This window comes from Triticum urartu, chromosome 1A, assembly GCF_056163025.1.
Source record: "Triticum urartu cultivar PI428250 chromosome 1A, HENAU_Tu73, whole genome shotgun sequence".
Classification (NCBI taxonomy): Eukaryota; Viridiplantae; Streptophyta; class Magnoliopsida; order Poales; family Poaceae; genus Triticum; species Triticum urartu.
In genome coordinates this window covers 50,418,710-50,557,988 of record NC_141873.1, presented here as the reverse complement: position 1 = coordinate 50,557,988, position 139,279 = coordinate 50,418,710, and the positions used below count along the sequence as shown (strand labels likewise).

The window sequence follows — 139,279 nt, the reverse complement described above, 5'->3', positions numbered from 1 at the left end:
TTTGTACACTAAGGTCGTCAAGTTTTTGCCGTCAAGTTCTCAAATTTTTAAAACACCCTACACGGTGGCCAACGAACACACCATGCCAAGTTTCATTCTTTTCGAAACTCGCTTGCACGCTATGTAGAACCAAAGAGCTTTATTCCCCATTTAGTGGCCAGAAAATCAGTTAGTCATTCGAAAATAGCAAAACAACAAAAAAATGTGGTCAATTTTGAGCATTAGACTTCCAATGGACTGTATTAATTATATAAAAAGTTTGAAGTTGAAATCATGTAAAAAATATAGTTGTGTTTGGAAGGTGGCGGTTTTCGTTGGAAACCCTGACACTTCAGCGGAGAGTGTATGGTTTGTACACGAAGAGCATCAAGTTTTTGTCGTAACGCTCTTAAATAACCCTACGGGGGTCCAATGAAGACACCATGCTGAGTTTTATCCCTTTCGGAACTCGTTTACATGCAATGTAGAATCGAAGAGTTTTTTGCCCTTTCCAGTGGCCGAAAAATCAGGTATTGCTTCAAAAATAGCAAAAAATGTGGCCAAATTTTAGAGTAAAACATCCGGTTCCAATGGTGTATATTAAACATAAAAAGTTTTGAAGTGAAAAGGATGAAAAGAACATAACCATAAGATATAATAGATTTGCAAAAAGTTGAGTTCTGGCGGACACATGAAGGTGCCCGCCATTGGAAGGTGATTAGCTGTGGCGGACACAAAACCGCTCACACCCACATGGGAGGCTGGCTTGTCCACACAAACCCTATCCTCCTTTTGCCCCCATCTCTCGCCGCGGCCGTTGTCCTTGCCAACCGCCCCTACCATTAGCTTCACCGTGCCCATCACCACCGTCACCCTCGTCTTCCATATCTTCATCATCCTCATCGTACACGTCACCACCACTCGCCCTCGCCGTTCTCACCATCCGCTGGCTCCACAGTGGTAAGCACCCCCCCCCCTCTCTCTCATTCCATTTTTCTTAGACACACGAGGGCTGGTGGTGCTAGGGGCAGGGGGCCACCGCAGCCAACCCGCCACGGTCACCCACCACAGCCACGGCCACCCGCCACCATTTGTAGCATATTTATTCTAGTAATCTTTTGTGGTTGTTTATTAGATGTAGTGTAGAATATTTCTTTTACTGTAGTAAAAGTTTGTAGTTGTCCCAAATTGTAGTGTAGCATATTTCTTCAAGTAAAAGTTTGTATAGTTGTTATAAGATGTAGTGTACCATATTTATTCTAGTGACTTGATAGGTCTACGAAAAGAATGAGTGCAGTTGGCAGGGACGTGCATTCTAGTGGAGAGAATAAGCAATTGCTTTTCAGCTTTCACAAATACATGATTGGTTACCATCAGATACAACATATCAATATTGCAGGGATTCATAGTGAGTGCCAATGTTTTGGCGAAACATTCGTTTTGTCAAATTTCTCGTATTCAGTATGTCCAACTTTTATCAAAGGACGTGTCCCCTATGCGTCACGTCCCCCGCGCGTCGCCTCTGGCGCACTGGGAAACCCTAACCGCGCCGCCAGCCACCCCTCCCCGCTCCTCCCCAGCTTCGTCGCCGCCGGAGGGGACACCGGCGAAGCCCGCGTGGTCCCCAGGGAAGATGGCAGCGGGGCGTCCTCGTCGTTCTCGCGCAGATCTCGCGGTGGCCGGTGGCGCACGACGGTGTTCCGTCGGTGGCTGGCACCTCCTGCCCGTGGGGCGGTGTCCCTCACGGCGACGGGGCTGCCCCTGAACGACGCTTGGTGGTGGCCATGTGGCGGCGCGCGGGTGGGCCGGATCTGGGCTTCCGGTCTGCGTCCTCGTCATGGCAGCGCTTCCATGAGGCGTGGTACGAGACGGTCCGAGCGCCGGTGGTGCTGGCCAGGACGCACGCTGGCAGCGCCGTACTTCATCTCGCGTCGTCTCGCTGGCCAATGGTGTTGGAAATATGCCCTAGAGGCAATAATAAATTGGTTATTATTATATTTCCTTGTTCATGATAATCGTTTATTATCCATGCTATAATTGTATTGATAGGAAACTCAGATACATGTGTGGATACATAGACAACACCATGTCCCTAGTAAGCCTCTAGTTGACTAGCTCGTTGATCAATAGATGGTTACGGTTTCCTGACCATGGACATTGGATGTCGTTGATAACGGGATCACATCATTAGGAGAATGATGTGATGGACAAGACTCAATCCTAAGCATAGCACTAGATCGTGTAGTTCGTATGCTAAAGCTTTTCTAATGTCAAGTATCATTTCCTTAGACCATGAGATTGTGCAACTCCCGGATACCGTAGGAGTGCTTTGGGTGTGCCAAACGTCACAACGTAACTGGGTGGCTATAAAGGTACACTACAGGTATCTCCGAAAGTGTCTGTTGGGTTGGCACAAATCGAGACTGGGATTTGTCACTCCGTGTAAGCGGAGAGGTATCTCTGGGCCCACTCGGTAGGACATCATCATAATGTGCACAATGTGATTAAGGAGTTGATCACGGCATGATGTTTTACGGAACGAGTAAAGAGACTTGCCGGTAACGAGATTGAACAAGGTATCGGGATACCGACGATCGAATCTCGGGCAAGTATCGTACCGCTGGACAAAGGGGATTGTATACGGGATTGATTAAGTCCTTGAATCGTGGTTCATCCGATGAGATCATCGTGGAGCATGTGGGAGACAACATGGGTATCCAGATCCCGCTGTTGGTTATTGACCGGAGAATGTCTCGGTCATGTCTGCTTGTCTCCCGAACCCGTAGGGTCTACACACTTAAGGTTCGATGACGCTAGGGTTATAAAGGAAGTTTGTATGTGGTTACCGAATGTTGTTCGGAGTCCCGGATGAGATCCCGGACGTCACGAGGAGTTCCGGAATGGTCCGGAGGTAAAGATTTATATATAGGAAGTCATCATACGGTCACCGGAATAATTCGAGGAGTTCCCGGTATTGTACCGGGACCACCGAAGGGGTTCCGGGGGTCCACCGGGAGGGTCCACCTGCCCGGAGGGCCCTATGGGCTGTATGTGGAGAAGGGACCAGCCCCTTAGTGGGCTGGGCGCCTCCCCCCCCCCAGGGCCCATGCGCCTAGGGTTTTGGGGGAACCCTAAAGGGGGGGGGCGCCCCCTTGCCTTGGGGGGCAAGGCAACCCCCCTTGGCCGCCACCCCCTCCTCAGATGGGATCTGAGGGGGCCGGTCCCCCTCTCCCTTGCCCCTATATATATGTGTGGGGGTGGGAGGGCAGCCATACCTTTGCCTTTGGTGCAGCCCTCTCCCTTCTCCCAAGTACTTCTCCTCTCCCGTGGTGCTTGGCGAAGCCCTGCAGGATTGCCACGCTCCTCCATCACCACCACGCTGTTGTGCTGCTGCTGGATGGAGTCTTCCTCAACCTCTCCCTCTTTCCTTGCTGGATCAAGGCGTGGGAGACATCGTCGGGCTGTACGTGTGTTGAACGCGGAGGTGCCGTCCGTTTGGCACTAGGATCTCCGGTGATTTGGATCACGATGAGTACGACTCTATCAACCCCGTTCTCTTGAACGCTTTCGCTTAGCGATCTACAAGGGTATGTAGATGCACTCTTCTTCCCCTCGTTGCTGGTCTCTCCATAGATAGATCTTGGTGACACGTAGGAAAATTTTGAATTTCTGCTACGTTCCCCAACAGTGGTATCAGAGCTAGGTCTATTGCGTAGATTCTATGCACGAGTAGAACACAAAGTAGTTGTGGGCGTTGATTTTGTTCAATATGCTTACCGTTACTAGTCCAATCTTGATTCGGCGGCATTGTGGGATGAAGCGGTCCGGACCAACCTTACACGTACGCTTACATGAGACCGGTTCCACCGACAAACATGCACTAGTTGCATAAGGTGGCTGGCGGGTGTCTGTCTCTCCCACTTTAGTCGGATCGGATTCGATGAAAAGGGTCCTTATGAAGGGTAAATAGCAATTGGCATATCACGTTGTGGTTTTTGCATAGGTAAGAAACGTTCTTGCTAGAAACCCATAGCAGCCACGTAAAACATGCAAACATCAATTAGAGGACGTCTAACTTATTTTTGCAGGGTATGCTATGTGATGTGATATGGCCAAAGGATGTGATGAATAATATATGTGATGTATGAGATGATCATGTTCTTGTAATAGGAATCACGACTTGCATGTCGATGAGTATGACAACCGGCAGGAGCCATAGGAGTTGTCTTAATTTATTTATGACCTGCGTGTCAACATAAACGTCATGTAATTACTTTACTTTATTGCTAACCGTTAACTGTAGTAGTAGAAGTAATAGTTGACGAGACAACTTCAAGAAGACACGATGATGGAGATCATGATGATGGAGATCATGGTGTCGTGCCGGTGACAAGATGATCATGGAGCCCCGAAGATGGAGATCAAAAGGAGCAAAGTGATGATGGCCATATCATGTCACTATTTGATTGCATGTGATGTTTATCATGTTTATGCATCTTGTTTACTTAGAACGACGGTAGTAAATAAGATGATCCCTCATAAACAATTTCAAGAATGTGTTCTCCCCTAACTGTGCACCGTTGCTAAAGTTCGTCGTTTCGAAGCACCACGTGATGATCGGGTGTGATAGATCCTTACGTTCACATACAACGGGTGTAAGACAGTTTTACACATGCAAAACACTTAGGGTTAACTTGACGAGCCTAGCATGTACAGACATGGCCTCGGAACACAAGAGACCAAAAGGTCGAGCATGAGTCGTATGGTAGATACGATCAACATGAAGATGTTCATCGATGATGACTAGTCCGTCTCACGTGATGATCGGACACGGCCTAGTTGACTCGGATCATGTAATCACTTAGATGACTAGAGGGATGTCTATCTGAGTGGGAGTTCATAAGATGAACTTAATTATCCTGAACATAGTCAAAAGATCTTTGCAAATTATGTCGTAAGCTCGCGCTTTAGTTCTACTATTTAGATATGTTCCTAGAGAAATTTTAGTTGAAAGTTGATAGTAGCAATTATGCGGACTAGGTCCGTAAACTGAGGATTGTCCTCATTGCTTCAAAGAAGGCTTATGTCCTTAATGCACCGCTCAGTGTGCTGAACCTCGAACGTTGCCTGTGGATGTTACGAACATCTGACATACACATTTTGATAACTACGTGATAGTTCAGTTAAACGGTTTAGAGTTGAGGCACCGAAGATGTTTTGAAACGTCGCGAAACATATGAGATGTTTCGAGGGCTGAAATTGGGATTTCAGGCTCGTGCCCACGTCAAGAGGTATAAGACCTCTCACGATTTTCTTAGCCTACAAACTAAGGAGAAAAGCTCAATTGTTGAGCTTGTGCTCAGATTGTCTGAGTACAACAATCATTTGAATCGAGTGGGAGTTGATCTTCCAGATGAGATATTGATGTTTCTCCGAAGTCATTACCACCAAGCTGCTAGAGCTTCGTGATGAACTATAATACATCAGGGACATATATGATGATCCTTGAGATATTCGCGATGTTTGACACCACGAAAGTAGAAATCAAAGAAGGAGCATCAATTGTTGATGGTTGGTGAAACCACTAGTTTCAAAAAGGGCAAGGGCACGAAGGGATACTTCATGAAACGGCAACTCAGTTGCTGCTCTAGTGAAGAAACCCACGGTTGAACCCAAACCCGAGACTAAGTGCTTCTGTAATAAGGGGAACAGCCACTGGAGCAGAATTACCCTAGATACTTGGTAGATTAGAAGGCTGGCAAGGTCGATAGAAGTATATTGGATATACATTGTGTTGATGTGTACTTTACTAGTACTCCTTGTAGCACCAGGGTATTAGATACCGGTTTGGTTGCTAAGTGTTAGTAACTCGAAATAAAAGCTACGGAATAAACGGAGACTAGCTAAAGGTGAGTTGACGATATGTGTTGGAAGTGTTTCCAATGTTGATATGATCAAGCATCGCACGCTCCCTCTACCATCGAGATTGGTGTTAAACCTAAATAATTTTTATTTGGTGTTTGCGTTGAGCATAGACGTGATTGGATTATGTCTATCGCAATACGGTTATTCATTTAAGGAGAATAATGGTTACTCTGTTTATTTGAATAATACCTTCAATGGTCTTACGCCTAAAATGAATGGTTTATTGAATCTCGATCGTAGTGATACACATGTTCATGCCAAAAGATATAGGATAGTAATGATAGTACCACCTACTTGTGGCACTGCCACGTAAGTCATATCGGTATAAAACGCATGAAGAAGCTCCATGTTGATGGATCTTTGGGCTCACTCGTTTTTGAAAAGTTTGAGACATGCGAACCATGTCTATTGGTGTATATGCATGAAGAAACTCCATGCAAATGGACCGTTTGGACTCACTTGATTTTGAATCACTTGAGACATGAAAATCATACCACATGGGCAAGATGACTGAAAGCCTCGGTTTCAGTAAAATGGAACCAGAAAGCAACTTGCTGGAAGTAATACATTTTGATGTGTGCAGTCTAATGAGTGCTGAGGCGTGAAGTGGATATCGTTATGTTCTTACTTCACAGATGATTTGAGTAGATGTTGAGTACATTTACTTGATAAATCATGAGTCTGAATTATTGAAAGGTTCAAGTAATTTTAGGGTGAAGTTGAAAGATCGTCGTGACAAGAGGATAAAGTATCTATGATATGATCATAGAGATGAATATCTGAATTACGAGTTTGGCACAGAATTAAGACATTGTGGAAATTGTTTCACAACTGATACAGCTTGGAACACCATAGTGTGATGGTGTGTCCGAACATCATAACTGCACCCTATTGGATATGATGCATACCATGATGTCTCTTATCGAATTACCACAATAGTTTATGGGTTAGGCATTAGAGACAACCACATTCACTTTAATAGGGCACCACGTAATTCCGATGAGATGACATCGTATGAACTATGGTTTAAAGAAACCTAAGCTGTCATTTCTTAAAAGTTTGGGGCTGCGACGCTTATGTGAAAGAGTTTCAGGCTGATAAGCTCGAACCCAAAGCGGATAAATGCATCTTCATAGGACACCCAAAACAGTTGGGTATACCTCCTATCTCAGATCCGAAAGCAATAAGGGATTGTTTCTAGAATCGGGCCCTTTCTCGAGGAAAAGTTTCTCTCGAAAGAATTGAGTGGGAGGATGGTGGAGACTTGATGAGGTTATTGAACCGTCACTTCAACTAGTGTATAGCAGGGCACAAAAAAAGTTGTTCCTGTGGCACCTACACCAATTGAAGTGGAAGCTTATGATATTGATCATGAGATTTCGGATCAAGTCACTCCCAAACCTCGTAGGACGACAAGGATGTGTACTACTTCAGAGTGGTACGTAATCATGTCTCGGAAGTCATGCTGCTAGACAACAATGAACCTACGAGCTATGGAGAAGCGATGGTGGGCCCGGATTCCGATAAATGACTCGAGGCCATAAAATCCGAGAGAGGACCCATGTATGAAAACAAAGTGTAGACTTTGGTAGAACTACTTGATAGTCGTAAGGCTGTTAGGTACATATGGATTTTAAAAGGAAGACGGACAATGATGGTAAATGTCACCATTAAGAAAGCTCGACTTGTCGTTAAGATGTTTTCTGACAAGTTCAAGGAGTTGATGAGATTTTCTCACTCGTAGCGATGCTAAGAGTCTGTTGGAATTATATTAGCAACTACTGCATTATTTATGAAATCTTACAGATAGGATGTCAAAACATTGTTTCCTCGACGATTTTCTTGAGGAAAGGTTGTATGTGATACAACCGGAAGGTTTTGTCAATCCTGAAAGATGCTAATAAGTATGCAAAGCTCCAGCAATCCTTCTAGGGACTGGAGTAAGCATCTCGGAGTTGGAATGTATGCTTTGATGATGATCAAAGATTTTGGGTTTATACAAAGTTTATGAGAAACTTGTATTTCCAAAGAAGTGAGTGGGAGCACTATAGAATTTCTGATGAGTATATGTTGTTGACATATTGTTGATCAGAAATGACGTAGAATTTCTGGAAAGCATATAGGGTTATTTGGAAAGTGTTTGTCAATGGAAAGCCTGGATTAAGCTACTTGAACATTGAGCATCAAGATCTATAAGGATAGATCAAAACGCTTAATGGTACTTTCAAATGAGCACATACCTTGACATGATCTTGAAGGTGTTCAAGATGGATCAGTCAAAGAAGGAGTTCTTGCCTGAGTTGTAAGGTATGAAGTTAAGACTTAAAGCTCGACCATGGCAGAATAGAGAGAAAGGACGAAAGTCGTCCCCTGTGCTTAAGACGTAGGCTCTACAGTATGCTATGCTGTGTACCGCACCTGAAGTGTGCCTTGCCATGAGTCAGTCAAGGGGTACAAGAGTGATCCAAGAATGGATCACAGGACAGCGGTCAAAGTTATTCTTAGTAACTAATGGAAAAAGAGTTCGTCGTAAAGGGTTACGTCGATGCAAGCTTAACACCTATCCGGATAGCTCTGAGTAGAGATACCGGATACGTATAATGGAGCAACAATTTAGAATAGCTCCAAGTAGAACAGTTATTTGGAATAGTTCCAAATAGAACGTGGTAGCTGCATCTAGGAGATGACATAGAGATTTGTAAAGCACACACGGATCTGAAAGGTTCAGACCCGTTGACTAAAACCTCTCTCACAAGCAACATGATCAAACCCAGAACTCATTGAGTGCTAATCACATAGTGATGTGAACTAGATTATTGACTCTAGTAAACTCTTTGGATGTTGGTTACATGGCGATGTGACCTGTGAGTGTTAATCACATGACGATGTGAACTAGATTATTGACTCTAGTGCAAGTGGGAGACTGTTGGAAATATGCCCTAGAGGCAATAATAAATTGGTTATTATTATATTTCCTTGTTCATGATAATCGTTTATTATCCATGCTATAATTGTATTGATAGGAAACTCAGATACATGTGTGGATACATAGACAACACCATGTCCCTAGTAAGCCTCTAGTTGACTAGCTCGTTGATCAATAGATGGTTACGGTTTCCTGACCATGGACATTGGATGTCGTTGATAACGGGATCACATCATTAGGAGAATGATGTGATGGACAAGACCCAATCCTAAGCATAGCACTAGATCGTGTAGTTCGTATGCTAAAGCTTTTCTAATGTCAAGTATCATTTCCTTAGACCATGAGATTGTGCAACTCCCGGATACCGTAGGAGTGCTTTGGGTGTGCCAAACGTCACAACGTAACTAGGTGGCTATAAAGGTACACTACAGGTATCTCCGAAAGTGTCTGTTGGGTTGGCATGAATCGAGACTGGGATTTGTCACTCCGTGTAAGCGGAGAGGTATCTCTGGGCCCACTCGGTAGGACATCATCATAATGTGCACAATGTGATTAAGGAGTTGATCACGGGATGATGTGTTACGGAACGAGTAAAGAGACTTGCCGGTAACGAGATTGAACAAGGTATCGGGATACCGACGATCGAATCTCGGGCAAGTATCGTACCGCTGGACAAAGGGGATTGTATACGGGATTGATTAAGTCCTTGACATCGTGGTTCATCCGATGAGATCATCGTGGAGCATGTGGGAGCCAACATGGGTATCCAGATCCCGCTGTTGGTTATTGACCGGAGAATGTCTCGGTCATGTCTGCTTGTCTCCCGAACCCGTAGGGTCTACACACTTAAGGTTCGATGACGCTAGGGTTATAAAGGAAGTTTGTATGTGGTTACCGAATGTTGTTCGGAGTCCCGGATGAGATCCCGGACGTCACGAGGAGTTCCGGAATGGTCCGGAGGTAAAGATTTATATATGGGAAGTCATCATACGGTCACCGGAATAATTCGAGGAGTTCCCGATATTGTACCGGGACCACTGAAGGGGTTCCGGGGGTCCACCGGGAGGGTCCACCTGCCCGGAGGGCCCTATGGGCTGTATGTGGAGAAGGGACCAGCCCCTTAGTGGGCTGGGCGCCTCCCCCCTCCCCCCAGGGCCCATGCGCCTAGGGTTTTGGGGGAACCCTAAAGGGGGGGCGCCCCCTTGCCTTGGGGGGCAAGGCAACCCCCCTTGGCCGCCACCCCCTCCTCAGATGGGATCTGAGGGGGCCGGTCCCCCTCTCCCTTGCCCCTATATATATGTGTGGGGGTGGGAGGGCAGCCATACCTTTGCCTTTGGTGCAGCCCTCTCCCTTCTCCCAAGTACTTCTCCTCTCCCGTGGTGCTTGGCGAAGCCCTGCAGGATTGCCACGCTCCTCCATCACCACCACGCTGTTGTGCTGCTGCTGGATGGAGTCTTCCTCAACCTCTCCCTCTCTCCTTGCTGGATCAAGGCGTGGGAGACATCGTCGGGCTGTACGTGTGTTGAACGCGGAGGTGCCGTCCGTTCGTCACTAGGATCTCCGGTGATTTGGATCACGACGAGTACGACTCTATCAACCCCGTTCTCTTGAACGCTTCCGCTTAGCGATCTACAAGGGTATGTAGATGCACTCTTCTTCCCCTCGTTGCTGGTCTCTCCATAGATAGATCTTGGTGACACATAGGAAAATTTTGAATTTCTTCTACGTTCCCCAACAAATGGTGGTGGTCATCTTCTTCGTCAGAGATGGCCGGCCAGAGGCTTGGTGATCGGATCTCGAGATCCATCATCTAGTCCCGGCTGAGAGTTGGGAAGACATGGTTGCCGGTGATAACCGAACCGTTGGCAGGCGATGGCGGCGTTCTACGCCGTTACCTTGATGGAGGCATCGTCGTGTAACTACTGTTGACCCACTCGTGCTGCTCTGGGAGAAACCCTAGGATCTGGTGTTCCAGATCGGACGATGGCGTCATTGCGATGTTGTTTCTCTCCTGGGAGCATCGTTTGTGGAGCAGCGCTGGAAGTCAGAGGCAGGAGGTGGAGCGGCTTCGTCTTGCACGGAGCTCCGGTGGAGATGTTAAGTCATGCCTGGCCGACAGGTGCTACGCTTTGTCATGCCTGGTCGGCAGGTGCTACGCACGACATATCTTCTAAAGACTTCAAGTTGTGTCGGCTGGTCGTACTTGGCAGCATGGTGCTGATGTGTATTAGTGGCGACCGCAACGTGCACAGCTGTTTGCGCACAGGGAGGAGGTGCCGTTGGGTGCCGTGGTGGCGTCAACAATAGCTAGACCAAGCAAGGTTGATGCATCAGTACAGTTCTGAAGATGGAGCGGTGGCAGTTGGCGGCGGCGGCCTGTAAGAGCACGCCAGACCGGCGAGACCCATGCCCGGCAGGTGTCCTGGATGGGTCCTCGGGTTTTAGATGTTAGCTTTGGCTGCGATGTCTGTTTGGTATTAGGCCCAGGCTATCTGCGCCCTTTTATCAACTGGATAGGTGTAGCGACAGTTTGTTGCTTAGACGATGGCTTTAGTCTTACTGTGGTATTACTTTGTAAGGTCTTGTGAGAATAATTAATAAAGTGGCAGTATGCATCGCCCAGATGCAGAGGCCGGGAGTCATCCTCCTTTTCTAAAAAAATCAAAGGACGTGTCCATTTTTTCCATCAATTTTTTACTCTTTATGTTCTGACACCGCATGTGAAGTTCCGCAGTGTTTTTCAAAGGACGTGTGACAAGTGGGTGGCAAAACCAATGGCTCGTCACATTCACCATGATCCGTCCACGGCACCGGTAAGTGGGTGGCAAAACAAATGGAGCCACGGTAAGCCGCCACCGTCTGATCCCAAAGATCAAGTTTTCACCCAAAGCATCACGAAAGGAAAGGGAGCACCACGACAGAGCCTGCAGGGAGGAGAATGATGTCCACGGACGCTGCAACCGTTGCCCAGTACAGGAACTGGGAAATTGGTGTACCACGGTGCATACCCCTCCATTGCATCCCCGCTCCACAAACCACCCACAACCATGCTGCCCGCCCACACCCAAGCCGCGGAATCAGCCCATGACCAATGCACCTCCCACCACCAGAGTCGCCGCCTTGCAACCAGACCGCCTCGAGAGACACCAAAGGCCATGACTTTGGCCAGATCCACCACCCCATCCGCCGCCGGGACCGCCAGCAACACCCCCTCCTCATGCAACGGCAGATCTATGACCAGAGACACCAGACCGAGGAGGGAGAGGAGGAGGGGAGTCTCAACGGAGGTGCTAGGGTTCGCCTCTTGGATGCTCACAGGAGGGGGAGGGGAATTTTTGTCCCAAAACTACTATGCATCTTGTCTTCAAAATCCAAGCCATGTTGGAAAACAAGATCTGAGAGCGCTATGTTGGTGGTAGAAGGGATCGAGCAACCACCCTCAGGGAGTGTAGGTGGCTGACACGACCGAAGTGGTGCGCGTCAGGGGGGGCGGTGACCACCGCCGGCCGGGGGCCAACGGTGTGAAAGGAGGGGCTAGAGAAAGTGGGAATTCACTTGGGCACATGGGGCATATGCTCCCCTCACAGGTAAAAATGTTTCAAAATGAGAAAAGAAAATCCAAACAAAAATTTAGCGCGTACATCTTGACATTCTATGCCTGTACGCCAAATTTCACAGAATACCGACATTTTTCATGGCTGGTCTAAAAAAACAAAAACAAATTCTTGTGAAACGACTTTGTGAGCACATAGAATATTAAGATGTACCGGTGTGAAGCTTTTTGTCAGAATTTTAGGACATTTCAAAATACTTATAAAATACTTTATAAAAACCAGAAGCATATGCTCTCGGGTGCCAAAACTCCACTCTCCTAGGGAGAGGGGCTACTCAACGGCCTGCCTTACCATCTGCACAGTTGCATGGCGAGGTGATCATCTATCAATCCGATGGGATTACAGCTAAAACCCTTTCATGTTAATTTAATATAAGGGAAATGCCTATACTAACCCAGGGGAATTAACGGTGGGATTTTGTTATACCGCTCTCCTCACCCCAAGAAATATAGGGTACCGTAAAAATGGTCATTATTTTATTCACCCTTGATTCTCAATACTGGCTAATGACATCCTCGCTCGTATCCTTCGTTCTTCTTGATACTTGTGAAGTTATGCTATATATTTGGTTGATGTTTTTCTGAAACAAAATTAATTTCCTCCACTTGACAGAGTTTGGGTACAAAATTCATAAAATAGAAGACACATGAATATATTTTGTTTCTCGAACCCAGAAGAGATTCACACGATTGCTGTTGGAATTATGTGTCCTGCAACTATATTCAAATTACTAGGAATTACTAATATTCGGAATACCTCATTATGGAATTGTACATGTATTTATACATGGAATTGATTTACATGTTTAGCATAGAATTGTTACTTGCTGGAATGTACTTAAGTGATATATGCTTAAGGAAGCTGGTCGATTATCAGTGGAATACAATATACTATTTATATTGGAAAGACTACCTGGGTACACTGATGATTGGAAGGAGCTAGATCGTATAGTTAGATTACAGCCCTAACGTTGATCTACGTAATTAGAGGAATTTACACTATTATGGCGCGTTGCTCACAAGCGCGTGCTCCGGGGACATAACGGGTAGAATCCGTTAACAGACAAATATGATCGTGGTTGGTAATTTGATCTGGACTTTATCCCGAAAACTAGTGGAAGAAAAACTAGGAATCTTATATCTGTATAAGAGGTGGACTCTTTGGAAAGACAATATAAGAAGGTCCCTACCCCCTAGCCTCACAGATGCGAATTGTGAGCGGCACCACGGATAAGCGCAGAGGAATTAGGGGGTAGACCGCAAACCCTAAAATTCTTACATTGGCATCATGAGCAAGGTTTGGTCCCGATCACCCTAACCCTAATCCGCTGCGTACCCGATCTGCTCCGAACTCTGCTCCCGTGGTCGCCGATTCCACTGTGAACTCGTCTCCGTTTTGTTATTGATCTACCCCGACACGTCGTCCGTGGAAACTGTTGCGATATCTGCACGGGAGAGCTAGCGCGACGCGTTGGTCCTTCTGGCTTGCGCGTCGCCCCGTCGGTCGATGTACGACATGCAAGGAAATCCAATGAAACGGAGCGGCCGTGTAAAATCCGTCCAAGGAAAGCATCCAAGGTCTAAGTCCCGAGGAAGTCATGTTCATCAACACGAGACCATCAGATCAATTGCTATTGCTACTAGTACTCCACGTGAAAGCACATGCAATTCTTGGTCACGTCACATGGATCAAGGAAAGAAGGAAGTCAAGCCTGGCATTGCTACGTACGAGCTATACAGAAATCAATCAGGCTAGCTTCTATGTGCATGCGTCGGAATCTAGTCCACTACCGGCACATCCTACAGCGTGTGTTCGTCCGTATAATCGCTGAGTCCTTCGCCGTGAGGTCTTCTACTAAATCTTAACTCAACAACTTGCCAAGCCGAACGAGCAACTGCTCGGAAACTGCAGGTCACGCCCACGCCTGCTGCCGGTCTACCGCTGCTACCTACATCATTGATAACAGCAGTTTTCTCTCTGAAAAACTACTGGAATTTCAAGGCAATAGTTAAAGGGAAGAGATGGAATTTCTGTTATTTATTATGCCTACCATCAGTCAACTGGACCGGCTGGAAGAACCACATGCACCTGTGCACGCGTGCTATGGGCGAAGATATGCATATTACAATCATAACTCTTATCTATTAATTAGTTTATTTTATTAGATTGTTGATTAACGGACTAACTTGTTTTGGTTGCTAATTTCGTTGCATGTAAATCATAGCAAGGAATCTACTCCTTGGAAGAAATTTAGGAGGACTCCAGACAATAAATGCATGAAGACTGAGCAAATGATTATATACTGAATATTGCTATGATGGAAATATTATGCGGAAAATTATGCATACTAGAAAGGGATTTGGGAGAAGTGTTATTATTGAGCATCACTTGTTTATGGAGGAAAGTGTGAGTCACTCCGAGGACAAGGAAATTTGCTCTTCATCTATCGGTATGTCTAATGATAATATTTGCACTCTAATTATATTTATTGGTGACTATTCTTTTCAAATAGTCGGATTATGGTGTTTGTTTGTATACATCATATATTATGGAATACAATAGCGACTTTGTTTCTGTTGAAACAATTCCAAAGGAACAAAGATGATGTCTACTTAGGCACTAATGCTATATTTGACATACTTTGGAATTGAAAAATATGTCATTAAACTCCCTTGTGGAGGAACACCAATACTATTATAGGACACTTGTTCAACTTCAGTGAGAAAGGGTTTGATTTATTGTTCTATCTTGGAATCTATTTACTATGGCATACTATTGGAGAAATGAAGATTGGAAATATTGCTCAGTGGTAAAATTAGTGCATTACTGAATCTCACACAATGGTCTTCTCTTTATGGTACATTGGAAGTTAGCGACCCAAATTGTTTATTTGGAAAAGACAACTCCATATGGAGGAAAACCGACAATGGGAACACATGCTTGGAAACTTTTAATTGATGCTACCTATGACTTGGTCATATATCTTGGAACATTGTCAGGTGGCTCATTAATTATGGAATTCTATACTTTAGTGGGAGGAATTTGGTTTTATGAAGCACATATATAATGGTTTTTCTGACTTGCATGCCTTTTCTTAAGGTGGAAGAAGATAAAAAGATTCACATCATTTTCTTTTCTTCTGATATCCTTATAGTTTTTCTTTGCACTCCCACTAGAGGTCAGATTATTTATTTCATCTCACTCTTCGATGATTACACTTTTATATGGTCATACGTTTATCTTTTATATACAAGTCGGAAGGTTTTATTGTGCTGGTCATAGGTTATACTGAAGTGGAAAATCAGTTGAGTAAAGAATATCCTAGTTTTAACAACTGATTGGTGGGGGAAGTACACTTCAGGAACATATCGTTTGTATGTAAAGAGCATGGAACTAATCACCATTCTAATATACCATATACTCCACAATTGAATGGAGGAATTGAATGTCTTTTATACTTCCTTGTTTCTTTGGAAAGAAGCATTGCATATTGTCGTTTGTTGATATCATTCTCCGTCTAGCATAGTCACTTCACCGGAAGGAAATCTTCTATTTTGGCATGAAACTCTCAGTTAAGCGCACACCAGGAATTTTTTCATGGTTATTCTAGTGGATCAAAGGGTGTTTCATTAATTATATGGAAAAGGAATACTGGTGGAAAGTAGGAACACAATCATTTTTATCATCAAGGGTGGAATTATTGACAATCATACTAGAATATAATCTTGACCCCAAGGAAACTACAAGTGACACTCCCAACATGACATGCTTAGGATAAGTGGGAGGAATTAACTTGGAATGTAATCTCTGGATAATTGTTATGTGATTTTTGGGGGGAAGTCACTCTAAATACTAGAGGAAAACTCCTAAGAAGGCTTAAATTTTTCATCAATGTCAACTATGAGTGGAAGAAATGCGGGAAGGAATAAACTCAATAAGGAAATATATAGTTTGGGAAGTTATTATCATACCAAACAACCGCAAGCCCATTGTTTGTAAGCTTTTTTTTGTAAGGAAATTTGGCTCATTGGAATATTATAATATCACTCTTGCTATTCAGTTCTCTACACAAAAGGAACATATACTTTATGGAAACTCTCTCTCCTGGAATATAGGGAAGAGGAACTAAAGACATGGTTTGCTAATTGACTATATTAATGTATGGTCTTATAACAAGCTTCACATCAATGGAATAGCAGGTCATATGGTTTTTTGAATGAAGCAATGTGGTCATCTACAAATGTAAGTGTAAAATAGTTTACAATATATTGTATACATTAACATTCTTTGGTTGTTTGTGCATTGATAACTCGCATTGATGGAAGTGTAAGCTTGGTCATTTTCTAACTTTCATATGAAAGGAATTTCTGGAGCTTCCAATGTTTCGGGAGTGGAAATACATAGAAAATATTTTGAAGTGTTTCTCTATGGAAAATTGCAAATATGTTAAAAATACCTTTGATAAAGGAAATCATACTTAGTGAGGAATTATATTTGAACTCTTGAGGAAAAATGGAACAATAAATGGTACTGGAATTGATATGTATCTTCATTATATTATCATACCTTAGCTACCGGAATTTATGTTGCATTCAAGCAATGGAAGGAAAGACGAGCAGCTAAGGGAATCTCACACATCATATAAGATTGTGGAAAGTGCATCACAACCTGTCACTTGTTCTGAAATTTATATTAAAGGTAAACACATTGAGGAAGTTATTATTCTATCTACGAGATGAGAAATAAGTCCAGGTATGCATATTCAATTATTGTTTTTAGTACTAATATGGTGCAGGTTCACTGACCGAAGTCAGGAATTTCTTACAAAGCATGGTTACTGATGGAACTTCATTTAGTGATTGGATTTGATATGTATGTGGTTTTAAAATTTTATTCAACATGGTTATCTTATACTTGACTCGATGTGGAATTATTCATATTATTGATATATGTGGCTGGAAATAATTGATGTGGAAATTCACTTGAGGAAACAAAATACTCAAGGTGCCTATAAAGGTGGAATTACACTCGAGGAAATAATACTCGAGACGCCAAGGACAGCTATGCTGGAATAATTAGGCGGAAATTTAATGTCTCTCGTGTCACAGCAAGGAAACATATTGAAGGGAAGTATCACTATATTTATATTTTTGTGGGTTTTCAACATTGTGTTAATATGATTGTTGATCCCTTGACTAAGCATCTTAGTCAAGAGGTATTTGGCAAGCATGTTAACGCTATGGGTTTACGAATATTTGAATGGTCGTTTGGGACAAGTGGGAGATGTTGGAATTATGTGTCCTGCAACTATATTCAAATTACTAGGAATTACTAATATTCGGAATACCTCATTATGGAATTGTACATGTATTTATACATGGAATTGATTTACATGTTTAGCATGGAATTGTTACTTGCTGGAATGTACTTAAGTGATATATGCTTAAGGAAGCTGGTCGATTATCAGTGGAATACAATATACTATTTATATTGGAAAGACTACCTGGGTACACTGATGATTGGAAAGAGCTAGATCGTATAGTTAGATTACAGCCCTAACGTTGATCTACGTAATTAGAGGAATTTACACTCTATTATGGCGCGTTGCTCACAAGCGCGTGCTCCGGGGACATAACGGGTAGAATCCGTTAACAGACAAATATGATCGTGGTTGGTAATTTGATCTGGACTCTATCCCGGAAACTAGTGGAAGAAAAACTAGGAATCTTATATCTGTATAAGAGGTGGACTCTTTGGAAAGACAGTATAAGAAGGTCCCTACCCCCTAGCCTCACAGATGCGAATTGTGAGCGGCACCACGGATAAGCGCAGAGGAATTAGGGGGTAGACCGCAAACCCTAAAATTCTTACAATTGCCTCGTAATTATGTTAAGTGACACACACAATCCACGATATACCATAGAGATACATGAAGATCGGCGTACTCCAGCACCCTGCACGCTACACTACCACACTACTACCGATCTGCAGATAGTACGATCTGCAGACACTACCACACTATTCCTTCTCCAATCTCCACTGGGCACTGGACATGCAACCATCCACCACGCTGAGCACCATACGTGAAGGTCCGCGTACTACCATAGCTGAGAAACAATGAGGCAAATTAAAGGTCAAGGTCAGCACTTCACATTGCGTTCTGAAATCAGCAAGAACACGAACAGGGTGGGGCAATCTCTACGTTAATTACCTCGGATCGAGACTTCCGCGCATCTCGTATCCCCTCCAGGGTCGAGAGAAGGTACTTCATGCCGAAACCGAGGCTGGAGTTCAATCGCAAGCTTAGCTAGAATTTTTTTTTTTAAACCAAGCGAAGTCACACGGAGAGAGAAACAAAGAGAGATACATACGGCTCGTCATCGTCGCAGTCGAGGTTGAAGTGGCGCTCGCGGCCCCCGTGCTCGTCAACGTAGTGCGCTGAGATCTTGATCTTCTCCCCCGGCGGTGAGTCCACGGCCAGGTACTGGACGGTCAGGGTCACTATCTCCCCGACTTTCTTCCTTCGGGACAGATGAGGAGCGACAAAGCAGGTGAGGAGCAGGAAGGAGAAGACGGAGACGAGGGTCAGGTGGTAGCGCCGAGCCATGGTAGACTTCTTCCCTCTTCTCATTTGGCAGCCTAGCTAGGGACTGAGGAGTGAGCGAGCTTGCACAGAAGAACCCAGTGATATATATGGAGAGGTAAGAGCAGGGCTGAGTGCTGCTGTTGCCACTTGCCAGCATGGTTTTAGGGGCTAAATCACCATTGGTGAACTTCATATTCAAAGTAGGGGCATGAGTGCAAAAGCCCCATCACGGTTTTATGCCCCCTCACTCTCACGCGGTGCGCGCCGTGCAGCTGTTACAGATGCATGGGCAGCAGCAGTACATCATATGCTTTGGGGACGTTGCGGTCAAAAAAGCAGAGCACTGCGCGTGACTTTGTATGGCCAGCCACGCATTGTGCGGCACTCAACCGTCAAACAAATACCGGCGGTGTGAGTGTGCGTGTGCTCATCTTGATGCAAGAATAACTGAAATAATTAAGACAATAACAGCACAATTATGTTAGATTTGATCATTTGAATTACAATGCTTCAGTATAGGTGTGAGATGTTTGAAGTTCTATATTTGTCCAGAGTCACTGAGATTCAGACGCAAATTTTCACGCTTCAAACACGAAAGTAGGCAACATATCCATTTCACTTTCCTTCTCAATCTATCTTGATCGGATGTTTTCAAAAATCCTGTCAACCAATCGTTGTACGCGTCGATCAAACGGTTCTTGACGTGTACATCCAAGCTCGACCCATTTTTTAACAGAACAGAAGCAGACATTTACAAACTACTATTACAAGAAATTATGCGTGCATCAGAGCTAAATAATTAATACAATATCACCTCTGCGTTTACTTACTCTGCATATTACCTTTTTCATAAGAAAATATTTGTAAACTGCCACCAACTTTATAGAAAAATTTATTAACATCCTCAATACTAGTACAGTACCATTAAATTCATCATTGCTTGACCTAAAGAATTAATATGGAGCAAAAATAAAAACAAAGGTACAGTAGTACATACCTTCCATTCACCACAGATAGGGCAAAAACAGCCCTCGCCCTAAAATGGTGCCCAACGACAACCCACCACCTCAAAAAGGTGACCAATGCAACACTTCCCCCTCATATTAGTGCCCCGTGAATGAACACTTTGCCAGCGAACTCAACTATGTGGAATTGCTTATATACTACCCCCTTCTTTTCGGTTTATAGGGCTCAAATCTGAAATCTCATCAACCAAAGCATATGATGAGTGGAGGAATATTTCTCGTACTTTACGAAACTACTCAAATTAAACTGATGCATTTATTTGAATTAATTGCAACACATGCATGCTTGGCTACTAGATGAGTAGAAACATTACATACATTGGTGTGTTCCTTTTTAATTCTTGCATGCAGAGATTTAATGCTTCTCGGAATCTTCAAATGAGATGGAGATGAGCCCTTTAAATTGGAAAAACGAAAAAAATGAAATAAGCCCTATAAACTGGAAAGGAGGGAGTACTGCCAGAGTATTGGAGGCGGTTTAAATTTGACGGGCGGTAGGACGGGACCTTTCATTGGGACCCATGCTGCCTCGCATCGCATGCTTGACCATTCCAAGCTCGATTCGGGTGGGTACATTGGATCTCCATGCAAAGACAAAGCCAGACTGGGCCTGGAGCATTTAGGCCTGACGTTCAGGAAGACATCACTCAAAGATTCACAACGCTTTGCCGTTTCACTGAAACCAGCTCTCCGGAAGTGAGCATCTTCAACGACAAACCAAGATTAGGAGGTTAGACGCTCGCCTGGAAGGTTTCACCTTCCTCCTCACGGCTTCCAAGCCCCGCTTAGCATATCGTTCTCTTGCCTCACGGAAGAGCAAGCAATCCAAGATGGCGTGCAATATTTCACTTCAATTCGGACGCTATCGAGCTTTTGACAAGCTCAGGATACTGACGCTACCACTTAACGGGGTTCGGGCGTATATCACATGACGGTAAGTCAGTCAACCAGACCCACAACGAGACCCAGCACGCCGTAACTTGGCCTAGTTCCCTTACCCTGCCGATAGTCCTCCTCTAGAAGACTCCACCAACTTGGTATGCAAGACCAAGATCACGGCGCCCTCCCAAGTCGATTGTAACTGAATAGGACTCCCGTAAATCCTTGGCCTCGTCCCCTGCCCCCTATATAAGGCAAGGCCAAGGCTAGCTCATAGCATCCAATCTGTAGTTTGGATCAGGTTTTTTTCTTGGCCGGTATTTTTGAAAACCGATAAAAAAAACCGGAGCTTCCGCTGCTCACCAAAAAATTGAATACCAAATGAAAATTTTGAATTTATTTAAATTTAAACATCTAATTTATGTCAAATAGGGATTTTAGGGCTATTCAGATAGAGTTATCTCTTGGTGTGGTAGTAATGTGCTTGCTGTAGCTTCAGGGGTCGCAGGATCGAATCCCAGTTTTGCCAACTTATTTTTAGTAAGTGTTTTGCCGTACAAAAAAATTATTGGAAAGAGAGGGATGGTTGGTTCAAACCAACGAGCTTACGAATGACAGAGAGATGCACTAACTACTCGGACAAGAACAATAATATGTAAGGCAGGCTTAATATAGTTTATATTTGAAAGCAAAACAATTGAATTCAAAACTCATTTGAAAAATCCAAAAAATCTGTAATTTTCTAGAAACTGGTGTTTTTTTGTGCCAACCAAAAAAATGGAATCGAGAAAAAAAATCCTTGGTTTGGATACACCCACAATATACCATTATAACCTCCTCAAACGAGGCATTTGTACTAACAATATCAAGTAGGACTAGGGTATTTGCTCCACCATGAGGGCCCGAACTTGGGTAAAAACTTTATGTGGCTTCCCGTCTATACTTTTTGCTATGCACAACACCCTGTCAGGAGAACTACTGCCAGTATCATTCACCGACATAGTTCAACTAAAAATCATACACAATTCAACTCAAAATCATACAGTGCAAACAAATATTCAAACACATTTTAATTCAAAACCATACAATGCAAATAATAATCTTACATAGTTCAACTCAAAATCAGGAAATGTCAAAAGACATGCATATTAGACAATTACATCATCATGATGATCATAAGGTTCGGTCGAAAGTACTTTAGCACACTCTTTTGTTGATCCAGGCACGGTAGGCAAAATATCGTCAACTCGGTTATGATTGTCCTTATGGATTATACCTTCCACACCAAGAATTTTCCTTTTTGAGGGCATTGCCACATGTCAGCTTTTATTTCTTGTGTGGTCAATGTAGAAGACTTGATGGACAAATTGAGCAAATATGAATGGATTATTATTTGTAGGCAACTTGTTGATATTTACATTAGTATGACCATTTTCTTTACAATTGACTCAGTTTTTGCTAACACACTGACATTGGAACAATGCAATTCTAGAATCCACATGGTCCAGCTCCCATATCTTATTAATGTATCCATAGTATATATGTTTCTTTTCCTTATTTGTTTCCTAGCAGAACTTGTAGGGTAACAAGCAAATTCTGAGTCTTTGATCTACCATTCTTCTCTTTCGTAGCAAGCATGTAACCATTGATTACATACCCTTCATATGGTCTAACTTGTCATGTTAGCTACGCCTAGATCAGCAAGATCCGGACCAATTCCATTTTCGGCGATGAGTGGGTCTTGTGGCTTGTGGGTAGCTAGGTTGGCCATGATGGCACGTCTTGCATATGTGTTGTAACGATTTTATCCGGTTTGCCACAAATTTTCTGGACATCTCTTTTCTATTCTTTTAATGAAACTAGGTCCTAATTAAGATCCGAATCTTCTATATCTAAATAGCTAGCTTCCATTAACTATTTCTCTCAACATGCAAGCATGCCACATCATCGCACAACATGCATGAGAAAAGGCCCACCCCCACTATCATATGTCTCTTAACATGCAAGCATGCCACTTCATCATGACATGTATGAAAAAAAAGACCTATCTCAACATGCAACATACATGAGAATTTTCATTTTATTATGCTATATACATTTAATAAACATTTTACAACTATACAGTAATCAAGCACAATAAATTATATGTATTTTTAGTGTTAGCTTTTTATATTATTACTTTAAATATTCATGTTTCATACAATGAATCACATTGAAATATGTTGCAAAATATTTCCGCAACAACGTGCGGGGTATCATCTAGTTAAGAAAAAAGATATGTGTAGTAAGCTGAATCTTTTGTCGTGGCGATGTTTTCTTTCTAGGTGATACAGTTCCTTACTTGTATCTCTCTCTATTTTTTGTAAATCTTTTTGATAATTGTGCAGTTACACTCTATTAGTCTTTTTTTTTTGGTGAAAATACACTCTATTAGTCTGTTTGTACAACGCAATATTTCACAGAAATTGAGGAGAAATACATAAATAGAAGAACAAGAAGATATTTTCTTTCTCCAACACGGAAGATATGTTAAGCGACAGAATCTAAGGTATACAGAGATAACTGAAGGTAGATGTACTCCAGCATCCTGCACAGTGTGCACACTACCACATTACTACAGGGAGAACCCACGAGTGGGCACTCCACAGAGTGGCACATACTGAACGCGGAAGATTTCTTCACCGTGTGTTTAGTAGTGCGAGGAGGATAGAGCTGCCGAGTGATTGTTCGCACGAGCGAAGGAGCTCCTTGCAGAGACAATACTACGGTAATAAAGTAAATCGCGCCTGATTTTCCCAGAGACCAAATGAAAGAGAACCTGCATCCACTCACTGGGCATATCGTAGGCCTACAGCTCAGAAACAATGAGGCAAATCTCAGCATTTTTGCATTGCTCTCTGAGAAATGAACCGACGGATAGACAGGGATCGGAGGGGCAAAATGTACGTTACCTCGGATAGTGGCGCCTCCTCATCTCGTATCTTCTCCAGGCTCGTGACAAGGTGTTTTACGGCGGAACCGAGCTGACTGCAGATAAACCGCAAGATTAGCTAGAAATCAAATCAAGCTAAAAATCACACGGCTCGTCGGACTGTCGGAGTCGGGTGGAGAGAGAGAGAGAGAGTCGGGTGGAGAGAGAGAGGGGGGGGGGGCATACGGCTCGTGGTCGTCGCAGTCGAGATGGATGTGGCTGTCGCCCACCCCGTCATCGCCGACGTAGTGCGTCGAGATCGTGATCTTCTCCCCCGGCGGCGAGTCGGCAGGCGGGAACTGGACGGTCATGGTCACCTTCTTCCCTCCGGACGGACCGGCAGCCTCGAGGCCGGTGAGGGTCAGGAAGAAGAAGACGGAGAGGAGGGTCAGGTGGTAGAGCCGAAGCCGAGCCATGGCAGACTTGGGGCTGAGGAGTGCACAGAACCTACTGGTTGGCTGGTTGCCCTGGTTGCTACTTCAACTGCGTGAGCGAAATGTGGCCGGCCAAACATGCATATATGGAGGATAGGTAGGTAAGAGCAGAGTTGTGAACTACTGCTGATGTACGTACAGTTGCCAGTATGGTTTTAGAGACATTGGTGTTCTTACCCCTACAGACTACAGTGGATCCCAACTAGGATTTTACCTTGGAAAATTGAAAAAGAAAAATGGATTAGGTTTCTAATGTACAGGAGCTAGCTCGGTGCAGAGCTGAGTTCTTGTTTCCACTCAGGCAGTGTGCGCCAATCAACTGTCTGTGAACCCAATCAACTGTCTGTGAACCTGATCTACTCGGCCGTAGTGTCAGTGAAGGCTGTAGGGTGATCATGTAGTACAAGCTGCTACTCCCTCTGTTCGAAGATATTTGTCATTGAAATGGATGTATCTAGATATATTTTAGTTCTAGACACATCCATTTTAATAACAAGTAATTTCGGACGGAGGGAGTACTTGCTAGTGCCAGTTGAACGTGGGTGTCATCAGCTTATGGTCACAGAGTTGACAGTTTGACGCTGCAAGCGGATTCTCTGTCTGAAAAAGTGTGTGGTTGAATGCATGTGCTTTCTGTTCGCTCATCTCATCGGTGGTACTGTACACTTGAAAGTCAGAAACAGAAGTCTTGTTTCACACGAAAAGGCAGTTTGTAGATATTTGCTTCAGCTTTGTAATTGTAAACCCACCCTCCCTCACCTTTCTGTTTCCTGTACACCTTCCCTTTGCTATATACACTAGTAGAAAAAGGGCCTTTAGTCCCGGTTCAAGAACTAATGCCCTGACCCTTTAGTCCCGGTTCAAACCAGAACCGGGACTAAAGGCCCTCCACGTGGCCGGTCCACCTTTAGTCCCGGTTGGTAACACCAACCGGTACTAAAGGAAATTTTCTGCTTTTTTTTTGAATTTTTTTATTTTCAAATTTCTGAATTATTTTAACCTCTAATCTGTAATCACTTTTCATCACTGCTCAATTTAATCTCTAATCACCCCTCATCATTCCAAATCATCTAACTTCTCGGACGGTCACCCATCCTCCCACTCCCCCAGCCTGAGCACGCTTAACTTCCGGGTTCTATTCTCCCTCGTTTCCAAGTCTATACTCGTTGTTTTCCAGACAATAGTAAGATGTCAATTCTATTAACCCTCAGGAGTTTAGCTTGAGCATGAAGTCACACATTTCACTGTTTGAGTTTGAAACTATTGTTCTAAAAAACAATATTTTTTTAGTAACACTAATATTTCTTGAATAAGTAGTTTGACCATTGTTTGACCACAGTTTGACCATAGTTTGACCAGATTTGACCAAAATTCAAAAAAACTGAAATAATTATTTAATAACACTAATATTCTTGAATAATTATTTAGTAACACTAATACTTCTTGAATAAGTAGTTTGACCATAGTTTGACCAGATTTAATGAAAATTTAAAAAAACTGAAATTTGAGCATAACTTTTTTTCCTTTTGAAATTTGAGGATTCTATAAATTTGCAAACAGGCCGTAGGCGGTCTCCATCGGATGTGACTTTTCGAGTAGATGATTTTTCATATAAAAAACTTTTTAATCCAAGTTCGTATGCAAAAGTTATGCCCATTTTACAAATTCCAGAGAGATTTTGTAAATAAAGTCGAAGTTCATATTTGTAAATTTTCCCAACAACTAGACCACATATCACATGGGAAACTTATTTTATTTTATTTTTTTGACATTTCCATCATTTTCTTTTGTTTTTTCTAAAACTGAAAAGGCGGTCCACGGGGGAGGGGGGGGGAGTTTGAAAATGGGACCTTTAGTACCGGTTCGTGGCATGAACCGGTACTAATGCCTCAAAGCCCATTAGTCCCGGTTGGTGGCACCAACCGGGACTAAAGGATAAATGCACCCATTGGTCCCGGTTCTGGACTGAACCGGGACTAATGGGCTTACCCGGCCTGGACCAAAGCCCCCTTTTCTACTAGTGATATTGAGTTCATATTTCTTTCGTGAGGTTGCAAGCAATATTGCTTTTGAAGTCATTTAACATCCGCTTAACCAAATTTTCACAACAATGATGTCCGATATGTCTTAACATAAATTGCTAGTGATCTGCACGTCGTTCACGATTCGTGTCCTTTTGGATGGCTTTGTAGTGTCATGTACAGAGTGATCATGCACGAGTTACCGGTGCTACTTCAACTTTGGTGTGATCGATCAACTCATGCATGGAGCGTCTAACACTAGTAGTGCCGTCTACCAGACGGTTTCTGGTGTCAACTCATGCATGGAGCATCAACACAAGTAGTACTGTCTACCGGACGGTTGCTGGTGGCCCGGTTCTCACATCTCATGTGTGTTGAATGCATGTGGCTTATGTTTGTTCGTTGGTACAAAGTTGAAACATGTTCTTCGTTTCTAGCTAAAATGGTTGTTCATTCATATTTTCTATGGCCAAATGAATTTCGATTTTGCTAATTCTCAGCTGGCTAAAATTACAAACTGTGTGAGTCGATGGGAGACGAGTGAAGTCTCAAGGCTTAGATGGGGGCGCCGCGACAAGTGTTAGCGAGCACGCTAGCAAGACCAAGCCGGAGCTAGTTGCGATGTGTCTCGGGACAGCGTCTCAGGCGGAGGCAAGTTTGAGGATTGAGGGGTGCAGATGGGGGAGCCTTTTTTACTTTGACCCCCGATTGGATCAGACGGAACCCAAGCTGAAAATGGGGACGCCGGGCGAGGCTTTGACGGGAGTTTGCTGGAGGCGAGGCAGGGCGGTGGCACGATGCCACGTCTTGTGAGTGTGTTGTAACGGTTTCTGCCCGCTTTTTTCACAAATTAAGCGGACATATTTCTTCTATTTTGTTTAATGAATCGGTCTCACTTAAGAAAATAAGCTGACTCTGTAATCGTAGTGCTATTAGCTAGCGTACATGGCGTTATTAGCTAGTGTGTCCCTCTGTTTTCAGTCTCAGCCCATTCCTCGCTTGTTTTTTACTTTGTTCTTACGTCCTTCCCATTTCCTTTTTATACTCGTGCAGTTATGTTCTATTTAATTTGTTAATAAAGCACAATAATGATCCTCTACTTGATGGAAATTGAGCAGAAATAAATTGAAGAACGACGAAATATTTTCTTTCCCTAGCCCGGAAGATTATAGAATCCAAGATACACAGAGATAGCTGCAGACAGACTCCAGCACCATAAACACTACGACATTACTATAGCCCAAATAATAGGCCACCGGATGGGCACTTCTGCTTGCAGACGGTAGTACAATAAAATAGTAAGGCGCCTAATGTATTCTCGCTGAGACGAAAGTAAAGAGGAGCTCCATCTCCAGTGTCCAGTGGCGCAGTGACTGGGCATGCACCGTGAAGCTACATCTGAGAAACAATTAGGCAAAGGTCAGTAGCTTACATTTGCGTTCTGAAATCTGAACCAATGGATGAGAAAGGGAGGGACAAAATGTGCATTACCTCGGATAGAGAGGCCTGCGGATCTCCTACCTTCTCCAGGGCAGAAACAAGGTTTTTCACGGCGAAAATGATGCTGCAGATCGATTGCGAGCTTAGCTAAAAAATTATTCGGTGGAGTGTGTCCTTTGTGACGATGAGTTGGAGAAAGAGAGAGCTAGACATACGGCTCGTAGTCGTCGCCGTCGAGATGGAAGTGGCTGTCGCCGACCCCACCCTCGCCGACGAGGTGCGTCGAGATCGTGATCTTCTCCCCCGAGTCTTCAGGCGGGTACCGCACGGTCATGGTCACCTTCTTCCCGACCTTCTTCCCTCCGGACAGATCAGCAGCCACGAGGCCGGTGAGGAGCAGGAAGAAGAAGACGGAGAGGAGCGTGAGGTGGTAAAGCCGAGCCATGGGCAGACTTCGGGCCGGGGAGTGCACAAAATCTACTGCTTGCTACTTCGACTGCGTGAACGAAATGTGGCCGGCCAAGCAAACGAGAGAAGCATATATATGGACCAGATAGGTCAGAGCAGAGCTGCGTGAGCCGCGTGAACAGCTGCAGCTGTACTGTTGGCCGTTGCCATTATGGTTTGGGAGAGGCATTATGGTTTTCTAATATGAATTCCAATTGCAGTTTTACCCTCGCTTATCTAACATTATGATTTTGCCTTCTCAACTGAAGACACTTTTGCCCCTTGCTTACGCTCCGTTAGTTGGAATTGGATGGAAGTGTTTTTAGAAATGGGAGCACATTCCGGAAAATAAGAAACGAAAAACCTAGCCCTAAGCTTGCTTATCCATACAAACTCCCTTCGCCAAAATGACGTAACGCCTCCAACATGCCCGAGGCTACTCTTCGTGGCTATTTGCTCTTGGCGAGAATGGTAGTGGGCGGTGATCGATGTGTGGCAGTTTCGAGGGTGATGCGGCATGGCAGACGGAGGCTAGGGAGCGCGGGCGTGCGGCCCAGTTGCGACACGAGGGGAGAGGCACAATCTTTTGGTCAAAATTTTAATATGCAAATAATGTCAAGTTTTATTGTCAAATATCTTTTGAAATGCACCAAAGTGTTGTTCAAATACTTGATGACAAAATGACGGCAAAACACAAAGTTCCTGAGGAAGTCTGCATGGGCAAACTTGTCTTTTCACTATGAAGTGTGAAGCTGACACCATGCCTTGCATGCTCTTAACAGAATAGGTGCAAAATTACGAAGCTGTATAAAAGGGGGCATGTGGGAGGTACAATTTTTTTGTCAATATTTGAATAAGCAAATAATGTCAAGTTTTATCTTTTGAAATACGCAAAGTGTTGTCCAAGTACTTGATGACAAAATGAGCGTAAAAAACAAATTTCCAGAGAAAGTCCACATGGGCAAACTTGTACTACAAATACTTATTTTTGCGAGAAAACTTTCAATCTATTTATCAATTGTCAAGGTAGTATAAATAACACCAGAACTAAGAATTACATCCAGGTCCGTAGGCCACCTAGCAACGACTACAAGCACTGGAGCGAACTGAAGGCGCGCCGCCGTCATCGTCCTTCCATCATTGGAGCCGGACAAACATTTGTTATTGTAGATAGCTGGAAACTCATCGTGCTAAGACCCCATAGGACCAGCGCATCAGAACAACAACCGCCGCCGATGAAGAGAATCCTAGATCGAAAAGATTCAACCCGCAAACACATACACGAACGAAGACCGGATCGAAGCGGATCCACCGAAGACAAACACCGACCCGATCCCACGAGATCCACTGGAGACACACCTCAACACGCTCTCCGACAATGCTAGAAATATAGACGGAACGGGGCCTAGGTGGGAAGGACCTTATTCCATGTTCAAGAAGCCACCTCCGCCTCGTCTTTCTGAGCATGGCATAAACCCTAACAAAACTTTAAGAAAACCACCTAAAAACGCAGTCCTCCCGCCAACAAAACCGGGATCCACTGCGCCTTCATGATCCAAGAACGATAGAAGAAGAGACGGACCAGAGGCAGGGAAACCTGACCAAGGAGGCTGGAGTGAAGGCCTGGTTCGTATGGCTGGCTCGGAAGCAAATGTTGTACCAGGACAAATACTTGATGGCAAGCCACGCAGTGCGCGCCACTCAACCGTCAAACAAGCATACCAGCAGTGCATGTGCCCAAAAAGTAGTAGCAGCGGCAGCTCCATCAGTGCATTGTGTGCGCCGATCTACTCAGCCGTAGTGTTGCAGGCCGTAGGGTGTGATCATGCACTGAGTGTCCTTTCTCAACGGTCGCCGAACTGTCCCAAGACCGGCGCCGAGCTGACAGTTTGACTCACAGAGTGTGTGTTGAATCAATGCATGTGCTTTTCTGTTTGCTTGCTCGTCAATGGAGTAGTTGAAAGTCAAAACAGACGTCTTGTACTCTTGCTTCTGAGTAGAGAGCTCTCCTTTGGGAGAAATTGCCGTAAGAGTTTGTTCGTTCATATTTGTAGTATGCAGTCTAATTTGCGAAAAACGTCTTATATCGTGGGACGGAGGGAGTGCCTACCAAAATGACATTTCATTTGATCTAAATCAGCCCTCCTATCTTAATTTATCCTTTTTGTTTTTTCCTATACACATTATTTCTTTTATTATGTACGCATTTCATAATTTTTTGTGGGTTTCACTATTGCTTTTGATGTATGTGGTTTAATATCTGCTTACCTAAAATTTCATAACAATGTTGTTCGATGTTTCTAACCAAAATGATTTTTATAGGAACATCGTCTACGAGTCAATGATGTTACTTCAATTTTTTTAACATGGTACAACCGTGGAAGTTCACATATGCACACATGGGCTCACCCCTATGAACCCACTCACGCATACCCTACCCCTATCGGCACCTTCGAGATAATGTGCCAACATAACAATTTGAGATTGACCAGGTCACCACAGACACCTCATAGTCGATGGGAAGGTCTACTCCCACTAAATAAACATCGCCGGAAAGCTGAAATAAATCCAGAAAAATGTGAGTACCAATGCGATGCCAAATCGGTGACATTTATCCGTGGATTCAGTTCCTTCTCCATCCGTTGAGGTAACCTCTCACATCTCCCACAATTTGGTTGACTTTCATTTGTTGGGTGGCATTGGTCAAGTGTGCCCAAATTCTAGTTTTGGGGATTTCTCCCAAATCCAGTGTTGAAGTGGTGATACAATGGCCAATATAATTTTTGTGATGTGTAGTAAGAACTACGATTAGTCATATATTTATTATTTGTGACATCAATGAACTATGGTTAGGGTTAGGGTTTGTGTGTTAGAGGGGGAATGGATGTAATGGCATGGACTATTATTGATTGTTTATTCCTTGATGCTATATTCTTGCAATGTGCTTTAAGTGTTACGCGGTAGATTTTTCGTTGATGTATTATGTTTCTTGCCATTGTTTTTAGATAGTGACACTTGTTAGTGCTCATTACATGGACAAGGCGACTTTATTGAGTAACAATGCCTAGCTTGTTGAGAACGAGGAGAAAGTCATGTCATTTGTGACAAGTCTTTAGTCTTGATGAGGTTGTGGAAAGAGTAAAAGTATTGAATTAGATGGACCCGAGTCTGCAAGTTCTAGTTATGACGAGGATCAAGCAAATATTTATAATACTTCCTATTTGTTCTTCCGTGACTGCATTTGAGTGTCAACATATTGACCATGGTGTTGCGTAGTTCAAATAAAATGGCGCCTTTTGTTGCATTTCAGAAAAGGGTCAGATTTATTAAACATTTCGAACAGGGTCATTTCGTGCCGAACTTTCCCAAAAAAGGTCAATTTTCGGATTTTGGCCTGGTGTGGCGAACTTCATATTGTGCTTGAGCATGGTTATTATTCCGTTATATATGCGGTTTGGGTAGTGTATCTAGCTAGTGCATTCAAGTTAACTATATGTTGAGGTATTCCTTGAATAGTTTGTTGAAATCGGGTATTGGATAACTGATATATATATATAGAGGTGATAGCGATGGTGCTAATTAATTGATCTTTTGTTGCATTCTTAGGGGTTGTTTGGTTTGCGACTAAGAGGGTGTTTGTTTCCAGGGACTTATTGGTCTACGGACTTAAATAAGTCTCTATAAGTCCCATCTAAACCAAACAGGAGAGACTTATAGGGACTTAAAGTGGGCATTTGGGACTTATGAAATAAGACTCTTAAGAAGGGACTTATAGGGACTTATAGTTGTAATATGGTCTTATAGAGACTTATAAGTCCCAGGAACCAAACAGGTAGGGACTTTTTAGGGACTTGGGACTTATAAGTTGGGACTAAAAAAAGTCCTAGGACTTATGAACCAAACAGGGCCTAACTTTTTCAAAATTTGCGACATCTAAGTTTAGGTAAGTTTGGCCAACTTAGGTGTGTGTTTGGTTCAAGCGACACCTTAGGCAAGCTACACTACGGCCCCACATTACATACACACAAAAAGTATCGCATGATTCCCTTAGGCTTGTCAACTTGTGGCTTTCATTTTATTAAACTAATCTTAGACAAATTTGGCAAAATGTGCGGCAATCCAAGGCATAGAACTAAACAACCCCTTAATTTTCTTCTCTCTTACTGTAATAGGTGCTATTTTAACTGGTTGCTTATGGCACCTTGTGTTCGAATTTATGCTATATTTAGTTAATGTTTTCCAAAAGCACAATTAATCTTCTCCACTTGACAGAAATTTAGCAGAAAATGCATAGAATAGAAGACATAAGAATACAATTTTATTTCTCGAACGAACTCAGAAGAGATTCACACGATCATTTCTTATGCTAAGCGACACACACAATCCAAGATATATACAGAGATACTTGAAGATCGACATACTCAAGCACCCTGCGCACTGTACTATACCACACTGCTACCTCTCCGACTGGCACTGGTTACTGATAGAGGGTACAATAATATGGAAGTACAACCAGAAATTCCCCTTAATTACTGATAGTCCGATACTACAACACAAAGTTAAAAGGCGCCTAATATATTTTCCCTGAGACGAAAAGGGGAGCTCCTTCTCCAATTTCCACTGGGCACTGGACATGCAACCATCCACCACGCTGAGCACCGTACGTGAAGGTCCAGGTAGTACTAGAGCTGAGAAACAATTAGTGAGGCAAAGGTCAAGATCAGCACTTCACATTGCGTTCTGAAATCAGCGAGAACAAGGAGCAGGGTGGGGCAAACTCGACGTTAGTTACCTCGGATCGAGACTCCCGCGTATCTCGTATCCCCTCCAGGGTCGTGATAAGGTACTTCATGGCGAAACCGAGGCTGCAGATCGATTGTAATCTTAGCTAGAAATTTACTGAACCAAGAAAAATCACACGAAGAGAAAGAGAGAGAGAGAGGACACACACACACACACACACACAGAGAGAGAGAGACGTACGGCTCGTCATCGTCACAGTCGAGGTTGAAGCGGCGGTCGCCGCCTCCGTTCTCGTCAACGTAGTGCGCTGAGATCGTGGTCTTCTCCCCCGGCGGTGAGCCCGCGGCCGGGTACTGGACGGTCATGGTCACAATCTTCCCGACTTTATTCTCTCCGGACAGATCAGCAGTCACAAGGCCAGTGAGGAGCAGGAAGGAAAAGACGGAGAGGAGGGTCAGGTGGTAGGGGCGAGCCATCTTTCTTCTCTCTTGCCAGACTAGGGACTGAGGAGTGAGCGAGCTTGCACAGAAGAACCTACTGCTTGCTACTTGGCCGGCCAAGCAAGCGAGAGAAGCTCATGCATATATGGACAGGTAAGAGCAGGACTGAGTGCTCAGTGCTGCTGTTGCCAGTATGGTTTTAGGCAGTCCTCCAAAAAAGCAGCGCCAAGCAGCGTTGATACCCCTAAGTGCAGAGCTGAGCTCTTGTTACTGCGCGTGACTTTGTATGACCAACCACGCATTGTGCACCACTCAACCGTCAAAGAAATACCACCGGTGTGAGTGTGTGCCCAAAAAGAAGCAGCAAGAGCAGAGTGTGTACGGGTGCTCATCTTGATTCAGGAATAACTGAAATAATTAAAAAAACTTAACGGCACAATTATGTTAGAGTTGACTTACAATGCTTCAGTACAGGTGCACTACTGGAATTTTCGTATACGCCGGGTGTTGGCGTCTTCGCCGAGAGCCAAAACACGGGCACTCGACAAAGTAAAGAACGCCGAGAGTCGCACTCGGCAAAGGGAGTAAGTCGGCAAACACACGACAATGCCGACAGTATTGCTCGGCAAATAGGCTATACTGGGCAAAGGCACTATTTGCCGAGGGCCATCCGGCCACACACGGCATAGTTTTGCCACGTGGCACATTTGGCGGCGACTAACGACACGATTACGGTTGCAACTCTTTGCCGAGAGTGGCGCTCGGCAAAAATTTAGTCCCACCTCGCTTGCCGACTAGCAAAATGACCTGTTTAAATAGTTCAATAGTGCAACCGCAACAAGCTTCAGTCTTCTCTCATTACTAAGAGTCCATACAGTCACTATGAATCTCCTAGTGGATGTTACCTGAGAGTGGCTCTCGGTAAAGAGCAGTTACCGAGAGTGGCTCTCGGTAAAGATAAGGCCACCATCAAAGTTTAGTCCCAGCTCGCCTACAGACAAGCAACAAGACATGTTTAAATATAAATAGTGGGATAGTCCAGATGCTTTAAGCTTCGGTATTCATTACACTCTTGTTAAGGAGATGGACTATTTGTGATGTTGATGGTATGATTGCTCGGGATCTGACACGGTGTCATCACAGGGCCTCTGTAGGGTGTGGTAAAAGTTTGGACGTGTTTCGAGTAAGCCTCCCCTGAGGTCGCTTGTAAACCGCACCGTCTCCGAGCTAGTATCTAGGTATCTAGAGGGAACGTGTCCGGTTTGTGCAGGAAGTGCTGGTCCTGTTGCTCCGTTGGCCTCGAAACTTCTCATGCTCTAAGAGGGGGCAACCTCATGGCACGTGCCACGGCCTCGCATTTTTCGAGGACGCGCGCAATATTCGAGAAATTTATTGCTCTGCTGGGGTTTCATTGCCGGGAATTGCAGATCAGCAAGGTGGCACATGAAATCATGTCGGGTAGCGGCATGGGGAATCATTTGTGATGTCCTTGTGGCATGCCTACTCCTTGCACAGACGAGGGAGGGGCATGCCCTGCCACCGGGTTACCAAAAGTATCTCGGTGTTATTCTTGATGCAACCGTTGAAATCCTCGGAAAATCGTACGATGGTAGGATTGCTCGAGATCTAGCACGGTGTCATCATAGGGCCTCTGTAGGGTGTGGTAAAAGTTTGGACGCGTTTCGAGTAAGCCTCTCTTGAGGCCGCTTGTAAACTGCATCATCTCCAAACTAGTATTTAGGTATCGAGAGGAAACGTGTTTGGTTTGTGCAGGAAGCTCATGTATATAGGGACAGGTAAGAGCAGGGCTGAGTGCTCAGTGCTGCTGTTGTCAGTATGGCTTTAGGGGCTAAATCACCATTGATGAACTTCATATTCAAACTAGGGGCATGACGCAAAAGCCCTCTCACGTCACGTGGTGCACGCCATGCATCTGCTACCCCTCGGTGCAGAGCTGAGCTGATACCGATAAAAGACGGTGGTACCCCTCGGTGCAGAGCTGAGGTCTTGTTACTGCGCGTGACTTTTTTTTTGTGGGGTACTGTGCGTGACTTTCTATGGCCAGCCACGCATTGTGCGCTACTCAACCGCCAAACAAATACCAGCGGTGTGAGCGTGTGCCCAAAAAGAGGCAGCAACAACAGAGTGTGTACGGGTGCTCATCTTGATTCAAGAATAACAGAAATAATTTTAAAAAATTAACAGCACAATTATGTTAGAGTTGAATTCCAATATGCTTCAGTACAGGTGGGAGATGTTCAAAGTTCTAGATTTGTTCAGTCACTGAGATTCAAACGCAAATTTTCACACTTCAAACACAAACATATATAGGCAACATGTCCATTTCACTTTCCTTCTCAATCTATCTCCATTGGATGTTTTCGGCAAACATGTCAACCCAACGATATACACATTTTCAAACGGTTCTTGCCATACATCTAAGATCAACCCATTTTTGCAACACACCATAAGTAAACATTTATATACTATACTATTACAAAAAATGATCTGTCCATCATAATTAAATATTTAACACAATATCACCTTTGTTTTTATATACTCTGCATATTAACTTTGTCGAAGAAAATATTTGTGAACTTTAATCAAATTTATAGGAAAATTTATTAACATCGCCAATACCAAAATTTGACCATTAGATTCATCATTGCTTTACCTAAACAATTAACATGGAGAGTAAATAATAAAAACAAAGGTAGTACGTATACCTTCCATATATCCACACCTACAGATAGGGCAACAACATCCCTCACCCTAAAAATGGTGTCCATCGACAATCCTCACCATCAAGAGAGCTTTGCTTCATCCACGTGATCTTACATGAGTTTACGTGTTGGATATGAGGTGGCAATGTTTAACCGGGCATAATGGGGCGCTGGGCCCACCGTGAAATTCAGGGGGGGGGGGGTGTTTAGTACGTGGAAAGGAAGGTTTCGTAACTTCATGTAATTGTTTACGTTAGTGTACCATTTTCGACATCATAATGCCCCCCCCCCCCCCTCCAATCGGTGCCTAGCGATAACCCACCACCTCAAAATTGGGACCAACATAACACTTCTCACTTATATTGTTGCACAACGAATGGACACTTTCCCAATGAATTAACCCTCGATCTACGAAATCGGTTATATACTGCTACCAAAGTATTTGAGGCAGTTTAGATGTGGCAGGCGATGGGACGCAACCTTCACTGGGACCCACACTGCCTCGCACTGCATGCTTGACCATTCCAGACTCAGTTCGGGTGGGTACATTGCTCTCCATGCGGGGACCAAACCGGATTGGGCTTGGTGCATCCAGGCCCGGCGTTCACGATGAAATCACTCAAAGATTCAAGATGATTCGTGGTCTCACTGGAACCACTTCTCCGAAAGTAGGTCATCTTCAACGACAAACATAGATCACGAGGTTGGACTCTTCGCGTGGCTAGCTTCGACTTCTCTCTCAAGCTTCCAAGCACTGCAGACCATGCCATTCTCCTGCCTCGTGGCAATGCCGACTCTCAATATTTTCCTTTCACTAATCCTTGGGAGGCCTTCAGGACCTGGCCAAGGTTTCAGTTCAACCCAGGCGCACTCTTGCTCTTGACAAGCTCAGGTGCTACTAACACTACCACATACCAGGGGAACATCACAAGGCGGGAAGTCAGCCCATCACCAGGTCAGCGTCGGGACCCCCAGCATGACATAACTTAGCCCAGGTCCAATACCCTCTCGTAGGCCCAGGTTCTATCCAAAACATTTTGGGCCTCTGGATAGATCATTAAGATTTGGATCAATTCCTCGAACATCACAGAAGCGTTCACTGAACCAACTATTGGACTTGGTAGCCTACAAATTCTCCATAGAACATCGTGTTGGATACTAGCACGTCGAAATTCTCGTGTTCTCCTACTTAAATCCCCACCTTCTTCATGTGTTTCAACGCAATATAATAGGTCTGTTGATATTCTTTCCAATACTGTGTGATATTGACCTTTCCAGTCATTTTTAACCCACAATTCCAGTCATCATATTCATGCCCAGTGAACATACACTTTTTGAATAAACCCAGGATCTTATAACCTCATGTAATAAAAAATTATTAGAGGGATTTTTGTATTGTAGGCAGTTGCTTCCGTTGAACCGTGCATGGAACTTACTTACTGGGAGTCAAATATGTCAAATCGATGCATCTAATATCCGGTGTCTTTGCGGTTTGTTTGGCAACAATGATGGAGGCAAGATAAACGGGGTCGTGGCATGCCCTTCATCTTAACCGTTTCTCATGTCCCTGACCATGAAGTTGGAGCTGTAGCAGTATGGGGCAACCCGGCAAGAACGATGCCATGCACAATGGGTAGTTCGGGCTATGTTGGTACAAGTCGTGCTTCTTTCTCCTGTGGGGATCGTTGTTGAAGTCAGAGTTGCCTAGTCCTCAATGTGTTGGCTGATTGTTTGGCATAGATGTACAACGTTCTCATGTGTTGTTTGTTCGGAGTGCTTTTGGTTGGTCATATGTGGTGGAATCGGAGTCGCTCGCTCGGGAAGAAGTGACCACAATGACACTTTGCAAGCAACCTTGATATTGTTCCACTGTTCGGCGATGAGTGTAGGTCTTCTGGTGGGTAGCCAGATCGGCCGTGATGCTACATCTTGCAGGTGAGTTGTAACGGTTTTTACCCGATGTCAAATTAATCCGACATCTCTCTCCTATGTTTTTAATGAATCTATTCCTAAGGTCTGACTTAAGAAAAATTATATATGTAAATAATAAGCCGACACTTTTGTTCATGGTGTTATTAGGTGCGTGCACAGTTTCCTTGCTTGTTTCCCTCTACTTCTTTACGTCTTTCTTATACCTGTGCAGTTACCCTCTATTAATCAGTTTGTACAACACAATAAAGACCCTCCACTTCACAGAAAGTCAGAAACTGATCAGAAATACATAAACAGAAGAACAAGAAGATGTTTTCTTTCACGAACACGGTAGATATTTTAAGCTACAGAATCCAAGCTACACGAGATAACTGAAGGCAGATGTACTCCAGCACCCTGCACAGTGCACGCTACCACATCACTACAGCCTAAATAATGATCCATAGGATACGCTTCCCGAATGGGCACTCCACAAACTGTTCTTCACCCAATGTCAGAAGACCGAGTGATTGTTCGCACGAGCGAACGAGCTCCTTGCAGAGACAGTGCTACGATAATAAAGTAAATCGCGCCTAATTTTCCCTGAGACCAATTCAAAGAGGACGTCCATCCACTGACTGGGCATGTTGTAGGCCTACAAGCCAGAAACAAGGTGGCAAATGTGAGCAGTTTGCATTGCGTTCTGACTTCTGAACCGATGGATATAGATAGGGAGGGGCAAAATGTACGTTACCTCGGATGGAGACGCCTCCTCATCTCGTATCTTCTCCAGGCTCCTGACAAGGTATTTTGCGGCCGAACCGAGCTGGCTGGAGATTAACTGCAAGATTAGCTAGAAATAAAATCAAGGTAAATCCAATGTTTTAAATAGCGGGCTATGGCATTTAGCGGCGACCCTAAAAGGACTATAGCGGAGCTATAGCGGCAAATTATACATGAAATCATTTAGCGACAACACCCTCAAACAGCTATAGCGAGGCTATAGCCGGCTATTTAAAACTATGGGTAAATCACGCGGCGGCTCGTCGGAGTCACAGAGAGAGAGGGGGCATACGGCTCGTGGTGGTCGCAGTCGTGATGGACGTGGCTGTCGTGCACCCCATCCTCGCGGACGTAGTGCGTTGAGATCGTGATCATCCCCCCCGGCGGCGAGTCGGCAGGCGGGAACTGGACGGTCATGGTCACTTTCTTGCCGACCTTCCCTCCGGACGGATCGGCAGCCACGAGGCCGGTGATGATGAGCAGAAAGAAGACGGAGAGGAGGGTGAGGTGGTAGAGCCGAGCCATGGCAGACTTCGGGCTGAGATGTGCACAGAACCTACTGCTTGCTACTTCAACTGGGTGAACGAAATGTGGCCGGCCAAGCATGCATATATGGTGGACAGAACACTGTGTGAACTGCTGCTGATGTAGGTACTGTTGCCAGTATGGTTTTACAGACATTGGTGTTCTTTTTTTTCCCTTTTTTGGAAAGGGGCATAACCCTGGCCCGGCCTCTGTCTTAACTCTGGAAAATAAAAAAGAGAAATGGATTAGATTTCTAATGTACAAGAGCTTTGTGTGGGCACTATGTGTAGGCACTCACGCAGTGTGTGCCACTCAACTGCCAATCTGATCTCCTCGGCCGTAGTGTGAGCGCAGGCTGTAGGGTGATCATGTGCGGGCAAGCTGCTGTACTTGCTAGTGCTAGTTCAACGTGGGTGTCGTCCGCTTGCCTCAACTGCCCGAGCAGAGGCAAATAATGTACTGTACCATTGAACTTCAAAGGAGACGCGTGAACGCAGAAGGCCCGGCATGGTTCTGTGCCCTTCTCACGGGGTGCGTGCCGTGCATCTGGTTTTTTTTTTTGAAATGTTGACAGGAGAGCTGCCAAATTCATTGATCAGAAGAAGGCATTACAAGAACACCCTCAAAGGAGAAATGCACCGCATAAAAACGAGTGCCAAAAAAAAGAAGGAAAAACGGACTGCTCGGTTTATTGCGAAAAACCGGGCAAAAACCATAGCAGTGCCTAGCTGGACTAGACCTAAAGCACCACGATACATACAAGACGCCGGAAAGCGAAAACCCCACAACACACCCGGTCGGGCACTCAAGCGCCTTCGCTGCTACCAGAGTGCACACCGACAACCGCCATACTGTACCGGGCTGCGACGAGCATATCCGCAAGCCTCGAGAACACCGAAGAGGAACGATAGGTCCGAAAGAGCGAAAACCTATGCCGCTTCGATCCCACGAGCCTAACTGACATAGCTTGCCCGACGTTACTGGCATGTGAAGGGTGCTCCTGCTGCTCTCAACGTCGACCAAGCAACCAACTCCAAACGGAAGCACCACCGAAGACTCCATGCTCACCAAAACGTTGCCCGCTCTAGATCCACCGCACCACCCTCAACCAAGTGCTCCATCACCCGAATTGCTCCAAAGCAATGCTTCCAACGAAGTAATGACACCACAGATGCCACCATTGCATACGGTTTTCACCGAGAGGCAAGAACATGGAGCAGGAGAGGTGTCAGATCCCCTTGATGGCGCCTCCAACAAGGAAAATCACACCCGAAAGCATCATTCACCATCCGCCCAGATCCAAGTCGAGCATGACTTTCGTCGGGGATCTGAACACCTATGCCGGGGACGACGCCTCCAACACACCACCACCAGACCGGAGCAACAGTTGCCACTTGCTGCACCACACAAAACTAGCTGGAGCACCACCGGTGGTGCAACCCCGGAGCAACCCGAAGGCCCTGCAAGACCACGCCACTGCAGTCCACAATCCCGACCTGGAGCCACCACACAACCGCTAGCAGCCAGGCACTGGCCGAGCCTCCTCCAGGCCCCCAGCCGCCAGCGTGCCAGATCCGGCCGCGCCAAGCAAGGGACCACCCGCCAGGGAGGAGCCCGTGTCCTCCCGCAACATCCCACCATGACGACACGCGCGACCGCGCCGCCCACACCCCGCCAATGGCGCAACCTGACGGTGACCACTCACGCGCGCTCATGGGCCGCACAAAAGGGTGCCAGCCGCCCCACACCTCGCGCATAGCAGGAACCCGCCAGATCCGGCCGCCCTGGTCGTCCGCGACCTGCCTCCTCGTGGCTCGCGGGTAATCCCGGTCGCCGGCTTGCCCGAGCCTAGATCTGGCACAGCCGCCGCGCCCACAGCTCCTACACCGCCAGAGGCCGGCGGGCGCGCTAGCCACCTCCCCGCCGTGGCGTGCCGAGCAGTGCCGGCCCGAGCTCAGCTACACGCCGCAGCGCCTCGCGCCTTCGCTTGGCGCAGCTGCCCCGCGCAGCCCACCTCGCGTGCGGGAGAGTTAGACACTAGTAGAAAAAGGGCCTTTAGTCCCGGTTCTGAAATCGGGACTAAAATGTCGGTACTAATGCCTCTCCCTTTAGTCCCGCTTCAATCCAGAACCGGGACTAAAGGGCGCGGCCACGTGGAGCTCCACCTTTAGTCCCGGTTGGTAACACCAACCGGGACTAAAGGAAATTTTATGATTTTTTTTAAAAAAAATTTGAATTTTTTTTTGAAATTTTTTGGATTTTCAAATTTCTGAATTATTTTAACCTCTAGTCTGTAATCACCACCCCTCATCACTTCTCAATTTATCCTCTAATCACCCCTCATCATTCCAAATCATCTAACTTCCCGAACGGTCACCCATCCTCCCACCCCCCCCCCCCAGCCTGAGCACGCTTAACTTCCGGGTTCTATTCTCCCTCGTTCCAAGTCTGCACTTGTTGTTTTCCTGACAATACTAAGATGTCAATCCTATTAACCTTCAGGAATTTTGCTTGAGCATGAAGTGACACATTTCATAGTTTTATTTCGAAACTATTGTTTTAAAAAACAATAATTATTTAGTAACACTAATATTTCTTGAATAATTAGTTTGACCATTGTTTGACCATAGTTTGACCACTGTTTCACCAGATTTGACCAAAATTGAAATAACTGAAATAATTATTTAGTAACCACACTAATATTCTAGAATAATTAGTTTGACCATTGTTTGACCACAGTTTGCCCATTGTTTGAATTTTTTTCGATTTTTTTCACTCTAGATCTTAAAAGCCCCGTAACTTTTTTTCTATTAGGTTTTTGAGGATTTTGAAAATGTTTAAAGGGGTTCCCCCCGTTAAATTTGGATGTAACTTTTCAAGTAGATGATTTTTCATATAAAAAACTTTTTCATCCGAGTTAGTATGCAAAAGTTATGCCCATTTTTACAAATTTCAGAGAGATTTTGCAAATAAAGTCAAAATTCACATTTGCAAATTTTCCCAACAACTAGACCACATATCACATGGGAAACTTATTTCCTTTTATTTTTTTGACATTTCCATCATTTTCTTTTATTTTTTTTAAAACTGAAAAGGCGATCCACGGGGGGGAGGGGGGGTATAGTTTGAAAATGGAACCTTTAGTACCGGTTCATGGCACGAACCGGGACTAAAGGTCTCATCCCCATTAGTCCCGGTTCGTGCCTCAAACCGGGACTAAAGGTCTAATCTTTAGTCCCGGTTTGAGGCACGAATCGGGACCAATGGTTGTGGGCCAGGAGCGAGGCCCATTGGTCCCGGTTCATCCCACCAACCGGGACCAAAAGGTCTAGATGAACCGGGACCAATGGCCCACGTGGCCCGGCCGGCCCCCTGGGCTCACGAACCGGGACCAATGCCCCCATTGGTCCCGGTTCTGGACTGAACCGGGACTAATGAGGTTACCCGGCCTGGACCAAAGCCCCCTTTTCTACTAGTGAGAGCCCGCCGCCGCCGACACCACACGGGCTTTGCCCGGCGGCCACTACTATTAAAAAGGTTGTTAGTGGCGCACCAGTTTTTGCTATTAATGGCGCACTATAGGTGCGCCACTATTAACACGCCACTAGTAACAAATAGTAATGGCGCCATTACTATCTGACTTAGTAATGGCATCATATAGAAGTGTGCCATTACTAACAATTTTTTTTCAAAAAAAAAATTCAAAATTTTTTCTCCAAATTTTTTTTCCAATTTTTTTTCATTTTTTCTTAATCTCGGGTCACTATGGCTTAATCTCAAGTCAAATCGCACTCCATGGTCAAACGTTCCGGAAGGTCACCCATCCACACGCTACTCCAGCCCCAACACGCTGAACTTCTTAGTTCTATCCAACCCCAGCACCAGCTCACTTAACAGGCACTTGTTGACATATCTATCATATCAATCCTATTAAACCTTGTTGATGTCTAGGACTTTGTTCATGTTCATGAGTGCGATGAAATTTTGAAAAAATATTTCAAACTTCCCGGTCATATTACCGAATGTTGTTCGGAGTCCCGGATGAGATCCCGGACGTCACGAGGAGTTCCGGAATGGTCCGGAGGTAAAGATTTATATATAGGAAGTCATCATACGGTCACCGGAATAATTCGAGGAGTTCCCGGTATTGTACCGGGACCACCGAAGGGGTTCCGGGGGTCCACCGGGAGGGTCCACCTGCCCGGAGGGCCCTATGGGCTGTATGTGGAGAAGGGACCAGCCCCTTAGTGGGCTGGGCGCCTCCCCCCCCAGGGCCCATGCGCCTAGGGTTTTGGGGGAACCCTAAAGGGGGGGGGCGCCCCCTTGCCTTGGGGGGCAAGGCAACCCCCCTTGGCCGCCACCCCCTTCCTCAACCTCTCCCTCTTTCCTTGCTGGATCAAGGCGTGGGAGACATCGTCGGGCTGTACGTGTGTTGAACGCGGAGGTGCCGTCCGTTTGGCACTAGGATCTCCGGTGATTTGGATCACGATGAGTACGACTCTATCAACCCCGTTCTCTTGAACGCTTTCGCTTAGCGATCTACAAGGGTATGTAGATGCACTCTTCTTCCCCTCGTTGCTGGTCTCTCCATAGATAGATCTTGGTGACACGTAGGAAAATTTTGAATTTCTGCTACGTTCCCCAACAGTGGTATCAGAGCTAGGTCTATTGCGTAGATTCTATGCACGAGTAGAACACAAAGTAGTTGTGGGCGTTGATTTTGTTCAATATGCTTACCGTTACTAGTCCAATCTTGATTCGGCGGCATTGTGGGATGAAGCGGTCCGGACCAACCTTACACGTACGCTTACATGAGACCGGTTCCACCGACAAACATGCACTAGTTGCATAAGGTGGCTGGCGGGTGTCTGTCTCTCCCACTTTAGTCGGATCGGATTCGATGAAAAGGGTCCTTATGAAGGGTAAATAGCAATTGGCATATCACGTTGTGGTTTTTGCATAGGTAAGAAACGTTCTTGCTAGAAACCCATAGCAGCCACGTAAAACATGCAAACATCAATTAGAGGACGTCTAACTTATTTTTGCAGGGTATGCTATGTGATGTGATATGGCCAAAGGATGTGATGAATAATATATGTGATGTATGAGATGATCATGTTCTTGTAATAGGAATCACGACTTGCATGTCGATGAGTATGACAACCGGCAGGAGCCATAGGAGTTGTCTTAATTTATTTATGACCTGCGTGTCAACATAAACGTCATGTAATTACTTTACTTTATTGCTAACCGTTAACTGTAGTAGTAGAAGTAATAGTTGACGAGACAACTTCAAGAAGACACGATGATGGAGATCATGATGATGGAGATCATGGTGTCGTGCCGGTGACAAGATGATCATGGAGCCCCGAAGATGGAGATCAAAAGGAGCAAAGTGATGATGGCCATATCATGTCACTATTTGATTGCATGTGATGTTTATCATGTTTATGCATCTTGTTTACTTAGAACGACGGTAGTAAATAAGATGATCCCTCATAAACAATTTCAAGAATGTGTTCTCCCCTAACTGTGCACCGTTGCTAAAGTTCGTCGTTTCGAAGCACCACGTGATGATCGGGTGTGATAGATCCTTACGTTCACATACAACGGGTGTAAGACAGTTTTACACATGCAAAACACTTAGGGTTAACTTGACGAGCCTAGCATGTACAGACATGGCCTCGGAACACAAGAGACCGAAAGGTCGAGCATGAGTCGTATGGTAGATACGATCAACATGAAGATGTTCATCGATGATGACTAGTCCGTCTCACGTGATGATCGGACACGGCCTAGTTGACTCGGATCATGTAATCACTTAGATGACTAGAGGGATGTCTATCTGAGTGGGAGTTCATAAGATGAACTTAATTATCCTGAACATAGTCAAAAGATCTTTGCAAATTATGTCGTAAGCTCGCGCTTTAGTTCTACTATTTAGATATGTTCCTAGAGAAATTTTAGTTGAAAGTTGATAGTAGCAATTATGCGGACTAGGTCCGTAAACTGAGGATTGTCCTCATTGCTTCAAAGAAGGCTTATGTCCTTAATGCACCGCTCAGTGTGCTGAACCTCGAACGTTGCCTGTGGATGTTACGAACATCTGACATACACATTTTGATAACTACGTGATAGTTCAGTTAAACGGTTTAGAGTTGAGGCACCGAAGACGTTTTGAAACGTCGCGAAACATATGAGATGTTTCGAGGGCTGAAATTGGGATTTCAGGCTCGTGCCCACGTCAAGAGGTATAAGACCTCTCACGATTTTCTTAGCCTACAAACTAAGGAGAAAAGCTCAATTGTTGAGCTTGTGCTCAGATTGTCTGAGTACAACAATCATTTGAATCGAGTGGGAGTTGATCTTCCAGATGAGATATTGATGTTTCTCCGAAGTCATTACCACCAAGCTGCTAGAGCTTCGTGATGAACTATAATACATCAGGGACATATATGATGATCCTTGAGATATTCGCGATGTTTGACACCACGAAAGTAGAAATCAAAGAAGGAGCATCAATTGTTGATGGTTGGTGAAACCACTAGTTTCAAAAAGGGCAAGGGCACGAAGGGATACTTCATGAAACGGCAACTCAGTTGCTGCTCTAGTGAAGAAACCCACGGTTGAACCCAAACCCGAGACTAAGTGCTTCTGTAATAAGGGGAACAGCCACTGGAGCAGAATTACCCTAGATACTTGGTAGATTAGAAGGCTGGCAAGGTCGATAGAAGTATATTGGATATACATTGTGTTGATGTGTACTTTACTAGTACTCCTTGTAGCACCAGGGTATTAGATACCGGTTTGGTTGCTAAGTGTTAGTAACTCGAAATAAAAGCTACGGAATAAACGGAGACTAGCTAAAGGTGAGCTGACGATATGTGTTGGAAGTGTTTCCAATGTTGATATGATCAAGCATCGCACGCTCCCTCTACCATCGAGATTGGTGTTAAACCTAAATAATTTTTATTTGGTGTTTGCGTTGAGCATAGACGTGATTGGATTATGTCTATCGCAATACGGTTATTCATTTAAGGAGAATAATGGTTACTCTGTTTATTTGAATAATACCTTCAATGGTCTTACGCCTAAAATGAATGGTTTATTGAATCTCGATCGTAGTGATACACATGTTCATGCCAAAAGATATAGGATAGTAATGATAGTACCACCTACTTGTGGCACTGCCACGTAAGTCATATCGGTATAAAACGCATGAAGAAGCTCCATGTTGATGGATCTTTGGGCTCACTCGTTTTTGAAAAGTTTGAGACATGCGAACCATGTCTATTGGTGTATATGCATGAAGAAACTCCATGCAAATGGACCGTTTGGACTCACTTGATTTTGAATCACTTGAGACATGAAAATCATACCACATGGGCAAGATGACTGAAAGCCTCGGTTTCAGTAAAATGGAACCAGAAAGCAACTTGCTGGAAGTAATACATTTTGATGTGTGCAGTCTAATGAGTGCTGAGGCGTGAAGTGGATATCGTTATGTTCTTACTTCACAGATGATTTGAGTAGATGTTGAGTATTTACTTGATAAATCATGAGTCTGAATTATTGAAAGGTTCAAGTAATTTTAGGGTGAAGTTGAAAGATCGTCGTGACAAGAGGATAAAGTATCTATGATATGATCATAGAGATGAATATCTGAATTACGAGTTTGGCACAGAATTAAGACATTGTGGAAATTGTTTCACAACTGATACAGCTTGGAACACCATAGTGTGATGGTGTGTCCGAACATCATAACTGCACCCTATTGGATATGATGCATACCATGATGTCTCTTATCGAATTACCACAATAGTTTATGGGTTAGGCATTAGAGACAACCACATTCACTTTAATAGGGCACCACGTAATTCCGATGAGATGACATCGTATGAACTATGGTTTAAAGAAACCTAAGCTGTCATTTCTTAAAAGTTTGGGGCTGCGACGCTTATGTGAAAGAGTTTCAGGCTGATAAGCTCGAACCCAAAGCGGATAAATGCATCTTCATAGGACACCCAAAACAGTTGGGTATACCTCCTATCTCAGATCCGAAAGCAATAAGGGATTGTTTCTAGAATCGGGCCCTTTCTCGAGGAAAAGTTTCTCTCGAAAGAATTGAGTGGGAGGATGGTGGAGACTTGATGAGGTTATTGAACCGTCACTTCAACTAGTGTATAGCAGGGCACAAAAAAAGTTGTTCCTGTGGCACCTACACCAATTGAAGTGGAAGCTTATGATATTGATCATGAGATTTCGGATCAAGTCACTCCCAAACCTCGTAGGACGACAAGGATGTGTACTACTTCAGAGTGGTACGTAATCATGTCTCGGAAGTCATGCTGCTAGACAACAATGAACCTACGAGCTATGGAGAAGCGATGGTGGGCCCGGATTCCGATAAATGACTCGAGGCCATAAAATCCGAGAGAGGACCCATGTATGAAAACAAAGTGTAGACTTTGGTAGAACTACTTGATAGTCGTAAGGCTGTTAGGTACATATGGATTTTAAAAGGAAGACGGACAATGATGGTAAATGTCACCATTAAGAAAGCTCGACTTGTCGTTAAGATGTTTTCTGACAAGTTCAAGGAGTTGATGAGATTTTCTCACTCGTAGCGATGCTAAGAGTCTGTTGGAATTATATTAGCAACTACTGCATTATTTATGAAATCTTACAGATAGGATGTCAAAACATTGTTTCCTCGACGATTTTCTTGAGGAAAGGTTGTATGTGATACAACCGGAAGGTTTTGTCAATCCTGAAAGATGCTAATAAGTATGCAAAGCTCCAGCAATCCTTCTAGGGACTGGAGTAAGCATCTCGGAGTTGGAATGTATGCTTTGATGATGATCAAAGATTTTGGGTTTATACAAAGTTTATGAGAAACTTGTATTTCCAAAGAAGTGAGTGGGAGCACTATAGAATTTCTGATGAGTATATGTTGTTGACATATTGTTGATCAGAAATGACATAGAATTTCTGGAAAGCATATAGGGTTATTTGGAAAGTGTTTGTCAATGGAAAGCCTGGATTAAGCTACTTGAACATTGAGCATCAAGATCTATAAGGATAGATCAAAACGCTTAATGGTACTTTCAAATGAGCACATACCTTGACATGATCTTGAAGGTGTTCAAGATGGATCAGTCAAAGAAGGAGTTCTTGCCTGAGTTGTAAGGTATGAAGTTAAGACTTAAAGCTCGACCATGGCAGAATAGAGAGAAAGGACGAAAGTCGTCCCCTGTGCTTAAGACGTAGGCTCTACAGTATGCTATGCTGTGTACCGCACCTGAAGTGTGCCTTGCCATGAGTCAGTCAAGGGGTACAAGAGTGATCCAAGAATGGATCACAGGACAGCGGTCAAAGTTATTCTTAGTAACTAATGGAAAAAGAGTTCGTCGTAAAGGGTTACGTCGATGCAAGCTTAACACCTATCCGGATAGCTCTGAGTAGAGATACCGGATACGTATAATGGAGCAACAATTTAGAATAGCTCCAAGTAGAACAGTTATTTGGAATAGTTCCAAATAGAACGTGGTAGCTGCATCTAGGAGATGACATAGAGATTTGTAAAGCACACACGGATCTGAAAGGTTCAGACCCGTTGACTAAAACCTCTCTCACAAGCAACATGATCAAACCCAGAACTCATTGAGTGCTAATCACATAGTGATGTGAACTAGATTATTGACTCTAGTAAACTCTTTGGATGTTGGTTACATGGCGATGTGACCTGTGAGTGTTAATCACATGACGATGTGAACTAGATTATTGACTCTAGTGCAAGTGGGAGACTGTTGGAAATATGCCCTAGAGGCAATAATAAATTGGTTATTATTATATTTCCTTGTTCATGATAATCGTTTATTATCCATGCTATAATTGTATTGATAGGAAACTCAGATACATGTGTGGATACATAGACAACACCATGTCCCTAGTAAGCCTCTAGTTGACTAGCTCGTTGATCAATAGATGGTTACGGTTTCCTGACCATGGACATTGGATGTCGTTGATAACGGGATCACATCATTAGGAGAATGATGTGATGGACAAGACCCAATCCTAAGCATAGCACTAGATCGTGTAGTTCGTATGCTAAAGCTTTTCTAATGTCAAGTATCATTTCCTTAGACCATGAGATTGTGCAACTCCCGGATACCGTAGGAGTGCTTTGGGTGTGCCAAACGTCACAACGTAACTAGGTGGCTATAAAGGTACACTACAGGTATCTCCGAAAGTGTCTGTTGGGTTGGCACGAATCGAGACTGGGATTTGTCACTCCGTGTAAGCGGAGAGGTATCTCTGGGCCCACTCGGTAGGACATCATCATAATGTGCACAATGTGATTAAGGAGTTGATCACGGGATGATGTGTTACGGAACGAGTAAAGAGACTTGCCGGTAACGAGATTGAACAAGGTATCGGGATACCGACGATCGAATCTCGGGCAAGTATCGTACCGCTGGACAAAGGGGATTGTATACGGGATTGATTAAGTCCTTGACATCGTGGTTCATCCGATGAGATCATCGTGGAGCATGTGGGAGCCAACATGGGTATCCAGATCCCGCTGTTGGTTATTGACCGGAGAATGTCTCGGTCATGTCTGCTTGTCTCCCGAACCCGTAGGGTCTACACACTTAAGGTTCGATGACGCTAGGGTTATAAAGGAAGTTTGTATGTGGTTACCGAATGTTGTTCGGAGTCCCGGATGAGATCCCGGACGTCACGAGGAGTTCCGGAATGGTCCGGAGGTAAAGATTTATATATGGGAAGTCATCATACGGTCACCGGAATAATTCGAGGAGTTCCCGATATTGTACCGGGACCACTGAAGGGGTTCCGGGGGTCCACCGGGAGGGTCCACCTGCCCGGAGGGCCCTATGGGCTGTATGTGGAGAAGGGACCAGCCCCTTAGTGGGCTGGGCGCCTCCCCCCCCCCCAGGGCCCATGCGCCTAGGGTTTTGGGGGAACCCTAAAGGGGGGGCGCCCCCTTGCCTTGGGGGGCAAGGCAACCCCCCTTGGCCGCCACCCCCTCCTCAGATGGGATCTGAGGGGGCCGGTCCCCCTCTCCCTTGCCCCTATATATATGTGTGGGGGTGGGAGGGCAGCCATACCTTTGCCTTTGGTGCAGCCCTCTCCCTTCTCCCAAGTACTTCTCCTCTCCCGTGGTGCTTGGCGAAGCCCTGCAGGATTGCCACGCTCCTCCATCACCACCACGCTGTTGTGCTGCTGCTGGATGGAGTCTTCCTCAACCTCTCCCTCTCTCCTTGCTGGATCAAGGCGTGGGAGACATCGTCGGGCTGTACGTGTGTTGAACGCGGAGGTGCCGTCCGTTCGTCACTAGGATCTCCGGTGATTTGGATCACGACGAGTACGACTCTATCAACCCCGTTCTCTTGAACGCTTCCGCTTAGCGATCTACAAGGGTATGTAGATGCACTCTTCTTCCCCTCGTTGCTGGTCTCTCCATAGATAGATCTTGGTGACACATAGGAAAATTTTGAATTTCTTCTACGTTCCCCAACAAATGGTGGTGGTCATCTTCTTCGTCAGAGATGGCCGGCCAGAGGCTTGGTGATCGGATCTCGAGATCCATCATCTAGTCCCGGCTGAGAGTTGGGAAGACATGGTTGCCGGTGATAACCGAACCGTTGGCAGGCGATGGCGGCGTTCTACGCCGTTACCTTGATGGAGGCATCGTCGTGTAACTACTGTTGACCCACTCGTGCTGCTCTGGGAGAAACCCTAGGATCTGGTGTTCCAGATCGGACGATGGCGTCATTGCGATGTTGTTTCTCTCCTGGGAGCATCGTTTGTGGAGCAGCGCTGGAAGTCAGAGGCAGGAGGTGGAGCGGCTTCGTCTTGCACGGAGCTCCGGTGGAGATGTTAAGTCATGCCTGGCCGACAGGTGCTACGCTTTGTCATGCCTGGTCGGCAGGTGCTACGCACGACATATCTTCTAAAGACTTCAAGTTGTGTCGGCTGGTCGTACTTGGCAGCATGGTGCTGATGTGTATTAGTGGCGACCGCAACGTGCACAGCTGTTTGCGCACAGGGAGGAGGTGCCGTTGGGTGCCGTGGTGGCGTCAACAATAGCTAGACCAAGCAAGGTTGATGCATCAGTACAGTTCTGAAGATGGAGCGGTGGCAGTTGGCGGCGGCGGCCTGTAAGAGCACGCCAGACCGGCGAGACCCATGCCCGGCAGGTGTCCTGGATGGGTCCTCGGGTTTTAGATGTTAGCTTTGGCTGCGATGTCTGTTTGGTATTAGGCCCAGGCTATCTGCGCCCTTTTATCAACTGGATAGGTGTAGCGACAGTTTGTTGCTTAGACGATGGCTTTAGTCTTACTGTGGTATTACTTTGTAAGGTCTTGTGAGAATAATTAATAAAGTGGCAGTATGCATCGCCCAGATGCAGAGGCCGGGAGTCATCCTCCTTTTCTAAAAAAATCAAAGGACGTGTCCATTTTTTCCATCAATTTTTTACTCTTTATGTTCTGACACCGCATGTGAAGTTCCGCAGTGTTTTTCAAAGGACGTGTGACAAGTGGGTGGCAAAACCAATGGCTCGTCACATTCACCATGATCCGTCCACGGCACCGGTAAGTGGGTGGCAAAACAAATGGAGCCACGGTAAGCCGCCACCGTCTGATCCCAAAGATCAAGTTTTCACCCAAAGCATCACGAAAGGAAAGGGAGCACCACGACAGAGCCTGCAGGGAGGAGAATGATGTCCACGGACGCTGCAACCGTTGCCCAGTACAGGAACTGGGAAATTGGTGTACCACAGGTAAAAATGTTTCAAAATGAGAAAAGAAAATCCAAACAAAAATTTAGCGCGTACATCTTGACATTCTATGCCTGTACGCCAAATTTCACAGAATACCGACATTTTTCATGGCTGGTCTAAAAAAACAAAAACAAATTCTTGTGAAACGACTTTGTGAGCACATAGAATATTAAGATGTACCGGTGTGAAGCTTTTTGTCAGAATTTTAGGACATTTCAAAATACTTATAAAATACTTTATAAAAACCAGAAGCATATGCTCTCGGGTGCCAAAACTCCACTCTCCTAGGGAGAGGGGCTACTCAACGGCCTGCCTTACCATCTGCACAGTTGCATGGCGAGGTGATCATCTATCAATCCGATGGGATTACAGCTAAAACCCTTTCATGTTAATTTAATATAAGGGAAATGCCTATACTAACCCAGGGGAATTAACGGTGGGATTTTGTTATACCGCTCTCCTCACCCCAAGAAATATAGGGTACCGTAAAAATGGTCATTATTTTATTCACCCTTGATTCTCAATACTGGCTAATGACATCCTCGCTCGTATCCTTCGTTCTTCTTGATACTTGTGAAGTTATGCTATATATTTGGTTGATGTTTTTCTGAAACAAAATTAATTTCCTCCACTTGACAGAGTTTGGGTACAAAATTCATAAAATAGAAGACACATGAATATATTTTGTTTCTCGAACCCAGAAGAGATTCACACGATTGCTGTTGGAATTATGTGTCCTGCAACTATATTCAAATTACTAGGAATTACTAATATTCGGAATACCTCATTATGGAATTGTACATGTATTTATACATGGAATTGATTTACATGTTTAGCATAGAATTGTTACTTGCTGGAATGTACTTAAGTGATATATGCTTAAGGAAGCTGGTCGATTATCAGTGGAATACAATATACTATTTATATTGGAAAGACTACCTGGGTACACTGATGATTGGAAGGAGCTAGATCGTATAGTTAGATTACAGCCCTAACGTTGATCTACGTAATTAGAGGAATTTACACTATTATGGTGCGTTGCTCACAAGCGCGTGCTCCGGGGACATAACGGGTAGAATCCGTTAACAGACAAATATGATCGTGGTTGGTAATTTGATCTGGACTTTATCCCGAAAACTAGTGGAAGAAAAACTAGGAATCTTATATCTGTATAAGAGGTGGACTCTTTGGAAAGACAATATAAGAAGGTCCCTACCCCCTAGCCTCACAGATGCGAATTGTGAGCGGCACCACGGATAAGCGCAGAGGAATTAGGGGGTAGACCGCAAACCCTAAAATTCTTACATTGGCATCATGAGCAAGGTTTGGTCCCGATCACCCTAACCCTAATCCGCTGCGTACCCGATCTGCTCCGAACTCTGCTCCCGTGGTCGCCGATTCCACTGTGAACTCGTCTCCGTTTTGTTATTGATCTACCCCGACACGTCGTCCGTGGAAACTGTTGCGATATCTGCACGGGAGAGCTAGCGCGACGCGTTGGTCCTTCTGGCTTGCGCGTCGCCCCGTCGGTCGATGTACGACATGCAAGGAAATCCAATGAAACGGAGCGGCCGTGTAAAATCCGTCCAAGGAAAGCATCCAAGGTCTAAGTCCCGAGGAAGTCATGTTCATCAACACGAGACCATCAGATCAATTGCTATTGCTACTAGTACTCCACGTGAAAGCACATGCAATTCTTGGTCACGTCACATGGATCAAGGAAAGAAGGAAGTCAAGCCTGGCATTGCTACGTACGAGCTATACAGAAATCAATCAGGCTAGCTTCTATGTGCATGCGTCGGAATCTAGTCCACTACCGGCACATCCTACAGCGTGTGTTCGTCCGTATAATCGCTGAGTCCTTCGCCGTGAGGTCTTCTACTAAATCTTAACTCAACAACTTGCCAAGCCGAACGAGCAACTGCTCGGAAACTGCAGGTCACGCCCACGCCTGCTGCCGGTCTACCGCTGCTACCTACATCATTGATAACAGCAGTTTTCTCTCTGAAAAACTACTGGAATTTCAAGGCAATAGTTAAAGGGAAGAGATGGAATTTCTGTTATTTATTATGCCTACCATCAGTCAACTGGACCGGCTGGAAGAACCACATGCACCTGTGCACGCGTGCTATGGGCGAAGATATGCATATTACAATCATAACTCTTATCTATTAATTAGTTTATTTTATTAGATTGTTGATTAACGGACTAACTTGTTTTGGTTGCTAATTTCGTTGCATGTAAATCATAGCAAGGAATCTACTCCTTGGAAGAAATTTAGGAGGACTCCAGACAATAAATGCATGAAGACTGAGCAAATGATTATATACTGAATATTGCTATGATGGAAATATTATGCGGAAAATTATGCATACTAGAAAGGGATTTGGGAGAAGTGTTATTATTGAGCATCACTTGTTTATGGAGGAAAGTGTGAGTCACTCCGAGGACAAGGAAATTTGCTCTTCATCTATCGGTATGTCTAATGATAATATTTGCACTCTAATTATATTTATTGGTGACTATTCTTTTCAAATAGTCGGATTATGGTGTTTGTTTGTATACATCATATATTATGGAATACAATAGCGACTTTGTTTCTGTTGAAACAATTCCAAAGGAACAAAGATGATGTCTACTTAGGCACTAATGCTATATTTGACATACTTTGGAATTGAAAAATATGTCATTAAACTCCCTTGTGGAGGAACACCAATACTATTATAGGACACTTGTTCAACTTCAGTGAGAAAGGGTTTGATTTATTGTTCTATCTTGGAATCTATTTACTATGGCATACTATTGGAGAAATGAAGATTGGAAATATTGCTCAGTGGTAAAATTAGTGCATTACTGAATCTCACACAATGGTCTTCTCTTTATGGTACATTGGAAGTTAGCGACCCAAATTGTTTATTTGGAAAAGACAACTCCATATGGAGGAAAACCGACAATGGGAACACATGCTTGGAAACTTTTAATTGATGCTACCTATGACTTGGTCATATATCTTGGAACATTGTCAGGTGGCTCATTAATTATGGAATTCTATACTTTAGTGGGAGGAATTTGGTTTTATGAAGCACATATATAATGGTTTTTCTGACTTGCATGCCTTTTCTTAAGGTGGAAGAAGATAAAAAGATTCACATCATTTTCTTTTCTTCTGATATCCTTATAGTTTTTCTTTGCACTCCCACTAGAGGTCAGATTATTTATTTCATCTCACTCTTCGATGATTACACTTTTATATGGTCATACGTTTATCTTTTATATACAAGTCGGAAGGTTTTATTGTGCTGGTCATAGGTTATACTGAAGTGGAAAATCAGTTGAGTAAAGAATATCCTAGTTTTAACAACTGATTGGTGGGGGAAGTACACTTCAGGAACATATCGTTTGTATGTAAAGAGCATGGAACTAATCACCATTCTAATATACCATATACTCCACAATTGAATGGAGGAATTGAATGTCTTTTATACTTCCTTGTTTCTTTGGAAAGAAGCATTGCATATTGTCGTTTGTTGATATCATTCTCCGTCTAGCATAGTCACTTCACCGGAAGGAAATCTTCTATTTTGGCATGAAACTCTCAGTTAAGCGCACACCAGGAATTTTTTCATGGTTATTCTAGTGGATCAAAGGGTGTTTCATTAATTATATGGAAAAGGAATACTGGTGGAAAGTAGGAACACAATCATTTTTATCATCAAGGGTGGAATTATTGACAATCATACTAGAATATAATCTTGACCCCAAGGAAACTACAAGTGACACTCCCAACATGACATGCTTAGGATAAGTGGGAGGAATTAACTTGGAATGTAATCTCTGGATAATTGTTATGTGATTTTTGGGGGGAAGTCACTCTAAATACTAGAGGAAAACTCCTAAGAAGGCTTAAATTTTTCATCAATGTCAACTATGAGTGGAAGAAATGCGGGAAGGAATAAACTCAATAAGGAAATATATAGTTTGGGAAGTTATTATCATACCAAACAACCGCAAGCCCATTGTTTGTAAGCTTTTTTTTGTAAGGAAATTTGGCTCATTGGAATATTATAATATCACTCTTGCTATTCAGTTCTCTACACAAAAGGAACATATACTTTATGGAAACTCTCTCTCCTGGAATATAGGGAAGAGGAACTAAAGACATGGTTTGCTAATTGACTATATTAATGTATGGTCTTATAACAAGCTTCACATCAATGGAATAGCAGGTCATATGGTTTTTTGAATGAAGCAATGTGGTCATCTACAAATGTAAGTGTAAAATAGTTTACAATATATTGTATACATTAACATTCTTTGGTTGTTTGTGCATTGATAACTCGCATTGATGGAAGTGTAAGCTTGGTCATTTTCTAACTTTCATATGAAAGGAATTTCTGGAGCTTCCAATGTTTCGGGAGTGGAAATACATAGAAAATATTTTGAAGTGTTTCTCTATGGAAAATTGCAAATATGTTAAAAATACCTTTGATAAAGGAAATCATACTTAGTGAGGAATTATATTTGAACTCTTGAGGAAAAATGGAACAATAAATGGTACTGGAATTGATATGTATCTTCATTATATTATCATACCTTAGCTACCGGAATTTATGTTGCATTCAAGCAATGGAAGGAAAGACGAGCAGCTAAGGGAATCTCACACATCATATAAGATTGTGGAAAGTGCATCACAACCTGTCACTTGTTCTGAAATTTATATTAAAGGTAAACACATTGAGGAAGTTATTATTCTATCTACGAGATGAGAAATAAGTCCAGGTATGCATATTCAATTATTGTTTTTAGTACTAATATGGTGCAGGTTCACTGACCGAAGTCAGGAATTTCTTACAAAGCATGGTTACTGATGGAACTTCATTTAGTGATTGGATTTGATATGTATGTGGTTTTAAAATTTTATTCAACATGGTTATCTTATACTTGACTCGATGTGGAATTATTCATATTATTGATATATGTGGCTGGAAATAATTGATGTGGAAATTCACTTGAGGAAACAAAATACTCAAGGTGCCTATAAAGGTGGAATTACACTCGAGGAAATAATACTCGAGACGCCAAGGACAGCTATGCTGGAATAATTAGGCGGAAATTTAATGTCTCTCGTGTCACAGCAAGGAAACATATTGAAGGGAAGTATCACTATATTTATATTTTTGTGGGTTTTCAACATTGTGTTAATATGATTGTTGATCCCTTGACTAAGCATCTTAGTCAAGAGGTATTTGGCAAGCATGTTAAGGCTATGGGTTTACGAATATTTGAATGGTCGTTTGGGACAAGTGGGAGATGTTGGAATTATGTGTCCTGCAACTATATTCAAATTACTAGGAATTACTAATATTCAGAATACCTCATTATGGAATTGTACATGTATTTATACATGGAATTGATTTACATGTTTAGCATGGAATTGTTACTTGCTGGAATGTACTTAAGTGATATATGCTTAAGGAAGCTGGTCGATTATCAGTGGAATACAATATACTATTTATATTGGAAAGACTACCTGGGTACACTGATGATTGGAAGGAGCTAGATCGTATAGTTAGATTACAGCCCTAACGTTGATCTACGTAATTAGAGGAATTTACACTCTATTATGGCGCGTTGCTCACAAGCGCGTGCTCCGGGGACATAACGGGTAGAATCCGTTAACAGACAAATATGATCGTGGTTGGTAATTTGATCTGGACTCTATCCCGGAAACTAGTGGAAGAAAAACTAGGAATCTTATATCTGTATAAGAGGTGGACTCTTTGGAAAGACAGTATAAGAAGGTCCCTACCCCCTAGCCTCACAGATGCGAATTGTGAGCGGCACCACGGATAAGCGCAGAGGAATTAGGGGGTAGACCGCAAACCCTAAAATTCTTACAATTGCCTCGTAATTATGTTAAGTGACACACACAATCCACGATATACCATAGAGATACATGAAGATCGGCGTACTCCAGCACCCTGCACGCTACACTACCACACTACTACCGATCTGCAGATAGTACGATCTGCAGACACTACCACACTATTCCTTCTCCAATCTCCACTGGGCACTGGACATGCAACCATCCACCACGCTGAGCACCATACGTGAAGGTCCGCGTACTACCATAGCTGAGAAACAATGAGGCAAATTAAAGGTCAAGGTCAGCACTTCACATTGCGTTCTGAAATCAGCAAGAACACGAACAGGGTGGGGCAATCTCTACGTTAATTACCTCGGATCGAGACTTCCGCGCATCTCGTATCCCCTCCAGGGTCGAGAGAAGGTACTTCATGCCGAAACCGAGGCTGGAGTTCAATCGCAAGCTTAGCTAGAATTTTTTTTTTAAACCAAGCGAAGTCACACGGAGAGAGAAACAAAGAGAGATACATACAGCTCGTCATCGTCGCAGTCGAGGTTGAAGTGGCGCTCGCGGCCCCCGTGCTCGTCAACGTAGTGCGCTGAGATCTTGATCTTCTCCCCCGGCGGTGAGTCCACGGCCAGGTACTGGACGGTCAGGGTCACTATCTCCCCGACTTTCTTCCTTCGGGACAGATGAGGAGCGACAAAGCAGGTGAGGAGCAGGAAGGAGAAGACGGAGACGAGGGTCAGGTGGTAGCGCCGAGCCATGGTAGACTTCTTCCCTCTTCTCATTTGGCAGCCTAGCTAGGGACTGAGGAGTGAGCGAGCTTGCACAGAAGAACCCAGTGATATATATGGAGAGGTAAGAGCAGGGCTGAGTGCTGCTGTTGCCACTTGCCAGCATGGTTTTAGGGGCTAAATCACCATTGGTGAACTTCATATTCAAAGTAGGGGCATGAGTGCAAAAGCCCCATCACGGTTTTATGCCCCCTCACTCTCACGCGGTGCGCGCCGTGCAGCTGTTACAGATGCATGGGCAGCAGCAGTACATCATATGCTTTGGGGACGTTGCGGTCAAAAAAGCAGAGCACTGCGCGTGACTTTGTATGGCCAGCCACGCATTGTGCGGCACTCAACCGTCAAACAAATACCGGCGGTGTGAGTGTGCGTGTGCTCATCTTGATGCAAGAATAACTGAAATAATTAAGACAATAACAGCACAATTATGTTAGATTTGATCATTTGAATTACAATGCTTCAGTATAGGTGTGAGATGTTTGAAGTTCTATATTTGTCCAGAGTCACTGAGATTCAGACGCAAATTTTCACGCTTCAAACACGAAAGTAGGCAACATATCCATTTCACTTTCCTTCTCAATCTATCTTGATCGGATGTTTTCAAAAATCCTGTCAACCAATCGATGTACGCGTCGATCAAACGGTTCTTGACGTGTACATCCAAGCTCGACCCATTTTTTAACAGAACAGAAGCAGACATTTACAAACTACTATTACAAGAAATTATGCGTGCATCAGAGCTAAATAATTAATACAATATCACCTCTGCGTTTACTTACTCTGCATATTACCTTTTTCATAAGAAAATATTTGTAAACTGCCACCAACTTTATAGAAAAATTTATTAACATCCTCAATACTAGTACAGTACCATTAAATTCATCATTGCTTGACCTAAAGAATTAATATGGAGCAAAAATAAAAACAAAGGTACAGTAGTACATACCTTCCATTCACCACAGATAGGGCAAAAACAGCCCTCGCCCTAAAATGGTGCCCAACGACAACCCACCACCTCAAAAAGGTGACCAATGCAACACTTCCCCCTCATATTAGTGCCCCGTGAATGAACACTTTGCCAGCGAACTCAACTATGTGGAATTGCTTATATACTACCCCCTTCTTTTCGGTTTATAGGGCTCAAATCTGAAATCTCATCAACCAAAGCATATGATGAGTGGAGGAATATTTCTCGTACTTTACGAAACTACTCAAATTAAACTGATGCATTTATTTGAATTAATTGCAACACATGCATGCTTGGCTACTAGATGAGTAGAAACATTACATACATTGGTGTGTTCCTTTTTAATTCTTGCATGCAGAGATTTAATGCTTCTCGGAATCTTCAAATGAGATGGAGATGAGCCCTTTAAATTGGAAAAACGAAAAAAATGAAATAAGCCCTATAAACTGGAAAGGAGGGAGTACTGCCAGAGTATTGGAGGCGGTTTAAATTTGACGGGCGGTAGGACGGGACCTTTCATTGGGACCCATGCTGCCTCGCATCGCATGCTTGACCATTCCAAGCTCGATTCGGGTGGGTACATTGGATCTCCATGCAAAGACAAAGCCAGACTGGGCCTGGAGCATTTAGGCCTGACGTTCAGGAAGACATCACTCAAAGATCCACAACGCTTTGCCGTTTCACTGAAACCAGCTCTCCGGAAGTGAGCATCTTCAACGACAAACCAAGATTAGGAGGTTAGACGCTCGCCTGGAAGGTTTCACCTTCCTCCTCACGGCTTCCAAGCCCCGCTTAGCATATCGTTCTCCTGCCTCACGGAAGAGCAAGCAATCCAAGATGGCGTGCAATATTTCACTTCAATTCGGACGCTATCGAGCTTTTGACAAGCTCAGGATACTGACGCTACCACTTAACGGGGTTCGGGCGTATATCACATGACGGTAAGTCAGTCAACCAGACCCACAACGAGACCCAGCACGCCGTAACTTGGCCTAGTTCCCTTACCCTGCCGATAGTCCTCCTCTAGAAGACTCCACCAACTTGGTATGCAAGACCAAGATCACGACGCCCTCCCAAGTCGATTGTAACTGAATAGGACTCCCGTAAATCCTTGGCCTCGTCCCCTGCCCCCTATATAAGGCAAGGCCAAGGCTAGCTCATAGCATCCAATCTGTAGTTTGGATCAGGTTTTTTTCTTGGCCGGTATTTTTGAAAACCGATAAAAAAAACCGGAGCTTCCGCTGCTCACCAAAAAATTGAATACCAAATGAAAATTTTGAATTTATTTAAATTTAAACATCTAATTTATGTCAAATAGGGATTTTAGGGCTATTCAGATAGAGTTATCTCTTGGTGTGGTAGTAATGTGCTTGCTGTAGCTTCAGGGGTCGCAGGATCGAATCCCAGTTTTGCCAACTTATTTTTAGTAAGTGTTTTGCCGTACAAAAAAATTATTGGAAAGAGAGGGATGGTTGGTTCAAACCAACGAGCTTACGAATGACAGAGAGATGCACTAACTACTCGGACAAGAACAATAATATGTAAGGCAGGCTTAATATAGTTTATATTTGAAAGCAAAACAATTGAATTCAAAACTCATTTGAAAAATCCAAAAAATCTGTAATTTTCTAGAAACTGGTGTTTTTTTGTGCCAACCAAAAAAATGGAATCGAGAAAAAAAATCCTTGGTTTGGATACACCCACAATATACCATTATAACCTCCTCAAACGAGGCATTTGTACTAACAATATCAAGTAGGACTAGGGTATTTGCTCCACCATGAGGGCCCGAACTTGGGTAAAAACTTTATGTGGCTTCCCGTCTATACTTTTTGCTATGCACAACACCCTGTCAGGAGAACTACTGCCAGTATCATTCACCGACATAGTTCAACTAAAAATCATACACAATTCAACTCAAAATCATACAGTGCAAACAAATATTCAAACACATTTTAATTCAAAACCATACAATGCAAATAATAATCTTACATAGTTCAACTCAAAATCAGGAAATGTCAAAAGACATGCATATTAGACAATTACATCATCATGATGATCATAAGGTTCGGTCGAAAGTACTTTAGCACACTCTTTTGTTGATCCAGGCACGGTAGGCAAAATATCGTCAACTCGGTTATGATTGTCCTTATGGATTATACCTTCCACACCAAGAATTTTCCTTTTTGAGGGCATTGCCACATGTCAGCTTTTATTTCTTGTGTGGTCAATGTAGAAGACTTGATGGACAAATTGAGCAAATATGAATGGATTATTATTTGTAGGCAACTTGTTGATATTTACATTAGTATGACCATTTTCTTTACAATTGACTCAGTTTTTGCTAACACACTGACATTGGAACAATGCAATTCTAGAATCCACATGGTCCAGCTCCCATATCTTATTAATGTATCCATAGTATATATGTTTCTTTTCCTTATTTGTTTCCTAGCAGAACTTGTAGGGTAACAAGCAAATTCTGAGTCTTTGATCTACCATTCTTCTCTTTCGTAGCAAGCATGTAACCATTGATTACATACCCTTCATATGGTCTAACTTGTCATGTTAGCTACGCCTAGATCAGCAAGATCCGGACCAATTCCATTTTCGGCGATGAGTGGGTCTTGTGGCTTGTGGGTAGCTAGGTTGGCCATGATGGCACGTCTTGCATATGTGTTGTAACGATTTTATCCGGTTTGCCACAAATTTTCTGGACATCTCTTTTCTATTCTTTTAATGAAACTAGGTCCTAATTAAGATCCGAATCTTCTATATCTAAATAGCTAGCTTCCATTAACTATTTCTCTCAACATGCAAGCATGCCACATCATCGCACAACATGCATGAGAAAAGGCCCACCCCCACTATCATATGTCTCTTAACATGCAAGCATGCCACTTCATCATGACATGTATGAAAAAAAAGACCTATCTCAACATGCAACATACATGAGAATTTTCATTTTATTATGCTATATACATTTAATAAACATTTTACAACTATACAGTAATCAAGCACAATAAATTATATGTATTTTTAGTGTTAGCTTTTTATATTATTACTTTAAATATTCATGTTTCATACAATGAATCACATTGAAATATGTTGCAAAATATTTCCGCAACAACGTGCGGGGTATCATCTAGTTAAGAAAAAAGATATGTGTAGTAAGCTGAATCTTTTGTCGTGGCGATGTTTTCTTTCTAGGTGATACAGTTCCTTACTTGTATCTCTCTCTATTTTTTGTAAATCTTTTTGATAATTGTGCAGTTACACTCTATTAGTCTTTTTTTTTGGTGAAAATACACTCTATTAGTCTGTTTGTACAACGCAATATTTCACAGAAATTGAGGAGAAATACATAAATAGAAGAACAAGAAGATATTTTCTTTCTCCAACACGGAAGATATGTTAAGCGACAGAATCTAAGGTATACAGAGATAACTGAAGGTAGATGTACTCCAGCATCCTGCACAGTGTGCACACTACCACATTACTACAGGGAGAACCCACGAGTGGGCACTCCACAGAGTGGCACAGACTGAACGCGGAAGATTTCTTCACCGTGTGTTTAGTAGTGCGAGGAGGATAGAGCTGCCGAGTGATTGTTCGCACGAGCGAAGGAGCTCCTTGCAGAGACAATACTACGGTAATAAAGTAAATCGCGCCTGATTTTCCCAGAGACCAAATGAAAGAGAACCTGCATCCACTCACTGGGCATATCGTAGGCCTACAGCTCAGAAACAATGAGGCAAATCTCAGCATTTTTGCATTGCTCTCTGAGAAATGAACCGACGGATAGACAGGGATCGGAGGGGCAAAATGTACGTTACCTCGGATAGTGGCGCCTCCTCATCTCGTATCTTCTCCAGGCTCGTGACAAGGTGTTTTACGGCGGAACCGAGCTGACTGCAGATAAACCGCAAGATTAGCTAGAAATCAAATCAAGCTAAAAATCACACGGCTCGTCGGACTGTCGGAGTCGGGTGGAGAGAGAGAGAGAGAGTCGGGTGGAGAGAGAGAGGGGGGGGGCATACGGCTCGTGGTCGTCGCAGTCGAGATGGATGTGGCTGTCGCCCACCCCGTCATCGCCGACGTAGTGCGTCGAGATCGTGATCTTCTCCCCCGGCGGCGAGTCGGCAGGCGGGAACTGGACGGTCATGGTCACCTTCTTCCCTCCGGACGGACCGGCAGCCTCGAGGCCGGTGAGGGTCAGGAAGAAGAAGACGGAGAGGAGGGTCAGGTGGTAGAGCCGAAGCCGAGCCATGGTAGACTTGGGGCTGAGGAGTGCACAGAACCTACTGGTTGGCTGGTTGCCCTGGTTGCTACTTCAACTGCGTGAGCGAAATGTGGCCGGCCAAACATGCATATATGGAGGATAGGTAGGTAAGAGCAGAGTTGTGAACTACTGCTGATGTACGTACAGTTGCCAGTATGGTTTTAGAGACATTGGTGTTCTTACCCCTACAGACTACAGTGGATCCCAACTAGGATTTTACCTTGGAAAATTGAAAAAGAAAAATGGATTAGGTTTCTAATGTACAGGAGCTAGCTCGGTGCAGAGCTGAGTTCTTGTTTCCACTCAGGCAGTGTGCGCCAATCAACTGTCTGTGAACCCAATCAACTGTCTGTGAACCTGATCTACTCGGCCGTAGTGTCAGTGAAGGCTGTAGGGTGATCATGTAGTACAAGCTGCTACTCCCTCTGTTCGAAGATATTTGTCATTGAAATGGATGTATCTAGATATATTTTAGTTCTAGACACATCCATTGTAATAACAAGTAATTTCGGACGGAGGGAGTACTTGCTAGTGCCAGTTGAACGTGGGTGTCATCAGCTTATGGTCACAGAGTTGACAGTTTGACGCTGCAAGCGGATTCTCTGTCTGAAAAAGTGTGTGGTTGAATGCATGTGCTTTCTGTTCGCTCATCTCATCGGTGGTACTGTACACTTGAAAGTCAGAAACAGAAGTCTTGTTTCACACGAAAAGGCAGTTTGTAGATATTTGCTTCAGCTTTGTAATTGTAAACCCACCCTCCCTCACCTTTCTGTTTCCTGTACACCTTCCCTTTGCTATATACACTAGTAGAAAAAGGGCCTTTAGTCCCGGTTCAAGAACTAATGCCCTGACCCTTTAGTCCCGGTTCAAACCAGAACCGGGACTAAAGGCCCTCCACGTGGCCGGTCCACCTTTAGTCCCGGTTGGTAACACCAACCGGTACTAAAGGAAATTTTCTGCTTTTTTTTTGAATTTTTTTATTTTCAAATTTCTGAATTATTTTAACCTCTAATCTGTAATCACTTTTCATCACTGCTCAATTTAATCTCTAATCACCCCTCATCATTCCAAATCATCTAACTTCTCGGACGGTCACCCATCCTCCCACTCCCCCAGCCTGAGCACGCTTAACTTCCGGGTTCTATTCTCCCTCGTTTCCAAGTCTATACTCGTTGTTTTCCAGACAATAGTAAGATGTCAATTCTATTAACCCTCAGGAGTTTAGCTTGAGCATGAAGTCACACATTTCACTGTTTGAGTTTGAAACTATTGTTCTAAAAAACAATATTTTTTTAGTAACACTAATATTTCTTGAATAAGTAGTTTGACCATTGTTTGACCACAGTTTGACCATAGTTTGACCAGATTTGACCAAAATTCAAAAAAACTGAAATAATTATTTAATAACACTAATATTCTTGAATAATTATTTAGTAACACTAATACTTCTTGAATAAGTAGTTTGACCATAGTTTGACCAGATTTAATGAAAATTTAAAAAAACTGAAATTTGAGCATAACTTTTTTTCCTTTTGAAATTTGAGGATTCTATAAATTTGCAAACAGGCCGTAGGCGGTCTCCATCGGATGTGACTTTTCGAGTAGATGATTTTTCATATAAAAAACTTTTTAATCCAAGTTCGTATGCAAAAGTTATGCCCATTTTACAAATTCCAGAGAGATTTTGTAAATAAAGTCGAAGTTCATATTTGTAAATTTTCCCAACAACTAGACCACATATCACATGGGAAACTTATTTTATTTTATTTTTTTGACATTTCCATCATTTTCTTTTGTTTTTTCTAAAACTGAAAAGGCGGTCCACGGGGGAGGGGGGGGGGGGGGGAGTTTGAAAATGGGACCTTTAGTACCGGTTCGTGGCATGAACCGGTACTAATGCCTCAAAGCCCATTAGTCCCGGTTGGTGGCACCAACCGGGACTAAAGGATAAATGCACCCATTGGTCCCGGTTCTGGACTGAACCGGGACTAATGGGCTTACCCGGCCTGGACCAAAGCCCCCTTTTCTACTAGTGATATTGAGTTCATATTTCTTTCGTGAGGTTGCAAGCAATATTGCTTTTGAAGTCATTTAACATCCGCTTAACCAAATTTTCACAACAATGATGTCCGATATGTCTTAACATAAATTGCTAGTGATCTGCACGTCGTTCACGATTCGTGTCCTTTTGGATGGCTTTGTAGTGTCATGTACAGAGTGATCATGCACGAGTTACCGGTGCTACTTCAACTTTGGTGTGATCGATCAACTCATGCATGGAGCGTCTAACACTAGTAGTGCCGTCTACCAGACGGTTTCTGGTGTCAACTCATGCATGGAGCATCAACACAAGTAGTACTGTCTACCGGACGGTTGCTGGTGGCCCGGTTCTCACATCTCATGTGTGTTGAATGCATGTGGCTTATGTTTGTTCGTTGGTACAAAGTTGAAACATGTTCTTCGTTTCTAGCTAAAATGGTTGTTCATTCATATTTTCTATGGCCAAATGAATTTCGATTTTGCTAATTCTCAGCTGGCTAAAATTACAAACTGTGTGAGTCGATGGGAGACGAGTGAAGTCTCAAGGCTTAGATGGGGGCGCCGCGACAAGTGTTAGCGAGCACGCTAGCAAGACCAAGCCGGAGCTAGTTGCGATGTGTCTCGGGACAGCGTCTCAGGCGGAGGCAAGTTTGAGGATTGAGGGGTGCAGATGGGGGAGCCTTTTTTACTTTGACCCCCGATTGGATCAGACGGAACCCAAGCTGAAAATGGGGACGCCGGGCGAGGCTTTGACGGGAGTTTGCTGGAGGCGAGGCAGGGCGGTGGCACGATGCCACGTCTTGTGAGTGTGTTGTAACGGTTTCTGCCCGCTTTTTTCACAAATTAAGCGGACATATTTCTTCTATTTTGTTTAATGAATCGGTCTCACTTAAGAAAATAAGCTGACTCTGTAATCGTAGTGCTATTAGCTAGCGTACATGGCGTTATTAGCTAGTGTGTCCCTCTGTTTTCAGTCTCAGCCCATTCCTCGCTTGTTTTTTACTTTGTTCTTACGTCCTTCCCATTTCCTTTTTATACTCGTGCAGTTATGTTCTATTTAATTTGTTAATAAAGCACAATAATGATCCTCTACTTGATGGAAATTGAGCAGAAATAAATTGAAGAACGACGAAATATTTTCTTTCCCTAGCCCGGAAGATTATAGAATCCAAGATACACAGAGATAGCTGCAGACAGACTCCAGCACCATAAACACTACGACATTACTATAGCCCAAATAATAGGCCACCGGATGGGCACTTCTGCTTGCAGACGGTAGTACAATAAAATAGTAAGGCGCCTAATGTATTCTCGCTGAGACGAAAGTAAAGAGGAGCTCCATCTCCAGTGTCCAGTGGCGCAGTGACTGGGCATGCACCGTGAAGCTACATCTGAGAAACAATTAGGCAAAGGTCAGTAGCTTACATTTGCGTTCTGAAATCTGAACCAATGGATGAGAAAGGGAGGGACAAAATGTGCATTACCTCGGATAGAGAGGCCTGCGGATCTCCTACCTTCTCCAGGGCAGAAACAAGGTTTTTCACGGCGAAAATGATGCTGCAGATCGATTGCGAGCTTAGCTAAAAAATTATTCGGTGGAGTGTGTCCTTTGTGACGATGAGTTGGAGAAAGAGAGAGCTAGACATACGGCTCGTAGTCGTCGCCGTCGAGATGGAAGTGGCTGTCGCCGACCCCGCCCTCGCCGACGAGGTGCGTCGAGATCGTGATCTTCTCCCCCGAGTCTTCAGGCGGGTACCGCACGGTCATGGTCACCTTCTTCCCGACCTTCTTCCCTCCGGACAGATCAGCAGCCACGAGGCCGGTGAGGAGCAGGAAGAAGAAGACGGAGAGGAGCGTGAGGTGGTAAAGCCGAGCCATGGGCAGACTTCGGGCCGGGGAGTGCACAAAACCTACTGCTTGCTACTTCGACTGCGTGAACGAAATGTGGCCGGCCAAGCAAACGAGAGAAGCATATATATGGACCAGATAGGTCAGAGCAGAGCTGCGTGAGCCGCGTGAACAGCTGCAGCTGTACTGTTGGCCGTTGCCATTATGGTTTGGGAGAGGCATTATGGTTTTCTAATATGAATTCCAATTGCAGTTTTACCCTCACTTATCTAACATTATGATTTTGCCTTCTCAACTGAAGACACTTTTGCCCCTTGCTTACGCTCCGTTAGTTGGAATTGGATGGAAGTGTTTTTAGAAATGGGAGCACATTCCGGAAAATAAGAAACGAAAAACCTAGCCCTAAGCTTGCTTATCCATACAAACTCCCTTCGCCAAAATGACGTAACGCCTCCAACATGCCCGAGGCTACTCTTCGTGGCTATTTGCTCTTGGCGAGAATGGTAGTGGGCGGTGATCGATGTGTGGCAGTTTCGAGGGTGATGCGGCATGGCAGACGGAGGCTAGGGAGCGCGGGCGTGCGGCCCAGTTGCGACACGAGGGGAGAGGCACAATCTTTTGGTCAAAATTTTAATATGCAAATAATGTCAAGTTTTATTGTCAAATATCTTTTGAAATGCACCAAAGTGTTGTTCAAATACTTGATGACAAAATGACGGCAAAACACAAAGTTCCTGAGGAAGTCTGCATGGGCAAACTTGTCTTTTCACTATGAAGTGTGAAGCTGACACCATGCCTTGCATGCTCTTAACAGAATAGGTGCAAAATTACGAAGCTGTATAAAAGGGGGCATGTGGGAGGTACAATTTTTTTGTCAATATTTGAATAAGCAAATAATGTCAAGTTTTATCTTTTGAAATACGCAAAGTGTTGTCCAAGTACTTGATGACAAAATGAGCGTAAAAAACAAATTTCCAGAGAAAGTCCACATGGGCAAACTTGTACTACAAATACTTATTTTTGCGAGAAAACTTTCAATCTATTTATCAATTGTCAAGGTAGTATAAATAACACCAGAACTAAGAATTACATCCAGGTCCGTAGGCCACCTAGCAACGACTACAAGCACTGGAGCGAACTGAAGGCGCGCCGCCGTCATCGTCCTTCCATCATTGGAGCCGGACAAACATTTGTTATTGTAGATAGCTGGAAACTCATCGTGCTAAGACCCCATAGGACCAGCGCATCAGAACAACAACCGCCGCCGATGAAGAGAATCCTAGATCGAAAAGATTCAACCCGCAAACACATACACGAACGAAGACCGGATCGAAGCGGATCCACCGAAGACAAACACCGACCCGATCCCACGAGATCCACTGGAGACACACCTCAACACGCTCTCCGACAATGCTAGAAATATAGACGGAACGGGGCCTAGGTGGGAAGGACCTTATTCCATGTTCAAGAAGCCACCTCCGCCTCGTCTTTCTGAGCATGGCATAAACCCTAACAAAACTTTAAGAAAACCACCTAAAAACGCAGTCCTCCCGCCAACAAAACCGGGATCCACTGCGCCTTCATGATCCAAGAACGATAGAAGAAGAGACGGACCAGAGGCAGGGAAACCTGACCAAGGAGGCTGGAGTGAAGGCCTGGTTCGTATGGCTGGCTCGGAAGCAAATGTTGTACCAGGACAAATACTTGATGGCAAGCCACGCAGTGCGCGCCACTCAACCGTCAAACAAGCATACCAGCAGTGCATGTGCCCAAAAAGTAGTAGCAGCGGCAGCTCCATCAGTGCATTGTGTGCGCCGATCTACTCAGCCGTAGTGTTGCAGGCCGTAGGGTGTGATCATGCACTGAGTGTCCTTTCTCAACGGTCGCCGAACTGTCCCAAGACCGGCGCCGAGCTGACAGTTTGACTCACAGAGTGTGTGTTGAATCAATGCATGTGCTTTTCTGTTTGCTTGCTCGTCAATGGAGTAGTTGAAAGTCAAAACAGACGTCTTGTACTCTTGCTTCTGAGTAGAGAGCTCTCCTTTGGGAGAAATTGCCGTAAGAGTTTGTTCGTTCATATTTGTAGTATGCAGTCTAATTTGCGAAAAACGTCTTATATCGTGGGACGGAGGGAGTGCCTACCAAAATGACATTTCATTTGATCTAAATCAGCCCTCCTATCTTAATTTATCCTTTTTGTTTTTTCCTATACACATTATTTCTTTTATTATGTACGCATTTCATAATTTTTTGTGGGTTTCACTATTGCTTTTGATGTATGTGGTTTAATATCTGCTTACCTAAAATTTCATAACAATGTTGTTCGATGTTTCTAACCAAAATGATTTTTATAGGAACATCGTCTACGAGTCAATGATGTTACTTCAATTTTTTTAACATGGTACAACCGTGGAAGTTCACATATGCACACATGGGCTCACCCCTATGAACCCACTCACGCATACCCTACCCCTATCGGCACCTTCGAGATAATGTGCCAACATAACAATTTGAGATTGACCAGGTCACCACAGACACCTCATAGTCGATGGGAAGGTCTACTCCCACTAAATAAACATCGCCGGAAAGCTGAAATAAATCCAGAAAAATGTGAGTACCAATGCGATGCCAAATCGGTGACATTTATCCGTGGATTCAGTTCCTTCTCCATCCGTTGAGGTAACCTCTCACATCTCCCACAATTTGGTTGACTTTCATTTGTTGGGTGGCATTGGTCAAGTGTGCCCAAATTCTAGTTTTGGGGATTTCTCCCAAATCCAGTGTTGAAGTGGTGATACAATGGCCAATATAATTTTTGTGATGTGTAGTAAGAACTACGATTAGTCATATATTTATTATTTGTGACATCAATGAACTATGGTTAGGGTTAGGGTTTGTGTGTTAGAGGGGGAATGGATGTAATGGCATGGACTATTATTGATTGTTTATTCCTTGATGCTATATTCTTGCAATGTGCTTTAAGTGTTACGCGGTAGATTTTTCGTTGATGTATTATGTTTCTTGCCATTGTTTTTAGATAGTGACACTTGTTAGTGCTCATTACATGGACAAGGCGACTTTATTGAGTAACAATGCCTAGCTTGTTGAGAACGAGGAGAAAGTCATGTCATTTGTGACAAGTCTTTAGTCTTGATGAGGTTGTGGAAAGAGTAAAAGTATTGAATTAGATGGACCCGAGTCTGCAAGTTCTAGTTATGACGAGGATCAAGCAAATATTTATAATACTTCCTATTTGTTCTTCCGTGACTGCATTTGAGTGTCAACATATTGACCATGGTGTTGCGTAGTTCAAATAAAATGGCGCCTTTTGTTGCATTTCAGAAAAGGGTCAGATTTATTAAACATTTCGAACAGGGTCATTTCGTGCCGAACTTTCCCAAAAAAGGTCAATTTTCGGATTTTGGCCTGGTGTGGCGAACTTCATATTGTGCTTGAGCATGGTTATTATTCCGTTATATATGCGGTTTGGGTAGTGTATCTAGCTAGTGCATTCAAGTTAACTATATGTTGAGGTATTCCTTGAATAGTTTGTTGAAATCGGGTATTGGATAACTGATATATATATATAGAGGTGATAGCGATGGTGCTAATTAATTGATCTTTTGTTGCATTCTTAGGGGTTGTTTGGTTTGCGACTAAGAGGGTGTTTGTTTCCAGGGACTTATTGGTCTACGGACTTAAATAAGTCTCTATAAGTCCCATCTAAACCAAACAGGAGAGACTTATAGGGACTTAAAGTGGGCATTTGGGACTTATGAAATAAGACTCTTAAGAAGGGACTTATAGGGACTTATAGTTGTAATATGGTCTTATAGAGACTTATAAGTCCCAGGAACCAAACAGGTAGGGACTTTTTAGGGACTTGGGACTTATAAGTTGGGACTAAAAAAAGTCCTAGGACTTATGAACCAAACAGGGCCTAACTTTTTCAAAATTTGCGACATCTAAGTTTAGGTAAGTTTGGCCAACTTAGGTGTGTGTTTGGTTCAAGCGACACCTTAGGCAAGCTACACTACGGCCCCACATTACATACACACAAAAAGTATCGCATGATTCCCTTAGGCTTGTCAACTTGTGGCTTTCATTTTATTAAACTAATCTTAGACAAATTTGGCAAAATGTGCGGCAATCCAAGGCATAGAACTAAACAACCCCTTAATTTTCTTCTCTCTTACTGTAATAGGTGCTATTTTAACTGGTTGCTTATGGCACCTTGTGTTCGAATTTATGCTATATTTAGTTAATGTTTTCCAAAAGCACAATTAATCTTCTCCACTTGACAGAAATTTAGCAGAAAATGCATAGAATAGAAGACATAAGAATACAATTTTATTTCTCGAACGAACTCAGAAGAGATTCACACGATCATTTCTTATGCTAAGCGACACACACAATCCAAGATATATACAGAGATACTTGAAGATCGACATACTCAAGCACCCTGCGCACTGTACTATACCACACTGCTACCTCTCCGACTGGCACTGGTTACTGATAGAGGGTACAATAATATGGAAGTACAACCAGAAATTCCCCTTAATTACTGATAGTCCGATACTACAACACAAAGTTAAAAGGCGCCTAATATATTTTCCCTGAGACGAAAAGGGGAGCTCCTTCTCCAATTTCCACTGGGCACTGGACATGCAACCATCCACCACGCTGAGCACCGTACGTGAAGGTCCAGGTAGTACTAGAGCTGAGAAACAATTAGTGAGGCAAAGGTCAAGATCAGCACTTCACATTGCGTTCTGAAATCAGCGAGAACAAGGAGCAGGGTGGGGCAAACTCGACGTTAGTTACCTCGGATCGAGACTCCCGCGTATCTCGTATCCCCTCCAGGGTCGTGATAAGGTACTTCATGGCGAAACCGAGGCTGCAGATCGATTGTAATCTTAGCTAGAAATTTACTGAACCAAGAAAAATCACACGAAGAGAAAGAGAGAGAGAGAGGACACACACACACACACACACACACAGAGAGAGAGACGTACGGCTCGTCATCGTCACAGTCGAGGTTGAAGCGGCGGTCGCCGCCTCCGTTCTCGTCAACGTAGTGCGCTGAGATCGTGGTCTTCTCCCCCGGCGGTGAGCCCGCGGCCGGGTACTGGACGGTCATGGTCACAATCTTCCCGACTTTATTCTCTCCGGACAGATCAGCAGTCACAAGGCCAGTGAGGAGCAGGAAGGAAAAGACGGAGAGGAGGGTCAGGTGGTAGGGGCGAGCCATCTTTCTTCTCTCTTGCCAGACTAGGGACTGAGGAGTGAGCGAGCTTGCACAGAAGAACCTACTGCTTGCTACTTGGCCGGCCAAGCAAGCGAGAGAAGCTCATGCATATATGGACAGGTAAGAGCAGGACTGAGTGCTCAGTGCTGCTGTTGCCAGTATGGTTTTAGGCAGTCCTCCAAAAAAGCAGCGCCAAGCAGCGTTGATACCCCTAAGTGCAGAGCTGAGCTCTTGTTACTGCGCGTGACTTTGTATGACCAACCACGCATTGTGCACCACTCAACCGTCAAAGAAATACCACCGGTGTGAGTGTGTGCCCAAAAAGAAGCAGCAAGAGCAGAGTGTGTACGGGTGCTCATCTTGATTCAGGAATAACTGAAATAATTAAAAAAACTTAACGGCACAATTATGTTAGAGTTGACTTACAATGCTTCAGTACAGGTGCACTACTGGAATTTTCGTATACGCCGGGTGTTGGCGTCTTCGCCGAGAGCCAAAACACGGGCACTCGACAAAGTAAAGAACGCCGAGAGTCGCACTCGGCAAAGGGAGTAAGTCGGCAAACACACGACAATGCCGACAGTATTGCTCGGCAAATAGGCTATACTGGGCAAAGGCACTATTTGCCGAGGGCCATCCGGCCACACACGGCATAGTTTTGCCACGTGGCACATTTGGCGGCGACTAACGACACGATTACGGTTGCAACTCTTTGCCGAGAGTGGCGCTCGGCAAAAATTTAGTCCCACCTCGCTTGCCGACTAGCAAAATGACCTGTTTAAATAGTTCAATAGTGCAACCGCAACAAGCTTCAGTCTTCTCTCATTACTAAGAGTCCATACAGTCACTATGAATCTCCTAGTGGATGTTACCTGAGAGTGGCTCTCGGTAAAGAGCAGTTACCGAGAGTGGCTCTCGGTAAAGATAAGGCCACCATCAAAGTTTAGTCCCAGCTCGCCTACAGACAAGCAACAAGACATGTTTAAATATAAATAGTGGGATAGTCCAGATGCTTTAAGCTTCGGTATTCATTACACTCTTGTTAAGGAGATGGACTATTTGTGATGTTGATGGTATGATTGCTCGGGATCTGACACGGTGTCATCACAGGGCCTCTGTAGGGTGTGGTAAAAGTTTGGACGTGTTTCGAGTAAGCCTCCCCTGAGGTCGCTTGTAAACCGCACCGTCTCCGAGCTAGTATCTAGGTATCTAGAGGGAACGTGTCCGGTTTGTGCAGGAAGTGCTGGTCCTGTTGCTCCGTTGGCCTCGAAACTTCTCATGCTCTAAGAGGGGGCAACCTCATGGCACGTGCCACGGCCTCGCATTTTTCGAGGACGCGCGCAATATTCGAGAAATTTATTGCTCTGCTGGGGTTTCATTGCCGGGAATTGCAGATCAGCAAGGTGGCACATGAAATCATGTCGGGTAGCGGCATGGGGAATCATTTGTGATGTCCTTGTGGCATGCCTACTCCTTGCACAGACGAGGGAGGGGCATGCCCTGCCACCGGGTTACCAAAAGTATCTCGGTGTTATTCTTGATGCAACCGTTGAAATCCTCGGAAAATCGTACGATGGTAGGATTGCTCGAGATCTAGCACGGTGTCATCATAGGGCCTCTGTAGGGTGTGGTAAAAGTTTGGACGTGTTTCGAGTAAGCCTCTCTTGAGGCCGCTTGTAAACTGCATCATCTCCAAACTAGTATTTAGGTATCGAGAGGAAACGTGTTTGGTTTGTGCAGGAAGCTCATGTATATAGGGACAGGTAAGAGCAGGGCTGAGTGCTCAGTGCTGCTGTTGTCAGTATGGCTTTAGGGGCTAAATCACCATTGATGAACTTCATATTCAAACTAGGGGCATGACGCAAAAGCCCTCTCACGTCACGTGGTGCACGCCATGCATCTGCTACCCCTCGGTGCAGAGCTGAGCTGATACCGATAAAAGACGGTGGTACCCCTCGGTGCAGAGCTGAGGTCTTGTTACTGCGCGTGACTTTTTTTTTGTGGGGTACTGTGCGTGACTTTCTATGGCCAGCCACGCATTGTGCGCTACTCAACCGCCAAACAAATACCAGCGGTGTGAGCGTGTGCCCAAAAAGAGGCAGCAACAACAGAGTGTGTACGGGTGCTCATCTTGATTCAAGAATAACAGAAATAATTTTAAAAAATTAACAGCACAATTATGTTAGAGTTGAATTCCAATATGCTTCAGTACAGGTGGGAGATGTTCAAAGTTCTAGATTTGTTCAGTCACTGAGATTCAAACGCAAATTTTCACACTTCAAACACAAACATATATAGGCAACATGTCCATTTCACTTTCCTTCTCAATCTATCTCCATTGGATGTTTTCGGCAAACATGTCAACCCAACGATATACACATTTTCAAACGGTTCTTGCCATACATCTAAGATCAACCCATTTTTGCAACACACCATAAGTAAACATTTATATACTATACTATTACAAAAAATGATCTGTCCATCATAATTAAATATTTAACACAATATCACCTTTGTTTTTATATACTCTGCATATTAACTTTGTCGAAGAAAATATTTGTGAACTTTAATCAAATTTATAGGAAAATTTATTAACATCGCCAATACCAAAATTTGACCATTAGATTCATCATTGCTTTACCTAAACAATTAACATGGAGAGTAAATAATAAAAACAAAGGTAGTACGTATACCTTCCATATATCCACACCTACAGATAGGGCAACAACATCCCTCACCCTAAAAATGGTGTCCATCGACAATCCTCACCATCAAGAGAGCTTTGCTTCATCCACGTGATCTTACATGAGTTTACGTGTTGGATATGAGGTGGCAATGTTTAACCGGGCATAATGGGGCGCTGGGCCCACCGTGAAATTCAGGGGGGGGGGGGGGTGTTTAGTACGTGGAAAGGAAGGTTTCGTAACTTCATGTAATTGTTTACGTTAGTGTACCATTTTCGACATCATAATGCCCCCCCCCCTCCAATCGGTGCCTAGCGATAACCCACCACCTCAAAATTGGGACCAACATAACACTTCTCACTTATATTGTTGCACAACGAATGGACACTTTCCCAATGAATTAACCCTCGATCTACGAAATCGGTTATATACTGCTACCAAAGTATTTGAGGCAGTTTAGATGTGGCAGGCGATGGGACGCAACCTTCACTGGGACCCACACTGCCTCGCACTGCATGCTTGACCATTCCAGACTCAGTTCGGGTGGGTACATTGCTCTCCATGCGGGGACCAAACCGGATTGGGCTTGGTGCATCCAGGCCCGGCGTTCACGATGAAATCACTCAAAGATTCAAGATGATTCGTGGTCTCACTGGAACCACTTCTCCGAAAGTAGGTCATCTTCAACGACAAACATAGATCACGAGGTTGGACTCTTCGCGTGGCTAGCTTCGACTTCTCTCTCAAGCTTCCAAGCACTGCAGACCATGCCATTCTCCTGCCTCGTGGCAATGCCGACTCTCAATATTTTCCTTTCACTAATCCTTGGGAGGCCTTCAGGACCTGGCCAAGGTTTCAGTTCAACCCAGGCGCACTCTTGCTCTTGACAAGCTCAGGTGCTACTAACACTACCACATACCAGGGGAACATCACAAGGCGGGAAGTCAGCCCATCACCAGGTCAGTGTCGGGACCCCCAGCATGACATAACTTAGCCCAGGTCCAATACCCTCTCGTAGGCCCAGGTTCTATCCAAAACATTTTGGGCCTCTGGATAGATCATTAAGATTTGGATCAATTCCTCGAACATCACAGAAGCGTTCACTGAACCAACTATTGGACTTGGTAGCCTACAAATTCTCCATAGAACATCGTGTTGGATACTAGCACGTCGAAATTCTCGTGTTCTCCTACTTAAATCCCCACCTTCTTCATGTGTTTCAACGCAATATAATAGGTCTGTTGATATTCTTTCCAATACTGTGTGATATTGACCTTTCCAGTCATTTTTAACCCACAATTCCAGTCATCATATTCATGCCCAGTGAACATACACTTTTTGAATAAACCCAGGATCTTATAACCTCATGTAATAAAAAATTATTAGAGGGATTTTTGTATTGTAGGCAGTTGCTTCCGTTGAACCGTGCATGGAACTTACTTACTGGGAGTCAAATATGTCAAATCGATGCATCTAATATCCGGTGTCTTTGCGGTTTGTTTGGCAACAATGATGGAGGCAAGATAAACGGGGTCGTGGCATGCCCTTCATCTTAACCGTTTCTCATGTCCCTGACCATGAAGTTGGAGCTGTAGCAGTATGGGGCAACCCGGCAAGAACGATGCCATGCACAATGGGTAGTTCGGGCTATGTTGGTACAAGTCGTGCTTCTTTCTCCTGTGGGGATCGTTGTTGAAGTCAGAGTTGCCTAGTCCTCAATGTGTTGGCTGATTGTTTGGCATAGATGTACAACGTTCTCATGTGTTGTTTGTTCGGAGTGCTTTTGGTTGGTCATATGTGGTGGAATCGGAGTCGCTCGCTCGGGAAGAAGTGACCACAATGACACTTTGCAAGCAACCTTGATATTGTTCCACTGTTCGGCGATGAGTGTAGGTCTTCTGGTGGGTAGCCAGATCGGCCGTGATGCTACATCTTGCAGGTGAGTTGTAACGGTTTTTACCCGATGTCAAATTAATCCGACATCTCTCTCCTATGTTTTTAATGAATCTATTCCTAAGGTCTGACTTAAGAAAAATTATATATGTAAATAATAAGCCGACACTTTTGTTCATGGTGTTATTAGGTGCGTGCACAGTTTCCTTGCTTGTTTCCCTCTACTTCTTTACGTCTTTCTTATACCTGTGCAGTTACCCTCTATTAATCAGTTTGTACAACACAATAAAGACCCTCCACTTCACAGAAAGTCAGAAACTGATCAGAAATACATAAACAGAAGAACAAGAAGATGTTTTCTTTCACGAACACGGTAGATATTTTAAGCTACAGAATCCAAGCTACACGAGATAACTGAAGGCAGATGTACTCCAGCACCCTGCACAGTGCACGCTACCACATCACTACAGCCTAAATAATGATCCATAGGATACGCTTCCCGAATGGGCACTCCACAAACTGTTCTTCACCCAATGTCAGAAGACCGAGTGATTGTTCGCACGAGCGAACGAGCTCCTTGCAGAGACAGTGCTACGATAATAAAGTAAATCGCGCCTAATTTTCCCTGAGACCAATTCAAAGAGGACGTCCATCCACTGACTGGGCATGTTGTAGGCCTACAAGCCAGAAACAAGGTGGCAAATGTGAGCAGTTTGCATTGCGTTCTGACTTCTGAACCGATGGATATAGATAGGGAGGGGCAAAATGTACGTTACCTCGGATGGAGACGCCTCCTCATCTCGTATCTTCTCCAGGCTCCTGACAAGGTATTTTGCGGCCGAACCGAGCTGGCTGGAGATTAACTGCAAGATTAGCTAGAAATAAAATCAAGGTAAATCCAATGTTTTAAATAGCGGGCTATGGCATTTAGCGGCGACCCTAAAAGGACTATAGCGGAGCTATAGCGGCAAATTATACATGAAATCATTTAGCGACAACACCCTCAAACAGCTATAGCGAGGCTATAGCCGGCTATTTAAAACTATGGGTAAATCACGCGGCGGCTCGTCGGAGTCACAGAGAGAGAGGGGGCATACGGCTCGTGGTGGTCGCAGTCGTGATGGACGTGGCTGTCGTGCACCCCATCCTCGCGGACGTAGTGCGTTGAGATCGTGATCATCCCCCCCGGCGGCGAGTCGGCAGGCGGGAACTGGACGGTCATGGTCACTTTCTTGCCGACCTTCCCTCCGGACGGATCGGCAGCCACGAGGCCGGTGATGATGAGCAGAAAGAAGACGGAGAGGAGGGTGAGGTGGTAGAGCCGAGCCATGGCAGACTTCGGGCTGAGATGTGCACAGAACCTACTGCTTGCTACTTCAACTGGGTGAACGAAATGTGGCCGGCCAAGCATGCATATATGGTGGACAGAACACTGTGTGAACTGCTGCTGATGTAGGTACTGTTGCCAGTATGGTTTTACAGACATTGGTGTTCTTTTTTTTCCCTTTTTTGGAAAGGGGCATAACCCTGGCCCGGCCTCTGTCTTAACTCTGGAAAATAAAAAAGAGAAATGGATTAGATTTCTAATGTACAAGAGCTTTGTGTGGGCACTATGTGTAGGCACTCACGCAGTGTGTGCCACTCAACTGCCAATCTGATCTCCTCGGCCGTAGTGTGAGCGCAGGCTGTAGGGTGATCATGTGCGGGCAAGCTGCTGTACTTGCTAGTGCTAGTTCAACGTGGGTGTCGTCCGCTTGCCTCAACTGCCCGAGCAGAGGCAAATAATGTACTGTACCATTGAACTTCAAAGGAGACGCGTGAACGCAGAAGGCCCGGCATGGTTCTGTGCCCTTCTCACGGGGTGCGTGCCGTGCATCTGGTTTTTTTTTTTGAAATGTTGACAGGAGAGCTGCCAAATTCATTGATCAGAAGAAGGCATTACAAGAACACCCTCAAAGGAGAAATGCACCGCATAAAAACGAGTGCCAAAAAAAAGAAGGAAAAACGGACTGCTCGGTTTATTGCGAAAAACCGGGCAAAAACCATAGCAGTGCCTAGCTGGACTAGACCTAAAGCACCACGATACATACAAGACGCCGGAAAGCGAAAACCCCACAACACACCCGGTCGGGCACTCAAGCGCCTTCGCTGCTACCAGAGTGCACACCGACAACCGCCATACTGTACCGGGCTGCGACGAGCATATCCGCAAGCCTCGAGAACACCGAAGAGGAACGATAGGTCCGAAAGAGCGAAAACCTATGCCGCTTCGATCCCACGAGCCTAACTGACATAGCTTGCCCGACGTTACTGGCATGTGAAGGGTGCTCCTGCTGCTCTCAACGTCGACCAAGCAACCAACTCCAAACGGAAGCACCACCGAAGACTCCATGCTCACCAAAACGTTGCCCGCTCTAGATCCACCGCACCACCCTCAACCAAGTGCTCCATCACCCGAATTGCTCCAAAGCAATGCTTCCAACGAAGTAATGACACCACAGATGCCACCATTGCATACGGTTTTCACCGAGAGGCAAGAACATGGAGCAGGAGAGGTGTCAGATCCCCTTGATGGCGCCTCCAACAAGGAAAATCACACCCGAAAGCATCATTCACCATCCGCCCAGATCCAAGTCGAGCATGACTTTCGTCGGGGATCTGAACACCTATGCCGGGGACGACGCCTCCAACTCACCACCACCAGACCGGAGCAACAGTTGCCACTTGCTGCACCACACAAAACTAGCTGGAGCACCACCGGTGGTGCAACCCCGGAGCAACCCGAAGGCCCTGCAAGACCACGCCACTGCAGTCCACAATCCCGACCTGGAGCCACCACACAACCGCTAGCAGCCAGGCACTGGCCGAGCCTCCTCCAGGCCCCCAGCCGCCAGCGTGCCAGATCCGGCCGCGCCAAGCAAGGGACCACCCGCCAGGGAGGAGCCCGTGTCCTCCCGCAACATCCCACCATGACGACACGCGCGACCGCGCCGCCCACACCCCGCCAACGGCGCAACCTGACGGTGACCACTCACGCGCGCTCATGGGCCGCACAAAAGGGTGCCAGCCGCCCCACACCTCGCGCATAGCAGGAACCCGCCAGATCCGGCCGCCCTGGTCGTCCGCGACCTGCCTCCTCGTGGCTCGCGGGTAATCCCGGTCGCCGGCTTGCCCGAGCCTAGATCTGGCACAGCCGCCGCGCCCACAGCTCCTACACCGCCAGAGGCCGGCGGGCGCGCTAGCCACCTCCCCGCCGTGGCGTGCCGAGCAGTGCCGGCCCGAGCTCAGCTACACGCCGCAGCGCCTCGCGCCTTCGCTTGGCGCAGCTGCCCCGCGCAGCCCACCTCGCGTGCGGGAGAGTTAGACACTAGTAGAAAAAGGGCCTTTAGTCCCGGTTCTGAAATCGGGACTAAAATGTCGGTACTAATGCCTCTCCCTTTAGTCCCGCTTCAATCCAGAACCGGGACTAAAGGGCGCGGCCACGTGGAGCTCCACCTTTAGTCCCGGTTGGTAACACCAACCGGGACTAAAGGAAATTTTATGATTTTTTTTAAAAAAAATTTGAATTTTTTTTTGAAATTTTTTGGATTTTCAAATTTCTGAATTATTTTAACCTCTAGTCTGTAATCACCACCCCTCATCACTTCTCAATTTATCCTCTAATCACCCCTCATCATTCCAAATCATCTAACTTCCCGAACGGTCACCCATCCTCCCACCCCCCCCCCCCCCCAGCCTGAGCACGCTTAACTTCCGGGTTCTATTCTCCCTCGTTCCAAGTCTGCACTTGTTGTTTTCCTGACAATACTAAGATGTCAATCCTATTAACCTTCAGGAATTTTGCTTGAGCATGAAGTGACACATTTCATAGTTTTATTTCGAAACTATTGTTTTAAAAAACAATAATTATTTAGTAACACTAATATTTCTTGAATAATTAGTTTGACCATTGTTTGACCATAGTTTGACCACTGTTTCACCAGATTTGACCAAAATTGAAATAACTGAAATAATTATTTAGTAACCACACTAATATTCTAGAATAATTAGTTTGACCATTGTTTGACCACAGTTTGCCCATTGTTTGAATTTTTTTCGATTTTTTTCACTCTAGATCTTAAAAGCCCCGTAACTTTTTTTCTATTAGGTTTTTGAGGATTTTGAAAATGTTTAAAGGGGTTCCCCCCGTTAAATTTGGATGTAACTTTTCAAGTAGATGATTTTTCATATAAAAAACTTTTTCATCCGAGTTAGTATGCAAAAGTTATGCCCATTTTTACAAATTTCAGAGAGATTTTGCAAATAAAGTCAAAATTCACATTTGCAAATTTTCCCAACAACTAGACCACATATCACATGGGAAACTTATTTCCTTTTATTTTTTTGACATTTCCATCATTTTCTTTTATTTTTTTTAAAACTGAAAAGGCGATCCACGGGGGGGAGGGGGGGTATAGTTTGAAAATGGAACCTTTAGTACCGGTTCATGGCACGAACCGGGACTAAAGGTCTCATCCCCATTAGTCCCGGTTCGTGCCTCAAACCGGGACTAAAGGTCTAATCTTTAGTCCCGGTTTGAGGCACGAATCGGGACCAATGGTTGTGGGCCAGGAGCGAGGCCCATTGGTCCCGGTTCATCCCACCAACCGGGACCAAAAGGTCTAGATGAACCGGGACCAATGGCCCACGTGGCCCGGCCGGCCCCCTGGGCTCACGAACCGGGACCAATGCCCCCATTGGTCCCGGTTCTGGACTGAACCGGGACTAATGGGGTTACCCGGCCTGGACCAAAGCCCCCTTTTCTACTAGTGAGAGCCCGCCGCCGCCGACACCACACGGGCTTTGCCCGGCGGCCACTACTATTAAAAAGGTTGTTAGTGGCGCACCCGTTTTTGCTATTAATGGCGCACTATAGGTGCGCCACTATTAACACGCCACTAGTAACAAATAGTAATGGCGCCATTACTATCTGACTTAGTAATGGCATCATATAGAAGTGTGCCATTACTAACAATTTTTTTTCAAAAAAAAAATTCAAAATTTTTTCTCCAAATTTTTTTTCCAATTTTTTTTCATTTTTTCTTAATCTCGGGTCACTATGGCTTAATCTCAAGTCAAATCGCACTCCATGGTCAAACGTTCCGGAAGGTCACCCATCCACACACTACTCCAGCCCCAACACGCTGAACTTCTTAGTTCTATCCAACCCCAGCACCAGCTCACTTAACAGGCACTTGTTGACATATCTATCATATCAATCCTATTAAACCTTGTTGATGTCTAGGACTTTGTTCATGTTCATGAGTGCGATGAAATTTTGAAAAAATATTTCAAACTTCCCGGTCATATTACCGAATGTTGTTCGGAGTCCCGGATGAGATCCCGGACGTCACGAGGAGTTCCGGAATGGTCCGGAGGTAAAGATTTATATATAGGAAGTCATCATACGGTCACCGGAATAATTCGAGGAGTTCCCGGTATTGTACCGGGACCACCGAAGGGGTTCCGGGGGTCCACCGGGAGGGTCCACCTGCCCGGAGGGCCCTATGGGCTGTATGTGGAGAAGGGACCAGCCCCTTAGTGGGCTGGGCGCCTCCCCCCCCAGGGCCCATGCGCCTAGGGTTTTGGGGGAACCCTAAAGGGGGGGGGCGCCCCCTTGCCTTGGGGGGCAAGGCAACCCCCCTTGGCCGCCACCCCCTCCTCAGATGGGATCTGAGGGGGCCGGTCCCCCTCTCCCTTGCCCCTATATATATGTGTGGGGGTGGGAGGGCAGCCATACCTTTGCCTTTGGTGCAGCCCTCTCCCTTCTCCCAAGTACTTCTCCTCTCCCGTGGTGCTTGGCGAAGCCCTGCAGGATTGCCACGCTCCTCCATCACCACCACGCTGTTGTGCTGCTGCTGGATGGAGTCTTCCTCAACCTCTCCCTCTTTCCTTGCTGGATCAAGGCGTGGGAGACATCGTCGGGCTGTACGTGTGTTGAACGCGGAGGTGCCGTCCGTTTGGCACTAGGATCTCCGGTGATTTGGATCACAATGAGTACGACTCTATCAACCCCGTTCTCTTGAACGCTTTCGCTTAGCGATCTACAAGGGTATGTAGATGCACTCTTCTTCCCCTCGTTGCTGGTCTCTCCATAGATAGATCTTGGTGACACGTAGGAAAATTTTGAATTTCTGCTACGTTCCCCAACAGTGGTATCAGAGCTAGGTCTATGGCGTAGATTCTATGCACGAGTAGAACACAAAGTAGTTGTGGGCGTTGATTTTGTTCAATATGCTTACCGTTACTAGTCCAATCTTGATTCGGCGGCATTGTGGGATGAAGCGGTCCGGACCAACCTTACACGTACGCTTACATGAGACCGGTTCCACCGACAAACATGCACTAGTTGCATAAGGTGGCTGGCGGGTGTCTGTCTCTCCCACTTTAGTCGGATCGGATTCGATGAAAAGGGTCCTTATGAAGGGTAAATAGCAATTGGCATATCACGTTGTGGTTTTTGCATAGGTAAGAAACGTTCTTGCTAGAAACCCATAGCAGCCACGTAAAACATGCAAACATCAATTAGAGGACGTCTAACTTATTTTTGCAGGGTATGCTATGTGATGTGATATGGCCAAAGGATGTGATGAATAATATATGTGATGTATGAGATGATCATGTTCTTGTAATAGGAATCACGACTTGCATGTCGATGAGTATGACAACCGGCAGGAGCCATAGGAGTTGTCTTAATTTATTTATGACCTGCGTGTCAACATAAACGTCATGTAATTACTTTACTTTATTGCTAACCGTTAACTGTAGTAGTAGAAGTAATAGTTGACGAGACAACTTCAAGAAGACACGATGATGGAGATCATGATGATGGAGATCATGGTGTCGTGCCGGTGACAAGATGATCATGGAGCCCCGAAGATGGAGATCAAAAGGAGCAAAGTGATGATGGCCATATCATGTCACTATTTGATTGCATGTGATGTTTATCATGTTTATGCATCTTGTTTACTTAGAACGACGGTAGTAAATAAGATGATCCCTCATAAACAATTTCAAGAATGTGTTCTCCCCTAACTGTGCACCGTTGCTAAAGTTCATCGTTTCGAAGCACCACGTGATGATCGGGTGTGATAGATCCTTACGTTCACATACAACGGGTGTAAGACAGTTTTACACATGCAAAACACTTAGGGTTAACTTGACGAGCCTAGCATGTACAGACATGGCCTCGGAACACAAGAGACCGAAAGGTCGAGCATGAGTCGTATGGTAGATACGATCAACATGAAGATGTTCATCGATGATGACTAGTCCGTCTCACGTGATGATCGGACACGGCCTAGTTGACTCGGATCATGTAATCACTTAGATGACTAGAGGGATGTCTATCTGAGTGGGAGTTCATAAGATGAACTTAATTATCCTGAACATAGTCAAAAGATCTTTGCAAATTATGTCGTAAGCTCGCGCTTTAGTTCTACTATTTAGATATGTTCCTAGAGAAATTTTAGTTGAAAGTTGATAGTAGCAATTATGCGGACTAGGTCCGTAAACTGAGGATTGTCCTCATTGCTTCAAAGAAGGCTTATGTCCTTAATGCACCGCTCAGTGTGCTGAACCTCGAACGTTGCCTGTGGATGTTACGAACATCTGACATACACATTTTGATAACTACGTGATAGTTCAGTTAAACGGTTTAGAGTTGAGGCACCGAAGACGTTTTGAAACGTCGCGAAACATATGAGATGTTTTGAGGGCTGAAATTGGGATTTCAGGCTCGTGCCCACGTCAAGAGGTATAAGACCTCTCACGATTTTCTTAGCCTACAAACTAAGGAGAAAAGCTCAATTGTTGAGCTTGTGCTCAGATTGTCTGAGTACAACAATCATTTGAATCGAGTGGGAGTTGATCTTCCAGATGAGATATTGATGTTTCTCCGAAGTCATTACCACCAAGCTGCTAGAGCTTCGTGATGAACTATAATACATCAGGGACATATATGATGATCCTTGAGATATTCGCGATGTTTGACACCACGAAAGTAGAAATCAAAGAAGGAGCATCAATTGTTGATGGTTGGTGAAACCACTAGTTTCAAAAAGGGCAAGGGCACGAAGGGATACTTCATGAAACGGCAACTCAGTTGCTGCTCTAGTGAAGAAACCCACGGTTGAACCCAAACCCGAGACTAAGTGCTTCTGTAATAAGGGGAACAGCCACTGGAGCAGAATTACCCTAGATACTTGGTAGATTAGAAGGCTGGCAAGGTCGATAGAAGTATATTGGATATACATTGTGTTGATGTGTACTTTACTAGTACTCCTTGTAGCACCAGGGTATTAGATACCGGTTTGGTTGCTAAGTGTTAGTAACTCGAAATAAAAGCTACGGAATAAACGGAGACTAGCTAAAGGTGAGCTGACGATATGTGTTGGAAGTGTTTCCAATGTTGATATGATCAAGCATCGCACGCTCCCTCTACCATCGAGATTGGTGTTAAACCTAAATAATTTTTATTTGGTGTTTGCGTTGAGCATAGACGTGATTGGATTATGTCTATCGCAATACGGTTATTCATTTAAGGAGAATAATGGTTACTCTGTTTATTTGAATAATACCTTCAATGGTCTTACGCCTAAAATGAATGGTTTATTGAATCTCGATCGTAGTGATACACATGTTCATGCCAAAAGATATAGGATAGTAATGATAGTACCACCTACTTGTGGCACTGCCACGTAAGTCATATCGGTATAAAACGCATGAAGAAGCTCCATGTTGATGGATCTTTGGGCTCACTCGTTTTTGAAAAGTTTGAGACATGCGAACCATGTCTATTGGTGTATATGCATGAAGAAACTCCATGCAAATGGACCGTTTGGACTCACTTGATTTTGAATCACTTGAGACATGAAAATCATACCACATGGGCAAGATGACTGAAAGCCTCGGTTTCAGTAAAATGGAACCAGAAAGCAACTTGCTGGAAGTAATACATTTTGATGTGTGCAGTCTAATGAGTGCTGAGGCGTGAAGTGGATATCGTTATGTTCTTACTTCACAGATGATTTGAGTAGATGTTGAGTACATTTACTTGATAAATCATGAGTCTGAATTATTGAAAGGTTCAAGTAATTTTAGGGTGAAGTTGAAAGATCGTCGTGACAAGAGGATAAAGTATCTATGATATGATCATAGAGATGAATATCTGAATTACGAGTTTGGCACAGAATTAAGACATTGTGGAAATTGTTTCACAACTGATACAGCTTGGAACACCATAGTGTGATGGTGTGTCCGAACATCATAACTGCACCCTATTGGATATGATGCATACCATGATGTCTCTTATCGAATTACCACAATAGTTTATGGGTTAGGCATTAGAGACAACCACATTCACTTTAATAGGGCACCACGTAATTCCGATGAGATGACATCGTATGAACTATGGTTTAAAGAAACCTAAGCTGTCATTTCTTAAAAGTTTGGGGCTGCGACGCTTATGTGAAAGAGTTTCAGGCTGATAAGCTCGAACCCAAAGCGGATAAATGCATCTTCATAGGACACCCAAAACAGTTGGGTATACCTCCTATCTCAGATCCGAAAGCAATAAGGGATTGTTTCTAGAATCGGGCCCTTTCTCGAGGAAAAGTTTCTCTCGAAAGAATTGAGTGGGAGGATGGTGGAGACTTGATGAGGTTATTGAACCGTCACTTCAACTAGTGTATAGCAGGGCACAAAAAAAGTTGTTCCTGTGGCACCTACACCAATTGAAGTGGAAGCTTATGATATTGATCATGAGATTTCGGATCAAGTCACTCCCAAACCTCGTAGGACGACAAGGATGTGTACTACTTCAGAGTGGTACGTAATCATGTCTCGGAAGTCATGCTGCTAGACAACAATGAACCTACGAGCTATGGAGAAGCGATGGTGGGCCCGGATTCCGATAAATGACTCGAGGCCATAAAATCCGAGAGAGGACCCATGTATGAAAACAAAGTGTAGACTTTGGTAGAACTACTTGATAGTCGTAAGGCTGTTAGGTACATATGGATTTTAAAAGGAAGACGGACAATGATGGTAAATGTCACCATTAAGAAAGCTCGACTTGTCGTTAAGATGTTTTCTGACAAGTTCAAGGAGTTGATGAGATTTTCTCACTCGTAGCGATGCTAAGAGTCTGTTGGAATTATATTAGCAACTACTGCATTATTTATGAAATCTTACAGATAGGATGTCAAAACATTGTTTCCTCGACGATTTTCTTGAGGAAAGGTTGTATGTGATACAACCGGAAGGTTTTGTCAATCCTGAAAGATGCTAATAAGTATGCAAAGCTCCAGCAATCCTTCTAGGGACTGGAGTAAGCATCTCGGAGTTGGAATGTATGCTTTGATGATGATCAAAGATTTTGGGTTTATACAAAGTTTATGAGAAACTTGTATTTCCAAAGAAGTGAGTGGGAGCACTATAGAATTTCTGATGAGTATATGTTGTTGACATATTGTTGATCAGAAATGACGTAGAATTTCTGGAAAGCATATAGGGTTATTTGGAAAGTGTTTGTCAATGGAAAGCCTGGATTAAGCTACTTGAACATTGAGCATCAAGATCTATAAGGATAGATCAAAACGCTTAATGGTACTTTCAAATGAGCACATACCTTGACATGATCTTGAAGGTGTTCAAGATGGATCAGTCAAAGAAGGAGTTCTTGCCTGAGTTGTAAGGTATGAAGTTAAGACTTAAAGCTCGACCATGGCAGAATAGAGAGAAAGGACGAAAGTCGTCCCCTGTGCTTAAGACGTAGGCTCTACAGTATGCTATGCTGTGTACCGCACCTGAAGTGTGCCTTGCCATGAGTCAGTCAAGGGGTACAAGAGTGATCCAAGAATGGATCACAGGACAGCGGTCAAAGTTATTCTTAGTAACTAATGGAAAAAGAGTTCGTCGTAAAGGGTTACGTCGATGCAAGCTTAACACCTATCCGGATAGCTCTGAGTAGAGATACCGGATACGTATAATGGAGCAACAATTTAGAATAGCTCCAAGTAGAACAGTTATTTGGAATAGTTCCAAATAGAACGTGGTAGCTGCATCTAGGAGATGACATAGAGATTTGTAAAGCACACACGGATCTGAAAGGTTCAGACCCGTTGACTAAAACCTCTCTCACAAGCAACATGATCAAACCCAGAACTCATTGAGTGCTAATCACATAGTGATGTGAACTAGATTATTGACTCTAGTAAACTCTTTGGATGTTGGTTACATGGCGATGTGACCTGTGAGTGTTAATCACATGACGATGTGAACTAGATTATTGACTCTAGTGCAAGTGGGAGACTGTTGGAAATATGCCCTAGAGGCAATAATAAATTGGTTATTATTATATTTCCTTGTTCATGATAATCGTTTATTATCCATGCTATAATTGTATTGATAGGAAACTCAGATACATGTGTGGATACATAGACAACACCATGTCCCTAGTAAGCCTCTAGTTGACTAGCTCGTTGATCAATAGATGGTTACGGTTTCCTGACCATGGACATTGGATGTCGTTGATAACGGGATCACATCATTAGGAGAATGATGTGATGGACAAGACCCAATCCTAAGCATAGCACTAGATCGTGTAGTTCGTATGCTAAAGCTTTTCTAATGTCAAGTATCATTTCCTTAGACCATGAGATTGTGCAACTCCCGGATACCGTAGGAGTGCTTTGGGTGTGCCAAACGTCACAACGTAACTAGGTGGCTATAAAGGTACACTACAGGTATCTCCGAAAGTGTCTGTTGGGTTGGCACGAATCGAGACTGGGATTTGTCACTCCGTGTAAGCGGAGAGGTATCTCTGGGCCCACTCGGTAGGACATCATCATAATGTGCACAATGTGATTAAGGAGTTGATCACGGGATGATGTGTTACGGAACGAGTAAAGAGACTTGCCGGTAACGAGATTGAACAAGGTATCGGGATACCGACGATCGAATCTCGGGCAAGTATCGTACCGCTGGACAAAGGGGATTGTATACGGGATTGATTAAGTCCTTGACATCGTGGTTCATCCGATGAGATCATCGTGGAGCATGTGGGAGCCAACATGGGTATCCAGATCCCGCTGTTGGTTATTGACCGGAGAATGTCTCGGTCATGTCTGCTTGTCTCCCGAACCCGTAGGGTCTACACACTTAAGGTTCGATGACGCTAGGGTTATAAAGGAAGTTTGTATGTGGTTACCGAATGTTGTTCGGAGTCCCGGATGAGATCCCGGACGTCACGAGGAGTTCCGGAATGGTCCGGAGGTAAAGATTTATATATGGGAAGTCATCATACGGTCACCGGAATAATTCGAGGAGTTCCCGATATTGTACCGGGACCACTGAAGGGGTTCCGGGGGTCCACCGGGAGGGTCCACCTGCCCGGAGGGCCCTATGGGCTGTATGTGGAGAAGGGACCAGCCCCTTAGTGGGCTGGGCGCCTCCCCCCCCCCCAGGGCCCATGCGCCTAGGGTTTTGGGGGAACCCTAAAGGGGGGGCGCCCCCTTGCCTTGGGGGGCAAGGCAACCCCCCTTGGCCGCCACCCCCTCCTCAGATGGGATCTGAGGGGGCCGGTCCCCCTCTCCCTTGCCCCTATATATATGTGTGGGGGTGGGAGGGCAGCCATACCTTTGCCTTTGGTGCAGCCCTCTCCCTTCTCCCAAGTACTTCTCCTCTCCCGTGGTGCTTGGCGAAGCCCTGCAGGATTGCCACGCTCCTCCATCACCACCACGCTATTGTGCTGCTGCTGGATGGAGTCTTCCTCAACCTCTCCCTCTCTCCTTGCTGGATCAAGGCGTGGGAGACATCGTCGGGCTGTACGTGTGTTGAACGCGGAGGTGCCGTCCGTTCGTCACTAGGATCTCCGGTGATTTGGATCACGACGAGTACGACTCTATCAACCCCGTTCTCTTGAACGCTTCCGCTTAGCGATCTACAAGGGTATGTAGATGCACTCTTCTTCCCCTCGTTGCTGGTCTCTCCATAGATAGATCTTGGTGACACATAGGAAAATTTTGAATTTCTTCTACGTTCCCCAACAAATGGTGGTGGTCATCTTCTTCGTCAGAGATGGCCGGCCAGAGGCTTGGTGATCGGATCTCGAGATCCATCATCTAGTCCCGGCTGAGAGTTGGGAAGACATGGTTGCCGGTGATAACCGAACCGTTGGCAGGCGATGGCGGCGTTCTACGCCGTTACCTTGATGGAGGCATCGTCGTGTAACTACTGTTGACCCACTCGTGCTGCTCTGGGAGAAACCCTAGGATCTGGTGTTCCAGATCGGACGATGGCGTCATTGCGATGTTGTTTCTCTCCTGGGAGCTTCGTTTGTGGAGCAGCGCTGGAAGTCAGAGGCAGGAGGTGGAGCGGCTTCGTCTTGCACGGAGCTCCGGTGGAGATGTTAAGTCATGCCTGGCCGACAGGTGCTACGCTTTGTCATGCCTGGTCGGCAGGTGCTACGCACGACATATCTTCTAAAGACTTCAAGTTGTGTCGGCTGGTCGTACTTGGCAGCATGGTGCTGATGTGTATTAGTGGCGACCGCAACGTGCACAGCTGTTTGCGCACAGGGAGGAGGTGCCGTTGGGTGCCGTGGTGGCGTCAACAATAGCTAGACCAAGCAAGGTTGATGCATCAGTACAGTTCTGAAGATGGAGCGGTGGCAGTTGGCGGCGGCGGCCTGTAAGAGCACGCCAGACCGGCGAGACCCATGCCCGGCAGGTGTCCTGGATGGGTCCTCGGGTTTTAGATGTTAGCTTTGGCTGCGATGTCTGTTTGGTATTAGGCCCAGGCTATCTGCGCCCTTTTATCAACTGGATAGGTGTAGCGACAGTTTGTTGCTTAGACGATGGCTTTAGTCTTACTGTGGTATTACTTTGTAAGGTCTTGTGAGAATAATTAATAAAGTGGCAGTATGCATCGCCCAGATGCAGAGGCCGGGAGTCATCCTCCTTTTCTAAAAAAATCAAAGGACGTGTCCATTTTTTCCATCAATTTTTTACTCTTTATGTTCTGACACCGCATGTGAAGTTCCGCAGTGTTTTTCAAAGGACGTGTGACAAGTGGGTGGCAAAACCAATGGCTCGTCACATTCACCATGATCCGTCCACGGCACCGGTAAGTGGGTGGCAAAACAAATGGAGCCACGGTAAGCCGCCACCGTCTGATCCCAAAGATCAAGTTTTCACCCAAAGCATCACGAAAGGAAAGGAAGCACCACGACAGAGCCTGCAGGGAGGAGAATGATGTCCACGGACGCTGCAACCGTTGCCCAGTACAGGAACTGGGAAATTGGTGTACCACGGTGCATACCCCTCCATTGCATCCCCGCTCCACAAACCACCCACAACCATGCTGCCCGCCCACACCCAAGCCGCGGAATCAGCCCATGACCAATGCACCTCCCACCACCAGAGTCGCCGCCTTGCAACCAGACCGCCTCGAGAGACACCAAAGGCCATGACTTTGGCCAGATCCACCACCCCATCCGCCGCCGGGACCGCCAGCAACACCCCCTCCTCATGCAACGGCAGATCTATGACCAGAGACACCAGACCGAGGAGGGAGAGGAGGAGGGGAGTCTCAACGGAGGTGCTAGGGTTCGCCTCTTGGATGCTCACAGGAGGGGGAGGGGAATTTTTGTCCCAAAACTACTATGCATCTTGTCTTCAAAATCCAAGCCATGTTGGAAAACAAGATCTGAGAGCGCTATGTTGGTGGTAGAAGGGATCGAGCAACCACCCTCAGGGAGTGTAGGTGGCTGACACGACCGAAGTGGTGCGCGTCAGGGGGGGCGGTGACCACCGCCGGCCGGGGGCCAACGGTGTGAAAGGAGGGGCTAGAGAAAGTGGGAATTCACTTGGGCACATGGGGCATATGCTCCCCTCACAGGTAAAAATGTTTCAAAATGAGAAAAGAAAATCCAAACAAAAATTTAGCGCGTACATCTTGACATTCTATGCCTGTACGCCAAATTTCACAGAATACCGACATTTTTCATGGCTGGTCTAAAAAAACAAAAACAAATTCTTGTGAAACGACTTTGTGAGCACATAGAATATTAAGATGTACCGGTGTGAAGCTTTTTGTCAGAATTTTAGGACATTTCAAAATACTTATAAAATACTTTATAAAAACCAGAAGCATATGCTCTCGGGTGCCAAAACTCCACTCTCCTAGGGAGAGGGGCTACTCAACGGCCTGCCTTACCATCTGCACAGTTGCATGGCGAGGTGATCATCTATCAATCCGATGGGATTACAGCTAAAACCCTTTCATGTTAATTTAATATAAGGGAAATGCCTATACTAACCCAGGGGAATTAACGGTGGGATTTTGTTATACCGCTCTCCTCACCCCAAGAAATATAGGGTACCGTAAAAATGGTCATTATTTTATTCACCCTTGATTCTCAATACTGGCTAATGACATCCTCGCTCGTATCCTTCGTTCTTCTTGATACTTGTGAAGTTATGCTATATATTTGGTTGATGTTTTTCTGAAACAAAATTAATTTCCTCCACTTGACAGAGTTTGGGTACAAAATTCATAAAATAGAAGACACATGAATATATTTTGTTTCTCGAACCCAGAAGAGATTCACACGATTGCTGTTGGAATTATGTGTCCTGCAACTATATTCAAATTACTAGGAATTACTAATATTCGGAATACCTCATTATGGAATTGTACATGTATTTATACATGGAATTGATTTACATGTTTAGCATAGAATTGTTACTTGCTGGAATGTACTTAAGTGATATATGCTTAAGGAAGCTGGTCGATTATCAGTGGAATACAATATACTATTTATATTGGAAAGACTACCTGGGTACACTGATGATTGGAAGGAGCTAGATCGTATAGTTAGATTACAGCCCTAACGTTGATCTACGTAATTAGAGGAATTTACACTATTATGGCGCGTTGCTCACAAGCGCGTGCTCCGGGGACATAACGGGTAGAATCCGTTAACAGACAAATATGATCGTGGTTGGTAATTTGATCTGGACTTTATCCCGAAAACTAGTGGAAGAAAAACTAGGAATCTTATATCTGTATAAGAGGTGGACTCTTTGGAAAGACAATATAAGAAGGTCCCTACCCCCTAGCCTCACAGATGCGAATTGTGAGCGGCACCACGGATAAGCGCAGAGGAATTAGGGGGTAGACCGCAAACCCTAAAATTCTTACATTGGCATCATGAGCAAGGTTTGGTCCCGATCACCCTAACCCTAATCCGCTGCGTACCCGATCTGCTCCGAACTCTGCTCCCGTGGTCGCCGATTCCACTGTGAACTCGTCTCCGTTTTGTTATTGATCTACCCCGACACGTCGTCCGTGGAAACTGTTGCGATATCTGCACGGGAGAGCTAGCGCGACGCGTTGGTCCTTCTGGCTTGCGCGTCGCCCCGTCGGTCGATGTACGACATGCAAGGAAATCCAATGAAACGGAGCGGCCGTGTAAAATCCGTCCAAGGAAAGCATCCAAGGTCTAAGTCCCGAGGAAGTCATGTTCATCAACACGAGACCATCAGATCAATTGCTATTGCTACTAGTACTCCACGTGAAAGCACATGCAATTCTTGGTCACGTCACATGGATCAAGGAAAGAAGGAAGTCAAGCCTGGCATTGCTACGTACGAGCTATACAGAAATCAATCAGGCTAGCTTCTATGTGCATGCGTCGGAATCTAGTCCACTACCGGCACATCCTACAGCGTGTGTTCGTCCGTATAATCGCTGAGTCCTTCGCCGTGAGGTCTTCTACTAAATCTTAACTCAACAACTTGCCAAGCCGAACGAGCAACTGCTCGGAAACTGCAGGTCACGCCCACGCCTGCTGCCGGTCTACCGCTGCTACCTACATCATTGATAACAGCAGTTTTCTCTCTGAAAAACTACTGGAATTTCAAGGCAATAGTTAAAGGGAAGAGATGGAATTTCTGTTATTTATTATGCCTACCATCAGTCAACTGGACCGGCTGGAAGAACCACATGCACCTGTGCACGCGTGCTATGGGCGAAGATATGCATATTACAATCATAACTCTTATCTATTAATTAGTTTATTTTATTAGATTGTTGATTAACGGACTAACTTGTTTTGGTTGCTAATTTCGTTGCATGTAAATCATAGCAAGGAATCTACTCCTTGGAAGAAATTTAGGAGGACTCCAGACAATAAATGCATGAAGACTGAGCAAATGATTATATACTGAATATTGCTATGATGGAAATATTATGCGGAAAATTATGCATACTAGAAAGGGATTTGGGAGAAGTGTTATTATTGAGCATCACTTGTTTATGGAGGAAAGTGTGAGTCACTCCGAGGACAAGGAAATTTGCTCTTCATCTATCGGTATGTCTAATGATAATATTTGCACTCTAATTATATTTATTGGTGACTATTCTTTTCAAATAGTCGGATTATGGTGTTTGTTTGTATACATCATATATTATGGAATACAATAGCGACTTTGTTTCTGTTGAAACAATTCCAAAGGAACAAAGATGATGTCTACTTAGGCACTAATGCTATATTTGACATACTTTGGAATTGAAAAATATGTCATTAAACTCCCTTGTGGAGGAACACCAATACTATTATAGGACACTTGTTCAACTTCAGTGAGAAAGGGTTTGATTTATTGTTCTATCTTGGAATCTATTTACTATGGCATACTATTGGAGAAATGAAGATTGGAAATATTGCTCAGTGGTAAAATTAGTGCATTACTGAATCTCACACAATGGTCTTCTCTTTATGGTACATTGGAAGTTAGCGACCCAAATTGTTTATTTGGAAAAGACAACTCCATATGGAGGAAAACCGACAATGGGAACACATGCTTCGAAACTTTTAATTGATGCTACCTATGACTTGGTCATATATCTTGGAACATTGTCAGGTGGCTCATTAATTATGGAATTCTATACTTTAGTGGGAGGAATTTGGTTTTATGAAGCACATATATAATGGTTTTTCTGACTTGCATGCCTTTTCTTAAGGTGGAAGAAGATAAAAAGATTCACATCATTTTCTTTTCTTCTGATATCCTTATAGTTTTTCTTTGCACTCCCACTAGAGGTCAGATTATTTATTTCATCTCACTCTTCGATGATTACACTTTTATATGGTCATACGTTTATCTTTTATATACAAGTCGGAAGGTTTTATTGTGCTGGTCATAGGTTATACTGAAGTGGAAAATCAGTTGAGTAAAGAATATCCTAGTTTTAACAACTGATTGGTGGGGGAAGTACACTTCAGGAACATATCGTTTGTATGTAAAGAGCATGGAACTAATCACCATTCTAATATACCATATACTCCACAATTGAATGGAGGAATTGAATGTCTTTTATACTTCCTTGTTTCTTTGGAAAGAAGCATTGCATATTGTCGTTTGTTGATATCATTCTCCGTCTAGCATAGTCACTTCACCGGAAGGAAATCTTCTATTTTGGCATGAAACTCTCAGTTAAGCGCACACCAGGAATTTTTTCATGGTTATTCTAGTGGATCAAAGGGTGTTTCATTAATTATATGGAAAAGGAATACTGGTGGAAAGTAGGAACACAATCATTTTTATCATCAAGGGTGGAATTATTGACAATCATACTAGAATATAATCTTGACCCCAAGGAAACTACAAGTGACACTCCCAACATGACATGCTTAGGATAAGTGGGAGGAATTAACTTGGAATGTAATCTCTGGATAATTGTTATGTGATTTTTGGGGGGAAGTCACTCTAAATACTAGAGGAAAACTCCTAAGAAGGCTTAAATTTTTCATCAATGTCAACTATGAGTGGAAGAAATGCGGGAAGGAATAAACTCAATAAGGAAATATATAGTTTGGGAAGTTATTATCATACCAAACAACCGCAAGCCCATTGTTTGTAAGCTTTTTTTTGTAAGGAAATTTGGCTCATTGGAATATTATAATATCACTCTTGCTATTCAGTTCTCTACACAAAAGGAACATATACTTTATGGAAACTCTCTCTCCTGGAATATAGGGAAGAGGAACTAAAGACATGGTTTGCTAATTGACTATATTAATGTATGGTCTTATAACAAGCTTCACATCAATGGAATAGCAGGTCATATGGTTTTTTGAATGAAGCAATGTGGTCATCTACAAATGTAAGTGTAAAATAGTTTACAATATATTGTATACATTAACATTCTTTGGTTGTTTGTGCATTGATAACTCGCATTGATGGAAGTGTAAGCTTGGTCATTTTCTAACTTTCATATGAAAGGAATTTCTGGAGCTTCCAATGTTTCGGGAGTGGAAATACATAGAAAATATTTTGAAGTGTTTCTCTATGGAAAATTGCAAATATGTTAAAAATACCTTTGATAAAGGAAATCATACTTAGTGAGGAATTATATTTGAACTCTTGAGGAAAAATGGAACAATAAATGGTACTGGAATTGATATGTATCTTCATTATATTATCATACCTTAGCTACCGGAATTTATGTTGCATTCAAGCAATGGAAGGAAAGACGAGCAGCTAAGGGAATCTCACACATCATATAAGATTGTGGAAAGTGCATCACAACCTGTCACTTGTTCTGAAATTTATATTAAAGGTAAACACATTGAGGAAGTTATTATTCTATCTACGAGATGAGAAATAAGTCCAGGTATGCATATTCAATTATTGTTTTTAATACTAATATGGTGCAGGTTCACTGACCGAAGTCAGGAATTTCTTACAAAGCATGGTTACTGATGGAACTTCATTTAGTGATTGGATTTGATATGTATGTGGTTTTAAAATTTTATTCAACATGGTTATCTTATACTTGACTCGATGTGGAATTATTCATATTATTGATATATGTGGCTGGAAATAATTGATGTGGAAATTCACTTGAGGAAACAAAATACTCAAGGTGCCTATAAAGGTGGAATTACACTCGAGGAAATAATACTCGAGACGCCAAGGACAGCTATGCTGGAATAATTAGGCGGAAATTTAATGTCTCTCGTGTCACAGCAAGGAAACATATTGAAGGGAAGTATCACTATATTTATATTTTTGTGGGTTTTCAACATTGTGTTAATATGATTGTTGATCCCTTGACTAAGCATCTTAGTCAAGAGGTATTTGGCAAGCATGTTAAGGCTATGGGTTTACGAATATTTGAATGGTCGTTTGGGACAAGTGGGAGATGTTGGAATTATGTGTCCTGCAACTATATTCAAATTACTAGGAATTACTAATATTCGGAATACCTCATTATGGAATTGTACATGTATTTATACATGGAATTGATTTACATGTTTAGCATGGAATTGTTACTTGCTGGAATGTACTTAAGTGATATATGCTTAAGGAAGCTGGTCGATTATCAGTGGAATACAATATACTATTTATATTGGAAAGACTACCTGGGTACACTGATGATTGGAAGGAGCTAGATCGTATAGTTAGATTACAGCCCTAACGTTGATCTACGTAATTAGAGGAATTTACACTCTATTATGGCGCGTTGCTCACAAGCGCGTGCTCCGGGGACATAACGGGTAGAATCCGTTAACAGACAAATATGATCGTGGTTGGTAATTTGATCTGGACTCTATCCCGGAAACTAGTGGAAGAAAAACTAGGAATCTTATATCTGTATAAGAGGTGGACTCTTTGGAAAGACAGTATAAGAAGGTCCCTACCCCCTAGCCTCACAAATGCGAATTGTGAGCGGCACCACGGATAAGCGCAGAGGAATTAGGGGGTAGACCGCAAACCCTAAAATTCTTACAATTGCCTCGTAATTATGTTAAGTGACACACACAATCCACGATATACCATAGAGATACATGAAGATCGGCGTACTCCAGCACCCTGCACGCTACACTACCACACTACTACCGATCTGCAGATAGTACGATCTGCAGACACTACCACACTATTCCTTCTCCAATCTCCACTGGGCACTGGACATGCAACCATCCACCACGCTGAGCACCATACGTGAAGGTCCGCGTACTACCATAGCTGAGAAACAATGAGGCAAATTAAAGGTCAAGGTCAGCACTTCACATTGCGTTCTGAAATCAGCAAGAACACGAACAGGGTGGGGCAATCTCTACGTTAATTACCTCGGATCGAGACTTCCGCGCATCTCGTATCCCCTCCAGGGTCGAGAGAAGGTACTTCATGCCGAAACCGAGGCTGGAGTTCAATCGCAAGCTTAGCTAGAATTTTTTTTTTAAACCAAGCAAAGTCACACGGAGAGAGAAACAAAGAGAGATACATACGGCTCGTCATCGTCGCAGTCGAGGTTGAAGTGGCGCTCGCGGCCCCCGTGCTCGTCAACGTAGTGCGCTGAGATCTTGATCTTCTCCCCCGGCGGTGAGTCCACGGCCAGGTACTGGACGGTCAGGGTCACTATCTCCCCGACTTTCTTCCTTCGGGACAGATGAGGAGCGACAAAGCAGGTGAGGAGCAGGAAGGAGAAGACGGAGACGAGGGTCAGGTGGTAGCGCCGAGCCATGGTAGACTTCTTCCCTCTTCTCATTTGGCAGCCTAGCTAGGGACTGAGGAGTGAGCGAGCTTGCACAGAAGAACCCAGTGATATATATGGAGAGGTAAGAGCAGGGCTGAGTGCTGCTGTTGCCACTTGCCAGCATGGTTTTAGGGGCTAAATCACCATTGGTGAACTTCATATTCAAAGTAGGGGCATGAGTGCAAAAGCCCCATCACGGTTTTATGCCCCCTCACTCTCACGCGGTGCGCGCCGTGCAGCTGTTACAGATGCATGGGCAGCAGCAGTACATCATATGCTTTGGGGACGTTGCGGTCAAAAAAGCAGAGCACTGCGCGTGACTTTGTATGGCCAGCCACGCATTGTGCGGCACTCAACCGTCAAACAAATACCGGCGGTGTGAGTGTGCGTGTGCTCATCTTGATGCAAGAATAACTGAAATAATTAAGACAATAACAGCACAATTATGTTAGATTTGATCATTTGAATTACAATGCTTCAGTATAGGTGTGAGATGTTTGAAGTTCTATATTTGTCCAGAGTCACTGAGATTCAGACGCAAATTTTCACGCTTCAAACACGAAAGTAGGCAACATATCCATTTCACTTTCCTTCTCAATCTATCTTGATCGGATGTTTTCAAAAATCCTGTCAACCAATCGATGTACGCGTCGATCAAACGGTTCTTGACGTGTACATCCAAGCTCGACCCATTTTTTAACAGAACAGAAGCAGACATTTACAAACTACTATTACAAGAAATTATGCGTGCATCAGAGCTAAATAATTAATACAATATCACCTCTGCGTTTACTTACTCTGCATATTACCTTTTTCATAAGAAAATATTTGTAAACTGCCACCAACTTTATAGAAAAATTTATTAACATCCTCAATACTAGTACAGTACCATTAAATTCATCATTGCTTGACCTAAAGAATTAATATGGAGCAAAAATAAAAACAAAGGTACAGTAGTACATACCTTCCATTCACCACAGATAGGGCAAAAACAGCCCTCGCCCTAAAATGGTGCCCAACGACAACCCACCACCTCAAAAAGGTGACCAATGCAACACTTCCCCCTCATATTAGTGCCCCGTGAATGAACACTTTGCCAGCGAACTCAACTATGTGGAATTGCTTATATACTACCCCCTTCTTTTCGGTTTATAGGGCTCAAATCTGAAATCTCATCAACCAAAGCATATGATGAGTGGAGGAATATTTCTCGTACTTTACGAAACTACTCAAATTAAACTGATGCATTTATTTGAATTAATTGCAACACATGCATGCTTGGCTACTAGATGAGTAGAAACATTACATACATTGGTGTGTTCCTTTTTAATTCTTGCATGCAGAGATTTAATGCTTCTCGGAATCTTCAAATGAGATGGAGATGAGCCCTTTAAATTGGAAAAACGAAAAAAATGAAATAAGCCCTATAAACTGGAAAGGAGGGAGTACTGCCAGAGTATTGGAGGCGGTTTAAATTTGACGGGCGGTAGGACGGGACCTTTCATTGGGACCCATGCTGCCTCGCATCGCATGCTTGACCATTCCAAGCTCGATTCGGGTGGGTACATTGGATCTCCATGCAAAGACAAAGCCAGACTGGGCCTGGAGCATTTAGGCCTGACGTTCAGGAAGACATCACTCAAAGATCCACAACGCTTTGTCGTTTCACTGAAACCAGCTCTCCGGAAGTGAGCATCTTCAACGACAAACCAAGATTAGGAGGTTAGACGCTCGCCTGGAAGGTTTCACCTTCCTCCTCACGGCTTCCAAGCCCCGCTTAGCATATCGTTCTCCTGCCTCACGGAAGAGCAAGCAATCCAAGATGGCGTGCAATATTTCACTTCAATTCGGACGCTATCGAGCTTTTGACAAGCTCAGGATACTGACGCTACCACTTAACGGGGTTCGGGCGTATATCACATGACGGTAAGTCAGTCAACCAGACCCACAACGAGACCCAGCACGCCGTAACTTGGCCTAGTTCCCTTACCCTGCCGATAGTCCTCCTCTAGAAGACTCCACCAACTTGGTATGCAAGACCAAGATCACGGCGCCCTCCCAAGTCGATTGTAACTGAATAGGACTCCCGTAAATCCTTGGCCTCGTCCCCTGCCCCCTATATAAGGCAAGGCCAAGGCTAGCTCATAGCATCCAATCTGTAGTTTGGATCAGGTTTTTTTCTTGGCCGGTATTTTTGAAAACCGATAAAAAAAACCGGAGCTTCCGCTGCTCACCAAAAAATTGAATACCAAATGAAAATTTTGAATTTATTTAAATTTAAACATCTAATTTATGTCAAATAGGGATTTTAGGGCTATTCAGATAGAGTTATCTCTTGGTGTGGTAGTAATGTGCTTGCTGTAGCTTCAGGGGTCGCAGGATCGAATCCCAGTTTTGCCAACTTATTTTTAGTAAGTGTTTTGCCGTACAAAAAAATTATTGGAAAGAGAGGGATGGTTGGTTCAAACCAACGAGCTTACGAATGACAGAGAGATGCACTAACTACTCGGACAAGAACAATAATATGTAAGGCAGGCTTAATATAGTTTATATTTGAAAGCAAAACAATTGAATTCAAAACTCATTTGAAAAATCCAAAAAATCTGTAATTTTCTAGAAACTGGTGTTTTTTTGTGCCAACCAAAAAAATGGAATCGAGAAAAAAAATCCTTGGTTTGGATACACCCACAATATACCATTATAACCTCCTCAAACGAGGCATTTGTACTAACAATATCAAGTAGGACTAGGGTATTTGCTCCACCATGAGGGCCCGAACTTGGGTAAAAACTTTATGTGGCTTCCCGTCTATACTTTTTGCTATGCACAACACCCTGTCAGGAGAACTACTGCCAGTATCATTCACCGACATAGTTCAACTAAAAATCATACACAATTCAACTCAAAATCATACAGTGCAAACAAATATTCAAACACATTTTAATTCAAAACCATACAATGCAAATAATAATCTTACATAGTTCAACTCAAAATCAGGAAATGTCAAAAGACATGCATATTAGACAATTACATCATCATGATGATCATAAGGTTCGGTCGAAAGTACTTTAGCACACTCTTTTGTTGATCCAGGCACGGTAGGCAAAATATCGTCAACTCGGTTATGATTGTCCTTATGGATTATACCTTCCACACCAAGAATTTTCCTTTTTGAGGGCATTGCCACATGTCAGCTTTTATTTCTTGTGTGGTCAATGTAGAAGACTTGATGGACAAATTGAGCAAATATGAATGGATTATTATTTGTAGGCAACTTGTTGATATTTACATTAGTATGACCATTTTCTTTACAATTGACTCAGTTTTTGCTAACACACTGACATTGGAACAATGCAATTCTAGAATCCACATGGTCCAGCTCCCATATCTTATTAATGTATCCATAGTATATATGTTTCTTTTCCTTATTTGTTTCCTAGCAGAACTTGTAGGGTAACAAGCAAATTCTGAGTCTTTGATCTACCATTCTTCTCTTTCGTAGCAAGCATGTAACCATTGATTACATACCCTTCATATGGTCTAACTTGTCATGTTAGCTACGCCTAGATCAGCAAGATCCGGACCAATTCCATTTTCGGCGATGAGTGGGTCTTGTGGCTTGTGGGTAGCTAGGTTGGCCATGATGGCACGTCTTGCATATGTGTTGTAACGATTTTATCCGGTTTGCCACAAATTTTCTGGACATCTCTTTTCTATTCTTTTAATGAAACTAGGTCCTAATTAAGATCCGAATCTTCTATATCTAAATAGCTAGCTTCCATTAACTATTTCTCTCAACATGCAAGCATGCCACATCATCGCACAACATGCATGAGAAAAGGCCCACCCCCACTATCATATGTCTCTTAACATGCAAGCATGCCACTTCATCATGACATGTATGAAAAAAAAGACCTATCTCAACATGCAACATACATGAGAATTTTCATTTTATTATGCTATATACATTTAATAAACATTTTACAACTATACAGTAATCAAGCACAATAAATTATATGTATTTTTAGTGTTAGCTTTTTATATTATTACTTTAAATATTCATGTTTCATACAATGAATCACATTGAAATATGTTGCAAAATATTTCCGCAACAACGTGCGGGGTATCATCTAGTTAAGAAAAAAGATATGTGTAGTAAGCTGAATCTTTTGTCGTGGCGATGTTTTCTTTCTAGGTGATACAGTTCCTTACTTGTATCTCTCTCTATTTTTTGTAAATCTTTTTGATAATTGTGCAGTTACACTCTATTAGTCTTTTTTTTTGGTGAAAATACACTCTATTAGTCTGTTTGTACAACGCAATATTTCACAGAAATTGAGGAGAAATACATAAATAGAAGAACAAGAAGATATTTTCTTTCTCCAACACGGAAGATATGTTAAGCGACAGAATCTAAGGTATACAGAGATAACTTAAGGTAGATGTACTCCAGCATCCTGCACAGTGTGCACACTACCACATTACTACAGGGAGAACCCACGAGTGGGCACTCCACAGAGTGGCACAGACTGAACGCGGAAGATTTCTTCACCGTGTGTTTAGTAGTGCGAGGAGGATAGAGCTGCCGAGTGATTGTTCGCACGAGCGAAGGAGCTCCTTGCAGAGACAATACTACGGTAATAAAGTAAATCGCGCCTGATTTTCCCAGAGACCAAATGAAAGAGAACCTGCATCCACTCACTGGGCATATCGTAGGCCTACAGCTCAGAAACAATGAGGCAAATCTCAGCATTTTTGCATTGCTCTCTGAGAAATGAACCGACGGATAGACAGGGATCGGAGGGGCAAAATGTACGTTACCTCGGATAGTGGCGCCTCCTCATCTCGTATCTTCTCCAGGCTCGTGACAAGGTGTTTTACGGCGGAACCGAGCTGACTGCAGATAAACCGCAAGATTAGCTAGAAATCAAATCAAGCTAAAAATCACACGGCTCGTCGGACTGTCGGAGTCGGGTGGAGAGAGAGAGAGAGTCGGGTGGAGAGAGAGAGGGGGGGGGGCATACGGCTCGTGGTCGTCGCAGTCGAGATGGATGTGGCTGTCGCCCACCCCGTCATCGCCGACGTAGTGCGTCGAGATCGTGATCTTCTCCCCCGGCGGCGAGTCGGCAGGCGGGAACTGGACGGTCATGGTCACCTTCTTCCCTCCGGACGGACCGGCAGCCTCGAGGCCGGTGAGGGTCAGGAAGAAGAAGACGGAGAGGAGGGTCAGGTGGTAGAGCCGAAGCCGAGCCATGGCAGACTTGGGGCTGAGGAGTGCACAGAACCTACTGGTTGGCTGGTTGCCCTGGTTGCTACTTCAACTGCGTGAGCGAAATGTGGCCGGCCAAACATGCATATATGGAGGATAGGTAGGTAAGAGCAGAGTTGTGAACTACTGCTGATGTACGTACAGTTGCCAGTATGGTTTTAGAGACATTGGTGTTCTTACCCCTACAGACTACAGTGGATCCCAACTAGGATTTTACCTTGGAAAATTGAAAAAGAAAAATGGATTAGGTTTCTAATGTACAGGAGCTAGCTCGGTGCAGAGCTGAGTTCTTGTTTCCACTCAGGCAGTGTGCGCCAATCAACTGTCTGTGAACCCAATCAACTGTCTGTGAACCTGATCTACTCGGCCGTAGTGTCAGTGAAGGCTGTAGGGTGATCATGTAGTACAAGCTGCTACTCCCTCTGTTCGAAGATATTTGTCATTGAAATGGATGTATCTAGATATATTTTAGTTCTAGACACATCCATTTTAATAACAAGTAATTTCGGACGGAGGGAGTACTTGCTAGTGCCAGTTGAACGTGGGTGTCATCAGCTTATGGTCACAGAGTTGACAGTTTGACGCTGCAAGCGGATTCTCTGTCTGAAAAAGTGTGTGGTTGAATGCATGTGCTTTCTGTTCGCTCATCTCATCGGTGGTACTGTACACTTGAAAGTCAGAAACAGAAGTCTTGTTTCACACGAAAAGGCAGTTTGTAGATATTTGCTTCAGCTTTGTAATTGTAAACCCACCCTCCCTCACCTTTCTGTTTCCTGTACACCTTCCCTTTGCTATATACACTAGTAGAAAAAGGGCCTTTAGTCCCGGTTCAAGAACTAATGCCCTGACCCTTTAGTCCCGGTTCAAACCAGAACCGGGACTAAAGGCCCTCCACGTGGCCGGTCCACCTTTAGTCCCGGTTGGTAACACCAACCGGTACTAAAGGAAATTTTCTGCTTTTTTTTTGAATTTTTTTATTTTCAAATTTCTGAATTATTTTAACCTCTAATCTGTAATCACTTTTCATCACTGCTCAATTTAATCTCTAATCACCCCTCATCATTCCAAATCATCTAACTTCTCGGACGGTCACCCATCCTCCCACTCCCCCAGCCTGAGCACGCTTAACTTCCGGGTTCTATTCTCCCTCGTTTCCAAGTCTATACTCGTTGTTTTCCAGACAATAGTAAGATGTCAATTCTATTAACCCTCAGGAGTTTAGCTTGAGCATGAAGTCACACATTTCACTGTTTGAGTTTGAAACTATTGTTCTAAAAAACAATATTTTTTTAGTAACACTAATATTTCTTGAATAAGTAGTTTGACCATTGTTTGACCACAGTTTGACCATAGTTTGACCAGATTTGACCAAAATTCAAAAAAACTGAAATAATTATTTAATAACACTAATATTCTTGAATAATTATTTAGTAACACTAATACTTCTTGAATAAGTAGTTTGACCATAGTTTGACCAGATTTAATGAAAATTTAAAAAAACTGAAATTTGAGCATAACTTTTTTTCCTTTTGAAATTTGAGGATTCTATAAATTTGCAAACAGGCCGTAGGCGGTCTCCATCGGATGTGACTTTTCGAGTAGATGATTTTTCATATAAAAAACTTTTTAATCCAAGTTCGTATGCAAAAGTTATGCCCATTTTACAAATTCCAGAGAGATTTTGTAAATAAAGTCGAAGTTCATATTTGTAAATTTTCCCAACAACACCACATATCACATGGGAAACTTATTTTATTTTATTTTTTTGACATTTCCATCATTTTCTTTTGTTTTTTCTAAAACTGAAAAGGCGGTCCACGGGGGAGGGGGGGGGAGTTTGAAAATGGGACCTTTAGTACCGGTTCGTGGCATGAACCGGTACTAATGCCTCAAAGCCCATTAGTCCCGGTTGGTGGCACCAACCGGGACTAAAGGATAAATGCACCCATTGGTCCCGGTTCTGGACTGAACCGGGACTAATGGGCTTACCCGGCCTGGACCAAAGCCCCCTTTTCTACTAGTGATATTGAGTTCATATTTCTTTCGTGAGGTTGCAAGCAATATTGCTTTTGAAGTCATTTAACATCCGCTTAACCAAATTTTCACAACAATGATGTCCGATATGTCTTAACATAAATTGCTAGTGATCTGCACGTCGTTCACGATTCGTGTCCTTTTGGATGGCTTTGTAGTGTCATGTACAGAGTGATCATGCACGAGTTACCGGTGCTACTTCAACTTTGGTGTGATCGATCAACTCATGCATGGAGCGTCTAACACTAGTAGTGCCGTCTACCAGACGGTTTCTGGTGTCAACTCATGCATGGAGCATCAACACAAGTAGTACTGTCTACCGGACGGTTGCTGGTGGCCCGGTTCTCACATCTCATGTGTGTTGAATGCATGTGGCTTATGTTTGTTCGTTGGTACAAAGTTGAAACATGTTCTTCGTTTCTAGCTAAAATGGTTGTTCATTCATATTTTCTATGGCCAAATGAATTTCGATTTTGCTAATTCTCAGCTGGCTAAAATTACAAACTGTGTGAGTCGATGGGAGACGAGTGAAGTCTCAAGGCTTAGATGGGGGCGCCGCGACAAGTGTTAGCGAGCACGCTAGCAAGACCAAGCCGGAGCTAGTTGCGATGTGTCTCGGGACAGCGTCTCAGGCGGAGGCAAGTTTGAGGATTGAGGGGTGCAGATGGGGGAGCCTTTTTTACTTTGACCCCCGATTGGATCAGACGGAACCCAAGCTGAAAATGGGGACGCCGGGCGAGGCTTTGACGGGAGTTTGCTGGAGGCGAGGCAGGGCGGTGGCACGATGCCACGTCTTGTGAGTGTGTTGTAACGGTTTCTGCCCGCTTTTTTCACAAATTAAGCGGACATATTTCTTCTATTTTGTTTAATGAATCGGTCTCACTTAAGAAAATAAGCTGACTCTGTAATCGTAGTGCTATTAGCTAGCGTACATGGCGTTATTAGCTAGTGTGTCCCTCTGTTTTCAGTCTCAGCCCATTCCTCGCTTGTTTTTTACTTTGTTCTTACGTCCTTCCCATTTCCTTTTTATACTCGTGCAGTTATGTTCTATTTAATTTGTTAATAAAGCACAATAATGATCCTCTACTTGATGGAAATTGAGCAGAAATAAATTGAAGAACGACGAAATATTTTCTTTCCCTAGCCCGGAAGATTATAGAATCCAAGATACACAGAGATAGCTGCAGACAGACTCCAGCACCATAAACACTACGACATTACTATAGCCCAAATAATAGGCCACCGGATGGGCACTTCTGCTTGCAGACGGTAGTACAATAAAATAGTAAGGCGCCTAATGTATTCTCGCTGAGACGAAAGTAAAGAGGAGCTCCATCTCCAGTGTCCAGTGGCGCAGTGACTGGGCATGCACCGTGAAGCTACATCTGAGAAACAATTAGGCAAAGGTCAGTAGCTTACATTTGCGTTCTGAAATCTGAACCAATGGATGAGAAAGGGAGGGACAAAATGTGCATTACCTCGGATAGAGAGGCCTGCGGATCTCCTACCTTCTCCAGGGCAGAAACAAGGTTTTTCACGGCGAAAATGATGCTGCAGATCGATTGCGAGCTTAGCTAAAAAATTATTCGGTGGAGTGTGTCCTTTGTGACGATGAGTTGGAGAAAGAGAGAGCTAGACATACGGCTCGTAGTCGTCGCCGTCGAGATGGAAGTGGCTGTCGCCGACCCCGCCCTCGCCGACGAGGTGCGTCGAGATCGTGATCTTCTCCCCCGAGTCTTCAGGCGGGTACCGCACGGTCATGGTCACCTTCTTCCCGACCTTCTTCCCTCCGGACAGATCAGCAGCCACGAGGCCGGTGAGGAGCAGGAAGAAGAAGACGGAGAGGAGCGTGAGGTGGTAAAGCCGAGCCATGGGCAGACTTCGGGCCGGGGAGTGCACAAAACCTACTGCTTGCTACTTCGACTGCGTGAACGAAATGTGGCCGGCCAAGCAAACGAGAGAAGCATATATATGGACCAGATAGGTCAGAGCAGAGCTGCGTGAGCCGCGTGAACAGCTGCAGCTGTACTGTTGGCCGTTGCCATTATGGTTTGGGAGAGGCATTATGGTTTTCTAATATGAATTCCAATTGCAGTTTTACCCTCGCTTATCTAACATTATGATTTTGCCTTCTCAACTGAAGACACTTTTGCCCCTTGCTTACGCTCCGTTAGTTGGAATTGGATGGAAGTGTTTTTAGAAATGGGAGCACATTCCGGAAAATAAGAAACGAAAAACCTAGCCCTAAGCTTGCTTATCCATACAAACTCCCTTCGCCAAAATGACGTAACGCCTCCAACATGCCCGAGGCTACTCTTCGTGGCTATTTGCTCTTGGCGAGAATGGTAGTGGGCGGTGATCGATGTGTGGCAGTTTCGAGGGTGATGCGGCATGGCAGACGGAGGCTAGGGAGCGCGGGCGTGCGGCCCAGTTGCGACACGAGGGGAGAGGCACAATCTTTTGGTCAAAATTTTAATATGCAAATAATGTCAAGTTTTATTGTCAAATATCTTTTGAAATGCACCAAAGTGTTGTTCAAATACTTGATGACAAAATGACGGCAAAACACAAAGTTCCTGAGGAAGTCTGCATGGGCAAACTTGTCTTTTCACTATGAAGTGTGAAGCTGACACCATGCCTTGCATGCTCTTAACAGAATAGGTGCAAAATTACGAAGCTGTATAAAAGGGGGCATGTGGGAGGTACAATTTTTTTGTCAATATTTGAATAAGCAAATAATGTCAAGTTTTATCTTTTGAAATACGCAAAGTGTTGTCCAAGTACTTGATGACAAAATGAGCGTAAAAAACAAATTTCCAGAGAAAGTCCACATGGGCAAACTTGTACTACAAATACTTATTTTTGCGAGAAAACTTTCAATCTATTTATCAATTGTCAAGGTAGTATAAATAACACCAGAACTAAGAATTACATCCAGGTCCGTAGGCCACCTAGCAACGACTACAAGCACTGGAGCGAACTGAAGGCGCGCCGCCGTCATCGTCCTTCCATCATTGGAGCCGGACAAACATTTGTTATTGTAGATAGCTGAAAACTCATCGTGCTAAGACCCCATAGGACCAGCGCATCAGAACAACAACCGCCGCCGATGAAGAGAATCCTAGATCGAAAAGATTCAACCCGCAAACACATACACGAACGAAGACCGGATCGAAGCGGATCCACCGAAGACAAACACCGACCCGATCCCACGAGATCCACTGGAGACACACCTCAACACGCTCTCCGACAATGCTAGAAATATAGACGGAACGGGGCCTAGGTGGGAAGGACCTTATTCCATGTTCAAGAAGCCACCTCCGCCTCGTCTTTCTGAGCATGGCATAAACCCTAACAAAACTTTAAGAAAACCACCTAAAAACGCAGTCCTCCCGCCAACAAAACCGGGATCCACTGCGCCTTCATGATCCAAGAACGATAGAAGAAGAGACGGACCAGAGGCAGGGAAACCTGACCAAGGAGGCTGGAGTGAAGGCCTGGTTCGTATGGCTGGCTCGGAAGCAAATGTTGTACCAGGACAAATACTTGATGGCAAGCCACGCAGTGCGCGCCACTCAACCGTCAAACAAGCATACCAGCAGTGCATGTGCCCAAAAAGTAGTAGCAGCGGCAGCTCCATCAGTGCATTGTGTGCGCCGATCTACTCAGCCGTAGTGTTGCAGGCCGTAGGGTGTGATCATGCACTGAGTGTCCTTTCTCAACGGTCGCCGAACTGTCCCAAGACCGGCGCCGAGCTGACAGTTTGACTCACAGAGTGTGTGTTGAATCAATGCATGTGCTTTTCTGTTTGCTTGCTCGTCAATGGAGTAGTTGAAAGTCAAAACAGACGTCTTGTACTCTTGCTTCTGAGTAGAGAGCTCTCCTTTGGGAGAAATTGCCGTAAGAGTTTGTTCGTTCATATTTGTAGTATGCAGTCTAATTTGCGAAAAACGTCTTATATCGTGGGACGGAGGGAGTGCCTACCAAAATGACATTTCATTTGATCTAAATCAGCCCTCCTATCTTAATTTATCCTTTTTGTTTTTTCCTATACACATTATTTCTTTTATTATGTACGCATTTCATAATTTTTTGTGGGTTTCACTATTGCTTTTGATGTATGTGGTTTAATATCTGCTTACCTAAAATTTCATAACAATGTTGTTCGATGTTTCTAACCAAAATGATTTTTATAGGAACATCGTCTACGAGTCAATGATGTTACTTCAATTTTTTTAACATGGTACAACCGTGGAAGTTCACATATGCACACATGGGCTCACCCCTATGAACCCACTCACGCATACCCTACCCCTATCGGCACCTTCGAGATAATGTGCCAACATAACAATTTGAGATTGACCAGGTCACCACAGACACCTCATAGTCGATGGGAAGGTCTACTCCCACTAAATAAACATCGCCGGAAAGCTGAAATAAATCCAGAAAAATGTGAGTACCAATGCGATGCCAAATCGGTGACATTTATCCATGGATTCAGTTCCTTCTCCATCCGTTGAGGTAACCTCTCACATCTCCCACAATTTGGTTGACTTTCATTTGTTGGGTGGCATTGGTCAAGTGTGCCCAAATTCTAGTTTTGGGGATTTCTCCCAAATCCAGTGTTGAAGTGGTGATACAATGGCCAATATAATTTTTGTGATGTGTAGTAAGAACTACGATTAGTCATATATTTATTATTTGTGACATCAATGAACTATGGTTAGGGTTAGGGTTTGTGTGTTAGAGGGGGAATGGATGTAATGGCATGGACTATTATTGATTGTTTATTCCTTGATGCTATATTCTTGCAATGTGCTTTAAGTGTTACGCGGTAGATTTTTCGTTGATGTATTATGTTTCTTGCCATTGTTTTTAGATAGTGACACTTGTTAGTGCTCATTACATGGACAAGGCGACTTTATTGAGTAACAATGCCTAGCTTGTTGAGAACGAGGAGAAAGTCATGTCATTTGTGACAAGTCTTTAGTCTTGATGAGGTTGTGGAAAGAGTAAAAGTATTGAATTAGATGGACCCGAGTCTGCAAGTTCTAGTTATGACGAGGATCAAGCAAATATTTATAATACTTCCTATTTGTTCTTCCGTGACTGCATTTGAGTGTCAACATATTGACCATGGTGTTGCGTAGTTCAAATAAAATGGCGCCTTTTGTTGCATTTCAGAAAAGGGTCAGATTTATTAAACATTTCGAACAGGGTCATTTCGTGCCGAACTTTCCCAAAAAAGGTCAATTTTCGGATTTTGGCCTGGTGTGGCGAACTTCATATTGTGCTTGAGCATGGTTATTATTCCGTTATATATGCGGTTTGGGTAGTGTATCTAGCTAGTGCATTCAAGTTAACTATATGTTGAGGTATTCCTTGAATAGTTTGTTGAAATCGGGTATTGGATAACTGATATATATATATATAGAGGTGATAGCGATGGTGCTAATTAATTGATCTTTTGTTGCATTCTTAGGGGTTGTTTGGTTTGCGACTAAGAGGGTGTTTGTTTCCAGGGACTTATTGGTCTACGGACTTAAATAAGTCTCTATAAGTCCCATCTAAACCAAACAGGAGAGACTTATAGGGACTTAAAGTGGGCATTTGGGACTTATGAAATAAGACTCTTAAGAAGGGACTTATAGGGACTTATAGTTGTAATATGGTCTTATAGAGACTTATAAGTCCCAGGAACCAAACAGGTAGGGACTTTTTAGGGACTTGGGACTTATAAGTTGGGACTAAAAAAAGTCCTAGGACTTATGAACCAAACAGGGCCTAACTTTTTCAAAATTTGCGACATCTAAGTTTAGGTAAGTTTGGCCAACTTAGGTGTGTGTTTGGTTCAAGCGACACCTTAGGCAAGCTACACTACGGCCCCACATTACATACACACAAAAAGTATCGCATGATTCCCTTAGGCTTGTCAACTTGTGGCTTTCATTTTATTAAACTAATCTTAGACAAATTTGGCAAAATGTGCGGCAATCCAAGGCATAGAACTAAACAACCCCTTAATTTTCTTCTCTCTTACTGTAATAGGTGCTATTTTAACTGGTTGCTTATGGCACCTTGTGTTCGAATTTATGCTATATTTAGTTAATGTTTTCCAAAAGCACAATTAATCTTCTCCACTTGACAGAAATTTAGCAGAAAATGCATAGAATAGAAGACATAAGAATACAATTTTATTTCTCGAACGAACTCAGAAGAGATTCACACGATCATTTCTTATGCTAAGCGACACACACAATCCAAGATATATACAGAGATACTTGAAGATCGACATACTCAAGCACCCTGCGCACTGTACTATACCACACTGCTACCTCTCCGACTGGCACTGGTTACTGATAGAGGGTACAATAATATGGAAGTACAACCAGAAATTCCCCTTAATTACTGATAGTCCGATACTACAACACAAAGTTAAAAGGCGCCTAATATATTTTCCCTGAGACGAAAAGGGGAGCTCCTTCTCCAATTTCCACTGGGCACTGGACATGCAACCATCCACCACGCTGAGCACCGTACGTGAAGGTCCAGGTAGTACTAGAGCTGAGAAACAATTAGTGAGGCAAAGGTCAAGATCAGCACTTCACATTGCGTTCTGAAATCAGCGAGAACAAGGAGCAGGGTGGGGCAAACTCGACGTTAGTTACCTCGGATCGAGACTCCCGCGTATCTCGTATCCCCTCCAGGGTCGTGATAAGGTACTTCATGGCGAAACCGAGGCTGCAGATCGATTGTAATCTTAGCTAGAAATTTACTGAACCAAGAAAAATCACACGAAGAGAAAGAGAGAGAGAGAGGACACACACACACACACACACACACACACACAGAGAGACGTACGGCTCGTCATCGTCACAGTCGAGGTTGAAGCGGCGGTCGCCGCCTCCGTTCTCGTCAACGTAGTGCGCTGAGATCGTGGTCTTCTCCCCCGGCGGTGAGCCCGCGGCCGGGTACTGGACGGTCATGGTCACAATCTTCCCGACTTTATTCTCTCCGGACAGATCAGCAGTCACAAGGCCAGTGAGGAGCAGGAAGGAAAAGACGGAGAGGAGGGTCAGGTGGTAGGGGCGAGCCATCTTTCTTCTCTCTTGCCAGACTAGGGACTGAGGAGTGAGCGAGCTTGCACAGAAGAACCTACTGCTTGCTACTTGGCCGGCCAAGCAAGCGAGAGAAGCTCATGCATATATGGACAGGTAAGAGCAGGACTGAGTGCTCAGTGCTGCTGTTGCCAGTATGGTTTTAGGCAGTCCTCCAAAAAAGCAGCGCCAAGCAGCGTTGATACCCCTAAGTGCAGAGCTGAGCTCTTGTTACTGCGCGTGACTTTGTATGACCAACCACGCATTGTGCACCACTCAACCGTCAAAGAAATACCACCGGTGTGAGTGTGTGCCCAAAAAGAAGCAGCAAGAGCAGAGTGTGTACGGGTGCTCATCTTGATTCAGGAATAACTGAAATAATTAAAAAAACTTAACGGCACAATTATGTTAGAGTTGACTTACAATGCTTCAGTACAGGTGCACTACTGGAATTTTCGTATACGCCGGGTGTTGGGGTCTTCGCCGAGAGCCAAAACACGGGCACTCGACAAAGTAAAGAACGCCGAGAGTCGCACTCGGCAAAGGGAGTAAGTCGGCAAACACACGACAATGCCGACAGTATTGCTCGGCAAATAGGCTATACTGGGCAAAGGCACTATTTGCCGAGGGCCATCCGGCCACACACGGCATAGTTTTGCCACGTGGCACATTTGGCGGCGACTAACGACACGATTACGGTTGCAACTCTTTGCCGAGAGTGGCGCTCGGCAAAAATTTAGTCCCACCTCGCTTGCCGACTAGCAAAATGACCTGTTTAAATAGTTCAATAGTGCAACCGCAACAAGCTTCAGTCTTCTCTCATTACTAAGAGTCCATACAGTCACTATGAATCTCCTAGTGGATGTTACCTGAGAGTGGCTCTCGGTAAAGAGCAGTTACCGAGAGTGGCTCTCGGTAAAGATAAGGCCACCATCAAAGTTTAGTCCCAGCTCGCCTACAGACAAGCAACAAGACATGTTTAAATATAAATAGTGGGATAGTCCAGATGCTTTAAGCTTCGGTATTCATTACACTCTTGTTAAGGAGATGGACTATTTGTGATGTTGATGGTATGATTGCTCGGGATCTGACACGGTGTCATCACAGGGCCTCTGTAGGGTGTGGTAAAAGTTTGGACGTGTTTCGAGTAAGCCTCCCCTGAGGTCGCTTGTAAACCGCACCGTCTCCGAGCTAGTATCTAGGTATCTAGAGGGAACGTGTCCGGTTTGTGCAGGAAGTGCTGGTCCTGTTGCTCCGTTGGCCTCGAAACTTCTCATGCTCTAAGAGGGGGCAACCTCATGGCACGTGCCACGGCCTCGCATTTTTCGAGGACGCGCGCAATATTCGAGAAATTTATTGCTCTGCTGGGGTTTCATTGCCGGGAATTGCAGATCAGCAAGGTGGCACATGAAATCATGTCGGGTAGCGGCATGGGGAATCATTTGTGATGTCCTTGTGGCATGCCTACTCCTTGCACAGACGAGGGAGGGGCATGCCCTGCCACCGGGTTACCAAAAGTATCTCGGTGTTATTCTTGATGCAACCGTTGAAATCCTCGGAAAATCGTACGATGGTAGGATTGCTCGAGATCTAGCACGGTGTCATCATAGGGCCTCTGTAGGGTGTGGTAAAAGTTTGGACGCGTTTCGAGTAAGCCTCTCTTGAGGCCGCTTGTAAACTGCATCATCTCCAAACTAGTATTTAGGTATCGAGAGGAAACGTGTTTGGTTTGTGCAGGAAGCTCATGTATATAGGGACAGGTAAGAGCAGGGCTGAGTGCTCAGTGCTGCTGTTGTCAGTATGGCTTTAGGGGCTAAATCACCATTGATGAACTTCATATTCAAACTAGGGGCATGACGCAAAAGCCCTCTCACGTCACGTGGTGCACGCCATGCATCTGCTACCCCTCGGTGCAGAGCTGAGCTGATACCGATAAAAGACGGTGGTACCCCTCGGTGCAGAGCTGAGGTCTTGTTACTGCGCGTGACTTTTTTTTTGTGGGGTACTGTGCGTGACTTTCTATGGCCAGCCACGCATTGTGCGCTACTCAACCGCCAAACAAATACCAGCGGTGTGAGCGTGTGCCCAAAAAGAGGCAGCAACAACAGAGTGTGTACGGGTGCTCATCTTGATTCAAGAATAACAGAAATAATTTTAAAAAATTAACAGCACAATTATGTTAGAGTTGAATTCCAATATGCTTCAGTACAGGTGGGAGATGTTCAAAGTTCTAGATTTGTTCAGTCACTGAGATTCAAACGCAAATTTTCACACTTCAAACACAAACATATATAGGCAACATGTCCATTTCACTTTCCTTCTCAATCTATCTCCATTGGATGTTTTCGGCAAACATGTCAACCCAACGATATACACATTTTCAAACGGTTCTTGCCATACATCTAAGATCAACCCATTTTTGCAACACACCATAAGTAAACATTTATATACTATACTATTACAAAAAATGATCTGTCCATCATAATTAAATATTTAACACAATATCACCTTTGTTTTTATATACTCTGCATATTAACTTTGTCGAAGAAAATATTTGTGAACTTTAATCAAATTTATAGGAAAATTTATTAACATCGCCAATACCAAAATTTGACCATTAGATTCATCATTGCTTTACCTAAACAATTAACATGGAGAGTAAATAATAAAAACAAAGGTAGTACGTATACCTTCCATATATCCACACCTACAGATAGGGCAACAACATCCCTCACCCTAAAAATGGTGTCCATCGACAATCCTCACCATCAAGAGAGCTTTGCTTCATCCACGTGATCTTACATGAGTTTACGTGTTGGATATGAGGTGGCAATGTTTAACCGGGCATAATGGGGCGCTGGGCCCACCGTGAAATTCAGGGGGGGGGGGGGGGGGGGTGTTTAGTACGTGGAAAGGAAGGTTTCGTAACTTCATGTAATTGTTTACGTTAGTGTACCATTTTCGACATCATAATGCCCCCCCCCCCTCCAATCGGTGCCTAGCGATAACCCACCACCTCAAAATTGGGACCAACATAACACTTCTCACTTATATTGTTGCACAACGAATGGACACTTTCCCAATGAATTAACCCTCGATCTACGAAATCGGTTATATACTGCTACCAAAGTATTTGAGGCAGTTTAGATGTGGCAGGCGATGGGACGCAACCTTCACTGGGACCCACACTGCCTCGCACTGCATGCTTGACCATTCCAGACTCAGTTCGGGTGGGTACATTGCTCTCCATGCGGGGACCAAACCGGATTGGGCTTGGTGCATCCAGGCCCGGCGTTCACGATGAAATCACTCAAAGATTCAAGATGATTCGTGGTCTCACTGGAACCACTTCTCCGAAAGTAGGTCATCTTCAACGACAAACATAGATCACGAGGTTGGACTCTTCGCGTGGCTAGCTTCGACTTCTCTCTCAAGCTTCCAAGCACTGCAGACCATGCCATTCTCCTGCCTCGTGGCAATGCCGACTCTCAATATTTTCCTTTCACTAATCCTTGGGAGGCCTTCAGGACCTGGCCAAGGTTTCAGTTCAACCCAGGCGCACTCTTGCTCTTGACAAGCTCAGGTGCTACTAACACTACCACATACCAGGGGAACATCACAAGGCGGGAAGTCAGCCCATCACCAGGTCAGCGTCGGGACCCCCAGCATGACATAACTTAGCCCAGGTCCAATACCCTCTCGTAGGCCCAGGTTCTATCCAAAACATTTTGGGCCTCTGGATAGATCATTAAGATTTGGATCAATTCCTCGAACATCACAGAAGCGTTCACTGAACCAACTATTGGACTTGGTAGCCTACAAATTCTCCATAGAACATCGTGTTGGATACTAGCACGTCGAAATTCTCGTGTTCTCCTACTTAAATCCCCACCTTCTTCATGTGTTTCAACGCAATATAATAGGTCTGTTGATATTCTTTCCAATACTGTGTGATATTGACCTTTCCAGTCATTTTTAACCCACAATTCCAGTCATCATATTCATGCCCAGTGAACATACACTTTTTGAATAAACCCAGGATCTTATAACCTCATGTAATAAAAAATTATTAGAGGGATTTTTGTATTGTAGGCAGTTGCTTCCGTTGAACCGTGCATGGAACTTACTTACTGGGAGTCAAATATGTCAAATCGATGCATCTAATATCCGGTGTCTTTGCGGTTTGTTTGGCAACAATGATGGAGGCAAGATAAACGGGGTCGTGGCATGCCCTTCATCTTAACCGTTTCTCATGTCCCTGACCATGAAGTTGGAGCTGTAGCAGTATGGGGCAACCCGGCAAGAACGATGCCATGCACAATGGGTAGTTCGGGCTATGTTGGTACAAGTCGTGCTTCTTTCTCCTGTGGGGATCGTTGTTGAAGTCAGAGTTGCCTAGTCCTCAATGTGTTGGCTGATTGTTTGGCATAGATGTACAACGTTCTCATGTGTTGTTTGTTCGGAGTGCTTTTGGTTGGTCATATGTGGTGGAATCGGAGTCGCTCGCTCGGGAAGAAGTGACCACAATGACACTTTGCAAGCAACCTTGATATTGTTCCACTGTTCGGCGATGAGTGTAGGTCTTCTGGTGGGTAGCCAGATCGGCCGTGATGCTACATCTTGCAGGTGAGTTGTAACGGTTTTTACCCGATGTCAAATTAATCCGACATCTCTCTCCTATGTTTTTAATGAATCTATTCCTAAGGTCTGACTTAAGAAAAATTATATATGTAAATAATAAGCCGACACTTTTGTTCATGGTGTTATTAGGTGCGTGCACAGTTTCCTTGCTTGTTTCCCTCTACTTCTTTACGTCTTTCTTATACCTGTGCAGTTACCCTCTATTAATCAGTTTGTACAACACAATAAAGACCCTCCACTTCACAGAAAGTCAGAAACTGATCAGAAATACATAAACAGAAGAACAAGAAGATGTTTTCTTTCACGAACACGGTAGATATTTTAAGCTACAGAATCCAAGCTACACGAGATAACTGAAGGCAGATGTACTCCAGCACCCTGCACAGTGCACGCTACCACATCACTACAGCCTAAATAATGATCCATAGGATACGCTTCCCGAATGGGCACTCCACAAACTGTTCTTCACCCAATGTCAGAAGACCGAGTGATTGTTCGCACGAGCGAACGAGCTCCTTGCAGAGACAGTGCTACGATAATAAAGTAAATCGCGCCTAATTTTCCCTGAGACCAATTCAAAGAGGACGTCCATCCACTGACTGGGCATGTTGTAGGCCTACAAGCCAGAAACAAGGTGGCAAATGTGAGCAGTTTGCATTGCGTTCTGACTTCTGAACCGATGGATATAGATAGGGAGGGGCAAAATGTACGTTACCTCGGATGGAGACGCCTCCTCATCTCGTATCTTCTCCAGGCTCCTGACAAGGTATTTTGCGGCCGAACCGAGCTGGCTGGAGATTAACTGCAAGATTAGCTAGAAATAAAATCAAGGTAAATCCAATGTTTTAAATAGCGGGCTATGGCATTTAGCGGCGACCCTAAAAGGACTATAGCGGAGCTATAGCGGCAAATTATACATGAAATCATTTAGCGACAACACCCTCAAACAGCTATAGCGAGGCTATAGCCGGCTATTTAAAACTATGGGTAAATCACGCGGCGGCTCGTCGGAGTCACAGAGAGAGAGGGGGCATACGGCTCGTGGTGGTCGCAGTCGTGATGGACGTGGCTGTCGTGCACCCCATCCTCGCGGACGTAGTGCGTTGAGATCGTGATCATCCCCCCCGGCGGCGAGTCGGCAGGCGGGAACTGGACGGTCATGGTCACTTTCTTGCCGACCTTCCCTCCGGACGGATCGGCAGCCACGAGGCCGGTGATGATGAGCAGAAAGAAGACGGAGAGGAGGGTGAGGTGGTAGAGCCGAGCCATGGCAGACTTCGGGCTGAGATGTGCACAGAACCTACTGCTTGCTACTTCAACTGGGTGAACGAAATGTGGCCGGCCAAGCATGCATATATGGTGGACAGAACACTGTGTGAACTGCTGCTGATGTAGGTACTGTTGCCAGTATGGTTTTACAGACATTGGTGTTCTTTTTTTTCCCTTTTTTGGAAAGGGGCATAACCCTGGCCCGGCCTCTGTCTTAACTCTGGAAAATAAAAAAGAGAAATGGATTAGATTTCTAATGTACAAGAGCTTTGTGTGGGCACTATGTGTAGGCACTCACGCAGTGTGTGCCACTCAACTGCCAATCTGATCTCCTCGGCCGTAGTGTGAGCGCAGGCTGTAGGGTGATCATGTGCGGGCAAGCTGCTGTACTTGCTAGTGCTAGTTCAACGTGGGTGTCGTCCGCTTGCCTCAACTGCCCGAGCAGAGGCAAATAATGTACTGTACCATTGAACTTCAAAGGAGACGCGTGAACGCAGAAGGCCCGGCATGGTTCTGTGCCCTTCTCACGGGGTGCGTGCCGTGCATCTGGTTTTTTTTTTTGAAATGTTGACAGGAGAGCTGCCAAATTCATTGATCAGAAGAAGGCATTACAAGAACACCCTCAAAGGAGAAATGCACCGCATAAAAACGAGTGCCAAAAAAAAGAAGGAAAAACGGACTGCTCGGTTTATTGCGAAAAACCGGGCAAAAACCATAGCAGTGCCTAGCTGGACTAGACCTAAAGCACCACGATACATACAAGACGCCGGAAAGCGAAAACCCCACAACACACCCGGTCGGGCACTCAAGCGCCTTCGCTGCTACCAGAGTGCACACCGACAACCGCCATACTGTACCGGGCTGCGACGAGCATATCCGCAAGCCTCGAGAACACCGAAGAGGAACGATAGGTCCGAAAGAGCGAAAACCTATGCCGCTTCGATCCCACGAGCCTAACTGACATAGCTTGCCCGACGTTACTGGCATGTGAAGGGTGCTCCTGCTGCTCTCAACGTCGACCAAGCAACCAACTCCAAACGGAAGCACCACCGAAGACTCCATGCTCACCAAAACGTTGCCCGCTCTAGATCCACCGCACCACCCTCAACCAAGTGCTCCATCACCCGAATTGCTCCAAAGCAATGCTTCCAACGAAGTAATGACACCACAGATGCCACCATTGCATACGGTTTTCACCGAGAGGCAAGAACATGGAGCAGGAGAGGTGTCAGATCCCCTTGATGGCGCCTCCAACAAGGAAAATCACACCCGAAAGCATCATTCACCATCCGCCCAGATCCAAGTCGAGCATGACTTTCGTCGGGGATCTGAACACCTATGCCGGGGACGACGCCTCCAACACACCACCACCAGACCGGAGCAACAGTTGCCACTTGCTGCACCACACAAAACTAGCTGGAGCACCACCGGTGGTGCAACCCCGGAGCAACCCGAAGGCCCTGCAAGACCACGCCACTGCAGTCCACAATCCCGACCTGGAGCCACCACACAACCGCTAGCAGCCAGGCACTGGCCGAGCCTCCTCCAGGCCCCCAGCCGCCAGCGTGCCAGATCCGGCCGCGCCAAGCAAGGGACCACCCGCCAGGGAGGAGCCCGTGTCCTCCCGCAACATCCCACCATGACGACACGCGCGACCGCGCCGCCCACACCCCGCCAACGGCGCAACCTGACGGTGACCACTCACGCGCGCTCATGGGCCGCACAAAAGGGTGCCAGCCGCCCCACACCTCGCGCATAGCAGGAACCCGCCAGATCCGGCCGCCCTGGTCGTCCGCGACCTGCCTCCTCGTGGCTCGCGGGTAATCCCGGTCGCCGGCTTGCCCGAGCCTAGATCTGGCACAGCCGCCGCGCCCACAGCTCCTACACCGCCAGAGGCCGGCGGGCGCGCTAGCCACCTCCCCGCCGTGGCGTGCCGAGCAGTGCCGGCCCGAGCTCAGCTACACGCCGCAGCGCCTCGCGCCTTCGCTTGGCGCAGCTGCCCCGCGCAGCCCACCTCGCGTGCGGGAGAGTTAGACACTAGTAGAAAAAGGGCCTTTAGTCCCGGTTCTGAAATCGGGACTAAAATGTCGGTACTAATGCCTCTCCCTTTAGTCCCGCTTCAATCCAGAACCGGGACTAAAGGGCGCGGCCACGTGGAGCTCCACCTTTAGTCCCGGTTGGTAACACCAACCGGGACTAAAGGAAATTTTATGATTTTTTTTAAAAAAAATTTGAATTTTTTTTTGAAATTTTTTGGATTTTCAAATTTCTGAATTATTTTAACCTCTAGTCTGTAATCACCACCCCTCATCACTTCTCAATTTATCCTCTAATCACCCCTCATCATTCCAAATCATCTAACTTCCCGAACGGTCACCCATCCTCCCACCCCCCCCCCCCCAGCCTGAGCACGCTTAACTTCCGGGTTCTATTCTCCCTCGTTCCAAGTCTGCACTTGTTGTTTTCCTGACAATACTAAGATGTCAATCCTATTAACCTTCAGGAATTTTGCTTGAGCATGAAGTGACACATTTCATAGTTTTATTTCGAAACTATTGTTTTAAAAAACAATAATTATTTAGTAACACTAATATTTCTTGAATAATTAGTTTGACCATTGTTTGACCATAGTTTGACCACTGTTTCACCAGATTTGACCAAAATTGAAATAACTGAAATAATTATTTAGTAACCACACTAATATTCTAGAATAATTAGTTTGACCATTGTTTGACCACAGTTTGCCCATTGTTTGAATTTTTTTCGATTTTTTTCACTCTAGATCTTAAAAGCCCCGTAACTTTTTTTCTATTAGGTTTTTGAGGATTTTGAAAATGTTTAAAGGGGTTCCCCCCGTTAAATTTGGATGTAACTTTTCAAGTAGATGATTTTTCATATAAAAAACTTTTTCATCCGAGTTAGTATGCAAAAGTTATGCCCATTTTTACAAATTTCAGAGAGATTTTGCAAATAAAGTCAAAATTCACATTTGCAAATTTTCCCAACAACTAGACCACATATCACATGGGAAACTTATTTCCTTTTATTTTTTTGACATTTCCATCATTTTCTTTTATTTTTTTTAAAACTGAAAAGGCGATCCACGGGGGGGAGGGGGGGTATAGTTTGAAAATGGAACCTTTAGTACCGGTTCATGGCACGAACCGGGACTAAAGGTCTCATCCCCATTAGTCCCGGTTCGTGCCTCAAACCGGGACTAAAGGTCTAATCTTTAGTCCCGGTTTGAGGCACGAATCGGGACCAATGGTTGTGGGCCAGGAGCGAGGCCCATTGGTCCCGGTTCATCCCACCAACCGGGACCAAAAGGTCTAGATGAACCGGGACCAATGGCCCACGTGGCCCGGCCGGCCCCCTGGGCTCACGAACCGGGACCAATGCCCCCATTGGTCCCGGTTCTGGACTGAACCGGGACTAATGGGGTTACCCGGCCTGGACCAAAGCCCCCTTTTCTACTAGTGAGAGCCCGCCGCCGCCGACACCACACGGGCTTTGCCCGGCGGCCACTACTATTAAAAAGGTTGTTAGTGGCGCACCAGTTTTTGCTATTAATGGCGCACTATAGGTGCGCCACTATTAACACGCCACTAGTAACAAATAGTAATGGCGCCATTACTATCTGACTTAGTAATGGCATCATATAGAAGTGTGCCATTACTAACAATTTTTTTTCAAAAAAAAAATTCAAAATTTTTTCTCCAAATTTTTTTTCCAATTTTTTTTCATTTTTTCTTAATCTCGGGTCACTATGGCTTAATCTCAAGTCAAATCGCACTCCATGGTCAAACGTTCCGGAAGGTCACCCATCCACACACTACTCCAGCCCCAACACGCTGAACTTCTTAGTTCTATCCAACCCCAGCACCAGCTCACTTAACAGGCACTTGTTGACATATCTATCATATCAATCCTATTAAACCTTGTTGATGTCTAGGACTTTGTTCATGTTCATGAGTGCGATGAAATTTTGAAAAAATATTTCAAACTTCCCGGTCATATTACCTATCATATTTTAAACATTTTTTCCAAAAATAAAATTTGAAACCAATTTTTTTTCTGTTACTAGTGGCGCACCTAGCAAAATGGTGCGCCATTACTAAGTTTGAAATTTTTTCCATTTTCTCCCCTCTAGATCTTAAAAGCTCCATATTTTTTGTTCTGTTAGGTTTTTGGGGATTCTAAAAATCTTCAACGGGGTTTCCCCGATTGAATTCGGACGTAACTTTTCGAGTAGATGATTTTTCATATAAAAAACTTTTTAATCCGAGTTCGTATGCAAAAGTTATGCCCATTTTACTAAATTCCAGAGAGATTTTGCAAATAAAGTCAAAATTCATATTTGTAAATTTTCTCAACAAGTAGGCCACATATCACATGGGAAACTTATTATCTTTTTTTTGACATTTCCATCATTTTATTTTATTTTTAAAAAAACTGAAAAGTCGGTCCACGAGGTGGGGGGGAGGGGTGGGGGATGCATTTGGTGAAATTTTCGGCCACCTAGAAAGTTAGTAATGGCGCACTTTGTGGTGCGCCATTACTATGTGTATGACTTGCTCAAAGTTATTAATAGCGCACTTTGTATAGGTGCGCCATTACTAAGTTTGACATAGTAATGGCGCACCTATGCAAAGTGCGCAATTACTAAGTTTGACCAAGGTTTGACCCAATCAGACACATAGTTAGGCTGGTTGTAACGGGGAGTATCATATACTAGTATCATGCATATGATACTAGTGTATGATACTACCTCCCTAATGCATAGTATCATATATTAGTATCATGTTGTACTCTATTTATTGCCATGCATGACACAAAGTAGTATAGCATTTAATATGATACGGTATCATAATATGATACTATACCCTCTTTTTCTTCATTTAATACTATGACACCTCATCAAAATTGCCTAGTTGTCATGCATGATACTAGCTATGATACTATCATTACGACCAGCCTTATGGCGCACTTTGTAAAGGTGCGTCATTACTATGTCAACTTAGTAATTGCGCACCTATACAAAGTGCGCCATTACTATGTATATGACTGGGTCAAACCTTGGTCGAACTTAGTAATGGCGCACTTTTCACCTGATGCGTCATTACTGTTTTGATTATTAATGGCGCACCTACACATTGTGCGCCATTACTATGTATAGTGCGTCCTTAGTGTTCATATTGGCTATAGTTGTTTTTCTAGTAGTGGGCGCTCATCGACGGCGGCGGGGAGGAGGGGTGGATGAGTGGCGGCGGTGCCCGGCGGCTAGGGTTAGCGCCTGGGTCGCTCGCGGGGAGCGACACGGGGCTCGTTTTTTTCTGGTGAGGATATTCTGTTATAAATAAATACATAAACGCATGAACGCTGAAGAGCTGAGTTCTTGTTTCTGCGTGTAACTTTGTGTGACCACTACTGGCGCAGTGTGCGCCGCTCAGCTGTCAACCTGATCATGATCATGCATGGAGCCGTTTGTGCCATCAGCTTATGATCATGTATGGAGCCGTTTGGATCAACTGTCTGAACAAGCCCAGTGGTGACAGTTTGACGCTGCAGCCTTGTGGATTCTCTGTCTGACAAAGTGTGTGTTGAATCAATGCATGTGCTTTCTGTTTGCTCATCGGCTGTACACTTGAAAGTCGACACAGACCTGTTGTTTCACAGCAGATGGCAGTTTGTAGATATTTCTCACTTCTTTTTTTTCTTTGATGTAAGCCAGTCCTCCCACTCCTTCTTTTTCCTGTACTCTTTCCCTTTGTTCATATTTCATGAACCCCACTAAATTTACACGACAATGCAGTTCGATATGTCTAACATAAAATGCTAGTGGTCTGCACGTCCTTTACGATTCGTGTCCTTTTTTGAAAGGTTTTGGAGTGTCATGTATAAGTGATGTTTAAGCAGACATACATGATCCAAAACCCCACACACCTTGTACTGACCGATCATGCACGTACGAGTCGCCGCTGCTACTTCATCTTTGGTGTGATCCATCAACTCATGCATGCATGGAGCGTCTGCCTCAACTGCCTCCTCAGGACAAGTAGTACCGTCTACCAGACCGTTGCTTGCTGGTGGCCGGGTTCTCGTTTCTCGGTCAAACTGTGTGTTGAACGCATGTGGCTTCTGTTTGCTCATCGGTACAAAGTTGAAACAGAGATTCTTTGTTTCATGCTAAAAAGGGTTGTTCATTCATATTTTCAATAACCAAATTATTTTTCAGGACAATAAGAAACGTCTACTAGACGTACGGTTGCTGGTGGCCGGGTTCTCTTTTCTGGGTCAAAGTGTGTGTTGAACGCATGTGGCTTCTGTTTGCTCGGTACAAAGTTGAAACAGTTTCTTTGTTTCAATGCTAAAAAGGGTTGTTCATATTTTCAAGAGTAAAATGCACTGGTGGTCATTGAACTTGTCGTGTACGCTCATTTTGGTCACTGTACTTCAGAATACAGTCAATACGGTTATTATATACGTGTTGAGGTGATTATATGGTCACTGTCAGGTCACTGTCAGATCGTATAGCTCATATTTCATCTATTTGATCGGTCAAACAATCCATATGGTACCTCCACATGATTTTTCTTTTAAAAAATAGGGGTTTTCCCCGCCCGACTTTTATTAAAGATAGTCAAGCAGCCAGGTAAAGCATCATTATACATCGCTTGCTCAAAACATGTGAGTAGCTGCGATGGATACAACCTTCGATACGATCACAATCTTTTCCAGAAGAACAAGTGCAAACAACAAAGCAGCGAGCAGGAAACAGACACTAGCCTGGTCCAGAAGATCAACGCAATAAAACCTTCCATTATTCAGTAGCTTGCTAGTGGCCTGGTTCTCAGCTTCTATGTCAAAGTGTGTGTTAAATGCATATGGATTCCTTTTGCTTGTCGGTACAAAGTTGAAACAGATCCTTTGTTTCACGCTAAAAAAGGTTGTGCATTCATATTTTCTATAACCAAATGAACTTTGATTTTGCTAATTCTCGGTTGGCTAAGATTACAAACTGTGTGAGTCGAATTTTGATGGGAGAGGAGCGAAGCCCCAAGGCCGAGCTAGGGGCGCCACGGTGAGTGGCAGCAAGGCGAGGGGACAATAGCTAGCAAGGCCGAGAAGGAAGCAAAGCCAGAGCTGGCGGTGATGCATCTCACAACAACGTCCAAGGCGGAGCGTGCTCGAGGTTGACGGGTGCAGGTGGGGCAGCCTTTTCGTTTTGACCTCTGACTGGATTAAACGGATCGAACCCCGAGCTGGAGACAGGGACACCATGGCGAGGCATGGATAGAAGCTTGCCGGAGGTGAGGCAGGGTGGAGGCAGGATGCCACGTCAATTTGTTCTAACATTTTCTACCCGCTTTTCCACAAATTAACCGGACATCTCTCTTCTATTTTGTTTAACAAAACGAGTCCTCAGGTCCGACTTAAGAAAAAATAATATGTGAATAATAAGTTGACTCTGTCATGGTAGCATTAATTACTAGCCAGCGTACGAGGCGTTATTAGCTAATGTACGAGGTCATCTCCTGGGCGTATGGATGGATCCATATGTGGTTGTTACTCAGTCATGCGGAAGTCAAGGAGTATATGGCCTACATGTGCAACCGTTGAGAGACGGTGACACGGGATACTTTCAACCGATTTGAATGACGGTCCAACAGTAGGATAGGTGTCTAGTAATCTAGTCATATTTTCGGCTAGCTGTGTCAGTTTTTTTTCTTCATTTTATTCAGCTTTGCTTGAGAATTTATATTGAACTACGTACTTTGGTGCTACTTTGTTTAATAAAATGGCTGCGTGAGGTAATCCTTCTTTTTGAAAAAATAAAGCTAATGTAGCCTCCAGTTTTCTACCCCAATCGGTTCCTCGCTCGTATCCCTCTTTGTTTTCTTACATTTTTCTATGTCCTTCCCATTTGTATTTCTTTATAGTTGTGCAGCTATGCTCTGTTTAATCTGTTGATCCTAAAGCACAACAGAGGTCCTCGACTTAACGAAAATTGAGCAGAAGAAAAACAAATAGATGAACAACGAAATATTTTCTTTCTCGAACCCAAAAGATTACATAATCCAAGATACACAGCCTAAATAATAGGCCACCGGACACGCTCCCCGAATGGGCACTACAACAAAATAAAAAGCGCCTAATGTATTCTCGCTGAGAGGAAAGAAAAGAGGAGCTCCATCGCCAATCTCCACTGACTGGGCATGCAACCACCACTGAGCATGCAGTGAGCCCCGTGAAAGCTCACTCACGTCAAGTACGTGCTTCTACAGCTGAGAAACAATTAGGCAAAGGTCAGTAGCTTACATTTGCGATCTGAAATCTGAACCAACGGATGAGATAGGGAGGGGCAAAATGTGCGTTACCTCGGATAGATTGGCCTGCGGATCTCCCACCTTCTCCAGGGCCGAGACAAGGTTTTTCGTGGCGAAAATGATGCTGAACAAGTGAAGATCGATCGCAAGCTTAGCCAGAAATTTATTAAATCAAGCAAATTAAACCACACGGCTGGCTCGAGTGTGTGCTTTGTGACGATGAGTTGGAGAGAGAGAGAGAGAAAGAGAGAGCGAGCGAGAGAGAGGCATACGGTTCGTAGTCGTCGCCGTCGAGATGGAAGTGGCTGTCGCCGACCCCGCCCTCACCGATGAGGCGCGTCGAGATCGTGATCTTCTCCCCCGAGTCGGCAGCCGGGTACCGCACCGTCATGATCACCTTCTTGCCGACCTTCTTCCCTCCAGACGGATCGGCAGCCACGAGGCCGGTGAGGAGGAGGTAGAAGAAGACGGAGAGGAAGGTGAGGTGGTAGAGCCGAGCCATGGCACACTAGAGACGGACGGACTGAGGAATGCACACAAGCTACTTCAACTGCGTGAACTAACTGTGGCCGGCCAAGCGGACGAGACAAGCATATATGGACCGGATAGGTAAGAGCAGATGCGCGTGAGCTGCGTGACCTACCGCGGATGCATAGTTCCCACTACCACTATGGGTTTCAGGGAGGGACGTTTGTGTTCTACCGTGGATCCCAATTGTGATTTTAGGGCTCTTGTTGCTGCGTGTAACTTTGTATGACCAGCCACGCAGTGCGCGCCACTCAACTGCCAAACGAATACCAGCAGTGCATGTGCATGTGCCCAAAATGAATTACCACAGGCAGCAGCAGCATCAGTGCAGTGCGTGCCCCAATCTACTCAGCCGTAGTGTTGCAGGGCGTGATCATGCATGTACCAGCTGCTACCAGCTCTTGCAAGTGCTAGTTCAACGTGGGTGTCATCAGCAGCAGCTTATGGTCATGTCATGGAGCCGTTCGCCTCAACTGACATTTTGACTCACAGAGTGTGTGTTGAATCAATGCATGTGCTTGCTCAGTCACTAGTTGGAACTTGGAAGTTGAAACAGACGCCTTGTATCCTTGTTTCACAATACAAAGCTCTCTTTTGAGGGAATCACTGTAAAAGGTTGTCTGTAGATGTTTGTAGTATGTACTATGTAGTTTAATTTGCACTCCTCCGCTCACTCCTGTGAGATGTTTTAAATATTTTAATATAAACTACATACAAACTGAAATGAGTAAACAAATACAGTACAAGTTGTTTATATACACCCAATTTTTGAAAAACTGAAACTTCTTATAATTTGGAACGGATCAAGTACTAAGATGATTTTTCATTATTTTTATATTTGATCTAAACCACCCCTCTCCTACCTTTCTATCCTTTCTTTTTTCCTACACACATTATTCCTTTAGTGTGTACATATGCATTTCATGTCTCTTGTATATATGTGATTTAATAACTGCTTAACTAACATTTCAGAATATGATGTTGATATTTCTAACCAGCACAAGATATTATAGGAACATGCTAGTAATTTTGCACAAGGATTTACGGCACGCAAGTGCGAGGGCAATCAGGTCCCTTGTGCCGGCTTTTAATTTTGGCTTCCAATTTGCAAAGTTCTAGATCTCTTAAACAAAAATTCTAAATTAAGTTTTGTATTCATAATTGTGTTTCTCGTGACCAGCACATTGAAATAAGATCCATTTTAAATATATTTTAGTGACTTAAAAAATAGGTTCAGTTTCAATGTTGAAACTTAGTACGAGTGACCGATCAAAATCAATTATTTTGTGTCTATGACCGACAGAAAAAATTGCTTAAATGATATCTCTGAAACTTGTTGAAACTGGGCATTTAAATGCAAAAACTGTAAGTTTTATTGTTGAAACTTAAATCTTTCCGAGGGATGTTCTTGTTTTACTGTGCCTTTGTGAGGGATTAAATTACTTCGCAAATCGCGAGCCAAATCGAGCAGGCGGCGGGGCTTGGCAGGTGATGAGTGCCCCCGCAGTTACTTGTCCCCCGAATTTCCGTGGTATTCTGCACATCATTTACCAATCACTGGCGCTACTTCAACTTTGGTTTGAGCCCTCAACTGTCTCATGTCATGAGAAGTACCACTACCCGAAGTGTGTTAAATGCATGTGACTTGTAGTTGCTCGTCAGTACTCGGTACAAAGTTCAAACAGATTCTTTGTTTCACGGTAAAAGGGTTGTTCACTATTTTCACAGCGCATAAAATTCTTTACTCACTCATTATTTTTCTTTTATTCATGGACCTCCATCATGTTTCCCTTTTTCTTTGCTGCATGTACAGTTGTCTTTGTTGTGTACTACCTCCCTCCCATAAAACTTGACATTCTGAGATTCAAATTGTGTCCCCCAAAACATGTCATTATCGCTCTTTACATGATTTCACATTTGCTTTACCAAGATCAACATTCTAGAAGTAATAGGAGATCTTTCTAAATAACCAAATAAATTTTTACAGGAATTTGCACGAGTGATCCGCCCCTTTATATTAGGAAACAAACGAGCACAATCTCAAATGGAGAACAGGCCACACCGCACAATAAACCACAATCGCTGCAACTACTAGATGATGAATTCAATAATATTTCCGAGGACGAACTCTACTGGCCGCAACGCCATAACAAGCTACTAAAACAGATTAGCAAAAAAACAAGCTACTAAAACAGGCAAGTGATACACGACAGCCACTCCTTGCACCAATGCTCCTAAAGATCATCGTTCGCCTTGGACGTGTGAGCTCGAGAGTGGAAGGCATCCACAACGATTCTTCTGCACCCCAGAAGCGAAATTCAATATCCATGGTGAGTGCTAGCAAGCAAGCAGCGCAAGTAGAGCAAAGTTCAATAGTATGTGGACATGGATGTGAGGACTGAGGAGGGTGCAACATACGGATGTTCGTCGCCAAACTCAATGCGGCCGTCGTAGCCGGCTCCGCCGCCGGTTTTCTCCGCACCGCGGGCTGACATGCGGTTCAGAAACGCCGACTCCTCGTCGGTGGCCGGCCGGATCCTGAAGCCTTCACCGGACCCTTGAGCCTGGTGCTTCTCCGCCCAGCGGTCCAGCCACTGCGACTGCTCCTTGGTTGGGTACCGCACGCGGATCCTGATGCCTCCTTCCTCTTGGTCCGCGGCTGCTGCCGAGGCGGCGGCGGCGAGGCTAGCTAGCAGCAGGAGGGAGATGGGAACGGAAGACAGGCGTGCCATCTCGCTTCTTTGGCTCACTGATCTTACGGAGAGTTGCTCTGTTTCAACTGAAATGTGGCCTGGCCTGGATGGTCTATAGAGAGAATTCCTTATTTAACACTGGCTTAAACTTTTATTCCCTATTTAACACTGGAAAAATATTTCTTCCCTATCTAACACAGCCTTTAAATTTTGTTTCCAATATAACACTTTCATCTTTTTTGTGTGCAAACAATGTTAAATGACACGTGAAATGACAATTCTGCCCTCATACATCTATTCAGTTTTTATTTATTTATTCCGGTGTCCTATTTAAGGGTGGAATCCATGGTTAGTGTAACAGAATGGTGTCATATTCCTGGAGATCACACGTACGCTAACTCCCTACTGGATGGATTTCTTAAGCTAGCATGCACACAGCACACGCACGTATAAAACAATATGGCCGCCGGCTTGCTTGATTGACGGCTCGACTAGACGAAACACGCACACGACACAGGCGAACAATACGAGGACACGCCGAGTTGATTACAAAAGGACTGTGTCATGCCTTTGGATTTATTTTTGACCATGTCGTGCCTTGGGATTTTTAATTGCTAGTATTTCTGATTAGGGTCACGGTTTAGTGTACCTATATATCAGGTGCCAACACAAGCTAGCCTTTTCAAAGTATCAAACTCTAGTTGTATATGAAATCAATGCATACACATGTATGCGTACAAGACACGGACATAGACGAGTTGGGTTTAATTCCAACATCGGTGTTCTTGTGCAAGCGGATTGTGGGCCGGGTGAAGCCAATGAGAATGACTTTGACCTGCCTTAGGTCCTTCTAGTGTCAGGGGTAAATTTGTCATTTCACATGTCATTTAACACCATTAGATCAAAAAATGTACGGAAGTGTTATATTAGGAACAAAATTTAAAGTTGGTGTTATATAGGGAAGAAATATTTCTTCGATGTTAAATAGGGAAACAAAATTTAAAACAGTGCCAAATAAGGAATTCTTTCATGGTCTATATATGGACGATGGTGCAGCGCTTAGTGTTGCACTGCTACTACTGTTTAGTGAGTCGTGTTGGTAATAACATTTGTACTTTTACCCGAGATAGTATAAAAAAAAGGACTTCGTTACAAATCTGATGTCAGATTTTTTGATGGCATATCGAACTTTTTCATGGCAAATTATGCTGTTAGAGGATGACGAGTTCAGTTGGCAAACATGGCAAATTCGCCTCGGCTCATTTTTTATTATAAAATTGCCGTACTTGCAAACTAAATTTACTGTCATCGTGGCAATATAAATTGCCATAAAAACATCAGACTTGGCATGCCTAAAAATCTGACGTCAGATTTTTAGTGTTTCCATGAAAATTTAGGGACATCTATTTATCACTTGCTTTTAAAAATATCGATTTTTCAAGCCACTGGATGGAAATCCCACAGCTAGCAGTGTGTCTTCCTCCTCTAGCTACTTGTGGTGGCGCTGCCACTAACGCCTTGCTGCCCCACCCTACACATGCCGCATTGGTTATTGGCCACCCCTCAAAGCCCTGCCAATCTCCGGCACCGATGTCGGCCCCAGCGATTGCATCCTGCCTTGCCCCCACACCATCAACCCGGTTCCTCCCCTCTAGTGGCGACATCATGATGAGTCATCTCATCCCCGCCTCCAATGAGGTCCTAGCGAGCCTTGTCGGGGAGACCGCAGCCGGTCTGGCCTCCCATCTTGATCTCGGGCTACATCTTCTTCTTCGTCCAAACCGATTGACGTCAGGTGAACTATTCAGGCAATTGGGATTTAGCCATTTTTAGCTTAGACCATGCTAAAACTATGAGGGTATTTCAAAACTTAGGAGTTCTTTCTTGGCGTGGTGACCAAATTACAAATTTGAACTTACTGGAAAAGTTTAGTACAAACGACCCTATTCATAAGTTTAACCCCATCTAACCCTTTTGGGAATGCTACACGCCATCGCATTTCCTTTGACCCTATATGATGTAAGAGCATATAGCACATAAAGAAGGCATTGATACAATTATACCGATTCGAATATCTATGGAAACAACTCATATGGTGGAAGGCGGACACACATACACTCGATCATAAACATAATCTGATGACACGACCGGCGTAGAAGCTGGCATGCACTGCGTGCAGTAGTCGACTAATAAGCATGCAGTAGTCGACTGATCGGAAGATGCGGACGCACTAACGAGTCATCCCTGGGTTCATCTGGGGCGCGGCGGTCGCGGCGCCGTTCTCCTGCCATCCTGTAGAGCCGACACGAAAGTTGATTAAAACAGGCACTGCCGCATCGCCCGGTGATAGGTACTCCCTCCATTACATTAGAGATGCACTGTATTTTATAATACTTTGTATTATCCTGAAACTGCTGGCACGTTGCTACTTTCTATAGTTAGTTACGGGCATCTCCGAAAATTGCATTGGGAGCTCGGTCTCCAAGGAGGCCATTAAATTCAAATTTCAAATTTCATCAAAATTCTTATTTTTTACATTTCAAAAAAGTCTGAAAAAATACAGATATACATGAAGGGATAACACATATGTGTTTAAATTTTCAGGGCAAAATACGTTGAAATGAGGGCTGTGTAAAAAAGACAAATCTGGGCTTTTTAACACATGATACTATTCCTCCTCCCAAACCATGTATTTCATCCTGAAATTTTACACACATACACATAACATCCTTATTTACATGCACAAATGTTTTCAGATTTTTTTGAAACCGAAAAGTTTGAATTTTAAATTTTTCGAAAAAAAACCCTCCATAGAGGCCGAGAGCCAAATGTCCATTCTTCAGGAATCTCCAACTATGACCCTTAAATAGACCATCATATCCGTCGGAGAACCGGTGGGTATCAGTCCGCGGACAATGATGTGGGAGAACGTCATCCAATGCTTATTCACTAATGATCCAATGCTTATATATTTATTTATTTGATATTCTAGATAGTAATATGTTTTATATATTTTTGGTCAAACATAAATAACATCTTATCAAGGGAAACTGAAACTAGAACTTCCAATATTTTGGAGCGAAGGTACGTAGTATATGTAGTACTAAAAAAATAATATCACTATAGAAACTCTCTTGCGAATACGAATTCAAAAATATAATTTTTGTGTCATATAATTATAATTTTCTGCTAGTGAAATCCTACTGCCAAAGTTTGGTCGAAAATACAAGGGAGGTTTTAAAACTCGGACGAAGAAAGTACTGTTTAGTGCATAATCAACCGTTTTATCAAAGAAAATAATTAGAGGATTGACGTCTTCAAAGAATTCATGAAGTATTTGTCACTTTCATGTTGTGTCTCGTATAGTGACAGGAGGGAGTCACTGCTAAACCACCTCAATATTCCTGTATTAGTATGTTTCTTGTGTGACATAAATTGTTCGTACTTACATCATATTAATTATAATATATTGTATGACTTACTCCGGCGATATAGTATAACGCAAATCTTATACGTTATGATATTGTAAATGTTTGTCAAAGTCTGGTCCGGCTAAGTGAAATACGTAAAGAGAGAGCAGGATGGATTGCTTCACCGGCGCTCATGTCGAAGCCGCGGCTCTTGAGCTCGCGGTACTCCTGGCAGAGGGCGCAGGCCTCGCAGAACATGTGGACGCAGCGGTCGGGGCAGGGCTTCTCCTGGAGGCCATACTGTTCCCGCAGCTTGGAGCGGTAGTAGCAGGAGTAGAGGCAGCCCAACCCTGCAAACCAGTTGAGCAGCAGATACCCGGTCCCGCTCAGGCAGCAAGCTGAGATCGTTCGTTGCCGGATCAATACCAAGACCATGTCATTCAGCAATTAACAGAGGCATACCGAAACATAAAATACTGCTAATCGTCAGATCGTGGAGGTTTAATTAAGACAAATGGACTGACATGTGTCTCCCTTGTCGACGATCGCGGCGATCCTCCCGAAGGTGACGCAGGGGCAGAAGAAGGTCAGGCAACCTGCAGCACAGCACAGGTGGTAATGAGCCCGGCCGTCGATCACACTTGAGAAACCACAACGAGGCACGCATGGGAACCGAAAGCATGACCAGTAGAACGGGAGGGGAGAGCTCTTACAGCCGCCAACGTCGTCGAAGCAGCCGCACAGGCCACTGGACCAGGACACGGTTGCGCAAGCACCAGTGTGCACCACACGGGGTGACAGAGTGCTCGCGCTGGTTTATTGCGGGCTCTGCCCGTCGTATGAGTGTGGGAGCGCATCATGGGCGCGTCCACAGCGGGCTGGACCATGCGCAGGAGTGGGTGTTGGCGTGGGGGTCGTGGCCCAACGCTGGCCCGGGTATAAGATCGCCGCAGTGATCCTTGTAATGGTGTGGGGTGTGGAGTTTGAGCTCCGGAAAAGCTGTTCGAGCAGCGGGCGTTTGTGCGCCGGAAAAACCATTGTGTCCACCGTGCCATCTCTTCCTTCTTCTTCCTTTGGTTTGAACCGGCGAGAGAGAGTGAGAGTGACGGGAGGGTGAGCTAGGGCAAGGTTTCGGCGCCAACACAGCTATCCTCAGAGCGATGGTACGCAAAGCTCTGCACACCGACATTATCCATCAACTCGTCATCGCACGGTTAAGATGCTCAACGACATTGGACCGTGCACTCTTGTAGCCCGTAAAGTCAATTGAGAGCTACTCCCTCCGTCCTTGATATAAGAGCATTTTGACACTAAATTAGTGTAAAAAAACGCTGTTATATTATGGGACAGAGGGAGTACAAGAAAAGGCAACTAGCAAAGGGAGTGCTAGTGTGGCACTCCTTATCTTACTTGGTAAGAGCATTTTCAGCCACGTATCCTTAATTCGATTCCCTCAAACGTTCACAGACACATCCGGTCAGTGGCCGGGCGTGTCTATTTTGAGCCCCTGTTTGTCCATCCGCGCAGCCATAATTTTTATTTTCTTCCTCATATGTCCGATCAGTTGCATGTGATAGGTGGAGATGAAGAGAGAGAAAGAAAAAATAAAGAAAGAAAGAGAAAAGGTGGTCCGGGATGGGGCCGCGTCCTACGTGGCGGATTGACCGGACGCGCCCAAGCATGTTCGGGAGCCTCTTTTTTTTAAAGGAGGATGACCCCCGGCCTCTGTATCAATTGATGCATGCAGTCATATTATTAAATAAAAATATAACAAAGTCTTAAGGTTCAAAGAAGCTCATAAACGGAGCAGTAGCCGAAAGAAAAAAATCTGAAAAGCCTCACCTCCGGCGATATAGAACTGAAAAGTGCCACATCCGGCAATAAAAAACAAGCTATGATGCCTACACACCTAGCCTATTATTAGCTCGTCACCCAAATCGGGTAAAGATAGCCCGTGCGACCGTCTCCCAGCGGTTGCACCCAATAACCAAAAGCTCCCTAAAGTTCGCACGTGTGAGTAAGAACCACATACGGATGCAAGCTATAACTCTGTAGATAACCTGCAAAAAATTAGTGAATTTTGTCCCATTAAAAATCATATCATTCCTAGTGTTCTATATAGCCCAGAATAGTGCACATATTCCTATCCAAATATATTTAGCTATGTATGTTCATTTCATTAAGCCACGTCCCAAATAACGTATTTATGATCCATGGGGGGTGAACGTTAAAAGCTATATGAATTGACCGCCAAAATAATTTTGCAAGAGGACATTCAAGAAAGAGGTCTTTAATCATTTCATTTTGATCACAAAAACTGCACCTGGAGTTACCAATCTAATAACTTTTCACCAAGTTATCTTTGGTTAGAATGATTTCTTTATGGACGAACCACATAAAGATTTTAAATCGAAGCGGAACTTTAATATTCCAAATGTGCAAAGACCTCGACGATGGCCCGGAATCAATTAGGTCTGAATACATGAATTTCACTGAGAAGATTCCGTTCGTGGTTAACTTCCAGCGAATTGTATATGCCTGATCGGATATAGGTGAACATCCATCAACCTACAGACTAAGTGCAGCCAAGCATTCCAACGTTCCCCAACTAAGGATTTCCTAAATTGGATATTAAGCGGTATCGAGTTTAATACTGTGGCGACATAATCCTCCTTACGTTGCACAATATTGTATAAGAAGGGATATTGCAAAGCCAAAGGCGTCTCCCCTTGCCATGTATCCTCCCAGAGTCTAGTAGTGGTCCCATTACCAACTAGGAACTTCACCCGTTGGAAGAAAGTTACTTTCATCCTCATTAATCCCTTCCAAAAGAGTGGGTCCCTTGGCCTAGCGGTGACCTGGGCCAAAGTCTTAGAGTGTAGATTCTTATTCCGCAAGATTTGTACCCACATACCATCAGTCTCAATAGATAGTCTGTATAGCAGTTTGCTAAGAAGACATCTATTCTTTATCTCTAAATTTCTTATCCCTAACCCACCCTGATCTTTTGGTCTACAAATGATATCCCATCTAGCCAATATGTACTTCTTGGCCTCATCACTTTGCGAAAAGAATCGGGATCTATAGAAGTCAAGTCTTTTCCATACCCCTACCGGCACCTCAAAGAAAGATAGAAGGAACATCGGCAGACTCGTCAAAACCGAATTTATCAGAACCAACCGACCTCCGTAAGACATTAGCTTGCCCTTCCACCAGCTCAGTTTCTTTTCAAATCGATCTTCTATACATTTCCAATCATTGTTCGCTAAACGTCTATGATGAATTGGGATCCCTAGATAACTAAAAGGTAAGGGTCCCATTTTAGAATCGAACAAATTTCTATAGTCATCTTGTTCCTCTTTGGCTCGCCCAAAGCAAAACAATTCACTTTTATTGAAGTTAATTTTGAGCCCAGGTAGTTGCTCAAAAAGGCATAATACAAGCTTCATATTCCTAGCTTTTGCAAGATCATGTTCCATGAATATAATAGTATCATCCGCGTATTGTAGAACGAAGACACCCCCCTCTACAAGGTGGGGGACGAGTCCTCCTACTTGGCCACTCTCTTTGGCCCGACCAATAAGTATTGCCAACATAGCCGCTACAATGTTAAACAGCACAGGAGACATGGAGTCTCCCTGTCGTAACCCCTTACGTGTCTGAAAATAATGTCATGTATCATCATTGACTTTTATTCCAACACTACCTTTCTATATGAATGAATCCACCTGAGATCTCCAAGAGTCGCTGAGCCCCTTCATACATAAAGCTTGCTATAAGAAGGGCCGTTTGACCTTATCATAGTCTTTTTCAAAATCCACTTTGAAGATCACACCATCTAGTTCCTTCGTATGGATTTCATGCAACGTTTCATGTAGGAGCACAACCCCTTCAAGGATGTGTCGTCCTGGCATGAAAGCAGTTTGAGTTGGTTGCACAACCGAATGGGCAATCTGTGTCAACTTGTTCGTGGCAACCTTTGTAAAAATCTTAAAGCTTACATTGAAAAGACAGATCGGTCTGGATTGCTCAATACGAATAGCCTAAACCTTCTTTGGTAATAGCATTATTTTTCCAAAATTGAGGTGAAATAAGTTTAAGTGACCATCGAACAAATCATGGAACATAGGCATAAGATCTCCCTTTATGATATGCCAGCATTTCTGATAAAATTCCGCCGGAAACCCATCCGGCCTAGGGGCTTTATTATGCTTCATTTGCGTTATTGCATCAAACATCTATTTCTTAGTGAACAGGGCAGACAACACCTCATTCTCTTCTAAGTTAAGTTGAGGTATGTCCCCGATTGCACTCTCATCTGGAGCTACGAAACTTTCTTCGGGTGCTTCAAAAAGCTTCTTATAATACTCAGAGATGTACAATTTTAGGTTCTCATGTCCTACAATTGTACACTCATCTTGTTCGAGCTGAATTATCTTCTTCTTTCTATGCTTCCCATTGGCTACCATGTCGAAGAACTATCTATTATGATCTCCTTGGACGATCTTAGAAACCTTTGCTCTAAGCACCCATTTCATCTCCTCGTCTCTCACAAGGGTTTGTAACTTCTTCTCGGCCTCATTCTTAATATCTCGCTCAGACATATTAGGAAGGGTGTGGA

General features: G+C 44.3%; 17 protein-coding genes across 17 annotated transcripts in view; all 17 read right to left on the bottom strand.

The window, feature by feature from the left end:
* Positions 1 to 18,111: 18,111 nt before the first annotated feature.
* LOC147989910 (uncharacterized) lies at positions 18,112 to 19,210 on the bottom strand. Its single transcript, XM_087518588.1, has 3 exons — positions 18,816 to 19,210; positions 18,656 to 18,728; positions 18,112 to 18,551 (listed from the first exon to the last, which is right to left on the bottom strand). Exons 1-3 carry the CDS (start codon positions 19,073 to 19,075, stop codon positions 18,543 to 18,545), a joined length of 342 nt encoding a protein of 113 aa, XP_087374714.1. The 5' UTR covers positions 19,076 to 19,210; the 3' UTR covers positions 18,112 to 18,542.
* Positions 19,211 to 23,603: 4,393 nt separating this feature from the next.
* Positions 23,604 to 24,423, bottom strand: LOC147989909 (uncharacterized). Its single transcript, XM_087518564.1, has 3 exons — positions 24,092 to 24,423; positions 23,886 to 23,961; positions 23,604 to 23,782 (listed from the first exon to the last, which is right to left on the bottom strand). Exons 1-3 carry the CDS (start codon positions 24,319 to 24,321, stop codon positions 23,624 to 23,626), a joined length of 465 nt encoding a protein of 154 aa, XP_087374690.1. The 5' UTR covers positions 24,322 to 24,423; the 3' UTR covers positions 23,604 to 23,623.
* A 3,062-nt stretch (positions 24,424 to 27,485) lies between these two features.
* On the bottom strand, positions 27,486 to 28,270 carry LOC147989908 (uncharacterized). The gene is made up of 3 exons (XM_087518531.1): positions 28,016 to 28,270; positions 27,852 to 27,924; positions 27,486 to 27,758 (listed from the first exon to the last, which is right to left on the bottom strand). The coding sequence occupies exons 1-3, from the start codon at positions 28,243 to 28,245 to the stop codon at positions 27,753 to 27,755; spliced, it is 309 nt and encodes a 102-aa protein (XP_087374657.1). The 5' UTR covers positions 28,246 to 28,270; the 3' UTR covers positions 27,486 to 27,752.
* Positions 28,271 to 32,600: 4,330 nt separating this feature from the next.
* Positions 32,601 to 33,680, bottom strand: LOC147989907 (uncharacterized). Its single transcript, XM_087518511.1, has 3 exons — positions 33,231 to 33,680; positions 33,040 to 33,112; positions 32,601 to 32,935 (listed from the first exon to the last, which is right to left on the bottom strand). Exons 1-3 carry the CDS (start codon positions 33,464 to 33,466, stop codon positions 32,930 to 32,932), a joined length of 315 nt encoding a protein of 104 aa, XP_087374637.1. The 5' UTR covers positions 33,467 to 33,680; the 3' UTR covers positions 32,601 to 32,929.
* A 4,712-nt stretch (positions 33,681 to 38,392) lies between these two features.
* LOC125517454 (uncharacterized) lies at positions 38,393 to 39,453 on the bottom strand. The gene is made up of 3 exons (XM_048682655.2): positions 39,140 to 39,453; positions 38,819 to 38,894; positions 38,393 to 38,719 (listed from the first exon to the last, which is right to left on the bottom strand). Exons 1-3 carry the CDS (start codon positions 39,451 to 39,453, stop codon positions 38,579 to 38,581), a joined length of 531 nt encoding a protein of 176 aa, XP_048538612.2. The 3' UTR covers positions 38,393 to 38,578.
* Positions 39,454 to 63,064: 23,611 nt separating this feature from the next.
* On the bottom strand, positions 63,065 to 64,096 carry LOC147989906 (uncharacterized). The gene is made up of 3 exons (XM_087518455.1): positions 63,851 to 64,096; positions 63,647 to 63,722; positions 63,065 to 63,543 (listed from the first exon to the last, which is right to left on the bottom strand). The coding sequence occupies exons 1-3, from the start codon at positions 64,078 to 64,080 to the stop codon at positions 63,385 to 63,387; spliced, it is 465 nt and encodes a 154-aa protein (XP_087374581.1). The 5' UTR covers positions 64,081 to 64,096; the 3' UTR covers positions 63,065 to 63,384.
* A 3,154-nt stretch (positions 64,097 to 67,250) lies between these two features.
* On the bottom strand, positions 67,251 to 68,084 carry LOC147989905 (uncharacterized). Its single transcript, XM_087518415.1, has 3 exons — positions 67,781 to 68,084; positions 67,617 to 67,689; positions 67,251 to 67,523 (listed from the first exon to the last, which is right to left on the bottom strand). The coding sequence occupies exons 1-3, from the start codon at positions 68,008 to 68,010 to the stop codon at positions 67,518 to 67,520; spliced, it is 309 nt and encodes a 102-aa protein (XP_087374541.1). The 5' UTR covers positions 68,011 to 68,084; the 3' UTR covers positions 67,251 to 67,517.
* A 4,281-nt stretch (positions 68,085 to 72,365) lies between these two features.
* LOC147989904 (uncharacterized) lies at positions 72,366 to 73,445 on the bottom strand. Its single transcript, XM_087518365.1, has 3 exons — positions 72,996 to 73,445; positions 72,805 to 72,877; positions 72,366 to 72,700 (listed from the first exon to the last, which is right to left on the bottom strand). Exons 1-3 carry the CDS (start codon positions 73,229 to 73,231, stop codon positions 72,695 to 72,697), a joined length of 315 nt encoding a protein of 104 aa, XP_087374491.1. The 5' UTR covers positions 73,232 to 73,445; the 3' UTR covers positions 72,366 to 72,694.
* A 4,710-nt stretch (positions 73,446 to 78,155) lies between these two features.
* On the bottom strand, positions 78,156 to 79,216 carry LOC147989903 (uncharacterized). Its single transcript, XM_087518313.1, has 3 exons — positions 78,903 to 79,216; positions 78,582 to 78,657; positions 78,156 to 78,482 (listed from the first exon to the last, which is right to left on the bottom strand). Exons 1-3 carry the CDS (start codon positions 79,214 to 79,216, stop codon positions 78,342 to 78,344), a joined length of 531 nt encoding a protein of 176 aa, XP_087374439.1. The 3' UTR covers positions 78,156 to 78,341.
* A 19,371-nt stretch (positions 79,217 to 98,587) lies between these two features.
* LOC147989902 (uncharacterized) lies at positions 98,588 to 99,537 on the bottom strand. Its single transcript, XM_087518271.1, has 3 exons — positions 99,143 to 99,537; positions 98,984 to 99,056; positions 98,588 to 98,879 (listed from the first exon to the last, which is right to left on the bottom strand). Exons 1-3 carry the CDS (start codon positions 99,400 to 99,402, stop codon positions 98,871 to 98,873), a joined length of 342 nt encoding a protein of 113 aa, XP_087374397.1. The 5' UTR covers positions 99,403 to 99,537; the 3' UTR covers positions 98,588 to 98,870.
* Positions 99,538 to 103,844: 4,307 nt separating this feature from the next.
* Positions 103,845 to 104,744, bottom strand: LOC147989901 (uncharacterized). Its single transcript, XM_087518238.1, has 3 exons — positions 104,415 to 104,744; positions 104,212 to 104,287; positions 103,845 to 104,108 (listed from the first exon to the last, which is right to left on the bottom strand). The coding sequence occupies exons 1-3, from the start codon at positions 104,642 to 104,644 to the stop codon at positions 103,950 to 103,952; spliced, it is 465 nt and encodes a 154-aa protein (XP_087374364.1). The 5' UTR covers positions 104,645 to 104,744; the 3' UTR covers positions 103,845 to 103,949.
* Positions 104,745 to 107,805: 3,061 nt separating this feature from the next.
* Positions 107,806 to 108,639, bottom strand: LOC147989900 (uncharacterized). Its single transcript, XM_087518208.1, has 3 exons — positions 108,336 to 108,639; positions 108,172 to 108,244; positions 107,806 to 108,078 (listed from the first exon to the last, which is right to left on the bottom strand). Exons 1-3 carry the CDS (start codon positions 108,563 to 108,565, stop codon positions 108,073 to 108,075), a joined length of 309 nt encoding a protein of 102 aa, XP_087374334.1. The 5' UTR covers positions 108,566 to 108,639; the 3' UTR covers positions 107,806 to 108,072.
* A 4,283-nt stretch (positions 108,640 to 112,922) lies between these two features.
* Positions 112,923 to 114,004, bottom strand: LOC147989899 (uncharacterized). Its single transcript, XM_087518154.1, has 3 exons — positions 113,555 to 114,004; positions 113,362 to 113,434; positions 112,923 to 113,257 (listed from the first exon to the last, which is right to left on the bottom strand). The coding sequence occupies exons 1-3, from the start codon at positions 113,788 to 113,790 to the stop codon at positions 113,252 to 113,254; spliced, it is 315 nt and encodes a 104-aa protein (XP_087374280.1). The 5' UTR covers positions 113,791 to 114,004; the 3' UTR covers positions 112,923 to 113,251.
* Positions 114,005 to 118,720: 4,716 nt separating this feature from the next.
* LOC147989898 (uncharacterized) lies at positions 118,721 to 119,781 on the bottom strand. The gene is made up of 3 exons (XM_087518123.1): positions 119,468 to 119,781; positions 119,147 to 119,222; positions 118,721 to 119,047 (listed from the first exon to the last, which is right to left on the bottom strand). The coding sequence occupies exons 1-3, from the start codon at positions 119,779 to 119,781 to the stop codon at positions 118,907 to 118,909; spliced, it is 531 nt and encodes a 176-aa protein (XP_087374249.1). The 3' UTR covers positions 118,721 to 118,906.
* A 7,967-nt stretch (positions 119,782 to 127,748) lies between these two features.
* LOC125517455 (uncharacterized) lies at positions 127,749 to 128,752 on the bottom strand. The gene is made up of 3 exons (XM_048682656.2): positions 128,300 to 128,752; positions 128,079 to 128,151; positions 127,749 to 127,985 (listed from the first exon to the last, which is right to left on the bottom strand). The coding sequence occupies exons 1-3, from the start codon at positions 128,527 to 128,529 to the stop codon at positions 127,980 to 127,982; spliced, it is 309 nt and encodes a 102-aa protein (XP_048538613.1). The 5' UTR covers positions 128,530 to 128,752; the 3' UTR covers positions 127,749 to 127,979.
* A 1,863-nt stretch (positions 128,753 to 130,615) lies between these two features.
* Positions 130,616 to 131,339, bottom strand: LOC147989897 (uncharacterized). The gene is made up of 2 exons (XM_087518044.1): positions 130,974 to 131,339; positions 130,616 to 130,853 (listed from the first exon to the last, which is right to left on the bottom strand). Exons 1-2 carry the CDS (start codon positions 131,285 to 131,287, stop codon positions 130,790 to 130,792), a joined length of 378 nt encoding a protein of 125 aa, XP_087374170.1. The 5' UTR covers positions 131,288 to 131,339; the 3' UTR covers positions 130,616 to 130,789.
* A 2,139-nt stretch (positions 131,340 to 133,478) lies between these two features.
* The window catches only part of LOC125516770 (protein PLANT CADMIUM RESISTANCE 7-like), a 7,088-nt gene continuing 1,287 nt past the window's right edge, over positions 133,479 to 139,279 (bottom strand). Inside the window, exons 2-5 of the mRNA XM_087536535.1 lie at positions 135,372 to 135,469; positions 135,183 to 135,254; positions 134,814 to 135,056; positions 133,479 to 133,540 (exon numbers count right to left, since the gene is read on the bottom strand). Of these exons, the coding sequence (XP_087392661.1) occupies positions 133,479 to 133,540; positions 134,814 to 135,056; positions 135,183 to 135,254; positions 135,372 to 135,469 (475 nt within the window). The remainder of the gene's footprint in view (positions 133,541 to 134,813; positions 135,057 to 135,182; positions 135,255 to 135,371; positions 135,470 to 139,279) is intronic.

What these genes read in the sequence shown, in the direction of transcription:
- LOC147989910 (XM_087518588.1), bottom strand. Translation starts at nt 19,075, where the DNA reads ATGAGAAGAGGGAAGAAGTCTACCATGGCTCGGCGCTACCACCTGACC. An exon ending in GACTGCGACGATGACGAGCC is followed by an intron (nt 18,729 to 18,815) that starts GTATGTATCTCT and finishes ATTGAACTCCAG; the next exon opens with CCTCGGTTTCGGCATGAAGT.
- LOC147989909 (XM_087518564.1), bottom strand. Translation starts at nt 24,321, where the DNA reads ATGGCTCGGCTTCGGCTCTACCACCTGACCCTCCTCTCCGTCTTCTTC. An exon ending in GACTGCGACGACCACGAGCC is followed by an intron (nt 23,962 to 24,091) that starts GTATGCCCCCCC and finishes GTTTATCTGCAG; the next exon opens with TCAGCTCGGTTCCGCCGTAA. An exon ending in AGGAGGCGCCACTATCCGAG is followed by an intron (nt 23,783 to 23,885) that starts GTAACGTACATT and finishes TCTGAGCTGTAG; the next exon opens with GCCTACGATATGCCCAGTGA.
- LOC147989908 (XM_087518531.1), bottom strand. Translation starts at nt 28,245, where the DNA reads ATGGCTCGGCTTTACCACCTCACGCTCCTCTCCGTCTTCTTCTTCCTG. An exon ending in GACGGCGACGACTACGAGCC is followed by an intron (nt 27,925 to 28,015) that starts GTATGTCTAGCT and finishes ATCGATCTGCAG; the next exon opens with CATCATTTTCGCCGTGAAAA.
- LOC147989907 (XM_087518511.1), bottom strand. Translation starts at nt 33,466, where the DNA reads ATGGCTCGCCCCTACCACCTGACCCTCCTCTCCGTCTTTTCCTTCCTG. An exon ending in GACTGTGACGATGACGAGCC is followed by an intron (nt 33,113 to 33,230) that starts GTACGTCTCTCT and finishes ATCGATCTGCAG; the next exon opens with CCTCGGTTTCGCCATGAAGT.
- LOC125517454 (XM_048682655.2), bottom strand. Translation starts at nt 39,453, where the DNA reads ATGCTTGGCCGGCCACATTTCGTTCACCCAGTTGAAGTAGCAAGCAGT. An exon ending in GACTGCGACCACCACGAGCC is followed by an intron (nt 38,895 to 39,139) that starts GTATGCCCCCTC and finishes GTTAATCTCCAG; the next exon opens with CCAGCTCGGTTCGGCCGCAA. An exon ending in AGGAGGCGTCTCCATCCGAG is followed by an intron (nt 38,720 to 38,818) that starts GTAACGTACATT and finishes TCTGGCTTGTAG; the next exon opens with GCCTACAACATGCCCAGTCA.
- LOC147989906 (XM_087518455.1), bottom strand. Translation starts at nt 64,080, where the DNA reads ATGGCTCGGCTTCGGCTCTACCACCTGACCCTCCTCTCCGTCTTCTTC. An exon ending in GACTGCGACGACCACGAGCC is followed by an intron (nt 63,723 to 63,850) that starts GTATGCCCCCCC and finishes GTTTATCTGCAG; the next exon opens with TCAGCTCGGTTCCGCCGTAA. An exon ending in AGGAGGCGCCACTATCCGAG is followed by an intron (nt 63,544 to 63,646) that starts GTAACGTACATT and finishes TCTGAGCTGTAG; the next exon opens with GCCTACGATATGCCCAGTGA.
- LOC147989905 (XM_087518415.1), bottom strand. Translation starts at nt 68,010, where the DNA reads ATGGCTCGGCTTTACCACCTCACGCTCCTCTCCGTCTTCTTCTTCCTG. An exon ending in GACGGCGACGACTACGAGCC is followed by an intron (nt 67,690 to 67,780) that starts GTATGTCTAGCT and finishes ATCGATCTGCAG; the next exon opens with CATCATTTTCGCCGTGAAAA.
- LOC147989904 (XM_087518365.1), bottom strand. Translation starts at nt 73,231, where the DNA reads ATGGCTCGCCCCTACCACCTGACCCTCCTCTCCGTCTTTTCCTTCCTG. An exon ending in GACTGTGACGATGACGAGCC is followed by an intron (nt 72,878 to 72,995) that starts GTACGTCTCTCT and finishes ATCGATCTGCAG; the next exon opens with CCTCGGTTTCGCCATGAAGT.
- LOC147989903 (XM_087518313.1), bottom strand. Translation starts at nt 79,216, where the DNA reads ATGCTTGGCCGGCCACATTTCGTTCACCCAGTTGAAGTAGCAAGCAGT. An exon ending in GACTGCGACCACCACGAGCC is followed by an intron (nt 78,658 to 78,902) that starts GTATGCCCCCTC and finishes GTTAATCTCCAG; the next exon opens with CCAGCTCGGTTCGGCCGCAA. An exon ending in AGGAGGCGTCTCCATCCGAG is followed by an intron (nt 78,483 to 78,581) that starts GTAACGTACATT and finishes TCTGGCTTGTAG; the next exon opens with GCCTACAACATGCCCAGTCA.
- LOC147989902 (XM_087518271.1), bottom strand. Translation starts at nt 99,402, where the DNA reads ATGAGAAGAGGGAAGAAGTCTACCATGGCTCGGCGCTACCACCTGACC. An exon ending in GACTGCGACGATGACGAGCC is followed by an intron (nt 99,057 to 99,142) that starts GTATGTATCTCT and finishes ATTGAACTCCAG; the next exon opens with CCTCGGTTTCGGCATGAAGT.
- LOC147989901 (XM_087518238.1), bottom strand. Translation starts at nt 104,644, where the DNA reads ATGGCTCGGCTTCGGCTCTACCACCTGACCCTCCTCTCCGTCTTCTTC. An exon ending in GACTGCGACGACCACGAGCC is followed by an intron (nt 104,288 to 104,414) that starts GTATGCCCCCCC and finishes GTTTATCTGCAG; the next exon opens with TCAGCTCGGTTCCGCCGTAA. An exon ending in AGGAGGCGCCACTATCCGAG is followed by an intron (nt 104,109 to 104,211) that starts GTAACGTACATT and finishes TCTGAGCTGTAG; the next exon opens with GCCTACGATATGCCCAGTGA.
- LOC147989900 (XM_087518208.1), bottom strand. Translation starts at nt 108,565, where the DNA reads ATGGCTCGGCTTTACCACCTCACGCTCCTCTCCGTCTTCTTCTTCCTG. An exon ending in GACGGCGACGACTACGAGCC is followed by an intron (nt 108,245 to 108,335) that starts GTATGTCTAGCT and finishes ATCGATCTGCAG; the next exon opens with CATCATTTTCGCCGTGAAAA.
- LOC147989899 (XM_087518154.1), bottom strand. Translation starts at nt 113,790, where the DNA reads ATGGCTCGCCCCTACCACCTGACCCTCCTCTCCGTCTTTTCCTTCCTG. An exon ending in GACTGTGACGATGACGAGCC is followed by an intron (nt 113,435 to 113,554) that starts GTACGTCTCTCT and finishes ATCGATCTGCAG; the next exon opens with CCTCGGTTTCGCCATGAAGT.
- LOC147989898 (XM_087518123.1), bottom strand. Translation starts at nt 119,781, where the DNA reads ATGCTTGGCCGGCCACATTTCGTTCACCCAGTTGAAGTAGCAAGCAGT. An exon ending in GACTGCGACCACCACGAGCC is followed by an intron (nt 119,223 to 119,467) that starts GTATGCCCCCTC and finishes GTTAATCTCCAG; the next exon opens with CCAGCTCGGTTCGGCCGCAA. An exon ending in AGGAGGCGTCTCCATCCGAG is followed by an intron (nt 119,048 to 119,146) that starts GTAACGTACATT and finishes TCTGGCTTGTAG; the next exon opens with GCCTACAACATGCCCAGTCA.
- LOC125517455 (XM_048682656.2), bottom strand. Translation starts at nt 128,529, where the DNA reads ATGGCTCGGCTCTACCACCTCACCTTCCTCTCCGTCTTCTTCTACCTC. An exon ending in GACGGCGACGACTACGAACC is followed by an intron (nt 128,152 to 128,299) that starts GTATGCCTCTCT and finishes TCACTTGTTCAG; the next exon opens with CATCATTTTCGCCACGAAAA.
- LOC147989897 (XM_087518044.1), bottom strand. Translation starts at nt 131,287, where the DNA reads ATGGCACGCCTGTCTTCCGTTCCCATCTCCCTCCTGCTGCTAGCTAGC. An exon ending in GAGTTTGGCGACGAACATCC is followed by an intron (nt 130,854 to 130,973) that starts GTATGTTGCACC and finishes TCTGGGGTGCAG; the next exon opens with AAGAATCGTTGTGGATGCCT.